The sequence below is a fragment of the Sebastes umbrosus genome, chromosome 4 (genome assembly GCF_015220745.1).
Source record: "Sebastes umbrosus isolate fSebUmb1 chromosome 4, fSebUmb1.pri, whole genome shotgun sequence".
Lineage (NCBI taxonomy): Eukaryota > Metazoa > Chordata > Actinopteri > Perciformes > Sebastidae > Sebastes > Sebastes umbrosus.
This window is the reverse complement of record NC_051272.1, coordinates 15,608,003-15,718,940: the sequence shown is the minus strand read 5'-3', so window position 1 is coordinate 15,718,940 and position 110,938 is coordinate 15,608,003. Positions and strand designations below refer to the sequence as shown.

Here is a 110,938-nt window from a genome sequence, read left to right as displayed (position 1 = left end):
GTAAAGAGAGCATTATAGTAGTCAAAGATGCAACCAAATATTGTCTAATTATCAAGAGTGATGGCCTTTTCTAGGCTAAAATAAAAGCAGTGGATTGACAAGCAAATTCATTTTTATATTTTCAGCTTCTACATTACCTGATGAAAACTGTGTGATTGTACTTAATAAATCATCATTGTGCGGGAGCCTCTATTATTTTTCTCTTGAGATTGTTTTAGCCTGATATCATGCTGGGATTGCATGCACTACCTTATCAACCACAACACTGACACATACTGAAAGTTTTGAGTTCTGACTGTAACATTTGGGCCATGTGAGTGAACAGCATGGAATAAGAGATGACATTTCTTTGTGACCAACAACCGCATTCAACCAAAAATATTTCAAAAGGTCACGCTCCACGTTCCAACAAAGCACCCGTCACACCTGCACACAGCCCATTAGAGGCTGACCTAAGTGAGTCACGGCTGCAGAGGGTCAGGTTGGAGGGAGGGTTTTGATTTAGTGCGTTATGTTGCTTTTACACGGTGCACATTTTATGTGAAGACTGATCAGAGAAGCTTGCACTTGAAATGCTTAAATAAATCAAAATAATGACCAAAGCTGAAGCCCCTCTGACTGCAGCTCTGAGCCAACACTGAGCTCTTTTTTATATTAGTGCCAAGCATTCATCAAGGCCCCTTTTTTCTTTGTCAAACACTATCAAATACAACAAAACACACTCTGCTGGACTGGAATGAATCACATAGTTTCATTAAATCAGAGATCTCACTGGGGATAAAATAAATAATTGATAACGTGTAAACAATAAATAATACATCACAACTTTATTCAAAATGTTAATGTTTGGCTCGTGTACTGAAGCAGCCGCAGAGACAGCCTCTTACGAAAACAACATGTCAGAGTTACTATCGTTTCGGAGCTCTTGTGAATGCAAATATAACAAAAAGAGGAGAGAGAGTATGGTGTGTAAAGTCTAATAATAGCACAGTGACACACTTCAACAAGACAAAAAGCTGCTCTGTGACAACGGTATCAGCAGCATCTGCCTCCGTTAACAACACTCTCTGATACACACCTCGCTCCTGACGCTCGTCATATCAAAGACACACAAAATGCAACTACGAGACGCTGGGAAATGTGTCCTTGTTGAAAGTCAAAACCCACACACAAAAAGAGCAAGCAACCCTCTGAATAGAAGCTGCTGCAGGCAAGAGGTTTCCTCTTTTAATCAAGCGGCGTCAATTAACCTAATGGGTGCTTTAGTAAGACGAACTGTTGCACAACAACTCCAGCAGAAAACATAAAGCAATAAATCCTCCAAGGAGAACTTTGACTTATGTCTTTCTCATACTGTAGAGGGATATGCTGAATATGTTTCAGTGAATATTAATCAAGTGGAGTGAGTTCAACCTGCTGACATTTAGATTTTCATGCCTGGATGCCTGGATTTTTCACACACTGCAGAAGAAGATTTAAATTTTACAATATATGTTAAGTGTCACATCACTTATATAAATGCAGAATATACAAATCAGCATTCGATGGTATCAGATATGATTACCAGGGTGAATATGATGAAGTCTTGTCATTATGCACATGCACTCTCAAGGCTCCAGCTGCACTTTTCACTTCATGTAAATTAGCCCTTTATCCATGTCTATGAAATGCAATTGTGTAGATAATATATGCATGAAATTTGAAAAACAGCCAGAGCTAACGCTTTACATTGCGTTGACTAATTAATGCTTAATTTGCAATTAAACCCAGACTTACCATGTGCCAACCACGTGGTCAGCTATCAGCAATTAGATGATAATAATAAACCATGATTCAGCCGAAGACGTGCGTTTATTTTAGGCAACTATAAAGTCTGACAAGTCCTGAAGGATGATGATGATGATGAACAAATGTCTAATGAAATCTGTGGTTGCTTTAATTATGGCATATTGTAATTTGTTTTTAGTTATTTATGATGTAAGTAGTGACACAACAACCGCTAAAAATGTGGCCACAATGTTCTCACACACTGTAGTTAACTGCACTGAGAGCTTCCAGTGTCGTTAATGTAGCTGTTATAATTAAAATGGCCATTGTGAGCAAAGGTTTGTAACTTATAGATAATTAAAATGTGAACATGTGTTTACTCAATGCTTAATGGCTGGTTAATTAAGCAGCAATTAGTGAACTCTGATGTACTTTGTTGCTCTAAAGTGAAATGGGTCTTAGCTGTAACTCCAACATTAACATTTAATGTGCTGGAGGTGCGGCAAACATTTGAGCAGGAAACTGCAGGAAAGAGCAAACATGCCCAGCTAGCTTTTTTCAGGATAAACATATGCTTTAGAAAATATATAATCAAAGGAAATTGTAGACACAGCAGAGCCGGTGGTAGTGGCGGTATTACAAAGATATATGGTCTGATGCATTTCTTTTGCCAAGATCAGCAGTCCTGCCATTTTGTTAGAGAACAAAAAAAAAACTGAAATACCCTGAGCGATGCAAAAGAACTGAGAAACGGGAGCTTCAAAAACATTTTTTTTTTTTTAAATGATAGCGGTGTCCAATATTCATTACTTAGTGGGAATATCTCAGCGTAAAATGAAAAGAAAGAAAAGTTCTATTACTTTCGTCTTATTCCAAACTATTGAAGTTAACTGCAACAAAGACCAGCATCAGGATTTAGATCCTAAATACTAATAACAACAATGTTAAAAATCCTGCACTCAAAATCCTACCTAAGTAAAAGTACAAAAGTATTCACTTATTGTTGCAGCTAGTGGAGGTGGGGCTAGTTTTAACTGCTTTATATCCGGTCCAGTGGTTCCCAATCTAGAGGTCAAACCCCCTCCAAAGGGTCACTAGATGAATCCGAGGGGTCGTAAGATGATTAATTGGATTGGAAAGAAGAAAAGAACAAACGTTTCTATTGACTTTCCTCTAATTTTTGCTCTTTGGTGAAATATTGGATTATTTGACCTATTTGGGTCTTGATCAGCTCTATAAATGAAACCATCTGAGAAGTTTAGAGGAGAGATCAGTCTTTGGTGGAACTGGAGACCAAGGGTTTACATGCAAAAAAAAGAAAAGATTGGGACTTACTGGTTTAATCTTGAACATTGCATATGCTTATTATGTGTTTTTATGTAAAATATTAAGTTAATAAGTGCTTAGTTTGATATTCAGAGCATTAATCTATCAGCAAACAGCTATTAGCTATGTAAAGATATAGAGGAGTAATGTCTACCTGAGCAGAGAATGAAGTCACTCCCTCTGTGTGTGTGTTGTAATCAGAGCTTTTCCTTGCTTTGTGTGCTTTTAGTGCATGTGAGCGTGCCTCTCTGGCTAGCTCACGGCCGCCGCTCTGCACTGCACTCATATGGCGGTTACAGCTTATAACGCCGTCCCGACTGACGACGTTGTCTGAGAAGCGTAACCAAAGGACGTATATTGCCAAGAAGTGAAAGTCAATTGTTCGTTCCATTGCAACATCAGCGCCCAGCAGCAAAAAGACATTTTGGACTGGAAACAACTACCCAGTAAAACGTCCACCTAAAAAGTGCCGTACAAAAGTAAAACAAAATTATTTATAATTTATTGTCATATTCTACCAAAATGGCCTGTGTTGAACAATAAAATATTCTAAATATAATAAGCGTTTTCAGTCCAAAATAGCAGCAGCGGCTGGAACTGCAGTTGTGCGATGCAATTGGCTCAATTTCGGCGAGTGCAGACTGCGCATGTGTTGTACCTCAAAGATATGACGCGCTGATGACATGTGACATCTCCTCTTTTTGCTCTCCTTGAGGCTCAACATCGCCATGTTGAGATGTTTTCATTTCATGTCTGAAATCTAGTGGGGTAGAAGTATAACATATACAAAAATGTAAATACTCAAATAAAGTACCAGTACCTTAAACTTGTACTTAAGCACAGCACTTAAAGCAGCAGTCGGTAGAAATGGAGCAAATATGATTTAAAAAAGTTATTTTTATAAAACGGTAACTATAGCCTGACAGTAGTGCATGAGACAGGTAATCTGAAAAAAATCATGTGCCTCTGTGTCCTCCGGTGCTCCTAACGGCATCTGCAGGATTTCACAGACCAGGAGAAAACAACCAATCAGAGCTGATCTGGAGTCTGCCGTCAAACTAGGCAGCGCTGATCAAATACGAATGAATATTCTGTTACTGTAATGAGTATTTCATTCTCGCCTCAAATGTTTTAAGAATCATCTTGTAGTGTACTGTTTAGCTGTAAAACGAGAAAGTTTGTGCCCCGGCAGCCCTGTTGAGATCAGTTGAGGAAATACCAAGCACCGCCCACCAGCCAGAGCACAGCCAATAGGAACGCTCTCTCTCTGAAATGACCTTTGATTGGCCAAATTCTCCCGTCACGGCATGAAAACAGAGCCATGAGGAGGCGCCGAAGTCTCTCAGAGCCCTTGAATTACAATAAGCTGAAAGGTTATAATTAATTTTTTTTATGCCAGAAAAATGTTGCCTACTGAAGCTTTAATGTGCTTTATTGTTATTATCCTCCACCACTGGTGACCAAAGCTATAAAAAGATGTCCCCATTTAATCCAGTCTACTGGGGCTCACTCCCTGTGTTTGGTGGCCACATGAGAGCCTCATTGACCTCTATTTAAAAAATTAAGGCTATATCACAACCCACTCTGTTTGGATGTGTCTAGTTGGTTTGGATAACCAAATATACAAAACATATAAAACACAAACAAGGCTCCAAATTCCCTCCCTATATCCAACCCACATACAAACTGAAAAAGAACCATATACTCAAAGGGAGTACAGGCTAATTAACTATCAATTGAATTAAAAAGGATATAGAAAAAAAAAAAATTAAATACACAAATAAAGAAATCATAAATAAATAATGAGATGCGGTGCTCTGACTTATTCAGATGACTAGTAATGATGTATCAAGTCTGACAATTTTGTTACATCAAATCTAAAACATAGGTGTTGGTAAGGAGTCCATATAGGTTAAATAGGGTTGCCAAATCTTCAGAAAGGTGTGTGTATTCATTTCTCAGGGTATATATGTGATCTTTTCAAGTGGAAAGCAGCTGTTCATTTGTGCAAAAACCTGCCTCCTGATGCACCTGTACTGCAGTGTTACAGTGAGCACCTGGAGGAGGAGGAGGGTGGTGGGTAAGAGATGTAGTAGCTGCGCCTTTAAGGCTGCATGTGGTCTCTCTCCATCTCTCTCTCTGCTCCCATGGCAGGCAGGCAGGCTGTGGAGGTGCACGCTTTCAAAGTTTGACTGGGGAATAGAGGAGGCACCGGTGGAGAAACAAGCAGCAGCAGCATCGAAACACACACAACACACACACACACACACACAGCAGGGAATGAGCATCTGAAAGAGAGAAGAGAAGAGGAGAACCGCACAGTCTGCTGGGAGTGTCCGATAATAAGAACAATGGGAGAGAGACAGACGGCCGAGCAGGATTTTTTTTCTCGATGTGTAAAATGAAGAAACACAAGAAGGTTAATGTGAGCCAGTGTTAGCTGGAAGGAGGGACTCCTGGCTGCAGCCTCCTCCTCCTCCTCTCCTCTTCCTCCTCCTCCTCCTCAGCCATGCCGCTGGTATTGCGCACGCTGTTGTTCGGCTTTGTAACGCTGCTCGTTGTGCTTTTGATCATAGATGATATTGCAGAAGTGGAGAAAGAAACTGCGTAAGTAGCCCATTTGCTTATTCCCCCCCACCTCCCCCCATGCATGCATTGTGAGTGTGTCCATTGTTTCCTCTTGTCCAGCAGCTTTATTTCCTCTCACAGGACTGGATCTGTGAAGTGGTGGAGGTGGTGTTGGTGTTGGTGGGATGAGGGATGAGGGAGAAAGAAAAAAAAAGAATAAATGAGTGAAATAAATGAGTTGAGTGGAAGTTGAATGTGTAGTATTTAAGATTTGTTTCTACATTTGTAACACTTGGGTGCAGCAGTAGCAGCTGTTCCCGACAGCAGCCTGCCAAGGGTCTCCAAGGATTAGGCTATTTGTCTTGCAGCAGCCTGCATGCAGGATGGGATACATTTACACTATAAGAGAGTCTGTGTGTGCATGTGGGGGATGTGTGTGTGTGTGGGAGAGAGAGAGAGAGAGAGAGAGAGAGAGAGAGAGAGAGGGTGAGGGGGGGACAACAGATTGGAAACAAACCCCTCTTTCTTTTTCTTTTCCATTTTCAGACTTTGAAATGTTGAGCAGTGCAGCAGAAATTCTTCCCTGCCCCACTTGCATTTGACCCGCAAGAAAATGCATTCTCAATTTAGCACCAAAAATACTTCTGTCACACACACACACACTCACACAAAACCAAACCAGACCTCACCAGTGCAACATGAACATCCTTCTTCTTCTTCTTCTTCTTGCTCTCATCATTATCACCACTGCTCTAAAGATGTGCTGTGTGTGCTACCTACCTGAATTGCACAAAAAAAAAAGCTTTTTTGGATCCTCACATTTCCCCTTCAGCATTCACATTTTGTTTTGAATGCAATTACCCGGCTGTGGCTCACGTTGTAATGAGGTCATATTGGTTTGTGGTTCGCCGTGGGAGAGGAACCAGAACCAATTCAACTCCTGCATAAACGCAGCTTAACACAATCCCAACAATATATTTAAAGCCACCACCAGCGTTGTAAAACGAGTGAGACGAACGGGCCCACCTGTCTGTCAGAGAAGCCGCTCTTCTGTTTCTCGCTTTTAAGACAAAGCGTGTCATGATTTTTACCACATGTGACCAAGGTCATGATTGCAAAACAGGCCGATATGAATGCACATACAGTGTGTTTACTGTAAATGCATATTGGCTGGCGTCTTCAACACCCCTGTAAAACAGATTGCGCACTTCCCTGAGAATAGAAAACCTCCTTTCAGTATAATGGGGCTCCATTAAGGCCACATTTCTCCTCATTACATCAGCAAATGGGCCCACAGTGGATTGCTTTAAAAACGCCTTGGTGCACGCTTTGCACCTTTATTCTCTCGTCTTAAAAGACGGAAGTGTACACGCCTGGTATTGAATACCGTGGGTGGGTTATCGTTACAGGATATGATTACAGGAATCATCAGTCCATTATCAACCAAGGTTTCATGATTCATAATTCAATCTAAATCTTTATTTCTTTCTAGAAATACCGGACATTCAAAGAGGAAGAACTTGCACCGGCTCATCCCTAAACCGCACAGGTCTGAAATCCAATTATCTCCACGCACACACACACGCACATATACATATATACCCGATATACATATACATATTGCTGTAGACCACCAGTGATGAGCTCACTGCTCTTCCTATATAATTTTTATAGTTGGCATTGGTCATTTGATTCCGTTGCAGTCTTGACAGTGAGTCATTCACAGCGAGCGTCTCATTACTTTTTACAGCGAGAAGGCAGCTGCTATAAATACCCATCAATGTGGTGGTGGTATCCGTGTGATAGCGAAAAACATCTGCCATACATATCTGCTGAATTAAAAATGCTGTGTTTCAAATAACATCAACTTTATTGCATTTAAGACTCATTGGAGCTGAGTCAATGGAAGTCAATGTTGTTCATATACCAGTGGAGAAAGTATTCAGACCCTTTGATGAAGTAGGAATACCCCGTTACAAGTTAAAGTCCTGCATAATAATGTACATAAGTATTGTCGCTAAAATGTATTTAAAGTATCGAAAGTGCACTGCCCCCATGTTATATCTGTTTCAGTTTTATTTGTCATATGCAGGTTAACACGGGGTCAACGGTGCAATGACATGTATAGGATGAGAGAACAGGTCAGCTCAGCAATAACAGCAATAGTCACGTAAGATAAAATAGAAAGAATAAGAAAGAATAACATTAATAAGATAAAGTGATAAGTTGTAAGACAAAAAGTGATAAATAAAACAAAAAGAGAGTACTATATACAGCGACAGTATCTCCAACAGTATTGTACAAATAGAATGAGATATATAGGTTATGAGAATGCAACAAGATAAATGGATAGCTAAATAAATATATACATTTTGTTCATATACAGTGTTGGAGAAAGAATACCTCTATGTAAAAAATACTCAATTACAAGTAAATATCCTGCATAATAAGGTACATAAGTATTGTCGCTAAAATGTATTTAAAGTATCGAAAGTGCACTGCCCCCATGTTATATCTGTTTCAGTTTTATTTGTCATATGCAGGTTAACACGGGGTCAACGGTGCAATGACATGTATAGGATGAGAGAACAGGTCAGCTCAGCAATAACAACAATAGTCACGTAAGATAAAATAGAAAGAATAAGAAAGAATAACATTAATAAGATAAAGTGATAAGTTGTAAGACAAAAAGTGATAAATAAAACAAAAAGAGAGTACTATATACAGCGACAGTATCTCCAACAGTATTGTACAAATAGAATGAGATATATAGGTTATGAGAATGCAACAAGATAAATGGATAGCTAAATAAATATATACATTTTGTTCATATACAGTATTGGAGAAAGAATACCTCTATGTAAAAAATACTCCATTACAAGTAAATATCCTGCATAATAATGTACATAAAGTATTGTTGCTAAAATGTATTTTAAGCACCAAAAGTACTCCTTATGCAGTAAGCTGCCTTTCAGTTTTTTATTTGTCATATGTAGGTTAACACGGGGTCAACGGTGCATTTAAATGTGTAGGATGAGAAATCAGTAAAAGCAATAGTGGCATCAGATAAGGTAAAATGACAATAATAAGATTGGATAACATTAATAAGACAATGATAAGATAAAGTGAAAATAAGTTGTAAGAAAAAAAGTGAGAAATAAAACAAAAATAGAGTACTATATACATATGAAAATGAGGATTGTGTGTAAAAGTAAGTGACAGTATTTCCAACAGTATTGTACAAATGGAATGAGAAAGAGGAATGAGATAAATAGATGGCTAAATAAATAACTATATCAATATAATTAATATATATTATATGATCTCTATGTATGTAAAATCTTACTGTACAACGTAGTTAGTAGTGCACAAGTGTAGTGCAGTAAAAATATAATAAATGTAGCATAAAAGAGTAAAGCTTTAGTTACTTAAGACAACATTTGCAGCAACAAGTGTTACATTCCACCACTGTTTGTATAACACAAAATCACAAATTAGTCTCAGAAGGATTTCTAATGTTCTGTACAACATACGACACCCTCTGTTCTTAGATTGGAAAAACAACCCTTAAATTAGGAGGGAAAAAATAGGGATAAATTCACACAATACATGTACAAACAACGAGGCTTTTGTTTCTTATTGATCTTTAATAGTGTGTCAATAACATGACTTTCCGTTCTCATTTAGAAAAGCTACAGCACATCCGACTTCTTTGACGAGATCGAGCAAAGACGTGAATCATCTCGGCTCGAGCTACAACAACACCGTCAAGCTCTCGACAAACAGCTGGACCTTCAACAAGACCCTCTCCAACCTCATCAGGCACACTCATCACTTTCTTATATCAACACAGTTTCACACCCGACCGAGCGGAGGCTTTCATAACTAGCGTGTGTTATTTTTCTCTTTTTCACAGAAAGAATATTCTGCGGTTTCTGGATCCAGAGAGAGACATCTCTATTCTGAAGGGCACGCTGAAGCCAGGAGATATCATCCACTATGTGTTTGATCGCCACAGCACCACAAACATCTCAGAAAATCTCTACCGTCTTCTGCCAACCGTATCCCCCATGAAGAACCAGCATCACAGGCGCTGCGCCATTGTAGGGAACTCTGGGATCCTGCTGAACAGCAGCTGTGGACCCGACATCGACTCTCACGACTTTGTTATCAGGTATTTTTTTTTTCCCTCTTCGCAAAAAAAAATGATTTCAGGTTTGGAAGTCTTCCACTTGGAATAAATCATAAAACATGAGAGTCAGAGTTGTCCCGTAATTGAAATGGATTGGCACATTAGTTTCAGTTTTAGGTTTATCTCACTTTACTGAGAGCATAATTCACATTGGAATGATAATCACTTTCTCCAGTTCTCGGTTTAATTCAGGTTTAGCGTTGGCGCTCACACAGCTGGAAATATATTAATTGCACTTTTGAAAAAGCTGTCAAAGCTTTTTAATGATTTAAAGCTGGAAATGAGCTGCCGGACTGAGAGCAATTAAATGCATGATTATACATTTATACTGACATTTTGAAAAGGCCTTTACATCCTGCAGAAAGACATTGGGCTTTTCAAAGAAAAACCCCGTCGCTCTCAGGGGGTCCTGCTCTCATTTACCACAGAGTTGTGTTTGTGAAGCCATCACCCGGCTCTGTGTTGTGTTTAAGGAGTCGCTGAGTGGGTTATTTATCACTATTCATGCTTGTCATTGGAAGAAAGTAAATCTGTCTAGGGTTATATTATAATGGAAGATGCAAAACAACAAGTGTTCTGGCTCGGGATTCTGTGTAGAGCAGAACAATCTTAACAAAAGAGGTATCTACTGTGAGAAACATCCTCTAATAAATCAATTATTTTAATGTTGTTGCATAAATGGAGCAGGAAGTAGCCGTCTGCCGTAGCGCCTCATTGAGCTGATTGATCGATGGCTCAATAGGCCTCAAAGTCCTCATGCGTCCCCTTTTTTATTCTGAAATTGATTCTGTTGTCTGCACGTTTTGTCTTCTCTAAGTGCTGCGATGTTATGCTGACGATGAGAGGTCACGATGTCCAGACCACGGCAGCAGCATGATAATAATGCCGGGCCACGGCGGTAATGGTTGGCTGAAGGCAGACAACAGGGAATGTGGCATTTTGAGAAGCTGAGGAATTTGCTCTGGCATTCACGTATCAGATAGAGAGATAATGCCTCGGCTAAATATAGATATCTGCCCTATGCTGGGTCTCCACAAAGTGGGATGGTTCAGTATTTTGGGTTATAGATTATTTCAGCTCGGCGTTGTGATAAGAAACAAACGGAATAATTTGGTGCACTTGAGCAATTTATTGAAACTTACAAAGATAAATTAGTCAGCTGATGGTGCACATTTGTCTCACTGCTTTGAAGCAACTGTACATCAGCTGTCATAGTCAACACATTCTCATCCCAACTCGTCACATACGAGGCGCTTCGTCACTCCCCTTTGGCGTCACTTTATTTTTGGCATCAAACCCGCTATAGTTAGGTTTAAGAAAGAACTACATGGTTGGGCTTAAATCTACTACCTGAAAGTGAACGTTGTGAAGACGGGATACAAACAAATTGCTGATTGTAACATAAAAGTGAAACTTAACGCACGGTAGGGATGTGACGGTGAGGAAATTTCCCCCACCGGTTAATAAACTTGTGACAACACCGGTGTTACCGATAACACTGGATATTTACAGCAAAAGATGTCGCTGAATATCTGGAGAGTGCTTACTTTGATCTTTAATGTCAGATGGCTGTCCCCCCCGGTCCAGCTTTCGCTGCGGGGCTGCAGGTTTCCACCCGGCACAGCTGCGCCGCGCACACCAGCTATGAACGGTCCATTCTCCGCACGGCAATTACATCATTAACATTATACCTAACATATAACCTTATAGCATTGGGTTTAAATCTGAAATATTGCCAAATAGGCGATTTTGCATTTCACTTTGACACCAAATCCTCCGCCATCATCTTGTCTGTCAACTCTCTCTCATCCTGTGTTTGTGAAATCTGACTCCTGCTACTCTGCTGAGAGTCCGTACGGAGAAGACACTTTCTCTTTCAGTTTGTAGCGTCCGCCGTCCGACTTTGTATTGATAACACGGCGTTGATTTGTCAAAATGAACTAAATGGGTTTTATTTCTAAAAAAAAAAGCAAGACAACGGTGGCTGTGGTGGGCAAATAATGTAATCAGTGTATGCTCGAACACCGTGTAAAACTGGTAACACCGACCACCACACTCCCGGCGCACTCTGTCGGAGGAGTTACTGTTGCCGTGGATAGGTTTACATTATAGTTAATGGAACACCCGGTGCGTTTCATACCGGCGCTCAAGGTGGCCTTGTGCGGTGTTACCGAATTTTTCTGATGAAACTTGACTGAATAAAATGAATTATCACAAAGCTGAAATGTTGATGTTCTGGAGATGCGTGGTTTTCACTGGACAACAGCCACAAGTGTATGTGTAAATTAGAATATGTTAGGTTATTAAAAATCAGCACTCCTGGTTTGTTTTGCTGCCACGCTGCAGAGAATAGAGATGCTTCACTGTGAAGAAGATAATTACCGGCTTTGTGTTTTCTGGTATTTACTCGGAGGCCGAGGTTAACGGCAATAAATAAACTGCCATCCTGCTTTTCTGCTGAATTTCACTTATATTTCTGCTCTATTTCACTCCTGGTAGACGATTGTGTCAGGCAAACAGTTTGACTAGCTTGAGGACATGAACAGATGGATGGTAAATTGAAGGGAAAAGCAAAATACAAGTGTGTTAGTATGAGATGCTGGAAGATCTTTGAAAAGGTATATATCTGAAGTTAATTACTGCAGAGTGGCAGGCAGCTTTAGTCACTTAAATCCGCTCATGAAATTAAATACCTGTCACAATAACGCTGGTTTACATCATCATTCAAATTTCATTAAAGCTGCAGTTGTTGAGGAAATATGATAAAAAGTTATGTTTATAAAATATTCACTATATTCTGATCGTAGTGCATGAGACAGATAATCTGTGAAAACAAAAACATGTTCATCTGTGTCCTCCTAGAACTCCTAGTTTTCCATGTTGAAAACAGTCAAGCCAAAACCAAGCACCGCCCACCGGCCGGGACACAAACTTTTACACTAAAATATGTTTCTGATAATATTTGAGGTGAGAAATAGGCATTACAGTAACAGAATCTTGATTCATATTTGATCAGCGCTGCCTAGTTTGACCATTTGATCAGGGTTTGCCAGTTTAGCGAGCAGTGATTGACAGCTGCCGTAGAGACTGCTCGGCTCTGATTGGCTGTTTTCCTTCAGCGCTGTGAAATCTTACAAATGTCATCAGGAGCACAGGAGGCAGAGTGACAAGATTTTTTTCACAGATTATCTGTCTCATGCACTGCTGTCAGGATATAGTGACCGTTTTAAAAAATAACTTTTTATCATATTTGCTCAAAGTTACCAACTGCAGCTTTAAGGGCATGTATGATTGAAGTGTAGATTTTGGGGCTTTCGTTTAGTGTAAGCTCACTGTGAAGACCACAGAACATGAACTGCATGCACATTTTCATATTTATCAAACCATTCAGTGACCCCTCACGTCCTGCATTAATTACATCTGCATTAATGTTTCTCCACTCTTTTATTCAAGTTTTCCCTTTAACTTGTCGCCCATATGTACATGTCATATGTTTAACAAACCAAATGAGGCAACAAGCTCCGATCGCTGTCTTTATACTAAGTTTCTGAAATCAAAAGTCTGTTGAATTTTCTGAATTCTTCTGAGTTTTAAAAATGTTATTAAGTAATTAACAACAGCTCACTACACACAGAGACATTTCAGGCTCTGTCTCAGCGCGTGTGTATTAATACAAAGAAGAATATGTTGTGAGTGCTCACTCTATATGGGATGGGGTGTAACGACCGATATATCGATTCAATGATCAACGATCCAATATCAACGATGCAAAGTGAAAATATTGATGCGTATGTCATCTTTAAAATACACCTTTATTTTGAAATTCCCACTTTATATTTATTCTTTTTATTAAAAAGAATATATATTTTTTTTCATTTAAATGTCTGGAAGAGCTCAGTAATAAAATTGTCAAATCATATTTTAGTTAGGGTTGTGATTGTGATGTGATATAAATTTAACTGATTGTGTCAAATGGACATAATATATCGTCTCATATCGATCCCAAGCCCCTGAAATGAATTAAATCGTATTGTAGCACACTTTGTAATATCAACAAATATCGTATCGTTGTCCAAAGAATCGATATAATATCGTATCGTGATGAAGCTTGTGATTTACACAGCTATGTTGTAGCTTTATCAGTCACTGAATCTGAACTGAAAGGGAAACTTGTGGTATAATCAGCACTGTTCACTATACGATAGACTTGTCCCCTCCAAAGAACTTTCATTAGATGAAGCTGGTTTGAAGCTGTGTTGGTTTCTCATCATGGTCGTACACTTCATTGAGAAACTTTGCTTCATGTTCGCAGACGTGTACGGTAAAGAGACGTGTACGGTAAAGAGGTTCAGATTTAAAAGACAAGAGAAAGCACATAGTAAAGGAAATTGAGTGACGTGTAGTTTGCTTGTTCTAAGGTGTAACCTGGCACCGGTGGAGGAGTACTCTCAGGACGTGGGGCGGCGGACCAACTTGGTGACCATGAACCCTTCAGTGGTGCAGCGGGCCTTCCAGGACCTGGTCAGCGAGGAGTGGAGGGATCGCTTCCTGCAGCGGCTCCAAAGCCTCAGCGGCAGCGTGCTGTGGATCCCGGCCTTCATGGCCAAGGGTGGAGAGGAGCGTGTGGAGTGGGCCCTTCGTCTCATCCTGCTGCACACCGTGGACGTACGCACCGCCTTCCCATCGCTGCGCCTTCTCCACGCTGTCAGAGGGTAAGATGCTGCTCAGTACTGCTCCTGGTTAAGAACACCTGTGAGCAGCATAATGAAGGGGTCGTCTGGCTCTAATCTGCAGCTATTTTTAAACCGAGCATTAAAGCTACTCCGTCTCTCTTCGCTCGGTGTGCACCTGGAGTCGTTCCACCGAATCTGTCTAGATCAAGTGTGAAATCTCTCTTTTGTGTGTTTGATTCTGAGTTTGAGTCTGTGCATTCCAACACCCAAACCTCCCTACTATTTAGTACGCCAGAAAAAGATTTAGTATGTCAAAAATACCATTATACACATACTACATCCGGTGGCATGTTGCAGTATGCAAGCCAGCATGCTTTTCTGGTTATCAGAATGTACTTTGTAAGGACAGCTGGAGTATATACTAAAAGTAAAAAGAAAAAGTATGTCATTTGGAACGCAGCCACAGTTCAAGTAGACATATCGGTCTATTTTATGATTTATTTGTCATTCATCAATCATTTTGGGAACAGCACTTATTTGCTTTCTTGCGGCGAGTTAGATGTGAAGGTCAATACTGCTCTCTCATTTGTCTGTTAAGTAAGAAGCAGGAGCCAGGAGATGGTTAGCTTAGTGTAAAGACTGGAAACGGGGGGGGGGGAGCTAGATCAGTTGAAAGTTCAAAAACATGTCTACCAACATCTCTAATGCTCTCTAGTTATCACATTGTTTCTATGTTTAAAGGAACATTGTATATTAATATATTATTCATTATTTTATTTTAATGTGTAATATTCATAACTATGTTTTCATTAGTGTTTAATCACCTGAAACTAAGAATTATGTTTTCATTAGCTTAGAATGAGCCCTTCATATCTACATAGGGAGCAAGTCCTCTTCATGTAGTCCTCCATGTTGCTCTGTCATGTTTCTGCTGTAGCCCAGAACGGACAAACCAAACACTGGCTCTAGAGAGAGACTTTCATGTTTTTACGTTACACTCTTGTGTACGTAAAACGTTTTTACGTTACACTCTTGTGAAACTGCGGAAACGTGAGCCGCAGTGTGCAAAACCGTGGTACCGCCAGTGGCCATCTGACTTTTCCTAAAGTAGTGTTATTATGGTAAGGACGGCGTTACCACGGTTTTGCACTCGGCGGCTCACGTTACCGCAGTCTTGGAAAGGGAGGAGTGAGTGGAGGGTTACTCAGTCGGTTGCAATCTGCAACCACACCACCAGATGTCACCAAATCCTACTCACTTTACCTAATCTTAATCTGCACACAAGCAGAAATGTTACAAGACCAAGAGTTTACAACCACACTAGCAGCTTTGTGAGGCTGAACCAAGCCCCCAGGAAGAGCGCTGGTCGTGGATCCCAACTTCCGTAGTGGCCAAACGGCGATACTACAACTTCCATGTCCGTCACGTGATGCCATTGGGCCCAAAAATACTTTTTCCCACAGACTTATATTGGGAAATAGACGTCTGTAACTCAGAGGATTTTTTTTTTTTTTTAGGTAAATCAACTTCCCACAAACACTTTACGAACACTTCAATGGCCCTCATTTAAATCAATAGCTATTATTTAAATCATTAGGTCCTAAAAGTTGTAAAATTCACTAATAGCCGAATCCAGAGTTATTTCCCTTCCTCCGTTCATGTGAATGAGACCCAGATCGAGGCTGGACCGAGGGTCGGGAGGCGGAGTTAGCAGGCCGTGACGACACCGTGACGGTTGTTACCCCGTGACCGAGCCATGTGACCATGTGGGAAAAGTCAGGGGATCACAAAAGTCAGTAATGTTCATCTGCTGGGGACCGTGAATGAATTTCATTCCAGTTCATCCAATATTTTTTTAGATATTTCAGTCTGGACCAACGTGGTGGACAGACCGACCAACACAGTGATTGATATTTCCTCCTTTAGAGCCGCGAACCCGGCTAAAAACAAAAGCTGTGCTTTTACGGGGAGTCCCATGCTTTGACTATTTCTTGGTGATCAACAGCAATGACTTCCCGGAGTCTTGTCGTCACTGTGAGGTTACCAGGCAACCAGCAGTAACACTACATAGAAGTGCGGATAAACTGTTGTTCTTGGTTATCGATCCTCTCAGTTAACTCTCTGCAAGAAATCAAATAAGCACATTTCCCCAAATGTCAAGCTATTCCTTTAATTGAAGCTCACTTCTTCTGACACTGACCACTCGGTGTTCATTCTCAGCTTTTGTGCATTGATTTTGACGCTGATTTACTGCCAACATTTATGAAAATGCTTCATGAAGAGATTAATTTGCCGTTTGTTCAAATTATGTCCAAAAATACTGCTTACTTGTGAGCTCCAAATTGTGTTATTTAGATATTGTATTTGACAGTGGCTCAGGAATAGCACAGATAATAAGTAAGTAGCATAACAGGACTTATATATTTAGTTAATCTTTATTATTTGCGTTGATTAGAACTGGATCTTTTTTGAGGAAATGTTTTTGCAGATCTGTTAAATACAGCCTCCATAGCCTTTAGGCTGTTATAAAATCCCTCTGTGCAGTTTTTGTAGCTGTCCTTGCTTCTCTCTCTCATCACGACCAGACTCTGCTCGGGATCTTTCCTGCTTTGTTAAAAGCCTAACAGCCACCGCTGGTCAGTGACCACATTATGCCATTTAGTATGCCCCAACTAACACCCTAATTGTGAAAGGGGTAGAACTGGGCCATTACTTTAGTAGTTAACAGTCTGTTTGATCCGTGTTTTACAAGAGAAAATAATTCACCTGAAATCGTCTTGTAGATGAAACGCATGCCTTTTTTTCCTTTTTATAGTGCTGTCTGATAAATGCTCCACCTGACCTTGTCCTTTTCTCAGTAACACTGAACTTTAATTCCCCATCATGTGCAGTGGAGGACAAAGGATCCGCTCATATTCACTCCAACCAAATGCTACATCAGACTATTTCACTGCTAATTAGGCCGTCTCTCCTCTTGCTTGTTAAAATGCTGATCACCTGCTGTAGTGTTTGGTTGGACTGTAAACCTGCCCTCTGGAGTTTGCCCTTCACGGCACACGAGCTGCTTTAAATAGTACAACCTCTGCATCTCAACACGACCTTCCGCACGAACCACAGCGTGCACGCAGCCAGAGGAGGCAGCAACAGCCTCGAGGCTGGAGGAATGGGCGAGTGACTGGAAAGGAAAATGAAGTTGGGGCGATTGAACGTCTGACCACCTGTCCCTGGAGCTGCTCCTGAGGGCGGCATGCGGCAACTCACTGTCTATTATCGGAGCTCCTAGGTCACGTAGAAGAAGTAGAGGAATACAATTGTGCAGAGCAGCGCTAGCGTGTGCAGTTCTGTTTAACATGCTGCTTCTGAACCGCCACATATCCACCTGAACAAGTAATGAAACATTCAAGAGTTATTTTTAAGAAACATAGAGTAAAATCTGCCAATGTGGTGAGATCAATTTATGTAGTTTCCATCATTGCATAATGCCTTTCTCTGGAAACTAGACAAATAGAAATAATTTGTTTCCCGTGCAGATGGCTGCACTAGACTCTTGGGCCAGGAAATGTGTGGAATGATTTTGTTTTAGTGTGTTCAGCATAGGGCTGAGAAGAAACAATTCTTTTATTGTCAATCTGTACTGATGGAAAAGATATCCGCACACTTAATCTATGCAGTAAGTGTGCGGCTATCTGCTCCATCAGTTTGGACTCATTGATGCTTCCAGCACCTGAGCAAAGATTAAGCCAGGTGGAGAGGTGGACATCCTGCATTATTGTCTATTAGTACAGCACAATTAATCAAAACTTTATCGAAAACGCAATATGGGCTAATGAATTTTCAAATCGCAGGATGATTTTTGTTAGAGGCGAAATGTGTGTCGTTGAATATCACATCATACTCTACAAACTTGACAAATCTTTGTTTGGTACAGATCCGCACCAAAATCACACCATAATCATCTGAATATGTTTGTCAATGAAAATGAGAATTATGATGTGAAAATGATCGAACACTCTAATATCGCAAATCATATCACAAGTGCAATATCAGTCAAAATATTCGCAATTAGATATTTTTTCAGAAGCGCTATTGTCAAAATGTGATTTCCTAGACCCTAAAAATGGCATCTTCTGATTGCTTATTTTGTCCAATCAACAGTGCAAAACCCAAATATTCATTTTATAATGCTACAAAAGAGAGAAAACTAGCAAATCTTCACATTTCAGAAGCTGGAACCAGAGAATATTTACGACTTAAACAATTCATTTTCTATCAAAATTGACTTTCAATATAATTAATCGACCAGCTGCTTCAGCATTAGTAGACCACTAGACTAAATGACTTGTTAAGTGGGACATTTTTTGCAGTGCATCCACTGAGAAGAAGAGACAAAAAGATAAGTTATTGATTATCTGTGAGCAGACGGTCCTTGAAGCAGCAGCAGCTTGGTGGTCTGCAGCAGAGAAACATATCCGGCAGGCTTTAAATTTTTACTTAGTGTGTCTTGTTAGGATTCAGCTCCAGTCTGTGTGCTCCGGCATGCTGTATATCTGGATTAATATCAAATCCCAGAGAGAGGACGGTCTTATAGAGGAGATAAGTGTTGCTTCCTAGTGAATACTGACTTTAGTGTGCTACCTAGAAAAGAGCTCGGAGACCTTGAACATATTCTCCCTTCTGCAGTATTTCTAGATGACAGTTATCGAACCATTGGATGCAGTTTATCACACACACTGTATGTCTTTGTCAACAGGTATTGGCTAACCAACCATGTCCACATCAAGCGTCCGACCACCGGGCTCCTCATGTACACGATGGCCACTCGCTTCTGTGAAGAGATCCATCTTTACGGCTTCTGGCCCTTCCCACTCGACCCGCAGGGCAAACCGGTCAAATACCACTACTACGACACCCTAAAGTACGAGTACACGTCCAGCTCCAGTCCTCACACCATGCCTCTGGAGTTCAGGACCCTGAGCGCGTTGCACAGACAGGGGGCGCTCCGGCTCCACACTGGGACCTGTGACGCAGACAGGAGACCACAGAAGGAGCTCCAGAGCAAATAGCGGTAAGGAGGATCTCCTTGGAAACCACTTTGACTCTGTACAAACAGTTTTTTCTTGCTACCGAACTTTTATGAAACTTGAATTAACTTATTTTCAGTAATTGGAATGAACTTTTTTTCTATTTCAAGCTCTTTTACTGACTTGTTCCACTGGTGTGTTTTACCTTTTAATGAGATTTCTATGGCAACCTTTAAAATAATGAGACCCTTTTTCTGCTGGAACTGCTCATGGAGGTCCTGTCATGTCCATCTGTTGGCCCTTTATTTTTCTTAAACAGATCATTTTAAAAAGCCCATCCAGGTTTCAAGTATGGTTATAAATTATGGACATATTTTTGTTTTCAAAATTTGTCATGAGACACAATCAATTAATTCCCTACTTGATGATATGATAGGGCTCCATTAAGGATGTGTTGTAATTTACCCAGCAGGTCAACATCATTAAGAGCTGCTGAATTAATTTTCCCTTTTTGGGCCACAAGATGGAAGCACTTAATAATCAGGGAGAATGATGATGAAAGAAAAAAATTATGATGAAACACGTGTTTTTTTTATGACGTTCAACTTGTGATAAAAAATTTTCCTCTAATAGATTTTATGCTTTTGTAGCTTCTTATAAAGTACCGTCGTTGGTGTAAAAACAGGTAATTCATAAGCAAAAAAAATCCCAAAAGTCCAGTCATGAGCTGCCATGTGATACAGAAGGTTACCTTGAGAGCCAAACGGAGAAACGGCAGCACGTTGAATTGTATTCTGTGAGGATAAAGAGGGAGTGTACCGGCTGTTCACATAAGAATGTTTGCATAGTCTGAGCCGGCGGTAAACTCGCTCTGTAAACTTTTCTCACAAAGAGCACCAGCCCTGTTTCTGCACTGGAAATGTTGGTAGTGAGGTCAGACAGTAGTTGTGTAGTAATAATAGTAAGAAGAGCTTTTTCTTAAATGAATGTATTGGTGATATTCTTACAAAATGCTGTAAGAAATGAGCCCCTGAATGTGCTTTAAATAAATTCCTAGTTACAGTTTCAGTGCAGTAACACTGAGAAGAGGACGAGCTGATAACTTGTATGCCTTCATTCATTTTAAATGATGTATGAATTATACTTGTACAGTGTGTTTGGGTTAGTATTTAACCGATATAGGTTGATACAGATATTTGTAGATTTTGCCAGTATTTTGTGCCTATAATCAATAAATTAGACCATTTAAAAGTGGACCATTTCATATGCCCAGAAATAAAACTGTTCAGGGTTTATCCAAGGAAATGTGTTACATGACTGTCTTAATAGTGTCACCCACTTCTGAAAGCCAGAGTATATTTTATTTTAGATTTGTTAAGTAATTGTGGTCAGGGAAGAAACTAAAAACCCAAACCAGACTGGTTTCAGTTTAATGCTAGTTTAGATTATATTGGTACTTGTAAGCTCCACCTCAGTAAAAGCCTCAAAGTTCAGTTGCGATTTTAGTTTTTTTTACGAGTTGTCTTGACGCTGACCTTTTTCCCAAACGCTTTGGGTATTTCACCGCAACGAAAATGCGACCTTTAATAAAAATTAGCGGAAGTATTCAAGCTATTCCAAGAGCTAAACAAGTCGCCTCTCATGCGCTTCCAGCCATGTGATTTGTCCATGTTGTTTGGACAGGATTCGTCCGTTGACTTGCACGTAGGCTAACGACACGAGTAAAGTTAAGAATAGACACAAAAGTTTTACTAGAGACGTCAGCAGTCTGCAGAATGAAAGGTTTACTTGTGAAAGCTCGTCTGAGCAACATGGTTAAATTAATTAACCCAGAATCTGGAATTTGCTACAGTTTAAACTTTCTAGTGACCTGTAGTTTCAGCTGAGAAACTGAGGGGATTGTGCTGTATAGTTTTTGTCATGTATACCGTATGTTCCATATAACTCCAGCCAGCATGTGTCAGCTTTTGCATGTTTGGTTTTGTCTCGAAACATACAACTTGAGTATATTTCATTTTTTAGTTCTGAAAATATTCAGTCTGACTCAAGGACATTATAAATGTGCAGTTCTGACAAAGCGAATGTACTTTTTTTGTGGCAGAAAACACAAAAGATCAGAATGGAGAAAAAAAAAAGAACACTTCAAGCCTCTCCCTTAAAACGATTTAACACTTCAAAGGAAGCAGTTTTATTTCAGTAGTGTTTCAAAGAAATGGAAACTGAGGAAACAGCCGTGGGTGCACATAACGTCTCTGTGTCAAAAACACACAAACAGGGACTTGTTTTCAATAAAACAGTTTGAAACATTTAACTTTTTTTGGTTTAAATGTGGGATTAGGGAAATTAGCAACAGGCTCCAAATAGCTACCACAGGGACTTTGATTCATTTTACAACAGGAACTGTCTGCAGCTGATGATTCAGGTCTAATAAAAGTCCAGAATTAGCATCTTTAGATGAGCAGGGTTTTTCCACAATTTCACGCACGACTGAAGATAAAATCAAAGACGTTGGAAAAGGATAACTTGTACACGGGTGACGTACTCCCCTGGGACAAACAGCAGAGGCACATAAATGGATCTGCAGTTTTCTGCACATATACAGTGAAAGATGACACAATACTGAAATGAACAGCGGCCATATAGTCTGATGGAAAACACAGGGAATATATATCAAAAATATGGTTGATTCATATATGATTCAAAAACCTTATCAGACATTCACACATGATCCATGTCGCTTTTATATCCAACAATGACAATAAATGTATCCAGTCTTCTGTGAATGTCAATAACTTTGTTTAAAACAAAGAGAACTGTTCTTTTGTTGGGCATTGCAGTCATTTCTGTTAACTAAGGATGGAGAAGCAGCTGCAGCTGTAGGCCATGATGCACTATCAAATAACAGTCTGGATTAAAACAGAAGGTCACCTCCAAGAAACCTAATCCAGGTGTACTCTGCAATGTTGTTAGTTTACTGTAATTACATTTAGGGCGCAGACAGAGGCGAGGGAGGCTTGTGAGCTTCTCTGCTGTTTCTTTTTTGTACTTTATATCAGACTTCTGGTTGAATATTGTGTATTTGAATTAAAGATGCAACAAATTTAACAAACTGTTATGTACTAGTTTCATTGTTTTAATAGTAATTTAATAATTATCTAATGGGCCAAATCATTTGAGGACTTTTTTTTAGCTCTGTATGGCCCGGGGAAGCAACTCACCAGGGGGAAAAATGTTCCTTTTCAAGTTAGACATTACAAGAGTCAGTGAGCCATTAATGGAAATGTTTGTGGGAGACTTTCCATAATACTTTACTAGCTGTACACCTACTATCTCAAACAAGATATGCCAGCTTTTGGGAATCATTTCTAGACATTATTTGGTGACATAATATTGAAAATAAGACACTGGGGGCATGTCGGACATGTTAAAACACTGTTGTTGATATCATTCAGTGGTTACTTGATTAAAAAGACATCGTCACATGATTGAACACACCCGATCACAACAGATTACAGCATTCACATTCAGAGCAGATGGAGTTACTCCATAATAAACACCTTACAAATATACCCTGACTACATTATTTGAGCTTTTAATCAAATTTGAACCTCGAAAAAACGTAAAACTTCAGCTGAGATAGCAGCAAAACAGGAACGTCTACAACAACACACAGTAAAAAAATATACGCTTACTCCATATATAAGGACAAACAGTATATATGCACAATAAAGTGGTTAGTAGATAGAAATATATTTGGTATGAAAGTTTAGTTAAAAATATCAATTACTACTGTATATCAATAGATTCTTCAGAGTGTGCAATTTTTTTTTTTTTTACATTTGAATAAAGTATCCTCTGCACAATATTTGTTAACATTTTCTGCATTAACTGATGTTTTAATAAGGGTATATCATAGCTTCAAAGCAGCCATTGGTTCCTTCCTCCTATTCAGTCCAACATTCTCAAGCTCAAAGGTAAAATTAAATCACAATTACTGTCAGAAAATGTAAAAAAAAGAAACTGTTATTTGAACTCCAAGTCGCTAATAGGCTGATTACTGAATGACCTTTGAGGAGAAGTCACAACAAGAAGCCTCCTGATCTTATTAATATCAGAAAGGTTATTTGTGCCACATGATAGAAGCGTCAGTAAACAGCAAACAATGATATCCATGCGGCTCCAGTCCTTTTGACACAGATAAAAGCCATGCACAAACAGCATGTGATCTGATAAGACTCGAACAACACAAAAAAATACAGCAAAATCACTTGAGTTGTCCCGGGCAACATCAAATATTGATGTCCATGCTGGGGTTCACCTGCAAAAGAAACATGAAAACTCAGTTAGACAGAACTGTATCTGGTGTTAACTGTTTATATGGTGAGGGGGAAATATGTTAGGAGGAAATAGAGTCCGGTCTAACTTGGAAGTCAGGAATGTCAGGTAAACAGGACGCCATATCTCCCTTTGAGGAAGTGGTTGTGTGTTCAAGAACAATGGAAAAGACGGAAGGGTGAAACCTAATATCAACATCAGATCAACTAAAACAATGTTCCTTTAAAATAGTGTCTCTTCAAAAAGAGCAAATACATGTTTTAAAGGCATACCCTGATGCTCTTATTCTGTCTGTGTGGTTTTTATACTACATCACATGACTTTGTGTGCTTAATATTAAGAGCAATAGATGTCTAGTAAAAGCAGTGAGACACTCCTATGTCTGTTTTAGTAGCACAAGCTGACTAACTTTGCCTAAACCATGGTGACACCCAGCAACGTTTAATAGTCAAAACAGAGTCGGGAGTAGCTTCACATAGGGAAATCAAGGTTTTATTACTACAATGGTAGCAACTATCAAGTGAGATAATAAGAGGCATTGAGAAAAAGACAAGCAAAACCAGGCAATATAAAAGTACAAAAATACTTTAAAAGGGTACAGTTTTTTAAATATATACTAATCTTTTAAAGTTCAGTTTGATCGAGTCAAACCCTTACAAGAAGGAGGCTAAATAACGCTCCAAATTTAAGCTAAATTTTGGTGAGGAAAAACTGGTATGGCCATTTTCAAAGGGGTCCCTTGACCTCTGACCTCAAGATATGTGAATGAAAGTGGGTTCTCTGGGTACCCACGAGTCCCCCCTTTACAGACATGCCCACTTTATGATAATCACATGCAGTTTGGGGCAAGTCATAGTCAAGTCAGCACACTGACACACTGACAGCTGTTGTTGCCTGTTGGGCTGCAGTTTGCCATGTTATGATTTGAGCATATTTCTTTATGCTAAATGCAGTACCTGTGAGGGTTTCTGGACAATATTTGTCATTGTTTTGTGTTGTTAATTGATTTCCACTAATAAATATATACATACATTTGCATAAAGCAAGCATATTTGTCCACTCCCATGTTGATACGAGTATTAAATACTTGACAAATCTCTCTTTAGGGTTCATTTTGAACAGATAAAAATGTGTGATTAATCGTGATTAATATGGACAATCATGCAATTAATCGCGATTAGATATTTTAATCGATTGACAGCTTTAGTACAGATACATTTATACAGAAATAAAGGACCACAGTGTGAATCATGGGCTAGTTTATCATTCCCTTATCACACTTTACCGTGGTAATTATCTCCACTGTTACAGTATCCACAGAGGGAATCATAGACCTAACTTCTCTCATATGTGTAGAACATTCTCAGTGGGATTAGGCCTGCCTTAATAACATGAACAAACCTGTATTTGACGTCAAACAGCGTTGAGTCATCTTCATCATCGTTCTCCTCATTAAGAGGGGCCATCTCCACGCGCTCAGCAGGTGTCGTTATAATGTCATATTTCCGCGTTTTTCTGATTCGTCTGCCAGATCTGTGGCGAAGAAAAAAACGTTGCCAAAACATGAGACACAAGCACAAGAAAACAATTTCACCATTTAGGCTGACTGCCTAAACCACAACATCAGCTATAAACCTATTCTAGTTTTTTCCAGCTGGATGAGGATTAAAGTGGGAACATTTTGACTTCTATTGATGCTCAAACTAATGCTTCCCTCTGACGAAATAGTGCTGAAATTATTATTTGACTGACATTAATTGAAAATTGTGTGATTCGTCAAATGAAATGTCAAACATTCTCTAGTTACACCTTTTCAAATGTGAATATTTTCTTTTTTTTTCTGTTTTATATCTTTTTTAAAGCAATATGAAGACCCCACATTGGGCTCTGGGAACTTGTGATGGCCATTTTCACTATTTTCTGATATTTTATAGACAAAAAAATAGCAACAGATTAGTTTTAAATTCTTTTCACGTCTTATTTAATCGTGTAATTGTTCAGGTATCTTTTAAATAACCCTGCATAGTATAGTCTCAATGCAAATTCCTCATACTGCCAGGAATACAGTGCATGTGAATAAAATCTAGGCTACATTTCTTTATTTAAATTTGAATATTAATGATACCTATAATGTAAAAAAAAAAAAATTGTCTCCCAGTTAGCTTTGAAAACACATGTTTAAAATGTGTGTGTGTAATTAAAGCATATTTTATACATTTAAAAAAAGGATTAATAGCAACAAGATGAATCTGTAATGAAATTGATGATTAAGTGCAGCTCTAATATGAAATATGACTACAGTAGACCTAAAATAAATTCTATGAAATGATCAGAGCTGTAAAAATATATAATGCACACAGGTTTCCGACACATAAGGACAGTAAATAGCCTCCATAAAGCACCATCTGGTTGCTTAGGAGGATTATTAATAGGCCCAGAAACCAGGCACAACCACACGCTCCTAATCAATTCATTCTACCATGATCACACTGTGCATGGCAGCTTATTATAGCCATTATAATATAACAAATATAAGAGAAACCTTCCATTATAATATATATTAAACCTTTTGACCTCCTTACCTGACCACTTTGATGACTAGGCATGTGATGAGAGCAGCTGTTAACACGCAGATGAAGATAACAATGTTTTTCAGGGTTGGAAGATGCGTCATTAGAGATGAAATCCGGGATCCCTCTGTGACATTATGTGTCAGCTCATCTCCACTGACGACGGACGATGAGGATGATGATGATGATGATGTTGAATTTAACTGCGTCGCGGGTGATGAAAGAGTTTGTGGTTCTCCACTGACCCTCCAAAGAGCTGCGATGAGAAAAGTTAAAACCAGATTGTATGCCACCATGGTTGCTGCTGCTGAGATAAAAAAAAAAAAAAGAAAAAAGAAAAGCAGGATGTTTTTCTTTCAGTAGTTGTCTCTCCAAAACTAAGATGAAATGCGCACAGCAGCTGTCACATGATAGAGAGGATCAGGCTTATTATCACTGGCAGGTTGTGCTATTTATTTACACAATAAATATACATCTCCAATCCTCGTCCGAAACGTGTTTCCTTGAGGTGAGCTGCAGCGATTCCTTCCTGATTGCATTAGGACTGCGTGTAGAGATAGTAGAGATGTAGAGAGATGGGGATTATCCGCCTCCGGAAGAAGAAGCTCTGCAGGCTGGCCTGCTGCTGCTGCTGCTGCTGCTGCTGCTCGGTGCTGAAGAGAAGGGGAGCATTATGTGCGCCTGTGCTGCCTTCACAGCCGCCTCGTTATTTCCTAACACCGACAGTCAGACCTGCTGGCAACAACACATACAGTCGATTTGGTGGCTTATGTTTAATTACTAAAGTAGCCTACCATAATGATAATAATAACAACCTTATTTTATTTATTTATGTAAGAATCAGAAAATTGCTTGTTTGCAGTGACACCTGTAGCCATTAAAGGTCCCATATCATGCTCATTTTCAGGTTCTTACTTGTATTTTGGGTTTCTACTAGAACAGGGGTTCTCAACCTTTTGTAACTTGGATGCCCACGTCCGATTGGTAAAATAAATCCAAGGACCACCTTCCCAAATAAATGACAAACTGGGCTATAAATATGTCACTATCAGGTGTAATGACCCACATAAATATTCAGCTTACCCTCACCCATCACTGCCTGACATTATGAATCCAAACTATTCAGGGGCATATTTCCTCACCACACGCTTTGGAGCTTTTACTGGTGCAGGGTTGTCTCAAACATCCCTTTTTGTTAAAAACAAAACGCTCCATTTTATGTCACTGCATCTGCGACACATATGTCTGTAAAGGGGAGACTCGTGGGTACCCATAGAACCCATTTTTATTCACATATCTTGAGGTCAGAGGTCAAGGGACCCCTTTGAAAATGGACAAGTTTTTTTCCTCGCCAAAATTTAGCGTAACTTTGAAGTGTAATTCAGCCTCCTTCCTGAAAAGCTAGCATGGCATGGTTGGGACCAATAGATTCCTTAGGATTTTTAGTTTCATATCATTCCTGTCTGCTTCCTCTAGTGTTAAAACCTGCCAACCATTTGTCAGTAACTCCGCAACCCACTAGGTGGCGTTCTGAGGCCCACCAGTGGGGTTGATAACAGCTGTACTAGAACATGTTTACATACTTTAATGTTTAAAAAAAAACTTTATTTTCCTCATGCTGTCTGCTTGAATATACCTGTATTTACCCCTCTGTCTGAAATGCTCCGTTTTAGCGCATTTTGACAGAATTGCAACAGAATTGCAACAGAATTGCAACAGAATTGCGTTTGCTCGGCAACAGCTTGGGTCAATGTTTACGTCCTGTCAGCTGATGTTATTTACATAAAGTGTAAAAGGAAATTTTTAGACCCAGGACCCATTTAGAATGTTTACGTTTAAAACTTTGAAATGGTCTAAATATTGTAGATTTGTGACATCACAAATGGACAGAAAACCTGACGGCTTGTTTCAAAAGCTCAGTTTCTGAATACGGGCTGTGTATGTTTCTCTGTGGATTAAGCGTTTTGATACTTTCACAGTATTTATATAGAACTTAAACCTGCTTTATGATATAAATGCCATGAAAATGTCACTTTTTACAATATGGGACCTTTAAATCAACGATAGCGTCCTGTTGCTCGCGCTTGTGCTCGCTCTACCGACACACACGTCTGACGTTGGTCACATTCCTGTTTTGCAAGACAGGTTTCACTAGAAATATAACTTTGTTTTATTTTGTGCTTCCGTGGAGTTTGTTTTGGAGTCTGAGTTGCGGTGGGGGTTGGTAGTTTGTTGGCATTAGTGGACTCCATTTCTAAGTCTGCAGGCTGATAGAGGAAACCTAGAAAGTCGCAGAAGGTCTCGTTTTTTAGATTAGAACCTGTTCACGCATTGGCAATTAAAAAACGATTTATAAGTGTAAAAAGATACATACAGTCCCTTTAACCTTTATTTAATCAGGCAGTGTCATCGAGATTAAGATCTCTTTTCCTGAGAGAGAGACCTGAGAACAAGAAACATTCACAGGAACACAATCAGCAAAACAGAGACAACTAAACTACACAATAAAAAGGAATTAAAAACAGATAATAAAGCTTTGAAAATCTCCAAGGGGAACGCTAGTCTCTAGTTTGAGGGCACTTCTTTGCATTTAAAAGGTGCATAAAGAACCTGAAACCAGTTCGGCCAACATTAGTGTGTACCTGAGGGATGTATAAGGTTAAGTAGTTACTGGAACGGGTACTGTAGATTTAAATGAGAGAAGAGATGTGTGGAAGCTTCAACAGCTTTATAAATGAATAACATGAGATGGCTATTTCTTCGTATGTAGATATCAAGTATAGTATGCTACACCCACCAAGTGGTGGAGGAAGTACTCAGATATTTTAGTAAAAGTACCCTATGTATTAGCACCAAAATATACTTAAATTACCAAAAGTAAAAGTAATCATTATTCAGCATGGCCCATTTCAGAATAGTAGGCTTATGTTATATCATTGGATTATAATTGGTGATGCGTTATTGTGTACACATCAATGTTGCAGTAGGTGGGACTAATTCTCTTTACTTTTTTTTATAAACTGCAGAGTAGCTTAATCATAATAATGCATAATATTTCATAAGTTGATTTATGTTTTGTATTAATAATCTGAATCAAAGTAACTGATGTTGTCAAATTCATGTAGTGGAGTAAAAAGTAGAACATTGGCTTCCAAAATGTAGGAAAGTAGAACTATAAAGTGGCATAACATGGAAATTATGAAGTATAAAATACCTAAAAATTCTAATTAAGTCCAGTACTTGAGTAAATGGACTTGGTTTCATTCCACCACTGTCCCTAACTAAACAGAGTAATCGCTTCTCTTTTTAGTTAGGCCTATATTCCGTCCTATAGACAAATCTAAGAGCTCAGCTCATTGATATGTACAAAAGGGTAGGGGGACAGTGAGATAGCCTATAGGACGGTCCTTACTATTAGTTGGTGACATGCAACTGAGATGTGTGTAATTTGTTGTATAGTTTTTCAGGGGGGGCTTATGCTTTGAAATTCTTGTATTTATAACTGCGTACATGTTTTGGGTTCATAGTATGTTTGTAGGTGTCTCTTGTCAGTACGTTCAATCAAAGACCATTTTTCGTTTTAGGGAGACAAAAAACATGAAATATAGGAAAATATATATACACATTTCTGGCCCATTATTGCCATGATATAAAAATAGTACTGAGGTCAGGATCTAAATTCCCCAAGCACAAATCCATTTCACTCATAATGTTTGGACTAACCACCACAATACTTCTGTAAATATTCGGATTATTATTAGCCGCGACAGTGTGTGGTTATTGTGGGTATGTGGGTATTGTTTTCACCTTGTGAGTTTGTGTGTCACCAGGTGTCTGTGAAGGGATTTTGTCAACATGATAGAGTCACAACCGTGCCAGATGCAGTCATAAAACTGTACAGGTGTGTAGTTGAGATCAAAATGAAGGCCGACTTTGAAGATGGGTGTAGTCGGAGCAAGGGCGCCGGAGGTAGGGGGGTAGGAAGTGGGGAAGTGGCCATTGGCCGATTGGCATCGCGGCTGATGTGATCCCATCCCAATATGGTCTTTAGTTTCAAATTATTTTCACATTTTATTTAATTGTGTAAATGTAAAGTCTTGATACTGTCAGGAATACTGTGCAGGTGGATAAAAACCAGGTTATATTTCTTTAATTCATTTTGAATATTAATTAATATACATCATCAAAAAATAGTCAAAAGTATCCCAGTTAGCTTTGAAAACACATCATGTCTAAGGTGTGTGTATGTAATTGTTGCATGTAAACTCCTCCATCAGGTCATTATAGCCCCATGTTACCATTAACAATACGAGGACATGACCTTGGTGTCCTCAATGGCAGATAGGGCTCTGTTTATAGTATTATATTCTCTTGCATATCACTGCATTGTTCCTTTTGCTGAAGAGACATGACCCTTCAGAGACACCAGACAATTGATTTGCAGTATTTGATGTTTAATGAACACATTACTACATAACTTTTACTTTTTTGTCACAATCAGCCCTGAAACGTCAGATCAGTCTAACTTCTCTTACCACTTTGCTGGCAAGTGACAAATTTCCAAAAGCACATGAAGGCAGCATTTCTCTGTTTACCCATAGGCCATAGAAAACACAATTTTCCAAGGGCAGCAGACTCCCCGGTCACAACCGCAGATCCCAGGGAGAATCCTGACCAGATAACACAGCGATAAGCAGTCAATTGATCAGTGCTGGTGATAATCATTCAGCAAATCTATAGGCGTAATGCAAACACAAAATTAATCTTTGTCTCACTCACTCACTCACTCACTCAGACATAAAGAGAGGCACAATTTATGATTTATCTCCATTTCTGTTTTCACTAGACTTAGGGTTTACAATCTGCATCCTATTGAAAAAGTAGACCAACACGTAGATGTACTACTACAAATAATCCCTCTGATGGTGGGTACAGGCCTTGCAGTTAATATTACATCAGAAAGACATCAGACAGAATTTCTTACAGTGTGCAAACCCCTTTATCTGAAAACAAAGACAGAAGACAGCCTGTTTTGATGTCTCGTCTTATTTCTGTACACCTACTGGGAGTGCTGGCCCTCTATTGCGTTCTTGTTTGAGAGAGCTATTTGATTTGATCAAAGCCCACCAGATGGCAGCACAAAATAACAACGGGAGCCTGCATTTTTCTTCAGTGCCGCAGGTCAAATTTCAGCACTGACTGGTTTGAGTAAGCCTTTAGGATCTGCAGCAGGAGAGGAAGTGAGGAACATATTGTACTCAAACATGCACACAAAACCATAAAGTGTCTGTGCATTAGCTTTGTCTTGATTTTGCAGATGTATTGCTTATTGAGGAGATTTTCCCTCTTTTCCCCACAAGGGAAAATACAAATCTTTCAGCTGAAGGGGGTTGTCACATACAGAGAGGACGGCCTGAACTTTGCACAGAGAGGCAGCTCTGACTGTGACCACGGTGATCAGGTTACATCGCCTTAAACTGGTTTAGTTTGTTTTTTCACGCTTCACTTAAGCTGCTACTGAACACGCATTTTAGAAAAGTCATGAACTTTAGTCCCGATGATTTTGAAACTTGCTACTATTATTATACCATTAACCTTCCGCTGTTTGTTGAACAACATGACCACACCAGTATACACCATATTGTCTTGCTAATTGAATAGCAAACATAAGAACACAGCCTACCTATTCTTATGTCAACTGTTAAAGGTTATTTGCAATGTGACACGACCTTTGGTGTGTATGCTTTTACCAGATACACCCATGAAGCTATTACTGCCTGTTCTTGGTGCCATTGAGGCACACCCTTCTGCAACACTGTTGTGTACTTTTCTTTTTACAAAACAAATAGCTGCATTTCCACCTTCCCATTCTGACAAACAAATGTTTCATGTTAAATGCTGATCTGAGCTGCAGGTTAGTGTGAGTCCAGGGTGTGCTAATGTGTCATAGTGAGTCAGATCCATACTATTGTATATATAAAGAGCCTATATGAAAGCTCTACCTGCTGAGGGATGCACAATATATTTTGGACCTGATAAATTATCGGCCAATAATGGGGAAATTTATATTATTATGTATTTTCTGACAATGAAATACAAAGCCAAATTGCTTTCATTGACTTAACAAGCACAGCATCTACACACTCAGAGTAGGTGGTGGTATGCACCTAAAAGTTGCTTATGATCCACCAATAAACACAGAGAAGAAGAAGAACAACAACGAGCGCAGCACGCGGACTAGAGAGCCAAACAATGTCGTCGCTGATGTGGATGTTTTTCACAGTTTCAGAGGAAGACAACACGATTGCAATTTGCAATACAAGTTTTTTGATGTACTTTACTAGAAAAATAGTGATGTCAGATTTGGTTAGGTCAGATTTGGTTAGCTCATTACATTTATGTTCACGCTACAAGTGACGAAAGCATCAAAACGGCCAGCGTGGCCAGCTATATTGTCGCTGAGTCGCCGTTGAAGTGTTGCTCAAACTCTTGTTGACGTAGTTACATCGTTGGGAACTGGCTCACAGCATTTATATGATTAGTTAACACTTCTATGCATCATTGGAGCGCTGACAAAAGTTGAGAGCAGCTCAACCTTATTTGTTGAACGTCACACCTGTAGCAACAAGTGTCAGGCACCAGTTTGAAGCCTCATGTCACCGGCTTCCATTGAAAATGACTTGTAACCTGTTGCTGTGTGTCGCACGTAGTCTGAACAAAGCATTACACCTCTTCCTAACATACAGCGACAGAGCGAACTCTGGCGAATGGAGCGTGAAAAAATTGTCCACATATACTACAAGCGATGTCACTCAGTTACTGTCAGCGTTGATTTTGACCAGTGAAAATAGGTAGGAGGTGTGCGAAACGTCGCTTTGCCTGTTCGCCGACGCACGGAGCAGGTTAGGACATCTTCATTGGTAACTACATCTTCATTGTAGTTTATTGCACACCTGAGGGTGTGCAATAAACTACAAGTTATGAACTTCTTTTTTAAAATATAAAAATGTGAAATTATCTGTTGTCTTATCGGTATCGACCACGAGAAGCAGGTAATTATCGGATATCTGTATTGGCTGAAAAAAATCCATATTGTGCATCCCTGACTACTAACTGGAATCTCTACTTCTATATAAAATGGTAACCTGAATGTTACATTAATGACACATTTGTTTACAGCGACTACAGTAAAATCATAAAATACTAACACTGTATCAAAAACAGTGAAAAAACTGAACTATCCAGATCAGTTGAACATACATTTATGCAGCACCAAGAGTAACAACCTGCCTTAAGTGAAACCAAATTGGTGCTCTTACTGTAAGAAAGGGATATTCACTAAGCTTTATGCTGCAACAACGGTGCCAGTTAAGAGTAATTACCAATTCCCTAACTCTAAAAGCACAATTTTAGATTGCAAAATCCAGATGACATAAAATTAAAAGACACCACTTAGATGATTATGAGGTTTCGTAACAGATTTGTTGGGTAAGCAGCACTTCCCTATTCAAACCAATCTAACCAGTCAGTCTATACAAGGCTGTGTTCACTTCACTTGTAAGCCTGGATTTGTGATACTCTTGCAGGGGGCGCTCCTGTTGCTATGCTGAGGATCTTTTTAAAGAAATCTTCCACCGTAGAGAGCATGCGCTGTTGCGTCAAACATCTCATTGGTCAGTGATGGGGGAGGAGTGCATACCACAGACTCCATAGACAGCCCAAGAAAGGCTGCGCTGAACAGCCAGAGTTTGCTAAATTTGGTTGGCCCCATTAGACTTCAAACTTTTTCAGTTACAATAAATAATATGTTCAATATCACAGATTTTGTCACAGGAAGGGCAGGCATTCATGTTCAGTTATTATTGTCCTTATTCAGAAGCAGCTTTCCAGTCTCACTTTTCAGAAGAACTGTTTGTATAAGTATGTAATATATAAACATTAAAAACAAAAAATCCTACCTCTACATGAAATTCCAAAATAGAGTGGTGCACGGCCCCAATCACTCCTTCATTGAATTTAATTTATTTTCAATTGATAGGGACAATGCAATTTAACATAGTTCCATACAGATGTGCTGCACAGAGTTTTAGTGATAATGTTCAACTCTTGTCCCTAGTTATTTGACATTATTGTGAAATGGTGGCACTCAAGTAGCCAACATCACTATCAAGAACTAAGCATGATGTCTGAACTATATGTTGTAGCCTTAGGCTATATAAACCAGGGAATAATGATCATTTATTCACACCTTAACACATTAGGGCAATACCATTTTTTTGGGCTTCGAAGCTTCGGTGAGAAATATTCGAAGGTATTCGAAGCTTCGCACAGCAGCGCAGCGCGGTGCGGCAGGCTAACATGTTCTTCTGTCTGTCTGTCTGCATTTCCCCCGTTTCATAACTAATAATAATTAATATTGAATATGAATAATGTTGTGGGATTATTCCTTATTCCATGGGCTATTTTGGGATTTATACATTATTATTACATACGTATATATATATATGTATATATATATACATATATATATATATATATATATATATAAAATAAATAAAAAAAAACACATTAAAAACGAAGCATTCCAATAGTTATTTGGAGGTTGAATACCATGGCAACGGTTGAAGCTTCGAAGCATTGGGGTCAGTCCTACTACACCTACAATAGGCATAGGCCCTATACTATCTTTCTCCGAAAAGGTTTAAAGCTGGTTTAAAGAAGGCCTGTGTATCTGAAGCAAGACACAGAGGTAAGCCTACTACACAGCAAAAATATAGTTACCTATCTGTATTTTGAGTAAAGTGATAGGAGGAGAAGTCTGAAAGCAGTCACACTGGACCAGTGCCAAGAGAAAAAAATGTTTTTCTCCCCACTAAACAAACATGTACACCTATCTTCATATTTACATTAATATATACCCAGCCAATATTTGTATGTGGGGCCCATGTGCGTAGTAAATGGGCGGAAAAATGGGCCCTATATGGGATTGTCCGCGGGTTCCATAATGACCCAATGTCAATTGCCCACATGGATTCCATGCAAGATTACAATGGGTGTTATGTGGGCCCCATCTGGGCAACATACCCAAGACCCATCTTGGTCCCAGCTTTAAGTTCTATGTGGGTACTACATGGGGACTCCATGGGCTGAAATATGGGTTGTAAGTGGGTTTTTCCACAGTTTCTATGTTGGCCCCATGCACTAATTTCCCAGTAGTGACCCAACGAGGACCCACACAGGTAGCCCACATGGGGAGCCCATTTGGGACCAACTTAGTTGACCTAAGTGGGCCCCATTTGTGTTGCCCATTCTGAGCCCATGCACTAATTTCACATTAGTGACCCAACTAGGACCCACATGGGTAGCCCATGTGAGACCTATTTATTTGACCCAAGTGGGCCCCAGATAAGATGCCCATTTTCAGCCCATACCCACTTGGAACCCAGGTAACCCCAGCATAACCCATGTGGGGCCCACATAACCATGTTGGCTGGGTACCACTTAATATGACACAAAAGTATCACCTTTTTTAACAAAATTATAGACGATTTTCTTTAAAAATTTGTGTATGTCATATCAGTAGGTCACATAGGTTAGTTGTTTACACCAACCGTTGATGTTAATGGTTATTTTGGCTCCATACCCACTTGGAGCCCAGGTACCCCCAGCATAACCAATGGGGGGCCCCCATAACCATGTTGGCTGGGTACCACTTACTATGACATAAAAGTATCACCTTTTTACAAAATTATACTTTTTTCCTTTAGAAAAATAACTCCTTTAAATTAGTGAATTTCATATCAGTAGGTCACACAGGTTATAGTTGTTTACACCAACCGTTGACGTTAACGGTTGTTTACACCAACAGTTGACACCAACCGTTGAAGTTAACGTCCAATTTTAGCTTGATTTGATTGGTTTACTGCATACTTACGTTGCTATGTGAAGCTATTCCTTCATAACAACAATAAAAAAACAACGTAAAAATAGTTTTATTAACGCCACTTATTGTGTTATAACGTTTCTAGTGTATTTGTACGGTGTTTTGGGGCATAAAGAAGAAGAGTTTCAGCTGCTATACAGCTAGCTAGACGGGGCTGGAGAGAGGAAGTGGAGTTTGGCTTACGTTGAGAGCAAAGTGGGCAGAGCCGTTGAAGGATATGAGCTCAGGCAGAGAGGAGGACGACACACACAACACAACAGAACAGAGGAGCGAGGCGTCGAGAGCGGAGAGAAGACTGAAGAGCTCCGCAACGATGCGGCCGAAAGACCCACAAAAAGACGACGAAAATCGCCAAAAAATGCCACACTTGGCCGGGGTAGATGACGGCGGATAGACAGACACGGCCCTGAGGAAAATGGGTAAGAAAACGTCGAGTAATCAGACATTTGGTAGCAGTAGAAGACGGATCTGGGAGGCAATATGGAGGCTAGAACGACAGTTAGACGCAGTGGTGTATAAAATGGCGAAGAAGACAGAAAACGTTGTTGAGAGCTTAACTTGCATTAAATAGTGTTTCAGTCGACGGTATATGCATGTTTGCTAGCTGTGTTTCCAGTAAACTTCGTTAATATTTAGACAAGCACATTAGTTCTCGACCAGTTTGAGAGTTTATTTCAACCTACGCATTTAAAATGTGCTTTGTCCTTGAAAGGGCACAAATGCCCTTGTGTGAATTTTACTCGACAAAAACATCAAGTAAAAGCAAATGTTTTGTCTTTTTACATGTTGTATTGAGACTGATTGGTGACAACACAACAAGCTGAAGTATCTTTTTTTGTTTCTTTTCAGTATATTGTTTTTTTGGAGGTTTTTCATGGAATTGTAAATCAAAAAAATACTTTAAATATACTAATTTTTCACCTGATCTTACCACAGGGTGTACAGTTATAGTCACTAACTAGATTTAAGTATGTGTTGGATGCTTAATACATTAGTTAATTAAAAATAGATAAAATAAATTATGACAAGTTGTGTAAATGCTAAAAATATGAGTATCTACAACAATTCTTCCATTGTACACACTATACTTAAACTATACTTGATTTGTTTGCCAAATAAAGGTTCTATATGTGATGAAAGCTTAGATATACTTCGAAATACAAAATAGGGTGTTGGCTTTTAACCCTTTCAGCCACTGAATGGAGAAGTAATTTAAATATGTACATTAAATTGGTTTTCCACTTACATTACACCTGCAAGACATGTAAAGAAAGACTTTAATGTTAGGAAGCCTCACTACAATTTTGAATTTGAGGAAACTCAAAATACTGTATTAAAAATTAAATAAAGAAATAAATTCATCTCAATATCACGGTATCACGGACGAGGTTGTGGATTTATTCACACATGAAGGCAAATACTACACATAATAAAACACATTACACACAGTCTTTTTATAATAGTTATATCTTAAGCTATATTGTTAAATCCAATGGATTAGTACCACCCTGCACGTAACAAAATGTCTTCTCAAAGCTATTTTCAATAGGATGTTACGTTAAAACCAATTTAGTTCCATATTGAGCCACCAAGACACAAAAACACGAAACATTTTCCCGACTATGCTACAACTTAATTATGATTTTCTTAATATGTTAATGAGCTCGGAAACATTCTCGAAAATAATCTTGAAAATATAGTAAGACAAATAGCCGTGTCATTTCCGTTTTTTATGCCAACAAAAGTTGCGATTTTGTTAACTTTGACTGCAAAATTGATCATAATCATGTTTTGTATTTTGCAGGTATTCCCTTGATGTTACGCTAATTGCGTCAAAGAAGAAAAGCGATCATCTGGCCCATGCTAAATGGTATGTTTATTTTTTTAACCAGTCCAGGCTTTACGTGCAGACTAACTAGCCTCATTGTCTTTACTGCTACATACATGTGGCCAGTAGGGTGTGCTGTTGTCACATTTCCTCTCTGAACCTTTATTTTTCTATTTTAAAGGGTTGACATTTAGCCACCATGGAGTCGTGAAGTGACGGATTCGTGTGATTCGCATTGCAGCGGAGATTTGTAAGTATAATTTTGAATGTAGATTAAATGTGTGCAGAAAAATTCTTGGATGTAGTCTGCATTGAACTCCTCCAATTTGGCAAACACAATTTTTTTACTGACCACTCAAACTTAACCGAATAAATGGCAGAGCGAACAGTGTGTTTTTTCACTTCTATGTGTATGTTATTATTAGGAAATAACAATTAACATTATGCTTATGCAGCTTCTGTGCAGTATAGCGGTTTCTTTTGACTAAAAGGGTCGTGTCTAGAAGGTAACACGCAAATTGCGAAAACTTGCTAAATCTCTTGCGAGACTCACTGCCCGACGACCTAGCCTAACCTTAACCATTCGAGGTCATTGCCTAACCATAACCATTCGAGGTCAATGCCTAACCTTAACCATTCGAGGTCAATGCCTAACCTTAACCATTCGAGGTCAATGCCTAACCTTAACCATTCGAGGTCAATGCCTTACCTTAACCATTCGAGGTCAATGCCTAACCTTAACTATTCGTGTTCATTGCCTAACCTTAACTATTCGTGTTCATTGCCTAACCTTAACTATTCGAGTTCATTGCCTAACCTTAACTATTCGAGTTCAATGCCTAACCATAACTATTCGAGTTCAATGCCTAACCATAACTATTCGAGTTCAATGCCTATCCTTAACTATTAGAGTTCAATGCCTAACCTTAACTATTCGAGTTCAATGCCTAACCTTAACCATTTGAGGTCAGTACCTAACCTTAACCATCTTGCGAGAGTTTCGCAATTTGCGTGTTACCTTCTAGACACCGCCGACTAAAAGCAATGACAGTTATGTCTGAAGGTAGGACAGTTGTGCCCCCTAGTGTATAATGTCGTGAGTATGTACATATCAATAAAAAATGTGAAAGTGATCAAGCACCTGTCTTTGGACTGGAGTCATTTCGTGGTTAGTTTTAAATAATTATGCAAATTCAGCTCATATAAATTAGAGTGATTTAACTCTTAAGTGATTTCGACATATCATTAAACTAGTTAAGCAAACAGCTGAAACGTGATTAATAACATAGGATGCGCCCAGAAGTTGTCTTCAATGCCAACGTCTCTCTCTGTGCAGAGAGACGTTTATGGATTTAAGTGTTGAAATAGATAGTTTAAGAGTTAACATTTAAAGACTGTTTCCTTTATGTATTTTATTGTAGTAAACATTCAGTCATTTAAAATAACATTCAGATGTGTTATATGTTAACAATGGTCTTTGGACTTGCTAGCTAACCTGTGAAGCACTTACGATCTTTATGATTATCTCTTTGTCATAACATGTCCCGTGTAATAAAAAAAACTGATAATCTTCACATTGCACTCACATCAGTCATATTTAAAACACTGACAATTTATAATACTTACTGTGGCTCCTAGGCAAGAGGGGAATTTGGTGAATGTGTGATCCCAAAATATACGTCCGATAACGCTTCAATTTCCGCCGTGTGAACAAGTGGCAATCTCCGGTACTGAGATGTTGAACGTGTCAAAAACTGCAGTTCCTCAAATGGCCACTTGAGGCTCCAACAGCGAGTCAATCCCATGTTAAAATGCCTGACTTTACAGCAGAAATAAACATGTTTACAGCCTGGTACAAAAAAACGGTTTTGGTCTATATAGCTAATATCCCCGATCATGACAGCTGTACGGGGGGGTGAAGTTTAAATAACTCACCTGTTTAAATTATATGAAGGCATAATAAAAGGCGTGACAGGTGGATGCCGTCTCAGGTCGCTAGCTGTCTGCTCTACCACGTCACCCGGGCCTGCCTCAGCTCAACTAACGATCTACCTTTTTGCCCATTTTTGGATTAGCGGGGAGTTACGCTGTGTGGTCACTGCCAAGATAGCAACGGCCGGAGCCACTCACTTTGAGCTACACAACGGCTTTTCAGAAACCTATGGGTGACATCACAGAGGCCGTTGATATTTTATACAGTCATTGGGTGTGAAGAATCTTGCCATGTAAACTTTTGGTACAGCATCATTCATTGCTGATTTTACCAACTGACTACTTAAGAGGCATGGATGTTGCATCTCTTTTTTTAGAGTTTTACTAAAATCAAAGAGTTGTACTAAGAATCCTAGTACTTGTCAGATGGGGCGGGTAATACTAAATCGCCCGTGCTGCCATATATGTCAGTAGTTTGACAACCTGTGCAAACTTCCCAACTTTGATTAATTTACATTTTTTTGATTACATGTAGTAAGTTAGCAACCTGGTGAGTTTATAAGTTGATTCCATTTGTTCAACTTATGCAAAATTCCTACCAGAGCAATGGCGAAATGCGGCATGCCGCGAACTGCCATGCAATGTCAATGAAAGCCGTGGCGGCCGAGCTCAGTACGTTGCGTTTGATTCTGCGGCAAAGTGCGGTCAAATTTAAAGTAGGGAAAAGTTGAACTTTTAGCGGCGAAGTAAGAGTACCCGCAGCCAATCAGTAAACCGATCCTGTGACATGTTGACCTATGTTACAAAGAATTTCTTTCCACCTGAAACGCATGAACACGCCTCCCGGCCGCAGATAAATGTAATTATTGCCGCTGCCTGGTGTGAATTCAGCGTTAAGTTTAATATTCGGTGCCATTGGGTGCATTTGATCTGCGTTGTTTATTATTTCATCATGCCATGGCGTTTGGTTAGTGACACCTGGAAAACAAATTCTAAGACAGCCCCAAAATGTATATTTACATTAGTATGATCCGTGTCTGCTTTATTAGCAGCTGTGATGATATTTGCTGCCAAAAGAATGGCATTGCAAAAACTTTTGTACCTAAATATGAATAAGAAAAGCTCATTTTAAAACATGAGCCACAACCTCAATTTCTTGTGATTAGCAATGCATCAATGTGGAATCTGTGGAACAATAACTTAAAACATTAAATACTACTTGTTTTGATCAATATGTATAGGAAAACATTTACACTAATTCACAGTCCAGAAAATCGAAAATAATCTAAAAATGGATCATGGAATATTTTCCATTGACATTGTTTAAGAAAAAATTATTGAAAGTTGCTCTGAGCCTAGAATCACATTTCTTTGGCTGCCCTCTTCAAAATAATGTTTCCTTCTTTTTCTTTACAAAGATGTAGCCTAGATGTAGAAACTGTCAAGAGTCCTTACAACAGAAAGCATAAGGCTAGAAATTCCCCAAAAAGAACATAACTGCAAAACTGTAGACTTGGCAATATGACTTGCTTAATTTGGGAATATGAATCTGGTTGATTTTTTTTTTTTTTTAAATAATGTAAACAAAAAAGAGGTTTCCATTTTGCAGTTAATTGAGTTTCCCAAGAGCACATAAATTCACCATACAGCACAAGAACTGCCAACCCCACTCAGAGGGACGTATGTTTGGTTCATGTCTGCACATGCCTTAGTTAAATATGCAGGGTGCTTCACTGACCAAACACTAAAAAAAATAAGTCTGTACTTGGTAGTCTGTTTGGTTCAAAACCCCTCAAAGGGCTTGAGGATAAGTTTTAATTATTATTGTAATAAGACGTTTTTCAGATTCCATTATTGAAGCAAAAATAATAGTTTGCGTCCCATATGAAAAGATGCATGCTATTTAGGCTTCTATTAAAACAGGGACTTGTCCTTAAATCAATTTTCAGCAAAAACATTTGCTGTATAGAACATCAAGCTATTAATCAATATTTTCATTCCTCACATTCAAATGATTATATACGTCAGTTGCGATTAACATTTAAAATCAAAAGACCCAATCAACAATCACATTGAGTGGTCCACTTATTTACTATATCTGTGTGAATGTGATGTATGTTGATATGGGGATCATTCATAGTTTCTTATCTTTTCCACAGCGGAGGCACGAGACTGGTGTGAAGATTCTCGAATTTTGAAAAAAAAGAAGACGGCTCTGTAAGTTCTCCATGTTTGACTTTTATTCACACTGAGCTCATAAATATAATTGAACATTTTAATTCCTAGGGATATGTTACCTATATCCCATTGGGATAGATTGAGGATAACACACTCCTATTTTGAGCAGATCTTGCTACATTTTTCTGGAATATTTATTGCTGACATTCACTTTTACTTGTTAAGGCTAGCAAAAGACCTAGATGTTAGCAGGTAGTGAGCATAAACAAAGGGTAAGTTTGTAAATGTAGCTTTATGGTAGTACATGCGTAACAATTTATCATGTGGCTACTTTCGGAATTGATAATAATATAAGCTATTTTTACTGTGGCTCTATGTGGACATGGGTTGTGTTGCCTCCTGTTGGTACTTTACAGAAAAGACCACATTTCTCCAAGAGTTCCTATATTCTCCATTTTTGCTAAAATCTCTGATAGGTTTTTGGCCTTAAAGTTGAAAACATGGCCGACACCATTTTGTTTTACTGCTGTATTTCAACACTTATAGAGCTACGAGGGATATTTCTTCCTGATTTTGAGCAGTAGATGTGTGAAAATTGCTATTGTTTGAAGGGTTGCTTTAATAGTTATCGGATGCTATTATGTTGTCAATGTGTTGGTCGATCATGTATTTGCTTTGATGACTTGGGTAAACATTTCAATTTGGGCAATGGATTTTAATTTGCATACATCATTGTTTGCTCACATGCCAGTGTTTTGTAGTTTGGATCGTAATGTGTTTGAACATCACTGTTGCGTAATCAAGTCTTATGCAAAACACATGTTGTGAATTAGGCTAACTCTAGACTCATCATGCCCCTGGTGGTCAGTTGATGAATTTATTGTTAAGTGTTGTCGCATTTACTAAACTTGGACTTCAGTTTGCTTATCAATTCTTCAATGCGTTACAACAATTTGACAGATCAGCAGTTTGCTGCACTTCTTACTATATAAGTTAGTACTAAGAATTGCCATGTGCAAGATTCTGCCAAATCGTTTTATTTACTACATGCGATGCATAAAAAGTTGTATTGAATGTCTTATTGGAATTTAATAATTAACGTTTGGCTGTAATATTTCAACAACTTTGATCCTAAAATTAAGAACCCTTATGGCGCTGGATTACAAAGACCCCCCCAATCTGTAGTTAGCCTTCTATACGTTGTCGATGTGATGACTTTTAATTACAATTCGTGAGAATAGCAATTTTGTTTTAAAAAAAATTAACAACTGAGTACTTATTCAAACTCATATTTCAGATTAGCACACACACTTGCGCAATGCTAGCTAACGCAACTGAAAGCTAGCCATGTTTGTTGCTAAACTATCTTAATTTTAGTCTAGTTTAGCATACCGTCTTTAACTGCTGGACAGTGAATCATTACTCATTTCCGTTGCACTGTGGGCTTACGACTTTTCCTTCTTTTTTTATCCTATCAAGACGCCATTCAACTGGATATTGCTGAAGTGGAGACAGCGTTGTTTAACGTGAAGATGGCAAAGTGATTTGGCAGTTAGCCGAATTTTGACAAGATGAAACCTTTTTTCTGACAGGACTTTGACGTTTTCATTTTTATTTTTTTACGACAACACGGACACTGGAACAATTTTGTGGACTTGAAAAAATTGCAATGTTGTTTTTGGGAAACACAAAATCAGCCTTTGTACATTTGATATTCAAATGTTGTTTTTAAATAAAGTGTATGTCATCGTACTTTTTCCTGGCTTTGTTTCAGTTTCATTAGCTAATTAACCAGAAAATCACAAGAGGATATTTGGCGTAATATTTTGATAACGTTGGAGGTCCATTAGCTCGGCTGTTGGTTTTAATATTCCGTACAACAAATTAATTTGGTTAGCAACGACTTTATGTCACCACTCATTAAGGTTTGCTAATTTATAAGCTAGAACCAAGTGCTTACGGTAAACTTCGTACTGGGTCGATGAATCTCCTAAAGTAATGCTCTCTTTTAACAATCATCATTCGATTGGTTGAGATAAAGAGAATGAGTCAGTCCCATTTGGAAAATCTTAATTTTATCAATTAAAACAGTTGAAGAATACAATCCTTTTACATTGCAACTAGAAAAGGTTTTTTAGTCTGAAATGAAACAAAAATGGTTTCCAAAGACTCTCTAAAATGGCTCCCGGTCGTCCTTCTTCCTGTCTGAGCAGGAAGTGATGCAATTGGTGCAACATAAAATAATATACTTTTAAAGCCTCTCAGTATCTTTAACCTTTTTTATATGAAGTGGCAAGTAAAAGGTCTCAACTTCAAGCAGCCTAGGGGGCTGGATAAAATAAATACTAAATTTATATATTAAAAAGCAACATTTAAACATAATAAAAGGGGTGGGACTTAACCATCACCTGAGTGTGTGGGGTAAATGGAAATAACGTCAATCAAAGGCAAAGCTTTCAGAGCTAGGAAGGAGCTCTAGATGGCGGCTGAGCCTTGGGAAGGGTGCCATGGGCTTTCGTCGGACCGTTTCTCTTGCACCGTTTTTCGACCCGAGACCGCTTTATTTTGATTATATTTGAAGTGTGACCGTACCGCGTGTGTTTTAACGAGAATTTAGACGTTTTTGCGTGGTTTTTGGGCTGTTTTTTCGATCCGAAACGAGCCCGTCTGTGCTGTTGCTGAGGGAGTAGCTTGTCGTTGTTTTCCATACTGGGCTCTCTGGCAGCCATGGCGCGCCTCCATTTTTAGTGTGCTGCTTCGCCTCCTCTGTCGCTCTGAGTCTGTCATCTAATGCAGACTTTAAAGGCCTAAAAGCTTTACAAAACAACTCTCTTTTTTTCTAATTTAATGTTAAGTTATTATTCTTTTTATTTTTATTCGATTTGCTTAAAACCCTGTTATATATATAAATATATATAGCGTGAATTTAATAGTTCATTTATAGGGTTACCACCTTTTCTTCACATTGTTTACATTGTGCAGCTTATAATTTACTGATTTTCTTTCCATCCTTTAAATCTTTATTTTTCTTATCCCTTCATGTGATGACGCAGTTGGAATTAATTGCATGCGGCTTGATCCGATATTGAAAAAAGACATTACGTTGGATATTTAACGTATTTGTATCATTTTTCCTGAGCAATATTTTTTTAGATTAGCGATGTAAATAATGATACTAAGATCTGTCGATTTAATGCCTTTTTTTTTCTTAACTCGTGTCGCACCGCCTGGTTTTTTTTTTACTGCCACCTGAGCAAAGCCAAATCTTATGGGACTTTTATGATAGGTCTCTAACTTTTTGACAGTAAAATACCAGGACAAAAAGAAAGCTTTTTCCAGGATACTACCATGATGAAGAATAAAAGTGACAAACAAGAGGATGAAGGATCGACTCATAGCAATGCATCAAGGTATGATCCTTTTTTTACTTTCTTTTATACCCCCCTTTTCATATCTGGTGTGTGATTGTTTACCTTGTCAAGCATGGTTGATCACCTGTGTATACATTTGCGACGTGATTTTGATGGAAGTGCACCACTGTCATGAATGACCTTGCTATTGTTTAATAGCCACACCCTGATTTTTTTTCCTATTCTTTCACTCAATACTGAGGTTTCAGGCCTGTGTTTTAGAGATCATTGCCCACAAGATGTATATGTGTTAGACCACAGGAAAACCCCTTTTGTCCTGTATTATGTTCCTAATGCTTTATCACAAATGTTTCATGTCCTATCGCTATAATGTAATGACCTTGTCTAAGTAGTTGGTACTGCATTGCACCATTTTTATCAACGTTGTTTGCTTGTTTTTTATTTATTTCAGAAACAATGTGTTGTTTTGGTGTCACATATGGTCTGTAGTATATCCTGCATTTTTAGATGGTTTATATAAATATAAAATATAATTGTCATTAGCTCCTTGACCTTCAATTTATACTTTTATATCAATATGTAAGCTTTTATCTGGACTCAAAAGTTTTGACCAAGTTTATTGAGTTTTAGCAAATCCAAGTTTGCTCATGCTTACTTATTTCTGCTCATTCAAGCCAAATATTTGAATGCCTTATACATTATTTTGTCTTGTTTTAGATGGATAGCAAAACTTCAATCTGTGTGTATTATGACATTATGTCAGTGTTCACATGCTTATGTTACATATCCTTTTAACCTCCAACTTTATTTTTTATTTTTTGAGGCCACATTTTAATTGACAGTTTCAATTTCAAATATTTCTCTACACAATGATTATTTATTATTTTTTTTAGAATTGTTGAATGTTTGCTTTCACTTGTCAAGCAAGATATTTTATCCATTAATGGTCCCTATCACACACATTTACTGTCATTTTTCCGTATCAGATCATTTTTAAAAGCACCTTTTGTGTTAACATTGATGGTGTTAGTTGAAGCATCTTTCTTGAACATGTTTAATGCTTGTGAATGTTACAGAAAAAAATATTTTCTATTTAAATCTGGCTTTTTATGTATTACTTGTCAGGTAGATTATATTTAAAGGCCTACAGCCAAAAGTCTTGACACTTAAATTATATTTTTTTTACAGTTTTGTCTGCTGTTCCTATTAGAAAGATGGTAAAAAAATATTTGCACGTGTGTATTTATCCCCCTCAGGTATCTTCACAAATCAAAACAAGTGGAAACACTATTCTATTTTCATCAATAAAGATGTGTTTTTAAAACTGATATCAGGTGCATTTGCATGGTGTCAGAACAATGCAGGATTCAGAAACAGCACAAGTGGCTAGCCTTTATTTTAAGAAACAAATGTGTGTATATATTGCATAAATGCTATGGCCCAACATAAGTTTTTTAGTGTTAGAATTGCTGCCATGTTTTCACAAAAAACAATACAGCCTGATCACAATAGACTGTTGTGTTTTTAGATAAAGACACAGAGACGTTTGGATACTAAATGCAGGTAATCACCCTCACAGCATTTTACTGACTGTACACTGCAGCAGGTTACATCACACTTGTAGTTTTTCTGTGTGATCTTGTGGCAGCCATTTTAGTACTTTCAGCTGTGTGTGAAATATGTCCTCTGCTACTGATGACAGTCTAACTTTGTCATACGGATAGATGAGCACCGAGGGCATGCACAGCAGCTTAAAGAGCAGCAGAAAATCTGGTGACTTAATATAACATTATATCTTACTGAAGTACTGTGTACATGCTCTCCTGAGTCACAAAATGGCCCTTGCTTTGTGTGCCCAGCTTGCTCACTTATCTGTATTAAAACTCAGCTCAGAACTACATGGAGGAGGAACAGGAAGAGTTCAGACTATGGAAAGCCTGCACGCTGCGCTGTCATAGGCTAGATTTGCACCTAGCAACACGCCAGCCAATGAGAATTCGAGAATAGTGTCATGCCCCGCCCACCTTTGACCTCACTTAAAGCGGAAGGAGGCATGCACTTCCGAGTTTGGTCATTGACGCTGCTCATGGTGCAGGCTGTGAAATGTAGTAAAACCCAGTCATAATATTTACATTTATACCAGTTAGATTATAATAATTTAGTTCCAACAAATTAAATAATGTTACTCTTCAGTATTATTCACATAGTTGTATCAAATTAATTATTGTTACTCTTCAGTGTTATTCTCACTTTTTTTTATCGGATTAATCAATGTTACTCTTCAGTATTATCTCCATAGTTTTATCAAATTAATTGATGTTCCTCTTCAGTATTATTCCCATAGTTGTATCAAATTAATTGATGTTCCTCTTCAGTATTATTCCTTTAGTTTTATCAAATTAATTAATGTTCCTCTTAAGTATTATTCCCATAGTTGTATCAAATTAATTCATTTTTCTCTTCAGTATTATTCCCATAGTTTTATCAGATTAATTGATGTTCCTCTTCAGTATTATTCTCACATTTTTATCAGATTAATCAATGTTACTCTTAAGTATTATTCCCATAGTTGTATCAAATTAATTAATGTTACTCTTCATTATTAGTCCCATAGTTGTATCAAATTAATTAATGTTCCTCTTCAGTATTATTCCCATAGTTTTATAAATGCCAAAATACAGATGTGGTCATTCTTTATACAGTTATTAAGGCAAATATTAATCCTTTTATTGTTCTTAAATACACTCATTCAAGTAGATGTAATAATTATTGAGCCTATTTACTAATTGTAGTCTTTGTAAAATGATCTATGCAAGGCAGTGATTCCTACAGATGTATTCTGGGTGAGTGCTGCCCCCATGTGCCCAGACGAGGTACTGCACACAGAGAAACCCAGACAGGAGAGGTCAAATTATCAAGCTGGTTTTATCCATTGATGACCCCCATCACGTTAATGTATAGTCATCTCAAAATATCAAGCAAATTTGAACTTAATTGCATCAGGATATACCCTTTTGACTTCCATTTTGTTTTCAGAGGGGTCCCAAAAACATTTAAAGCTCCTTGTGTGTGTCGACACTGAGTCTTTTTCTGAATAAATGACATTTTGTGACAGTGGTTACCAACCAGGGAGTTTGGACCTCCAAAGGAGACCCAAGATAAATCTGAGGGGTCATAACATGATTTTGTTTTAATGAAACTTGTCTAATACACAAAATTGTTTATTTTCCTTTTGCTTGTGAAAGATACTGCATACTTTCACCTCTTCAGGCCTCTAAAAATCCTTCTAACGAACCAATCTGAGAAGAACAAAAATCACAATTTTGTTAGACTGCTCACAATTTATCCTCAACTGAGGCCGTAACGTGATGAGGGGTCACGAGTAAACACAGCTTTGACTTAATTTGAGTCATAAGCTAAAATGGTTAAGAACCATTTGCAAATCTTAATGTTCTTGTTCCTCCTCATAAAGTACAGTATATTGAGGATATGAGTTGGGCTACTAAATGTTGACTGTTTATTTAATTTTTTTATTTTAGAGGAAATATTTTAATACTGAGTCAAAGTTGTGATGCCTTGTTAAATTAGAGTTTAGCTCCATTTAAACTTATTTTAGTGATGAAAGCACGTCTTAGGCTTCTCAAAAGGACTGTAAGAGGATTTGTGTGTCTTAGAGAGAATGAGGTTATTATAAGACTGTTAGCTGACTAAGGAACATGCTGCATGATGTAATTAGGTTTCTGTTTCCTCCCGTCTCAGTCACAACTTACTCATGCCATCAAGCTCTTGTAGTTTCTCCATGTCCTAGTGAGAGTGTGTGCACTTTGAGTTTGAGTTTTTTTAAGTTGCTGCCACAACTCTACTTACATTTTTTTTGCCATGTTGTTGTTGTTGTTTTTGTTTTTGGGTGTACAGAATTATATCAAACTCAACATATTGCACTGCAAAATCGAAAGAATAAACATGTTCTTGTTCCTGTAGCAACTCAGCCTCAGAGGAATCCAACCGCTCTGCGTCGGAGTCCGGAAGTCAGTCAGAGAGCGAGCATGGCAGTGAGAGGAGGAGATCCCACAACTCCGAGTCAAACAGCTCCTCAGAGTCAGAGTCACACTCACACTCAGAGTCAGGGAGCGAGTCGGCAGAGTCCAAGTCACAGCAAACCTCAGCAGAAGTGAAAGACAAGCCAGTTAGAAAGAAGGAGCGCCTGGCCGATGTGAAGAAGGTAAAGGTCACTGAACTTTGCGGAGGTACCTAAGTCTTATTAAAGCAGATTAAGGTTCCTGTCCTCTAATAATGAAGACTGAGTTAACTTTGTTTGTGTAATCAGGCTCTTAATGTGATTATGAAGATTCGACATGCAGGACAGTTTCACTTCAGTCATTTTGTTTTTGTATCTATGTTAGACTGTAGCTGTGTCCCAGTTCTAAACCACATCCTAATGCTAAGCAGGTTTTTGAGTATGTAGCGCGTTCACATTGACAAAGTGGCAAAAAGTATACTCAAAATAGAAAGTATGCATACTAGAAAATGCTTAATGTGCTGTTGATGTACACTGTTGTCCCATAATGCAATGCTCAAAGGAAATTGAGGCACTACTCAGCTAGTAGGTCGCAGTTGGTGGTAAGATAGCAACAGAAACATCTGGGAGAACAGAAATAAGCATTACAGTCTTAAAGAAAACACATGCTTTGGTCTTCCAGTGTTGCAGTGTTGATTAACTTTCATCAGCACACATAATGCATCATTTACTGCAAGACCAAAACAGTGATGTATGTTAATTTTTTGGGGGGGCTTTAACTGAAGATTATTGTCATTGTCGATTAATCTGTTGATTATTTTCTCGATTAATCGATTGGTTTGGTCTATAAAATGGTGGAAAATGTTGATCAGTGTTTCCAAAAGCCCAAGATGACGTCCTCAAATGGCTTGTTTTGTCCACAACTCAAACATATTCAGTTAAATGTCATAGAGGAGTAAAGAAACCAGAAAATATTCACATTTAAGAAGCTGGAATCAGAGAATTTTGACTTTTTTTTATTATTTTTTTTAAAGTACTCAAACTGATAGATTATCGAAATAGTTGGCGAACATTTACGAACTATTATACAGTAGAATAATTGATTAGGGGACCGGCAGAAAAACAGTCAGCAACTACTTTGACAATTTACTCATTTCATTGTCATTTTTCAAGCAAAAATGTAAAAAGAAAAAATTCCTAGTAATAGCTTCTCAGTTGTGAATATTTACTACTTTTCTCAGTTTTTCGTTGCTGTAAACTGGATATCTTTGGGTTTTGGACTGTTGGTTGAACAAAGGCAAACACAAACGCCACCTTGGACTCTGGGAAACTGACTGGTCACATTTAGAGCTGCAACAATTAATTGATTAGTTATCAACTATTAAATTAATTGCCAACTATTTTGCTAATCGATTATTTGGTTTGAGTAATTTAAAAGAAAAAAAGTCAAAATTCTCTGATTCCAGCTTCTTAAATGTGAATATTTTCTGTTTTCTTTCCTCCTCTATGACAGTAAACTGAATATCTTTGAGTTGTGGATAAAACAAGACATTTGAGGGGCTTTGAGAAACACTGATCAACATTTTTTTTCACCAATTTCTCACACTTTATAGACCAAACAACTAATCTATTAATGGAGAAAATGATCAACCGATTAATCGACAATGAAAATAATCATTAGTTGCAGCCCTAGTCCCTATTGGCCAGTATTTTATCGACTAAACGATTAATTGAGACGATAATCAGATAATGAAAATTATTATTAATTGCAGCCTGACTTATAAATTAGGATGCAGAATGGAGTTGGGACATGTTATATTTGTATAGTGATACAGAAAGTCAGCGGCTCTCTGATAGCAGTCGCTCTCTGTTTACAGATGTGGGATGAACATCCAGATGTGTATGGGGTCAGGAGGTCAAATCGCAGTAGACAGGAGCCGGCTCGTTTAAACATCGGCGCTGGGGTAAGCAGATGTGAACGAAAGCTTGAAGACGGACAATGAAACTATAAAGACAAACAATACTAATATGCATTATGGACTGGCTCTGCACAATTACTTCCATTGGAATCAATCAACAAGCCGCTTGTGCCACCTAGTGGACGTTCTAATGAAGTGCTGTTTCATTTCACAAGGAAACAAAGCTCTGACTGAAATCTGCTGTGCTGACTGTTCACAGGGTAGCAGTGGCTCTGAGAGTGAAAGTCCCAAGAGAAAAACCCGGGCCAAGAAAAAAGAGTAAGTGCGAAGACTGTGAACATCTTTGTGGATTTGTATTATAATTTATTTGGTAGTACAGCACCATATTCTTTCAATTTTGCCATGTTGAGACACTTACACGGAACTCTTTTGTTAGCAAGATTTTTGTTTGATCCATACAGTAGTTTTGCACAAGTCATGTCTGTTTTTGTCATTGTGTTTTCAGTCTGTATTCATGTTGTGAATCTTATCATTTTAAGCTTCTTGTTGTAAATGGGTATCTGTTTGTTCCAAATGGGCTCAGTTAGTTTCAGTTAGACAGGCGAGGTTCTACGTTTACATCAAAACTGATTGGTCAGATCGGCGGCTTATCCCTGATCAGATTGGGTTGTGGTGAACAGCACCCTGTGGCCAGTATTTCATGAAATAAAAATTTGGTTTATAGCAGTGATGGGCCTTGAGGGTGAACTTGTGGCATTTCTTTGTTGTAAGAAATATCTGGAATGACTCAAATGATGAAGACGAGGAGGAGGAGGAGGAGGCTTCCGAGAGTACAAACAGTGAGCAGGAAGAGAAAAAAGTTAGATCCAGACGACTTCCTGCTAGAAGGTAAGAGCGTAACGAAGCCTGGCCATCAGACAGCTACCCACTGGTCATCTCCAAATCATTCCATGTTGTGTGAGCACTTTTCCCTCCTTTACTTTGGTGTAAAGTTTACCCCTGAATGCTGCAACCTGATGTTCTAAAATACAAAAAAATGTTATATTTAATTGAATCATAAAAGATGATATAAATGATTTTCAAATTGTAAAAAAAAAAAAAAAATGTCGCTGCAGTTTGTCAGGCGGCCAAAAGAGACCAAAAGTCCCTGACGATGATCCAGGAGGTTGGTTCCTCATCTCTAAGTGGTTTGTGTTTCTGTTCTTGACTGTGTTTTACAGACCTCAGACCAAATCATCATCCAAAAAACAGCCGTCTCAAAAAAGCAGGAAGTCCAGGAAACAGGACTCGTCTGCTGAAGAAGACGACGATGATGATGACGACGACGATGATTATGACGACGATGACGACGACACTCAAAAGAGACAGACTCGAAGAAGGGGTGCAACAAAAGTGAAAAGGTGCATTTCTGAACTCAAAGTGATTTATCTTCTCAGAGATTTTGATCCATTGTTAGTACAACTGTCCCGATGCATTGAGCTGTTAGACAGGGACATTTACTGTGCGTTCAAATACCCATTACCATACTATTTAGAATCCTAGAAAAATATATATAGTATATCTCAATACATAGTATGTCAAATGCAGTATGCCAAAAATACCAGGATGTCCTACTACATCTGGTCACATTTTGCAGAATGCAAGCCAGCATGCTTTTCTGGCTATTCTGACCCACAATCCTCTGCACAGCGGTTGTATGAGTAAGAGGGTGAAATTTCAAGGCGCAATGTTATGACGAAGTAGTATGTCCTATGCATACTGCATACAACGTAGGTACTGTGTAAGGGCAGCTGCAGTATGTACTAAAAGTAAAAAGAAAAAGTATTTGATTTGGAATGTAGCCTTCGTTTTGTTTTCAGTACTCCAGTCTAGGGCTGGGCGATATGGCTTATAGATAATATCTCAATATTTATAAGCTATGCTGCGATATACGATATATATATATCCCAATATATATATATTTTCTCTAAAATAACATAACTGTTGATGATCATACCAGCGTGGAACACAGCCCGTATGACGTTTGAGAGGGCTTTCATTTTGAAATTCCCCGTCAGAATGTCCTGATATTGTCTGAGTGACACTCTGAGACTTTAGACTTTATTGTCCCACAGGGAGAGAAAATCTTTTCCACAGCACTGTACTTGTCAGACACCAACACATACAACAGCACACAGTAACCTAGAACATTTAGACAGACGCTGTCAAACAGAGTACAGTCTGTGCTGTCGCAGCACAGTGTGCGCCATCTGTGTACTTTTTGTCATTTTGAAGTCGCTTTTTGGAAATGTATTCTTTATTATTAAGTTTGACTTATTATTCACACAATTGAAATTAGTTTTGTTTTTTTCTCATACAGTTTGCATGCAGTATTTTTTTAAATGATAATTTATATAAATATATTATATATTCATTTTATTTATTTATTCATTTTTGTTTGATTTATTTATGTTTTTTTTTTGTTTTTATTTTGAAGCCTTATATGCTCTTAGTGTAATTCCTAGTATAAACATGTACCGTGAAACAACGTGGGGGCTAGTTTGACTTTTCCAAACTGGAGGCTGGCATCTTTCATCACCGTCTCCAAACTCAACGCGTATAAACTCGCTTTGACTCCTCACTTCTTCCGCTTTCTCCAGGCTCTTTCCCTGCTTCCCTCCTGATACAAAAACACAACGCCTCATTGTCACACACACTTGCACACTTTGTTCTGTGTCTGAGAGAGGGAGAGAAGCGAGAGAAGCGAAATGCTAAAGCAAGTCTCATGCCAGCGGCTTACAAAACTGATGCGACAATTTGTACTATATGTTGACGACATAGTAATTTACTACAAGCAGCAATACATCGAGTATATTTGATATATCGCCCACCTCTACTCCAGACTAATGTTTTACGCTTCATCCTCTGTTGTGTTACAGTTATAAAGAGGACCAACATGACTTTGAAACAGACTCTGATGACCTGATTGAAATGACGGGGGACGCAGGCGAGGAGCAGCAGGATGACGACAGCGAGACCATTGAGAAGGTTATGGACACCAGGACGGGCAAAAAAGCAGGTAACGTATTTTCTCTTGTCGTTTCTCATCAAAATACATTTACCGACATGTATACAGTCTAAAAGTTGTTTTTTTCTTCTTCTAGCCACGGGGGCTACCACCACTGTGTATGCTGTGCAGGAAAACGGGGACCCAAATGAGGGCTTTGACCCCGAGAACGATGAAGGGGAGACTCACTTTCTTATCAAGTGGAAGGGCTGGTCCTACATCCACAACACGTGGGAGAGCATGGACACTCTGGTGCAGCAGAAGGTCAAGGGACTGAAGAAGCTGGACAACTTCAAAAAGAAACACGATGAGCTCACTTCATGGTGAAAATTCTTTGTCTTCACATTCACATTTGTTTTTAGTTTTTTTTGCCGATGTTCATCTCAAGAATGTTTATTCTGTCTTTGTTGGTAGGCTGAGGAGGGTGTCCCCCGAGGATGTAGAGTTTCATAACTGCCAACAGGAGCTCATATCCGACTTGAACAAGCAGTTTCAGTTTGTGGAGCGCATTATTGGTAAGAATTCATCACCAATTGTATTTGCATTTGTCTGGCAGTGCTGCAGATAATTTTTTTTTGTTGCACTTAAGTTGTACTAAAAGGAATTTTATTATTAACAGCAACTAAAACAGGAAAGACACCAGGATCCATTGACTTCCCCTGTAAGTCCCTTTTTCTCATTTTTCACTGTTACATTCTGTTTTTAAATGGTCTTCTGTGCTGTACACTCCTGTGCTTTTACTTTTCATCACCATCATTTGTTTGCTTTTTTAAACAGCTCATAGTCACAAGTTGCCAACCTCCGACGAGCCAGAGTATCTATGCAAGTGGATGGGCTTGCCGTATTCAGAGTGCAGCTGGGAGGACGGAGCTCTGGTTAGAAAGAAGTATCAGCCCTGCATCGACAGCTTCACCAACCGAATCTCCAGTAAAAACGTCCCCTCTAAAGAGTGCAAGGTCAGAGTCAAATGGCCCAAAATGGTCTAGTTTTCATATCCTCTTTTTTTAATCACTTCCCTTTTTATTTTAAGTTTTTCTCCTCTTCATGAATGAATTTTGTTTCTAACTATCGTTTCAGGTGTTAAAGCAAAGACCAAGGTTTGTTCCTCTGAAGAAACAGCCATCATATATCGGAGATGAAAACCTTCAGCTGAGAGATTATCAGCTGGCTGGGTTGAACTGGTTGGCTCACTCCTGGTGCAGGTACTGTGTAAATGAGTATTATGTCATTTGTGTTTGTTTTGATTACATCATTTTATTTATTTATTTATTAAATTGTTTTCAAAACCATGCCTTTTTCTTCTGCTCCGTCCTCAGGTGCAACAGTGTCATCCTCGCTGATGAGATGGGGCTGGGAAAGACCATCCAGACCATCTCCTTCCTGTCCTACCTGTTCCAACAGCATCAGCTGTACGGACCCTTCTTAGTGGTGGTGCCTCTGTCCACGCTCACCTCCTGGCAGAGGGAGTTTGACACCTGGGCGCCGCACATGAACGTAGTGGTCTACCTCGGTGACGTCATGAGCAGGAAATCGGTATGTTGAATCCTGAATCTCTTATGGTACGTGTCCACAGGAGGCGTTGTTTCCAAGCTTCCCATTCATTGTCTGTGTAAGCAGCTGTGCAATGCATTCTGGTAGCATTCATGGACTGAAAGTTGGGAGCAGCAGCCCATGAGTGAAAGCGTTTGTCCAATCAGGTGTGCAGTGACGGCCCATCAAGAGTCCAATGCTGGGAAACGACGCAAACCTTACCATGGACACGTACCATTACAGTCTGGTTGTATCTCCAGAGTTGGTTACATGAACTTAATTTTGTTGCTTCTGTTTTCTGTAGATCCGTGACTACGAGTGGGTGAACCATCAAACCAAAAGAATCCGTTTCAATGCGCTATTGACCACTTACGAAATTCTACTTAAAGACAAGGTAGGTGCAGTGATCAGCATGTCTTTAGGATTGCGTTTATGTTTTTATTACGCAATAAAACGTGTGTTGCATGAAGAGTTACATGGACTTAACGTTTGTCTCCAGGGGGTGCTTGGGAACATCAACTGGGCGTTCTTGGGTGTGGATGAAGCTCACAGGCTGAAGAACGACGACTCCCTGCTGTACAAAACGTTAATGGAGTTCAGGTCCAACCACAGGCTCCTCATCACTGGCACTCCGCTGCAGAACTCCCTCAAAGAGCTCTGGTCGCTGTTGCACTTCCTCATGCCTGACAAGTACGTCCCGGTTTTAGACGTTTTAATATGACACTGTTGAACAGTTTGAATTGCAACTAGGGAGGAGTGACGTTTGTTATCTCTGTCGTGCACCAACAGGTTCGCGTCCTGGGAGGATTTTGAGGATGAACACGGGAAAGGAAGGGAAAACGGTTATCAGAGTCTTCACAAAGTCCTCGAGCCCTTCCTCCTGCGGCGCGTCAAGAAAGACGTGGAGAAATCTCTCCCTGCCAAAGTGGAACAGATCCTCCGCGTAGACATGACGGCACAGCAGAAACAATTCTACAAGTAGGATTTTATTTCTGTCTTTTGTAACCATTTTTTTTTTTTTTACTACATCGGCAAATCTGTTGTACAGCAGCTGCATTTCTCCTCCCCATTAATTTAATTTGTTCCTCAATATTTCCAGGTGGATTTTAACGAGGAATTACAGAGCTCTTTGGAAAGGCACCCGAGGCAGCTCCTCCGGCTTCCTGAACATCGTTATGGAGCTCAAAAAGTGCTGCAACCACAGTTTCCTCATTAAACAGCCGGATGATGTAGAGAATGAAACACAAAAGGAACACCTGCAGGTATGTCTCCGTATGAACCCTCTTTAGCTCCCAGCAACACCTCAGGATATCTCTGCTCTGCGGAGGAAACTAGTTGTGACATAACAATGATGAAAACACGACAGACTCTTTGCTACTTGATTTTTCCCTGACACCCTAACTTTGTGCCTCTTCAGAGTCTCGTGAAGGGCAGCGGGAAGCTGGTGCTGCTGGACAAGCTGCTGACCAGACTCCGAGAAAGAGGCAACCGAGTCCTGATCTTCTCCCAGATGGTCAGGATGTTGGACATTCTGGCTGAATACCTTGCCAAGAATCGCTACCCATTCCAGGTAAGGATTGGCACATTTTCAGGCCTGCATTTCTATATTACATATGTTTTTTCTGCTAAAAAGAAGTGTTTGTTGGAACATATAAACAGGGCAGTGTGCTTTGAGTACTTTATTATTATTATTATTTGCAGAAAACTGACCATAAAATCATACTTATGGTGCTGTCACCCTGCTAACCGTTGGGTTCTACTAGCATTTTCTAAAAAGTGTAACCAGCTGCATTACCAGTATTTCCAGAATCTGTGTCTAGACTGTTGTTTTTATTGGTGTTTACAGTGCAGGGGGCTTTCGGGGGTGCTTGTATTTGGTGGGTTTGACTCGGATGAGGATCGGATGTCAGTGTTGTTGCACATATACTCCGCCAGGCTGAGAGATCCTGTGGTTATTTATAATCAACAAGTTATTTTCTGCTGAAGACCAGACGAACTCCTGCAAGTCACTCGACTCGGGGTGTTTTTGCTGACTTACTCTTCGGCGTGTAGACTGTTGTGATCAGTCTGAGCATATAGACCGGGTACAACGGCATGCCGAGCAAAGTGATGCCAAGGTTATAGCAGTTAGCTGCCCGGGGAAGTCTTCAAAGGTTAATTTCTCTCTGTTGGTTTCTCCTTTCCAGCGGCTGGACGGCTCCATAAAGGGAGAAATCCGAAAGCAAGCACTTGACCACTTTAATGCAGAAGGCTCAGAGGTATGTATACTAATCATTTAACGCTACTAACATCACATTTATTAGAATATTAGCATAACACAAAAAGCAGTCCTATCTTATTAGTATGATGACTTTTTAAACAAACACACGGCCCATTTTTCTGCTTGTTTTTGGACTTCTTTATTTGAGAGCAGTAGCAGATGACGGATATATTTTATAAATGGTGTAAAAAAGGATAAAATATACATGATTACATGAAATAAGGCTGCACAATTAGTCAAAATGTTATCGAAATTGCAGGAGGCGCAACATCGCAATTGCAATATCGGTCAAAATAATCGCAATTAGATATTTTTTTTCAAAATAATTATGCCCTACCTTGAAAGAAAGTCTGTTGAAGTACATTTGATTCATGATTACCATTTCCCTATTTTGTTGTTATTATTAATAATGCAAGACATATTTACAAATGTTGGTGTGTGTCGTGGTGCATTGCTCGATGGGGTCTGTATTAACAGTTTGATTTTGTTTTCCAGGACTTCTGCTTCCTGTTGTCCACCAGAGCTGGAGGTTTGGGCATAAACTTGGCCTCAGCAGACACCGTCGTCATCTTCGACTCTGACTGGAACCCTCAAAACGACCTGCAGGCTCAAGCCAGGGCTCACAGGATCGGCCAGAAGAAACAGGTAATTGATGGCTTTCACTGTAGATATGCTACAGAACTGAAAAGATTGTTGTGTTGTAAGTAAGTAAGTAAATCACACCCATGCTTTCCTCTCATAGGTGAATATTTATCGACTGGTCACCAAAGGGACAGTGGAAGAGGACATCATCGAGAGGGCAAAGAAGAAGATGGTGTTGGACCATCTCGTCATTCAGAGAATGGACACCACTGGTCGAACTGTACTGGACAACAACAGCTCTGGAAACACATCAAAGTAAGTTGTCAGAAATCTGATTAAATATTGAGATACTGAAGCTTCTGTGTGTTTTAACGTTGCCGCTTTTTTTTTTTTTTTTTACAGTTCAAACCCATTCAATAAAGAAGAACTGACTGCCATCCTCAAGTTCGGAGCAGAGGAGCTTTTCAAAGAGGCAGAAGGAGAGGAGTCTGAACCACAGGTACTACAACGACGACCAATTGTCTTCTGTGCATTAAAAATACTTGCGTTACATATTAGTTAAATTAAACCTGAATGTATTTCTTCCTGTAGGAGATGGATATTGAGGAGATCCTGAGGTTGGCTGAAACAAGAGAAAGTGACCAGGGCTCAAGTGCTACGGACGAACTTCTCTCTCAGTTTAAGGTACCTGTTTCTGTTTTGTACTGTTGCATTATTGTTAAGTTTGTAAAGATCCCTCTCTTTCAACTTTTAATCCCTTTCCTTCTCTCTCCTGTCGCTGCAGGTGGCCAATTTCTCGACCATGGAAGAGACCACTCCTGAGTTTGCGGACAAGCCCGGACGGGAATGGGACGATATCATCCCCGAAGAGCAGCGACGCAAAATCGAGGAGGAGGAGAAGCAGCGGGAGATGGATGACATCTTCATGCTGCCCAGAAGCAGGAGCTCTAACAAGAGGGTAAGACGAGAGTTTTTACAGATTTCTTTGAGCAAAGAAAAATGTTGTTTAACTGATATGTACACAGTTACAGTGAACTGTTTGTATCTCAGAAACATACTTTAAAATGCTTCCTATCTTCCAGCAGCTTATTTGAATGAAGTCATAAAGTGTTGCTCTTGTTCTCCTTGTCTTTCAGGCTCAGGCCAATGACAGCGACAGTGATGTGGGCTCCAAGCTGAAGAACCGCTCCTCAGGCTCCGAGAGTGAGACTGATGATAGCGATGACGACAAGAAGCCAAAGAAGAGAGGCCGACCCAGAGCCCGCAAAAACAACGTGGAGGGTTTCACAGACGCAGAGATCCGCAGGTAAACTTTTTAGTTGTAGTAGTAGTTTTAACTGTCAATCGATTAAAATATTTAATCGCGATTAATCGCATGATTGTCCATAGTTAATTGCAAATTAATCTCACATTTTTAATCTGTTCAAAATGTACCTTAAAGGGAGATTTGTCAAGTATTTAATATTCTTATCAACATGGGAGTGGGCAAAAAATGCTGCTTTATGCAAATGTATGTATATATTTATCATCGTAAATCAATTAACACAAAACAATGACAAATATTGTCCAGAAACCCTCACAGGTACTGCATTTAGCATAAAAAATATGCTCAAATCATAACATGGCAAACTCAATCCTAACAGGCAACAGTGTGCTGACTTGACTATGACTTGCCCAAAACTGCATGTGATTATCATAAAGTGGGCATGTCTGTAAAGGGGAGACTCGTGGGTACCCAGAGAACCCATTTTCATTCACATATCTTGAGGTCAGAGGTCAAGGGACCCCTTTGAAAATGGCCATGCCAGTTTTTCCTCACCAAAATTTTGCGTAAATTTGGAGCGTTATTTAACCTCCTTTCCATCAAGCAAGTATGACATGGTTGGTACCAATGGATTCTTCAGGTTTAGGTCTTCTTCTTTAGGTCTAGTTTCATATGATGCCAGTATTTTCACTCTTGTTTTAAAACTGACCTGCTACAACCTAAAAATCTCAAGTTGTGTTAATGCATTAAAGAAATTAGTGGCGTTTTAAAGGAATTTGTGTTAACGCGTTATTATCACGTTAACTTTGACAGCCCTAGTATTAAACATTTTTTGTATTACAGTGAAGACTGCTCTAATGAACACAATTTAAAGATATTCATGTTAATTTCATTAACAGGTTCATTAAGGCATACAAGAAATTTGGATCTCCACTCGAAAGGTAAGCATTGTTAAATGATATTAATAATACATGTATGGCTACATCATTTGGTTGCATGGTTTGTCAGCCAACTTAATCGCCCATACTTTCTGTATCCAGGTTAGAGGCCATCGCCCGAGACTCTGAGCTGGTTGACAAATCCATAGCTGACCTGAAGAGACTCGGTGAGCTGATTCATACTAGCTGTGTGACTGCAGTGCAGGAGCACGAGGAACACCTTAAAGAGAACCCAGTTGAAGGTGTGTTGGTTTTACTTTGTTTACTTTGAGTTCTTTAAAATCATAGCGTTTTTCCAGGCCCAAAAAATGATGCATCATGTTATTATTCCAGCCAAAGGTCCTGGGAAACGGCGAGGAATTAACATCAAGATCTCAGGAGTGCAGGTCAACGCGAAGACCATCATCCAGCACGAGGAAGAGTTTGAGCCGCTGCACAAAGTGGTGCCCTCCAATCCCGCTGAGAGGAATAAGTAAGATACCACTGCAGATACAGTAGAAGGAGGAGCACGGGCTTTGCATTAAGATAAGATGTTGAAATAAAACTGCATTTGTGTTGCAGATTAAATTTGACAAGTCTCTGTTTCCCACAGGTTTAATCTGACATGCCGGGTCAAGGTAGCCCACTTTGATGTGGACTGGGATCTGCAGGATGACGTTCAGCTCTTGCTCGGTACCTATGAGCACGGCTTTGGCAACTGGGATCTAATCAAGACGGATCCTGACCTTAAACTCGCTGATAAGGCAAATGTCTAATTTCTACCTTAATCACTAAATTGGAGATGAATAAAAATCAAAATATAAAAACATAAACATAAACACGCAATCAGCTTCAATGAATACATTAATTTTGTGCATTTGGACCAGAACTAACCTGTTTAGATATTGTAAAAGCTTGGAAAAATATGTTTTTATCTGTCAAGATCTGGTCAAAAAGTTGAGAATGCAGCTGTATTTCTCTCTTTGTCTTCATTAGCACCACAATAAGCACCACAATAAGCATGTATCGATCCTAACATTTACTCCTCACTGCACAGATTCTCCCAGCGGATCCAAGCAAGAAGCCTCAAGGCAAGCAGTTGCAAGCGAGAGCCGAGTATCTCCTTAAGCTGCTGAAGAAAGAGCAAGACAACGCAGACCAGTCTAAAACAGGGGAGGAGGTACAGTACGCTGCCATTAATCACAGAGTAGCTCATTCATACTGTTTTCACCGCATGAAGTTTGCCTCTGACCTACCGCCACCCACGCAACTCACCCAGTCTCTTCCTCCAAAGGTCAAAGTGAGGAAGAGGAAGCCTCGGGTGAAGAAGGAGAAGATTCTCAAGGACGAGCTGGGCAACGACATCTCCTCCCCACGCCTGTCTGACAACCCGTCAGAGGAGGGCGAGGTCAAGGTCAGTGTCATCCGCTAGTCTGCTTCTGTGTCGAGGTTTTTCTACTGCCTACAAATCACAAATGAATGTGCAGGGTCTCGATGTTGCTGATGTGCTCCTACTAAAGAAATGTTACTACCATTTTTGTTGACAGTAAAATACTTTTTTTCTACGTTTCACTAAAGATAAACATTTGATTTTGTGACCCAGTAAAGTCATTCCAACTGCAAACCTTAACCTCAGTTACAGTGGTGCTATAACAGCCAATGGATAGTTAGCCACCAACCTATAAATCAGGCTCTGCAAAGTAGGAACCTACAGAGTAAAGGCCCAGACACGCCAAAACGACATTAAAGAACTAGCGGCGACGAAGGCCGACTGTTGCGTCGCCTTTGTCAAAGTTGCACTCGAACACACCGCAAAGACTACAGCCAACTACCTCGTACGTTCTGCGCCTACGTGAGATAAAATAACTCTCCCTACCAGCAGGCGGCAGTAGTCTGTATTCGTTTAGGTAAATCCTTATCCCCCCTCGTCGTTGTATGACCTACTGTTATATTGTTTAATATGCGTTGTCTTGTCTCGTGTTTGAGCAGGATGATGGAACAGAGAAATCCCCCGCTAAGAAACGACCAAAGAAAAAGGACAACAAAGAGAACAAAGTAAAACAGGGAACTCCTAAGAAGGAGAAGGACGGGGACAAAGAAAAAAAGGGCGCCAAGCCCAAAAAAGAAAAGGTACGTATTCATGACCTTATCATATGTGCTTTTCTCAAACTGTTTCAAATTTACATGGACATAGGGTTGATGGAAAATCTGCTTTTATGCTGTACATGAATAATCTATTAATGGCAGATATGAGTTAATTGTCTTTACGTCTGGTGTTTTTGTATTTCAGGCTAAAGCAGCCAAAGGGAAGAAGACTCAAGGTCCAGTCCACATAACGGCCGGGTCTGACCCCGTTCCCATTGAAGGAAATGATGACGATGAGCTCGACCAGGAGACTTTCAGTATTGTGAGTTTCTTCTTTAACTCCGGTGCAAAGATTTAAGCCAGCGGAGATCGACACATAATTTGTGAGCAGTGCGTTACAATAATTTCGTCAATGTGTGCACGTGTCTAGTGTAAGGAGCGCATGAGGCCGGTGAAAAAGGCCCTGAAGCAGCTGGATAAACCAGACGAGGGTCTGTCTGACCAGGAGCAGCTCCAGCACACTCGCACATGCCTACTGAAGATTGGAGACCGCATCACCGAGTGCCTTAAAGCCTACAGCGACCCCGAACATGTCAAAATATGGCGAAGGTAAGATGATAAGATATCACCCTTTATGTATAATGAATCATGATGCTCAACCTGTTTAACTCTGCTAATGATTATCTGTTCCTCTTTTGGCAGAAACCTCTGGATTTTTGTGTCCAAGTTTACAGAGTTTGGTGCGAGGAAGCTTCACAAGCTTTACAAGATGGCACAGAAGAAGCGATCACATGAAGAAGAGGCAAGTGGTTTCCTATTTCTAGTTGTTAACGCTCAAGTGTTAGGAAGCGAACACTGGTGTTTTGTACATAACTAACACTAGAAAAATATCCTGTGACGTTTCCAGAAGGAGCAGAAGAAGAAGGAGGATCCCGGGAGGTCGAAAAACTTCAGACCAGATCCCAGTGGCTCCAGTCGAGACTCGACGGGTACTCAGTCGTCCTCCAAGCCTGGATCTCACTCCGGTCAGCCAGGTCCCCACGGACACCACAGAGAGCCGTACAACTCGGCTAATAAGCGGCACTTTGGCAATGATGGTACGTGCGGATAGAATTATGTTAGTTTAAGGCACAGAAAACGTCGAACAAAGTGAGCTTTAGAGAGCTTTCGAGGTGTTTGTTAACATTGGACGGAGCCAGGCTAGCTATTTTCCACTGTTTCCAGCCTTTGTGCTAAGCTAAGCTAACCGTGTCCTGGCTGTAGATTCATATTCACCATACAAACACCAGAATGGTATCACTCGTCTCATTTAACATAAGTTACTTCTTAAATGACACAATATTGGATTGTTTTAACATCATCTTTTACATGTTTCATTACAGATAGAGGAGACTGGCAGAGGGACCGTAAATACAGTTACCCAGGTAACAGCAACCAGTCATGGCAGGGAGACCGACATCATCCGTACGATCGCTACAAGGATCACTACGATGACCGACGTCAACATGGAGACTCGTACCGCAGCTCGGGCGGTTACCGCAACAACAGCTCCCCGCGAAAAAGGCCATACGAGCAGTACGGCAACGACCGGGACCACAGGGGTCATAGACCTTATTATGACAGGTGAGAGCTACTCTAATTACATGTTTTAGTCTAATTATCAGGAACTATCATGTCATACTAGGGCTGCTCCATTATGGTAGAAATCATTCAATTATTTTGGTCAATATTGAGATCATGATTATTTAACACAATTACTCATTGACTTTGGAAACATTGTGCATTTAGAAAGAGCATTTTGAAGCCTATATTTTAAAGTTAAATGCATCAATCTGGTGCACTTTGAGAGCAAAATGAAGAGGCTAGATCTATGAAGAATTTTGTGCTCCAATAAACAAATTAATCGTAAACACATTGGTTGTATAGATATGAATGGTGATGACACGATAAAAAAAAGTCACACGCACACAAAGCGTAGTAAACGTGACGGGGGTCTGTGTTTCAAGTCGGGTCAATTAAGTTGCTGACATCGCCACACTGAGGACAGTCTGCCCCGTTGACAGTCGGACTGGGAGCAATGAGCGCAGAGGTCCGGGCCAGGGGGGCTGTAAAGCGCCACCTTCACTCCGGGCGTTTCCAAACCGAACTAGAGGTGGTTTGCGGCGCACCACCATGGAGGAAATATGCCCAGCGAGGGCCAGCCAGCGCCGGGTAGAGTTCCCACGAGGGGATCCTCTCACACTGACCTGCCAAGCGGGGCAAAAGCGCACCACTGTAAAGGAAAGTGGTGCACTGGATTTATAACACAAGATAAAATGAATGCGGCACAATAATCGTTTTATGTCGACTTGTTTTCATAATTGTTGGAAGGTAAAATCATAATTGAAATTGGATTAATTGCTCATCCCCGTGTCATACCACTGTATTAAAAACAACTCTAAATGATATTTCAGGCATTCAGATCCCAAAAGAAGACGTCCTGATGAATTCCGTCCCAACTACCACCAGGGAAGAGAAGGCCCTCTTCAGGACTTCAGGAGGATGCCGGAGCACAGGCCAGCAGGTCCGCCGGGGTCAGAGCACTACAGCAGACCCTTCCACCCCGACAAACCTCCTCCGCTGCTGGACCCCCGCTCCCCGCAGGCTCAGAAGTCTCCACAGGACTCCCGCTCCCCACCGGAGCGGCCCGTAGACCCGAATGCCGCGGCAGATCCTAACTGGAACAACAGGAAAGCATAGAAGTATACCAGCGCTGGCTGGCTAAGAACCTGATCTGGGTGTTTTTTGTCCAGGGGTCAAAGCCACATACATGCTGCTGACGGACAAGTCTGGACTCGCCAATCATAAGCTCGCAGTTGGAAAGGGAATCAACATGTACCCTCTTTACCAGCAAAACTATATTGCTCCCCTCCCTGGTGACTGTGGCTGTGAATGATTTGTGCCCTGAAGGAAGAAGTTTGTTTTTGCTCCTGTCATCTTCAAGATGACAAACTAAAGCAAGCATCTTTATTTAAATGAACTGACTCCAATCAGTCGGCCACGGTGAGACTGAGCGGAGTGCTTATGGATGCTTAGTCCCATGGACTATTTTCTAAGGAGAGTTTAGGATACATGAACTGATGACTGATCTCAATCCTAAAAGTGCCTGAAGGCTTTCTGCCTTTCTGAATGGTAAATGTATGGGATTATTCCCAAAGAAAGCGTGACATGGACATTATTTTTTTTTTTTTGTGTTTCGCTTTAAGTATTGCAAAAACGATGTCATGAGAAGATTTCAATACAAAAGAATGTGTTCATCATGTTGCACCTCCGAAAATGTTTATCTTGAACATGTAGCTGAACTGAATCACCATGTGGGTTAATATGGTGGCGGCCTACTTCTTATGAAATGTTGAATGATCACTGAAGCCAGTATGTTTTCGTGTAAACACTCAGAAGGTTTGGAAAAAAGGTTTTTAAGCAAATCCATTTTTTTGCTCACCTGTACAAATAATCATTATTTCTGTAATTGTGTAGTTATATAAATCATTGCAATCCTCTTGCTTTGTTCACTTTAACCACTTTCCCTCTTAGTAGGCCCGATGAATTGGAAGCTTTGTAAGCAGTATTTATTGCAATGGCTCATAACACTATGACTTAGAACAATCCTTTATTTTTGCCTTTCAGTGTTAAGAATGGCACTTTAGTGTAGCTTCATTAATTCATCTTTCCACCTTCAGTATGTAAGTAATCGATTATGTCTGAAAATACTATGTGATGAAACAGTTTCTTTCCTTCTCTATGGTTTTGGTAGGTTGTTTAAAGGGTTATCAGGAAAGTCGCTGATGACATTTCATTATTTTTATTACCTTTTGGTCACTTTTTTTCCTGTGCCAAACCTGCTCTGGCCCTCAATTGTTTTGTTTTTTTACGCTTCTCCATTTGTGCCTTATTTATGTGTGTATTATCATACTGTATATCGTTCATGGACAGTACTGGGGGCCTATAGCGCAGGCAGGATGTAGTATTACACTCTCATTTTAAGGAAATAGCTCTGAATGAACTGGTTAAGGGACCACGTGTTCTGGTAATCATCATGTGGTTTCCAAAAAGAGTTGATGATATGAGGGGAAAAAATAACATAAATATAAAGAAATCATGTGTGTGTGTTTCGTCCGGGGCACTCAGCCGACCTGTTGCAGTGAACAGCCAGCGCATCTTTTCTTCCACGTTAAGCGAGCTACGTGTTCCTGTATCATATGTTCTTTCAGAAAGTCTAAATAATTTATATTTGTGACAAAACCACTCTTCATGAGAAATGTGCTGTACATATGTTTGGACATATGTAATAAACTTTGTTACACAATGAAAATGTGTCTACTTAAATTTCCTGATGGCTGAACTGATTTAAAATCTACCTGATTTCATTATTATAATTGCATTACGGAGATACGATTAATCCATTACTTGTCAACTATTCGATTAATCGGTTTGAGTAATTTTTTAAGAAAAAGAAAGTCCAAATTTTCTGATTCCAGATTCTTAAATGTGAATATTTTCTGGTTTCTTTACTCCTCTGTGACACTAAACTGAATATCTTTGAGTTGTGGACAAAACAAGACATTTGAGGACGTCATCGTGGGCTTTGGGAAACGCTGATTGACATTTTTTACCATTTTTTTACATTTTATAGACCAAACAATTAATTGAGAAAATAATCAACAGATTAATCGAGAATGAAAATGATCTTTAGTTGTAGCCCTAACGCATTGCCAAATCGTCTCCTCCACAAAAACACACACTAGATTTTTAGGGCTGCTATGTATAAAGATGAGTCAAAATAATAAGTTGCATAATTCTGCTATTATTCATACAATTAACTGAGTAGCATTCATAAATGCACCTTAGTGTTCAGACTTGGTCTCAACTCCCAAATTATTTATGAGCACTCCAGAGGTCCTCAAAGTCAGTCTATCTACATAAATAATTATAAAAAAGTTCAATAATTATATTAGTTGAGATGTGAAATACAAGAAATAATAAAACAGAATTTAGAAGATAATTTGAAAATTCTAAATATATAAACTTTTCAGTAAACTTATTATTTAAATGTTTCATTTTACATCGACCATGATTTCTCGGTTATAGAAAAATATTCATTTTAACATTTTATACGGCCTCCAAAGATGGCTTTCCCTAAAAATAGCTACTATATCCTTCTTTAACTGATTTAACATGTTAATGAATAATATTTCAAATAGCATATTGATAATGTCAACATAATTGCAGGAAAATCATCTTATACATAAACTTTCCTCTTGTATGCTAGTTTACTGACACATACTGTATATGGTATATCTTAGATATAATGTCTTAATTCATGACAAGGTGTGCATGAAGCTGATACCTTTGGAGGTCAGCTATTAAGAAACATATAATATTATATAAAAAAAGTTCAATAATTATATTAGCTGAGCTGTGAAATACAAGAATTCAGGTAAGTTTGAAAGACAAATCAGTCAAAACAGTGCCTTATTTTTACATGGTATGTCTTGTATCTTCTTCAATAAAATATATGCAAAAAAGTTAATTTGTAATGTCAAAATATATAAATTTGCGAGTAAATTTATTGTGGAAATGTTTCATTTTTACGTCGACCTCTGGAGTTCTCATTTTTAGAAAAGAAAAATATCAATGTCAACATTATTGTAGGGAAATTTGTTTAAGCTTTTCTCTAGTATGCTACAATCTACTGAAGCATATATAATCTTAGATATAATATTATCATGACAAGGTGTGCATGAAGCTGGCACCTTTGGAGGTCTGCTATTGGCTGATTCAGTGCTCAAGCTCGGGGATTGTGGGTAGACATGATTGTAGTCCTTTATAACATTTGTCTGCACTGACGAATCACACTTAAATTCTGCTAATGTCACTTTTGGCTTATTTATACATAATGTTTAAGTTTTACTTTTTTACTAAGACTGAGTCAAAAGTTTAAGATCATTCTTGTGTCGTCTGCCCACAAACATCTGCTCACGTTCACCACTGCATCTGTACAGCAGGGGGCGGTGAAACATTGCAGATTGTTGCGAGAAAACCGGGTGAATTTCAAAAAATGCTCTGGCAGCAACAGAGACAAGAGGGCAACACCATTAACAAGACATTTTCTTTTATTCAATAAATAATTTACATTATAAACAGCTGGCGTGTGGTGTGGCACCACATTTTGCTTTACATACAAACACAGTTTGATCTTTCTGGCATTTTCCATTCAGCTATTTATTTAAACTCTTTTTCTACTGTTACAAGTCTGACACAGAATTTCAAACAACATAAGAGCTAAATGGAAAAGAAAACATAAAGTGCTTTAAACTCAAAAACATGAACACCCCAGAACATGTTCCTACATTCCTCTTCTAGATAAGTTGGCCTGCATTCAGCACGTTTTATATTTAAAGTGATGACAACCAGCATCTCATCACTTCCAGGTGAGCATACCGTATATACAGTAAAGAATATTTTTGTTCTGTGGCGTTCATGTTTTCGCAAAAAAAAATCCCTTTTCAAATAAAAAAAAGGTTCACATTCACCAAAACATCTGATGTACAAAAACAGGAGTGATAAATTCAAAACACAACTGGTAATATACAAATTTAAAACTCACAAAAACATATGTACAATCTCACATTTCACGTGTAGAACCATATACTGTAAAACTCACAACACAAATTACATCTATTAACACAAGATTCAACATTACAATCATTTGTATGTTTCTTTTTTTTGTATGTTGTCAAACTGCACCAATACGTGTTCCAAATAGCAGTAGTAAAGGCCTGCCAAATACTTCAGTGTAAAGGATAAATGATTGTGCCCGAGTAGTAACCGTATCTACAGGGATGACTTACACATTACCAGATACTGCAGCCCAGAGCCAAAGTTCAAATGGAAAGTGTTATCGTGAGACGCTAGAAAAAGCAAAGGTGAGGCAGCCTCAAAACGGAAACTAATGCTGCTTTTACAGGGTGTTACTGTACTGCAAATTCACCCACAAACACAAGTTATATACAGTTAAAGAATCCCCCTAATGTGTGAATTGTTTAAGACTGAAGTCGACTGAGTTGTTAGGGGAAATGTTGGCACGAGGGCTTGTTCTTTGGCAATGATTTAAGCCATGAAATCATGTCTACCGACATATGCTTATCGTTTACGCACTAAGCCACAGTCAGGTCAGCACACTGGTAGTCTATAAAACGCTAAGCTGACGTCTTTACAGCGAGTACTAACAGTATCTACACAGGCGAGACTTGAAATGGAGAGTTTAAATTCACACTATCAAAGGAGGTTGTCTTAGCTTGATTGGTGGATCTACATTCTGCGAGTGCCCTTAACTAAAGGTTGTTCTTTTGCTTTTTCTCGTTAGCTACATTCACATTACAGACGTAAAAATACAAAAAAACACTGTCTGATCAACATGTCAGCTCAAAACAATGGAGTGAAAGGCTGTATGACACTGAAAGGAGATTATTTTTATCAGTTCCCTTTTGGGATTTGCCACTTGGCAGATAGAGGCCAATTTGACAGACTGTGAAGCGCGTTCGTCTTTTTTTCTATTTCTGAAATTTTTTGGGTGCAACAGAAAAGACGTGGGAACGATTTCTCCCACTGCACTCACGAAAATTAACCACAGACGCTGAATTCTGCACACATATTGTACTAATGCACACGCACACACACACACACACGCACACACAACCTATAACAATATGACCCATTAATCTCCACAGCAGACAACTGGAGACGCTGCTCTGACATCCTTTTGGCTGAGTGCTTCCTCCAAAAAGGCTCAGGCTTTTCCAAAGCTGGAAACTAATCAAACATAGAGCTGCTTCTGGCCTTAGGTTAACAAAAGCCCCTGTCAGGTCCTCTCGCTTCGCCACATGAGCCACGGAGAGCTTCACTGGCTTGGCACCAATGAGTGGATCAGGGGAGGGGAGGATCAGCAAACTCTTCTTTCTGCAAAAGATCATCTTGTCCGGCTTCCCATAGGCATGCGGGCCCCAGTGAGAATGTGGGATTTAATCCCAGGTGGATATCCTGAGCTCCGGAGTGGCTGGAGCTCTCTCACCGCTGCTCTCATCAAAGACCAGTCCTATGAACCAGCTAAATACACGTGATGATAGGTGGGAGCGCGGTGACCTCGTCTCGTCGTTAGGCTGAACTAGGCTGAACTCCGAGACATGACAATACTACTAAAATGAGCTGGGATGACCGAGCCGCCGGCCGCGTCACAGAACCGGAGCAAGAAGAGAGGAGCCGACGTACGACACAGCGATGGTACTCTAACACTCAACGACAGATACACCATGAGGATACTGTTGTAAAAGGGTTTATAGATGAACTGCGCTACACTCAATCCAAAATAACACAGCGAGGACGTTGAGGAAGAGGAGCGAGAGGAAATCTTTGCCCCGCCGTGCTGCATTATTCATATTATTTTCAAAGAGGTGGTATCTTTTGCTGTTTGAGTGGAGCATTTTTACATCCTCGAAGGCGTAGTAGGCTGCCATGGTGAAGTTTATGTCTCCAGAGGAGAGGAGGTCAAACACGCAGGACTGAAAGTACAGGTCCTCCACTGGGAGCCGCTCTTTGCACTTGGCCTTGGCGGACTGGTAGGTGAAGCCGTGTGCCGCGGCGCCGACGCTCCTGCTCGCGCCGTCCGCCGCCCGAGCCTTGAAGTTCCTGAAGTCGATGCGCTGGTTGGCGGGACAGCCGTGAAGACACAGGTACAAGTCCTGGTTGACGCCTTCCTCCACAGAGTTCACGACTTCCTCCGGCATCCGCACGGCAAACGTCAGGTAGCGGCCCACCTGCCGCACCACTATGGTCGTTCCAATGTACTTGGCCTGAATCTCCACGTGCTGCCCGGGAACCTTCTCCACCACGCGCAGGGTGTTCGCTCCGTGCCGATCCCCTCCGTTCTTGGAGCCGTCTGCGAACGCAGCCGGCAGCTCGTCCGTCTCTGCGTGGTACATCTTCTGGTCCACGCACTCCTGGAAGTTCTTGAAGATGATTGTCAGCTGCAGGAGGGCAGAGAAAAGAAATAGATGTCATTCATGTTCAGCATAAATGCACAAATGCAAGTATGCAGTCACTAGTTGCTGTGTTTTTCTGGTCACATACGGAATTCTAGTAAAACGGGAGGTGCCTATGCTTTTGCATTAAGAACAAGTTTGTGCAATATGTGCCATCTACCTCACTTCAGTGTCATGTTTCAGCACTGGCTCAACATGGGGGAGGCCAAGGTAAACGCCCTCAAAAAACACGAGTCTCAGCCATGTAAAATCAGGCCTCAGTTTGCAGACACAAAGACGATCCATTCATAGCGCTGAAAAACCTGCCTGTGAACCCCAGAACTATGCTCCAGGGAGTGGCGTCGGGCCAGGACAGAGCGATATACTCTGCAGCTAATTAAGTGAGACTGGTCAGGACTCCGCAAGCTTGGTTTCATCAGGACACCAATGAGCCATTGTCAGAGCGGCGATACCGGGACGGCCGAGGGGACTCTGATGTCTGCTCGCTCGGGGACAGAGGACGGGGAGAGTCTGCAGAATACTCTATTAGCTTCGACAATTCATCTGCTGCACCAGTTCTGTCTCAATCCCCCCCCCCCTCTCCTCCAACCCTCGGGTAACATTTCCCACCTACATTAACTTCTGTTTTTTTCCCCCTGGATCATTTCTAAAGCTTTTAATGAAAACAAACAAAAGAAAAATGCCTCTATTATCCCTCCACTCAGAATGAAGATGGAAATAACCAGACAGTTTTATTTGCTGTAGCGAGAGCAATGCACCAACACAGAGCTTACTAATGCGGATCTTTTACCAGAGGGGGCTTGTTTGCACAGGTGGCATTGGCTGCTGCCTTGTTTTCCCTTTGTCCAGAATCAAGATCTTAAAAAAAAAGCTGTCTCATTTGCTTCCAAGAACAGCAATATAAAAAAAAATGTCATTACTTTAAAAGCTAAAAAACCCACAAATGCTTAATAGAGTATCATTAAGAAACCTTGATTGCAGGAAATTATACTTTCTACGAATGTGATTAAGGACAAAGTGCTCTTATGCCTCAGTCTAAAATACATCAGTTATGATGCTCTGCAAAGTGGCTGAGGTCCACAATCATTGCTGTCAAAACTTTCTGGACTAACTCTACGTGAATTTGCCAACTACAAACACTCCTACATCTTTGTTTTTGACCTTGAGTTCTACTGAAAGCCGGAAAAACTAACCAATGTACCATTAAACAAAACAACAATAATGAGGAATGCACTGCTGATAAAAGCTATGAAAGAAAATATCTCATAATGCAGAGAAAAATATCTACAGTTCTGTGCAGACACAACATTTCCCAACTGAATGTGCTCAGTGTGGACTGCACTCTAAGTAGGCCAAACATCAGTCCACTGTGAAAAGTGAAAATGGAGCCTTGTGTTAACATTTGACGCAGCACTGCTGTTATAATACTAACATATAATTTATAAAGCTTATCAAGATCTATGCAAGTGAGCTGGGTTTGGCTTCTTTATCTGTCATTATGGACCTCGTCCAAACACTAACCAGAGTCCACAGTTTGACAGAGACGCAGCCCCACAGCAGCTCTCTGACAAACACACCACATGAAAGAAGAGACTCGCACGAACCGAAATATGAACAGGAAGATGTTCTGATGCAAAAAGTCACCAACAAATAACATTAAAAAAAATCAATGCAAATAATGATTATCTTCATTATAGATGAATTTGTTGATTTTTTTTTTTTTTTTTTAAAGTTAGCCTAGAAAATGTCAAGAAATATTGAAAAATGCTATTTGTTTCACAATTTTCCATAGTACAAGTCTTCCAGTTCAAACCCCACATGTATTCAGCATAAACTATAAAATAAACAGAGAAAAACTTCACATTTGACAAGCTGGAACAGCAAATGTTTGGCATTTTTGCTTCATAAATTATCCCAATTGTTGCTGAATAATATCTGTCGATAGTGGAGCTAAAACGACTGGTCGATAAAATGGATTAATCAAGCAAAAATGTCCTTGTTCCAGCTTCTCAAATGTGAGAATTTGCTGCTTTTCTTTGTCTTATGTGATAGTAAATTGAATATTTTGAGGTTTTGGACCGTTTTTCATCAATTACAGGAGAAAATAATCAGCAAATGATTCGATAAATGAAAATAATTGTTAGATGCAGCCCTAGTGGATCAATATAGTTATTGTTTCTGATCTAAAAGTAGACTATATTGATATGCATACAGGATGGACAGTAAGGATCCCCACCTTGCTTGTGGCAGTGGCCATAGACCCCGGCACCACCGGAGTGTTGGTCACCTGGACAGACAGGTATTTGTTGTGGATGAGCGGCCAGGCTCCTTCCACCTTACACGTCTGGAAATCGTCGCCAAATGTTCGGAGGTGCGGGTCTCCAAAGAAGCCACAGTGGGTGTAGTTGGGCGGCGCTGTGTTGCGATGAAGACTGCGCTCATAGTGGCACACTTCCGGGCCGTCGGAGCGTTCCTGGCTGTCGGGCAGGAGCGGCGGGGGCGGAGGAGGTATTGGGGTTCGGGCACGTGGTTGGGATGTGGGCCCCTCCTTGGAGCAGTTGTGTTGGCTCATTAGATCCTCTATGCCATGCTGGGCCGAGTGGTACGCCAAGTCCCCCCTGCAGGTACGCGCGGTCCGGCGTACACAGCTGTTGTACGCTCGCAGCGCTGTGCAGAACTCCTCCTCTGGGCCAGAGTTCGAGGTGGACGCCCAAAATTCAGAGTTACACTTGAGGATCTTGCACTGCAGACTCACTGTCAGGGAGAAACAAGATACAGTTTGAACAAAAGAAGCCAACCAGAGGCCACCATGCCATTTAGAAACAATGATAGTGACACAGTAAAAAGCTATAAATACACTCTGGCTGTTATTGATGGTGGTTTAAGAACACGGATTTACAAAATACTGAATCTAAAACAAGAATAATCAAGAGCTTTTTCACAACTAATCACCAATTCCCACATAGCCATTGTCATTAAACTCCAGTGCCAAATGTAGTCTTCAAATTATACACATTAAAATAATAACAAAGCAGTAATTCTTATCGTTTGCCACATACTTTGTTCTGTCTATTATCTAGTTGGCATCTGGACAACATTTCAAATGCGATAGAAAAGGAATAAAAAGGAGAAAGCACCATTATATGTTGCTGCTGCGTTTTGTTTTCTACACCATGAAAAAGGACAAATAACAACTATATCTATACAAATGTATACATTTTCACAGCATGAAACACTGTTTTTGCGCAAATAGTGAACAAAAAGCACAGGTGTGAACCTCCCTCGGGTCAACCTGGGTATTAGATAACTGCTGTTTATTGCAGAGAAGTGTATTTCCCTTTCACGCCCAGTGGCTTTTCAGTTTATGTAAAAGTAAAAACACCATTTGGGATCTAATCTACACCTTTAGTGATAATAAACACTGCTTGACCGTAGATTGCCGTTTATTGCCACATCCGGCCAACTCTTTACACAATGTTGTTCAAACATTTCCCAGGATGCCTTGTTGTCACACCATGTTTGAGTAGTATTACCTTCAACTAATAAAGCATTTTATTTGAATTGGCTGTGAGAAGTTTCAGCCAGTGTCTGGAGGGTGGGGGCATATCAACACTTTGAAGTCACACTTTAAACAATATCCCACCTGAAAGCTTCACCGCAGCTCTCTCCACTCCAACCCCCACACCGCCTCTCCGTTTACCACCCATTTGACAGATGGCAATAAACCAATCTTGATCTCAACTATCAGTGCATTATCACTTTGTTGTTTGACGGTAAGTGACTTAAGAGGGGAAACTGATAAGGGTTTCTGCAAACGTGCAAGGAGAGCTGAATGAGGTGTGCCCACTGCAATCATCCCCATTGTCAAATTACAAGGATAATAAGTCAATTTAAACACAGAAATGTGGGTGTCTAATGTATTATTACACTGCCACTGGACCTTTAGAAAAATCTTCTTAAAAAAATAGTTGTTATGGTGGATTTTTGGGCATGCATGGACATTTCAACAAACCATAATCCTACCACCATACTCTCTACAAAAACAGTTCTTTATTATATTTTAAGGGCTGCAATTAAAACATCTCAAAATGCATTTCCTATCTTAATTAATAACCCAACTTAAAGTTAGAAAAATACAGTTGCTTTCAAGGAGCTTATGTGAAATACTGAGGCATGCACCATCCCCCCCAAACAAAACAAGGCTTGAGGTGCTGCAGCAGCTCCAAAAAAGACCTCTTACTTTGTTTTGTCTTCCTCTATAAAAAGAAGTAAAATAAAACAGACTAAAACTAGTCAAATTTTGCAATGTAATGGCATGGTTCACTTTCAAGCTTGCTGTAATATTTTCCAAACCTTCAAACAATTTCCAGACGTCTGCACAGCAAACACTTCGCCCTAAATCTGAGCAATCTGAGCAATCTAGTAAAATCGATTTATTTTTGTATGGAGTTTGGTGGGATTCCAATTAATTCGCTGCAGCGAGTCATGCTTATTTCGCATATTTTATAACAATTTGCTTGATTTCAGCCAAACATACATACTTTTAAGGTGTAAAAACTATGTAACTCTTCAATTATAATATCACTCAATAATTCGGCTGATAACTAGTGACTGAAACCTGGCAACTTTGCTGCCAAAAAGCTGAAAACGTAGTTAGTTGGCCCTAAATCTGAGCAATCTAGTAATCTAGTTCAATAATTCGGCTGATATAGTGACCGAAATCTGGTAATTTCACTGCACAGCAAACACTTCGCCCTAAATCTGAGCAATCTGAGCAATCTAGTAAAATCGATTCATTTTTGTATGGAGTCTGGTGGGATTCCAATTGATTTGCTGCGGCGAATTCTACTTATTTCGCATATTTTATAACAATTTGCTTGATTTCAGCCAAAAACGCATACTTTAAAGTTTTAAAAACTATGTAACTCTTCAATTATAATATCACTCAATAATTCGGCTGACATCTAGTGACTGAATCCTGGCAACTTTGCTGAAAAAAAAGCTGAAAACGTAGTTAGTTGGCGCTAAATCTGAGCAATCTAGTAAAAATCGATTTATTTTTGTATGGAGTCTGGTGGGATTCCAATTGATTCGCTGCGGCGAGTCATACTTATTTCGCTATTTTTTAAACAATTTGCTTGATTTCAGCCAAAAAAACGTAATTTTAAGGTGTAAAAACTATGTAACTCTTCAATTATAATATCACTCAATAATTCGGCTGATAACTAGTGACTGAAACCTGGCAACTTTACTGCCAAAAACACGTCGCCCTAAATCTGAGCAATCTGAGCAATCTAGTAAAAATCGATTTATTTTTGTATGGAGTTTGGTGGGATTCCAATTGATTCGCTGCGGCGAGTCATACTTATTTCGCTTATTTTAAAACAATTTACGGATTTTAGCAAACAAACGCCTACTTTTAAGGTGTAAAAACTATGTAACTCTTCAATTATAATATCACTCAATAATTCGGCTGATAAATAGTGACCGAAAACTGGCAACTTTACTGCGAAAAGACGTATTAAAAAAATAGTATCTTACCGGAGGGGAAGAGTGAGAGAAACACCGCGAGGACTCTGCACACGTCAAGCGCCGAGGGTCTTCCTCTTTTCCCCATAACCATCCATCCAGCTCGGGGTCGCACTTCACTCCTCTCCCTGGTCAAACCCGGTTAAAGGACGGACAAGAGGAGAAGCGTTAGAGCCGCCGAACACAAGTAAAAAGTCCATAAAGAGGGTCTGAAGTCCCCGTCCCGTCTGCTCATCACTGTCCGGTGAGTAAGTGTTGTTAATCTGTCTCTCTTCTAGGGGAGTGTCGAGAGGAAGGTGCAGCCTCTCTGTTGGACTCACACTGAACCAATCACTGCTGCCTGTTTCTGCCCTTAAAACCCCCTTCTGCTTCTCAGAAAGTTTCAGATTACAAGTCAATGTGCAGACTTGTTCGACGACGACGACCCAGTCTTGCACGACCCACTACGCCATAAAGAAAGGTCTGATGTGTGGGTAAGAAGATCACAACAATAAGCTCTCTGTGGAGGGAGAAACAGTGTTATTCCTCCACAGAGCATGTTAGTGGAGCGATGACACCCATTTTTCAATCAAATCATGCAAATAGTGATACAAGCACCAAATTTGGCATGATGATTGCCAGAAGGGTCACTAAGCAAATATAAACGATTGGCCACTTGAAAATCCAAGATAGACAAATTTACCTTTTTTTTTTTTTTTTATTGAAGATAATTAATTTACATAAAAATAAAGTTTTTTTTGTTTTTTTTTTAACATTACAGCATGTAAACATGTTCTAGTAGAAACATTAAATACAAGTATGAACCTGAAAATGAGCATGATATGGGACCTTTAAATTGACCTCCCAGTGGCTCTGTGGGGTTGAAGAGGTTAACTTGGTTTGTAGGGAAAAACTAACAGTGCCATCCCTCCACAGAGCATGTTAGTGGGGATTAATATAGAGGAAAACAACCAGCAATAGAAACAAACATCATCGTTTATTCTCATTCCTTTACCCTTCATATAGCAGCACTCATTACCATGTTGAGGCTTAAACCTACTATGTGTATATCACTTAAAATGGTTAACCTCTTCAACCCCACAGAGCCACTCGGAGGTCAATTTAAAGTTCCCATATCATGCTCATTTTCAGGTTCATACTTGTATTTAAAGGGACTGTTTGTAAGAATCAGAAATGCTTGTTTAATGCTTATTTTAAATCAAATTTAAAGACCCACCCTTTTTTTTGCTTGCTGTTAGTTCAGTCTGAGGCTGCTCCATAGCATTTGTCAAGATCACTCTTAAATGATTTATAATGTCGTTTTACTGCTTTTTAATCTGTTGTTGGTAGGGCAGATTAGTATCTGTAAAACTGAGTTTCTCCACAAAGAATCACAGTAAAGCACCACTTTAATCTTGTGTTTACCAGAGATGTGCTCATAAGTTTCTTGGAGATAAGTCATTCAGCATAAAAAACTGTTTTTAAATGGGCTACAGAAATTAAATGACTTGACTTAGAGGGACTGTTTGTAAGAATCAGAAATGCTCGTTAACAGCGACACCTGTGGCCGTTAAGTCAACGAAAGTCAGCGACGGGCTCGCGCTTGCTCGCTCTACATAGACATGAACGAGCATCGCTCCAAAACAGTGAGGCGACACACGTCAGCTAAAACCACAATATCACTCTATATTTCAGCTGCTTGGCAGTAATGTTAGCTGACCAGACGAAGGTTTCTCCATGAATCAATGCTGATCCTAGTGTTGGCTTTTCCTGCTTCAGCCTCCCGACCGCGGCCGGAGGGACACACTGGCACCCGGTCAGAGACGATAACGTTTCTCGCTGCGGTGCTCCGTCACTTCACAAGACACGGAAAACCTCTGTTGGTCTGGAGGAGCTGCAGCACTTATTTCTGCACAAACGTCCACTGTACATTTACTAGATATTCTCAGAGCTACTAACTCTCCTGCAATGTGTAGTGTGAGCGCATGCACGTGAGGTGGAGCGAGCTGAGTGAAGGCAAGCAGGCAGAGGAGCAGAGACTCCGACCCTGGAGACCAAAGCTACGGTCTCCCCCGCGTCCTCCGACCGCAGCCAACACTGCTTTGCAAGACGGGCTTCACTAATTATAACTTTGCAGTTTTGGTGCTTTTGTGTAGTTTGTGTTGGAGTCTCGTCTGAACAGCGTAGCCACACGCGAGTGCGCTTGGTACACCGACCCAGATTGATTTATACGTGTAAGAAGTTACAAAGAGTCCTTTTAATGTTTCTTCTTGAACATGTTTACATGCTGTAATGATAAAAAAACACTTTTATTTTCCTCATACGGTCTGCCTGAATATACCTGTATTTATCCTCTGTCTGAAACGCTCCGTTTTAGTGCATTTCAACGGAATTGCAATGGAATTGCGTTGCTAGGAAACAGTTTGGGTCCATGTGTACTTCCTGTCAGCTGATGTTATTCACATACACTGCAACAGGAAATAAACTGGGACAAATTTAGAATGTTTACGTCTAAAACCGTGTGATGATCTATATATATTGTATATTTGTGACATCACAAATGGACAGAAATCCTGACGAATTTTTTTAAACATACAATTTCTGAATACAGGCTGTGTCTGTTTCTCCTTATATTGAGCGTTTTGATAGTTTAACAGTATTTATCTAGCACTGAAACCTGCTTTATAATTTAAAAGACATGAAAATCTCACTTTTTACAATATGGTACCTTTAACTCACCCTGTGCAGCCAAAACCAATCAATTTATTTTATATTCTAGTAGAGATACAAGTTTTGTCAAACTGAATGATGGATAAGTGTGACAAAATGATGCACAAGACATCAATAATATTATCATTTGATCAAATGGTGAACCCATAATAACATGGGAGTTATTGGATATTTAACTCAGTGTAAACATCACGTAGGCTATAGAATTTGGAACAAGCTGTTCTTTAATATATATTATTGGGGCTGCAACTAACAGTTATTTTCATTATTGATTAATCTGCGCATTATTTTCAATTATTCATTCATTATTTATTTTTCATTTTTGATTACTTATTTTGTCTCACTTGCCCAACACAGTATCCCAAAGCCAAAGCTGACATTCAAAATTGCTTGTTTTATCCAACCAACAGTCCAAAACCCAAAGATATTTAGTTTGTTATCATACATGACAAAGAAAAACATTAAATGATCATGTTTGACAAGGTGGAACTAGCAAATATTTGGCACTTTTGCTCAAAAAATGCCTTAAATGATTAACCAATTTTCAAAATTGTCACCAATTAATTTCCTGTTGATTGACACATTGATTAATCACCTAATCAGCTCTATGTGTCAGACATACTATCAGCTAGGTGAGGGGTAAATATACATTTAAAGGGTTATAAGAGGAATTCAACCTCCAAAACAAAATCAAACTGAATATCACAGGGTGGAAGTCAAGAACGCACATTTAGAATCAGGATTTAAAATCCCGCCTTGTGAAATATGCCTGTAATTATATAATAGAAACTCATCCTCAGGTTGTTAAATTCCCAGAAAAAACACTGAGTGTTCGGGCTGGTCCATGTGGCCAAAATCTTCCATCATGATATAAGTCATTTCATATCTTGATAACGATATATATCACAATATAGCATGTTTTCTGGATATACAATAAATAAAACGTCTATATGAAATAACCACATAGTAAAGCCTATTTTTGTGTGAATTAAATACTTGATAAATGAAAAGTACTGAGTTTTTTCAAATTTTGAGAACTTAAGTGCAAAATGAACATAACAGTTTTAAGTGAAATTATAGAGAAAAAATAAATAAATATAGGCCGTTTATGTCGCGATAGAAACGATGTAGAAAAATATATGTGATAGACATTTTTATATCGTTTTGACGATATATATCGCCATATTTCCTAGCCCTACGCTGTGTGTTCTCAGTGATACCTACAGCGCTGGACAGACATATTGTAGTTTTTACCGATGGAATAGCTTCCAGTTACCCAGCATATAACTATTTAACTCGCAAACCAAACCATGATGCCTTGCTGTAGTTAAACCCACCCAACAGTATGTGAAGTAATCAAAGCCAAAACCAAAGTGCATGTACGCAGGTTAACACATCAACAATGAGAAGGGGACCACGAAGAGCGCTTTGACTTTTGATTCATAAGTGAAACTAAGAATGCAGGAGTATTTTATGCATGTTGGTTTAAAGGATTTGAATACATTTCCACGAAGAGGCAAGCAATGATCCCCTCCTCTAAAAAAGCCATAATACCACCTCCTTTGATTATCTTGTACGAATGACACATTACTGCTGTCTTTTCCTGCCATTTAAACCAAAATACAACCAGACAGATGTTCAGCGCGCTCAGGTTGAGGCTGGCTGTACAGTATTTTTCCATAGTGCGGTGGTGGACGTCTTTGTGAATGCTGTCCCTCGTGTGAATGATGGATACGCTCGTGTACAATGAGGTCTGAGCCTACACATGTTCTCAACAAGGGTGGCCCCTTTGCAGACTGATTCCCAGCTCTACTAATATACCACGCATTCCCATCTGAAATGAATGATTGCGGTTGAAAGGTGTAAGCTGCTCTGTGATGTGTTTGGATGATGAACATTTGTTGGCTTTTAACAGCGACGCTGTGGCTGTATAGAGGCAAACCCAGGAATTAAATTGTCCTATAACACTATAAGGGATTTGATGCAGATATCTGTAAGTGTGACTGATTCACATGTTAAGTCGACTGTTGGTTAGAAAAAGCACAGACTCTGTGTTTCTGTATCACATCCGGAAAATAGATGGTGATTGTACATTTGAAACCTATTGCAGCGACTTTGCGAACAAAGTTGTCTGTACATTATTTACTATCAAGATGGTAATTATCATATAGTCAATTACTTGTAGGGCTGTGTATTGGCAATAATCTGGCAATACGATACGTATCATGATACAAGGGTTACGATTCAATATATTGCGATACTGTAAGCATGGCAATATATTGCCATTTTTAAATCTAATTGTATATGCATTCACATTTATCACAGTCCCTGTAACATCCAACATAATAGCGATACTTCTTGTGCAATCTGAGCCATCGTCTGCCACAAATCTTTGCATGTAAAGTAAACTATTAATTACATTAACCACAAAACATAATATTGCAATACTGAAGTGTATCGATATTTTCTTACATTCCTAATTAATTGGTCTTTAATGAACCATAAGCTAATAGTCATTTGTCATTAAAAGACATTTCTGGCATCACAATTGAAACAAGTTGGTCTTTAATAATAGATATTTAGAGATACTTGTGCATGACCGCGTTCATCTGCAAAGTGACAATGATGGAGAAACTAATTATTTTACAGATTTTTCATATCAATGGATAACGACTTATTTTGAAGTCCACAATCCATTTCTTCAGGTAGGACAGTCCTATTTATTCCTTATTCTGGATAAGAAATATCAGATTATTCTAATTAGCGTGTAAATGATTAGTCGATTGACAGAAAATTATTCGACTGCTATTTGGATAATCAATACAATCGGTTAAGTCATATATTAAGCACAAATATTCTCTGGTTTCAGCCTCTCAAATGCATAAAATCACTATTTGTCTCTGTCTCATATCACTGTGAATAATGAATGTCTTTGTGTTGTTTGTTGGACAAAAGAAACAATTTGAAGACATCTTGAGCTCTGACAAATTGATTTTTGACTATTTTCTGACATTTCATAGATTTAACGATGAATCAATATTGAAAATAATGATTAGCTGCAGCCCTAATTCTCATCACAAAGGATCATTTTGTCAGTTCGTCTACACCACAAGTCAAAATTAGGTTAGGACCTCTTCTCTCCAACAGCCTTTTCTCGTCAAGCGTTTGCTCTCGGCTATATTTTGACCTTTGGATGACAGTTTTAGTGACCGATCAATCGATTGTTTGACCGTTTTTTCAATCGAATGAGTTTTACCTCTGGGCTGTAACATCTCCATAGGGAAATGGCAAACCATGTATAAATTAGGGAAATAGCTCCACAGGGAGATTTCTATAGAAGCACTGTGCAGGCAGATCACATGCTCCACATGCTGTGACAGGTAAAGGTGACATCATTTAACGATGTAACATCTCCATAAATCCAGTAGGTAGCCTACTCAGTCACATTTTATGGTGTGCTGCTTTAAAATCTCTGGTATCACCTGTCAAACCTGACACAGTTTTGACATTTCCATAAACTAAATATAGTGTAATGTAAGTCATACTGATATAGTGTAATGTAAGTAATACTGTGAACTGCTACTCCTCTTCTTCAGTGTTAAATCGTGTGCACTATATCCTACATTTTTATATGCAATCCATCTCAGCAGGACTGATCCTCTTTTCCAACAGATGGCGCTTGTTATGAGCTCTGACATGAAAACCTCAAATCATGACACAAACGCACATGGCATTATGAGGACAACCAAACCTGTCATTAAATGTGAGCTTTATGGACAGATCGGTTATTGGTCTATAATTACATGCCTGTCATGCAATTGGGGATTTTAAAAAGGTGTAAATCTGCAGCCAGCAGGCGCATTATGTCCTGTTGCACTGCATGCTCTGAAGGAAATCATCCTTTTTTTTTTTTTTAGCATATTCCATTTCAGATAGATAGAAGCTATATATGCTGACAATATGATGCATAAAATAGTGCAGCATCCTTCAATATTTAGTCAAGTGATGCGTAAAATGCGTAATTTCTTGAGTGGCACCAACAAATGGATCAATTATTAATATTGCAGAAATACAGCTCTCCTTTCTGACTGCACATCTGACAAATAGACATATTTTTGGTCATAGAGGTGCTGTTTAAAACCCAAACAAGCAAAGCACAAGCTGACAAGAGCCGTGCGTAAAATAAACTCTATACAATGTTGGTTAGAAATCCAAAATAAGTCTCCAAAACCAACCTTGGCGACTGCATGTGGCTCTCAGTGACTCTGGGAGTCCTGCAGGAACCAGGAGGACAGCGAACAGGAGCGAGAGGAAGAAGCAAGACTTCCTACAAAAATCTCCCTCTTTTTAAAAAAGAAAAAACTCCTCCTGTGTGTCACTGTAATCCCAAATCAAACGCACTCAGTGGCTTTCTGAGTGTTAAATCCGCCGAGCTGTGCATGGTGTCCACCGCTTCGTCTTCTCGGTGAAATGAAAGTGCTTCTTTTTCTTTTTTTTTTTTTTAGTTGGGATTCATTTAAACAGCCACTTCTCTGCCTCCAGACTCAGATCTCTGCAGCCATTGCTTAACTCATTTGACTATCTGGTCGATCGGAAAAAGGAGACATTAAGTCCAGTAATTGCCCTCATCCAGCGCTTTGAATCCAAATTGTTAGTTATGCTCGACGTCGGGGAGAAAAGAGCCCTGAGGGTGAAAAGCTGCTGCTGCTGCTGCTGCGATCCGCTGTCTGGATGTTGTGAAATGGCTAGTTAGAAAGTGTGAGACAGACAATGATCGGCTCTGCATGACGCCGCTGGGAGCCCCAAATCTCAGCTGTGAACACCCCCCCTTTTCCAACTATAGTTGTTCTCTCTTTGGGGAGACAGGAATCCTCAGATTAGGGTGTTATATTCTGTTGAAGCAAGTGAAATGAAATCCATGCATTGTCAGCTTCCACTTGTGTCACATGTCATTTTTTTTTTTTGATAGTCATATGTGCCCTATATTTTTCAGAATATGGACCATCCCTTTCTGCAGGATTTGGAAGTTGCTGCACCTTCTGGCAACACAAGTAAGAGTTTAAAACTGAATTAAACATTTACACATTATTTTTCATGTGATGTTGATTTCCAACAAATAGCTCCCAATTGTCAGATCTACACCCCTCACCTGATTCACCTTTAGCAGACCCTCATGTCTGCAAATCACAGGTTGGAAAAAGATAAATCCTGCATGACGCCGATGGGAGCCCCAAATCTCAGCTGTGTACACCCCCCCTGTTTTCCAACTATAGTTGTTCTCTCTTTGGGGAGACAGGAATCCTCAGATTAGGGTTGCAAATAGCGAGTTGTACAGTGTTATATTCTGAAATTAAATCCATGTATTGTCAGCTTCCACTTGTGTCACATGTCATTTTTTTTTTTGATAGTCATATGTGCCCTATTTTTCAGATTATGGACCATCCCTTTTCTGCAGGATTTTGGAAGTTTCTGCACCTTCTGGCAACACAAGTAAGAGTTTAAAACTGAATTAAACATGTATACATTATTTTTCATGTGATATTGAATATGTGCCCTATTTTTCAGATTATGGATCATCTCTTTCTGCAGGATTTGGAAGTTTCTGCACCTTTTTGGCAACACAAGTAAGAGTTGAATTAAAAAATGTACACATTATTTTTCATGTGATGTTGATTTCCAACAAATAGCTCCCAATTGTCAGATCTACACCTTCACCTGATTCACCTTTAGCAGACCCTCATGTCTGCAAATCACAGGTTGGGAAAAAGACAAATCCATAGTAATCAGGATTTAATGGAGGATCAGATGGACAAACACTTTGCAGCAGGCAGGAGGAGGAGGAGGAGGAGGAAGAGGAGGGGGGGTATACTCAAAAAGCTGCATGGAGGCTGCACCTGTGTTTTAGGATCAGACTGCATGCAGGAAAATACCACCACAACCCCCCTCTCCCCTTTCCTCTCCAGCTTTTCGAGCCTCCACTCTGTATAACTGGTTCTCTCTGCTCCAGTTTCCGTCAGATCAGGAAAATCCATCACACCAGGGAGAGCAGAGACTTACAGTATCTGACTGAAACAGCAGAACGACCAGTTCAGTGTTTCTTACTGCCTGCCAGGCTGACAATTGACGTGCACAATTGAGCAGAAATGCAATGCTGATAGTTAAAAACCCCTGTGATTTCACCTCCTGTTAACGCTGATGCCGTGTAGATGTTATTAGCATGCAGCTACCGGACAGAGCTGTCACATTACATCATCCCTTTGTGCACCCAGCTAGAAACTGACCCCTGTAATCCACTCGTTTACTATCACAGCCCGGACCTGGCCTCTCCAGATGGCCACTGAGAGGCAGCATATTTTACATTGATGTAACATAAGAACATGAAAGAGTGACACCCCAGTGTGAAAAGAGTGGTCTTAGAGGTGCCGGATGCCGGCCCCATCTCAAACACAGCTGGTGGACTCGCTGCCTTGCTGAGGTATTATGGCGAGTTAACACAACAGATCTGCTTTACATATCACCGGATTAATAAAACACTTTGATTTTTTTTGTGTGTTTGCAGTTCACTGTCTGTTTCGTTTTACAGAACAAATCAGTGACAGTCAGCCATGTAACTATTACAGGCTCAAATGAAAGAAGCATTCAGTTATGCCTACCCTTGGGGGCTCTCTATGATTTCCTTTACTAGCCTGTGATTTAGTCCATTATAAAAATCTGTTAAGCTCAGACTGCCTCAGCAAATAAAACAGAAACTATATAGAGGTAGAAAGAGAAGAAATATCTGCCAGAGAGCAGAAAATTCCTCAGAGACCAATGTAAAAAAGATTACAAGCTCTTTGATCCTGACTTTTATTGTTCAAACCTTGCGATATAGAAAGAATATATATATCTAGAAAAGACTGTACCTGACACACAGAATCACACAGGAAGTTGTTGCAAGATTTCTGCAACACGATAAATCGTACACCGCAAACTGTACGTCCAACAAATTTCAGATCCTCACATGCTGTATTTCCCCCCCTGTAGGATCAAAAGTTCATTATTGTCTTCTTGTTAAAGGACAATCAGGATGCCAGATGCTGATCATCATAAATCCATTTTACTGGTGACAGACTCAGTTCCTGTTTGTTTTTGTTCTCCAGATCATTTCAGGTCACTGTGCAAAGACAATAATGATTATGTATATGAGAAATGTCCCATGCAACGCTTCAACAAGCCCACGGTTCCATATGTATTGCGGTTTTTGGGTCACGGTTTTTGGTTTTGGTTCGGTGTATTCTGCACGTTAGGGAGAAGAAAAACATAACCATTTATGTGTTTGAACTCCAAAATAGATAAATAGATAGACTCATTGATTAATTGATAGTAATGAATGATATTTTTATATTATATGAAGCCATAACACTGATTTTGTACATGAAATAAGACAGGCTACTTAATGATCAAATAGGCCTGTGTTCAGATAATTGCCTCTTCTATGTCTCCGGCACCTCATTAAATAATTAGCAGGCCTGTATTTATTAGTGGTGAAACGGTTCAACAAGCCCACAGTTCGGTTTAGTACAGTCATTGAACGCATCTCTAAAAGATATGCGGGAAACTAGTCAGCAATTGCAGTATTTCTGAGTCAGTAATCATTGTGTGCAGTTATTGACCTTCCAGTTGCCTTTTGAGCTACGGCAGCATAACAATTGGCTCGTCACAGTGCATTGTGCCTCTTTTTTCCAAGGTGTCACGCTGCATTGTGTTTCGGACGCCCCCGAATGATTTGACAGCGGCCGTTTGAGATTCTCCTGATTATTGTGTCACCTGAAAAAAAAATAATGTTATTTTTTCTTAATTGTACACCGTTTAAAAGACATTATCCCTTGTCATATGGAGTTGTTGATTAAAATTTCATACATGTAACCTGTAATAGAGCTGGAAAGATTAGTCCTTTAATTGATTACAGCAATTATTTTGGTAATCAGTTAAGTCATTTGCATCTTCTCAGTTGTGAGGATTTGCTGCTTTTCTGTGCCTTATCTGGTAATAACCTGTGTATCTTTAGGTTTTGGACTTTTGGTCGGACAAGACATTTGATAACATCACATTTGGCTTTAAGAAATTGCCTTTTTTTTTTTTTTTTTTACTATTTTCTGACATTTATAGACCAAACAGTGAATTCATTAATCAAGAAAATAACTGTTAGCTGAATCCCCAATCTGCATTAATAACAGCTGATTACATTTGAAATAAAAATAATGAATAGTTTTATTCAAAATTACAACCTAAAAGAACAAAATAAGTTATTAAGCTTTAAAGGGATATTTCAGATTTTTAAGAAAACTGTTGTGTTGCAAAAAAAAAGCAGTATTATTTTTTTTTATTTTAGACATTGATCACTTTTCTTTGCAATATTTCCAAAGTAATGAAGTCAAACAATTTCAAATAAATAAAACAATACATACATTATATGGCAGTATATGATACATCCTCAGCATTCATGCTTAACTGTGCTATTGTAGCTTATGTACTGCTTTGAGTGTGATTTATCAGACGAAAGGTTCTGCCATGTTGACTTAAAACGGGATTGCTAACAACTGCAGCAAATGCTAATGTATATCTGCTCCTTTCATTGCATTCTTCACGCATCGTGAGCCTTGACCTCCGTGTGAAATAATATCCATTTATGTATAAGTCACACATAAACTATATATATGCATATCCCCTCAGTGTGCACTTGCTTGCATGGTATAATGAACTGAAACCTATCTGAGTGTATCAAGTATGACTGAAGGGTAGTTTTCAGTGTTAAAATTGACCTGTTACTGCCAAAGGTTTCTCTGCTTCTAAAGGCTGTTAAATGAAAGAACCCAGTTAACCAGTGAGAGCCCCTTGGTATTCAGTGAAAATACAAATAGACTAAGACGTATGCTTCATGATTGACATTTAAAAGGAGGGGGTAGTGCATCCAGCGGCACCGTCTCTGGCAATAAGGTGTGAGCATGAATTCAAAAAATTCTATTAAGAGGTGATATGTGGGGCTCCGACGCTATGTGGAATTACTGCCACAGTCAGTAACAATATGAATGCTTGCAAATTGGCCTGTTCGTGCACACAGAGGAATGGGCTTGAATGTGCAAACCCTCATTACAGAATCTCCTTTCTCATTTTAACCAGGGAAGAGTTTCTTCTTTCTAAAGCCAGACTGCAATCCAGCGAGAATTATGCACACTGTTTAATTCCAGACATGGACAGAACTAGACAGAGTGTGTACAGACGGCAAGACAAATAATTAGCTCCGCTGCTAAACAGAACTGATCTCAGGGAAAGACACAGCACATCAAGACACATTTTAGGGAGCACCATTAGTGAATGAATAACTGTTTTAGACCATGAATGATCATCACAATTTTGCACCTGACAAGGTTTAAAAAAACACACACACACACACACACATGATGTTGGTGAGCAGCCACGATTCCATTAGCATGCGAGATGCCATAAATGCATGCAAGAAAACAGAGGCTTATCTCAATAAAACAGCTGCCTTTTTAATTTCCTGCTTCTGGAATTCTGTGCAAAAAGTGAAGGACTATCTAAATATTCAGTTTATGAATACAAAATTAGATAACGTTTTTCTCCACACAGTGTGAAATGCAATTTAATTTATAGTAATTCACAACTAATCAGTCTCAGAAATAATAAGCAATTTTGGCGTTATGCCTTTATTTGCCTTTACTGTCATAAAAACGATCATTGCATGTTTTTTTTTTAGTGGAAATAGGTCCAATTTTGACTCTAAGTAAAGTCAAATTAAATTTGTAAATTGCGTGAAACACATTTATTCTTCAGACTACATGGATTTAATATAATAATTAAGGCTGTCAATCGATCCAAATATTTAATCGTGATTAAATGCAAATGAATCACACATTTTTTTATCTGTTCAAAATGTACCTTAAAGGGAGATTTTTCAAGTATTTAATACTCTTATCAATATGGTAGAGGACAAATATGCTTGCTTTATGCAAATGTATGTATATATTTATTACTGGAAATCAATTAACAACACAAAACAATGACAAATATTGTCCAGAAACCCTGCAGGTACTACATTTAGCATAACAAATATGCTCAAATCATAAGATGGCAAACTGAAGCCCAACAGGAAACAACAGCTGACAGTGTGTCAGTGTGCTGACTTGACTATGACTTGCCTCAAAACTGCATGTGATTATCATAAAGTGGGCATGTCTGTAAAGGGGAGACTCGTGGGTACCCAGAGAACCCATTTTCATTCACATATCTTGAGGTCAGAGGTGAAGGGACCCTTTTGAATATGGCCATGCCAGTTTTTCCTCGCCCAAATTTAGCGTTAGTTAACCTCCTTCCTGACAAGCCAGTATGACACGGTTGGTACCAGTGGATTTTTAGTTTCATCTGATGCCAGTATCTTTACTTTAGCTTTAAAACTGAGCCTTCCTCAACCTTAAAACGGCAAGTTGTGTTAATGCCTTAAAGAAATTAGTGGCGTTAAAACGAATTTACGTTATTATCGCGTTAATGTTGACAGCCCTAATAATAATGTTTAATCAAACACTTCTATGTTAGGAAACCTATTGTATTTTTCATGGCCACAGCTGTATTAGCAGAGCTCAGTTTAGTAAGCTTCTAAATATTGTTGTAGAGATACAACACAAGGCAATTCTCTGTAGCTTCCTATCAGAACCAATATTTCCCCTCGGGTTATCCAACCTTGAACTGCGTCACTGGCAGAAATACGAGCACAGACAAAGTGTAGACTTTATCACAACAAGCTGCTTTTTGTATTATGTGCATTTGAAGGTGAAAGCTGCCAATGTCAGCCAGCCTGAATTCTTCACGGCGCTTTTATGTCCTCTTGGGTTCTTCTGCTTGGTTGTTGAACTTTAACTAGAGTTGTGCAGTGTTGTCCTGTATGCACAGCTGCAGGGGCTGCGTCCTGCCCTTCCTTTTGTCCCATCTTGTCACAATAGCTGCAGAGGAAAAGCTCAAGTTTTTGCAGGTGCCAGCAAATTATTGGCAGCCCCCAAAATCGCTTAGCATATTTCACGCTCTGCCGATAGCGAGAAACAGGAATCAGTATGATTCTTTAAGCTGCATGGGGGAATCTGATGCATGTAGTATTTGCTGTTGCCTTAACGTTTATCGTATGAATAAACCCGCATTTTACTCGTAGAAAAAAATCACAATGCTGAAATTTAATGAGACACAATCTGAAATTGGCTCCTATCCAGTCTAGCCAGTAAATCTTCAGCATTATAGCACTGTTGGCTCGCAAGTTTTTCATTGTTCACCTCTAGCCCCGACTGCTTGTATCTCTGTTTCTTTATTACTTTGACCACAAACATTGACTTTAAAATAGCCTACCGCAGCCAGGAAAGCAGCTCCTATCCCACAACTCGCTCCATCTCATATTCACTAATTCCTTTCATTATTTCAAGCAAATATGACCATTAATGTATGTCAAAGTTTCTCATTCCTTCCAATATCGGTGCAGACTGCAAAGTAGTTAATTTACAATATAAATTGGCAGTCCTATTTTAGTTTTTAAACGATTATCACGGGTCAGTCGCTCGATAAAATTTTAGAACAAGCTGCCCAACTGCGTAATTGTATCCTCAGCGGGTGGAGGGAAATGAATTTGCAATTCCAGGGCCCTAGAAAAAAAGATCATTTCCATCCTGAAATATTTATAGTCCCCTTAAAACTGTTGGAGAGTGGAATTCAGTGGTGGCTGAAAGAACAGATGAATCTGAAACTCATTAAGATGTATGCTATCTCCTCAGCCGGCCAAAGAGGAGCTATCTCCCCTCAGATGCTCCCAAACATTTGGAAATGCCTCTTGTGTTACTAAATGTCATCCGTGTTCATATCCCCGTGCAGCCTTGTAGTCCACTCCATCTTTGTAAAGCGTGCGGTTGTTCATTAATGAGCTGTGGAAATGTCAGTGCTTTGGGTTCAGATTAATTGAAGAGCCCACGGACGTCTAATTACAGGAGAAAAGACTTCCAGATATCCCCAGCCCTCAGAGACCGTGGCCCTTTCCCCCCAGGGCTAAATGATGCTGTTATTGATCGTCATATGTAAAATGATACTGTAATTTCTCTGTCTTGGCTGTTGCAATAGAAGCAGGTTAATTGGATCAGGGGGAAAAAAAGAAAAACATTGGTGCTGAACAAGCTATAAAGGTTTGATTTGTTATGCCTTAGCTCGAGGATTGTGCTTAATATGCAATGAGGTTAATGAACAGTGAGTGGAATGGTTGCGGAGCTCCACTTTCTGGCCCTGCCCTTGTGGTGGTGGAGGTGGAGGTGGTTGTGGTGGTGGAGGTGACGACATCTGGTGTTTGGTCAGGTGTTTGTCCAACAGCGGAATGGCGATGGAGGCTGTTGATGTTTTACTGACGTTTTTAGCGCCTCACACAGCGCGGATCGCCTGAAAAGTTGTGAAACAGGAGGAGACTCGAGAACCCCCCCCGCCACCCACCACCACCACCTCAGAAAAGAAAATCCCAATGCCAGAGCCAAAATAACATCAGTGAGTCATAGTTGCCTCCAGGCCACGTTGACTTTATCTCCTCTGTCTCAACACGCAGGCTGGTCCTCTCACCAGTAACTTTAATTAAAGCAAGAGTAGGAGTCGCCACATATTTAACCTCAGCGTAATACGTCTGTACAACTCTACGATTTGCGATCCACGGGCCAGTTTGCCCAAATTGAGTAGAGAGTTATAAATCAAGATTTAGATTTATGTCATGGTTAAAACCTATATTCAGATAAGGTGCCATCATTAATAGAAATTATATGAGCAAATGTTTTACAACCTCCCCTTGTCATGTGGCAGTTAAGTTACACTTTGTAGGGATAAGAGTGAAAGTAAACGGTGGTTTTCACGACTAGTATCGGAAAAGTCTGATCAGTCTGTATGTCTCTACTTGCCCACGTATTGTCTACATTTCCTCTCTTTTGCGCCAATAAAAGCAAACCAAAGGAAGAAACATACCTTTGGTTGATTAAAACTCAATATGACAAATGACATATTAGGTAAAATAGGTTGCCTCCTATGAAGCGCTATCACGTGTCCCGACAGACACTTACTGTAACTGTCTTGACACGTAAATCACCTCAACCTTTGGCAGCAAAATGAAAGAAGAAAGCAGAAGAATCTCAACTGAATGCAGTTTACAGGAAGACCAATTTTAAATCAGCTGTTCAGAAGGGTGTGATATACTTTATAGATATGAATCATCAAACAAAAACACATCCTGTGCTGCTCTTAAACAATATGCACTGTTCTTGACCTGTGCAACCACTGAGACACTGAGCTGCCAAATCAGCTGGGTGGGTGGGAAAGAGCGTCCAAAAAGGCATGTAGGCACAGTAACGGAGAATATCCATGACAGGAAACTGTGATATCACAGGCCTCGCACCATTGGTTAAAGGTGCATTACTTGAGTAAAGCAGCACACACCACGTTAAACAAATCAAATTGAATGTTTTTGGTTTTAAATATCAAGTACACAGATTCCAAAATCCTGATCAAGGAAATACAATTCCCCCTGAAGCCTCAGTCGACAGGTCTTTGCCAGTGGCAGAGCCCAAAGCTGTGCAGCTGCCTCTTGTTAGTCGGTTGGAAGCGCCCAGCCATCCACTTAGCACATGGCTATTATGTCCAGCACCCTGATAGGAGCTGTGGCTGCCACTTCAACTTCACTGCAGGCGTAAGGAAACAGGGAAGAGTCTCAAAATGAGCTCTTTGTACTCCTGAGCTGCACATTCGAAGGCAAGGCGAGTTGCTTTCTGTGCACTAGCTGAACAAGAACATGAAAACAAGATTCCTTTTAATCTCTGATTGAATATCTTCGCCCTGTGAGTTAGACTGGGGAGATATTGCTTTAATGATGAGCAGAAGATAACGTGTTTGTGCTTTCGAGGGTGTAGCGAGGGTTTCCCAGTTGCCACAAACTGAACAAACAAGCAGCAGAGAGGTGACAGATTAGACTACATTCCTGCGACGGAGCAAAATACGTGGCCTTCCTGTTTCCTCTAAATATCAAACCACACCTGGATGAGCTCAAGGGCCCGTCCAAGTATAACTGGTTTCCACAGCCCCAGGGCCCTTTTCACTCTGACAATAATAACACTGCGATGCAAAACGCTGGCTTTCTCGTTCGTTTTAATGAGACCACTGCGTTGGCACAGCAGGGGTTCATGTGGAAAAAGCCGTGGGCAAAAAAAAGACACAGGGTACCACGGCTAAAAAATTAAAAAGCAGTGCAACACTGTACTGAATAGCAGGTAAGACCTCATGGTGCGTTACTTGTAGCATTTAGAATGAGGGGCGTATTATTGCTGCTGTGATTAGCTTCCCCTCTAAAGAGTATAAACCACTCTGCAGTGTCTTAGCTTTTCATAAACCTTTAATCTTGACTTGTGGGTTCAGATTTCAGCTTCTACTTGCACCCTGCAGCAACACGCTGACACCGATGCAGCACCCTGCAGGTTGTTTTGCCGTGGTGAAAGTCTGATTATAGAGGTGAGCATTGAAGTGAGTGTTCAACCTCAATCGTCACAAATGTCTGTCAGCGGCCCACAGACTTCATCTGAGGAGTGACTTCTAATGCTGCATTCACACGATATCGGCAGAACGGGAAGACCAGGATAATAAAACCCTAACCCTGACTTGGGATCGTTCACGCATTATTCCAAAATGATCACCCCTCTACTAGCCTCGCAGCAATAGCTTATTTTGTTGTGTTACATAATTGCAGCAGTTCGTTAACAAGTGTAAACAGATATGAATAAATAGTGTTTTGCTCCTTTCAAATGAGCTCAATCGATTTTGTTAGTTTGAAGTGATGGAGCAGCCTGGTTGCACAAAAAGGCATGTGAACGGTACGATAATGCACAAGGCAAAAGTGTGCAATATGAACGCCGTTCTTGCTTTTGGCGTGTCATTTGTACGCCATGTAGTCTGTACTGACTGCATTGTAAATGCATCCGCGTAAATATGCTACGCTCAGAGCTAGTGACGTAGAATAAAAAGTGCTTATGGCAGGCGGGAGGGAATGGGTCCAACAAACACAGGACTTTCAACCAGCAGACCGGTGTTTTGTTACATTTGTGACGTCTTTTCTATACTTATGTTATGTTGTTTCCATATGTAGTTTACGTACTTATTTTAAGGCCAACCATGACGTTTTTCCTAAACCTAACAAAGTTTTTTTTTGCGTAAACCTAAGTGAATGGTTTTGTTGCCCCCTGTTGGTACAGCACCTTCATACACACGTGTAATATTCACGCCACGGCGAGGCAAAACATGATGTGACTTGCGGGTCTATTACACGCTTTGGCGTGATACCAGGTTGGAAGGAGACTTTACTACCTCGTTGGCAGGGTTTGTTGGTACTTCTGTTCTGCAGAAGTGGGAGATATTGTAGTTGTCAGAATTACAACTTGGAGGCTTAAATTTTCCCACTTGCATTCTTGTAATTACAAGTCTGAATAATATAACCTGAATGCAGCAGAAGCCCTGAAAATATGCTGTTGAAGTCTCTGTGGTTGTGGTCAGGGGGAGATTTTGAAGCTGTCTAGATAGCTTTTATAACCTTAGCAAGTGTTGCTGTTGTGTTGCATGTTTCTAGCTAGCAGCTGTTCACTGTAATGTTGTCAACATGCTTCGACTCAAGCGCTTCATGGATGGTCAAACAGTGTCTGAAATCCCCTCCATGCACATCTTTCCCACGTTGGAATTAAGGGAGGGCTGCATTCGACAATTTCTGTAACTTTCTGAAAGTGTTAATCTGTCAAGCAATGCCCAGTTCTCGCAGTGATTGGCCAGGTGTGTGGGAGTAAGAAAGTAAGCACTTCTATTTCAAACTTCTTCTTTTTTTCTCCACACAACAAGTGCAACTCAATCAATGCCTTTGATGAGAGACTGTCCGAAAGTGTACGACCTCTTAACCCCACCATGTCAGCAGCCCACCTCACCTCATTTTAAGATTTGCTGTTCTTGGTTGTGCTCAGGGCTGAGCAATCGGTGCATATAGAAGAGTTTAAGGCTGTTACAAGCGTGGCCTGACAAACACACACTAACTTTACTAGCTAGTTCTTATAACCTGCCAAACAGCTTTTGACCTCAATCACAGCAGGTGCAGCTCACTTCTATAGAGTCTGTAGGAGAGGTGAAGGCACACGGGCCAAAAACATTTTAGCTTAAGCACCGATGTAGGAATGTACATGTGTTGTAAGCTTGTTGAATGTGAGAGGTGATGTGTGAGAGACTTGAGGGCGCGTTAAAGCTCAAATTTGTTGCATTGATTGTGTTGTAACAGACTAAAAAGGAACTCCAGTTGTCTGCTACATCTGCAGTGGAAAAAGGGGGAACAAGTCTTTTCATAAAGTAAAATGACTCCTTTGTCTCAGCACAGAGGATGCATAGTGTTTTGGCTGACTTTTCCAGATGGCTGACACATGCTCATTTGCTTTCCAGCTGCTATCAGTCTCTTTTTCACAGTAAGGTGATCCACACTCGTGATCCCAGCTGTATCTTTGCAGCGAATTCCAGGGTATCAGCAGTCAAACACTCAGCGTCTCATCTAAGACCTAACTTTACCCCATTTGGAAAGCACTATATACCACACCCCACACACAAGAGAATAAAGCGGAGTGTTGGGCAGAGACAGATGTGAGTGTGAAAATATACACAAAGATGAGACGGATTTCACTTCACCAATAGCCGATCTTTAAATATAGCCTTCTTTAGAGTGCGTTTATTACACATTGGCGCTGCCATCAGTACGTGGAGAACTGGAAAGAGCTCTCAGTCAGTCAGTGCACCCTACGCACAGGAAATCTTAGATCGCTCTGCCATTTTAGATAAGACACTCAATGTCTGTCAGATCCCAGAGCCAAGAATGAATTCTGCCGCCCAAAAAACCCAGAGAACCTGTCCGCACTTGTCCCGATGCATTTTAACAGTATTGATTGACGGCATCGACTGCTTTTCCGAGTAGATTCAAAGCAGAATGGAGATTACAGTCTTTTGTCTGTGTCTTTTCTGTATAAAATACACTCAAAATCTTCACCTATATGACCAACAAACATCCAATCACTTAAATTATTCTAAAAATCCTGAGTTGTTTGGCATTTTAGTTCCTCCTACTTTTTCCTCTCTCAGATTCTGTCTTTTGCATTTGCACTCAGATATTTTTTCCCACCATATTTTTCTATTCATTTATACCAAGTGCTTCTTTTTGCACCTGCATGTGAATCTTCTGTCACAATGCAGCAGGCTGACAAAGACCCGAATCCCTTTTTTTTTTCACAGAGGCAACTGTCAGCCAGTATAGTTTTACTGTAACACAATAGAGGGTATAGAAAAAAAAAAAACCTCTTCAAAAGCATCCAATTGGAACCACACAGGCAGATGGCTCAAATAAAACCAGGCAGGGAAGACTTAGACAGATACAGAAAGCATGAAGGGTGCATGAAAAGAGAGCAGGAGGATCCAGAGATGAGCATAGACAGGCCTCACAGCGATCTACAGCGGTGCTGACATCCATGCAGCTGGATTCTTGCTTTTATCAACACAACTGAAAGCAAAGCAAATACGTCGCAGAGAAAGGTTTATTTGGCGTGGACATTAAAAATCATCCATTACATTGACAGCCATGCAAGCAGCGGCAACATCAGGCTTTATTCTTGCTTAATCAGTGCTTTCATGCCATGTTTTAACTCTCAAGCTTCTCTTGCAAACACACATCAGAGGTTGATATATGATCAAGCAGAGAATAATGCATCTTCCATAAAACTAATTGTTTATTTAGTGAACAAATAAAAGCTTTGAGACCCTTCAGTTCCAAAAGATGATGGATCCTGAATAAAGAAAGTTTAGTCTAACAATTTAACCCCTTTTCTATTTCTAACTACCTCAACATGCTTCAGAGGCCATTAATCCTTTCCTGCTGCTCTCAGTCCGGCGCTCTGAACCTCTGGGTTGTGACATAAGAGCGCAGCGCTGATTGAACTTGATGGCTCGTGCTGTTCTTTAGTTGGAAAACCTGTTAGAAACAACTGGACGTCCTTTGTGCTGCGCTGAGAGCTCACTGATAAAACCCTTAACTTGTCAGGCTAGTTAAATTATATTCCGACAGGCTACTTTGTTTGCTAATAACACTAAGGATTATCGGTTTAACCATTTTCCCTCGTGGCGACTTCCATGCACTGTAATTAGATTTCACTTTTTAAACCCTGACATCATCGCCTGCCACTGATACTTTAGCTGCTCCTCCACGTGGGACGATTCCGTGTCGTATACTCAGGAATTTGCCAGCCAGTTTCAAATGCGAGGGGTTATGTGAGAAAACGGAAGCAGCAACTATTGAATGTGTCTCTCTGTGGCTACAGCGTATCTGCTCTCCTAATCCTCGACACAAAGCCTGGATGAGCAGCACCTTTGTGTGTGTCAGAATGGCAGGCTTAAGAAACAGGCCTCGGCATGCACGGCTCCTCGCGCAGCAGCAACACGGTGGAAACTTCGCTGACACTGAGAACATCTAACATGGTGAAATAATGCTGGCAGGGTTGAGAACATACACAAAGATATACGCCCACGCGACTAATACATACCGTCTGTTTACCGCCGTCTGTGAATGTTTTTGTGTACGTATACTGAGCAGTTTTCTCCTGCAGTGTCTTGCAGATATCGACAGAAAAAGAGGGATCCATAATAAGTTGTTACAGGCTGTATGTGTGTTTATTCTGTATGAATGAATGGCTTGAGGGTAAAAATTGTATCAAGTTTGAGAAAAAAAAATTTGAATTTGGATTGATCTTACTGGCAAGTTATAGAAAGAGAGATGTTCTGAGGGGCAGCGGTGGTGGATAGTACATTTATTCAACTGTACAAGTACAATTTTGATGTATTTGTTTATTATTTGTGTATCTCCATTTTCTACTACTTTCTACATCTGCATTTGATAGAGAAACATTATACTTTTTACACCACTACATGTCATGCATACTGGTATTTACGATACCACTACTTAGTTAGGTTTAGGAAAACATTGTGGTTTGGGTTAAAATAAGTACGTTTGTTACGTATTTAATAGGGCTGTCAATCGATGAAAATATTTTATCGTGATTAATCGCATGATTTTATCAGTTCAAAATGTACCTTAAAAGGAAATATGTCAACATTTCATGTTTTTTTAAACCGACATTGGAATTAGGTATTCCAATTTTGACTCTAAGTAAACTAAAATTAAATTTGTAAAATGCGTGAAACGCATTAATTCTTCAGACTACATTGATTAATATAATAATAAGGGCTGTCAAACGATGCAAATATTTAATCGCGATTAATCACACGTTTTTTTATCTGCTCAAAATGTACCTTAAAGGGAGATTTTTCAAGTATTTAATATTCTTATCAACATGGCAATATTGTCCAGAAACCCTCACAAGTACTGCATTTAGCATAACAAATATGCTCAAATCATAACATGGCAAACTGAAGCCCAACAGGCAACAACAGCTGTCAGTGTGTCAGTGACTTGACTATGACTTGCCCCAAACTGCATGTGATTATCATAAAGTGGGCATGTCTGTAAAGGGGAGACTCGTGGGTACCCAGAGAACCCATTTTCATTCACATATCTTGATGTCAGAAGTCAAAGGCCCCTTTGAAAATGGCCATAGCAGTTTTTCCGTCCCAAAATTTAGCTCAAGTCTGGAGCATTATTTAACCTCCTTCGTGACAAGCTAGTATGACATGTTTGGCACCATTCCTTAGGTTTTTCTAGTTTCATATAACACCAATATCTTCACTCTAGCTTTAAAACTGAGCCCGGTACACCTTCCGGGAAGATTGATTGCGTTAATGCGTTAAAGAAATTCGTGCCGTTAAAAAGAATTTGCGTTAACACGTTATTATCGCGTTAACTTTGACAGTCCTATTTAAGTAGGTTACGTTACGTACGCGACACAGTAAAGTTATGTAACTTAAAACAAGTCAGCATGCACTTTGGTTTCACACAAGACACGAACACCAGTTTCCTGGGTGAAAGTCCTGTGTTTTTGGTCCTATCCATAGACTTTATCACTCTATATACTACGTAACCTGACTTCCTCCTTTACTCCCGCCATAACTACGGCCACGTAGAGCGTCATAGTTTGACATGTAGGGTCACTGACCCTCACAAAATATTCCATTTGCCAAAAAAGAGAGAAAACGCACAATAAATAAAGTCTCAGTTTCAATAGATGTATAGATATCTGATATTGTGACAGCCCTAGTTTGTATGTATGTACTTGTGAGACTATTCTATATCGTTGTACTGGTACTTTTACTTAAGTAAAGGATCTGAGTATACTGTACTTTCTTCCACCACTCAGGATCAGGGAGCGTTTTGTTGGATACATTTTTTATTGGCTGATGCTTCTATGTAAATGAGAAAGAGTTGACAAACGATTGTACAATACGAAAAAAGCCTTTCCTTAATAAAACAAAACATGTTCTTTGCGTGTTTCTGTGCTCGCATGTGTGTCAATCTTGTTCTGCACCTGGGGGCGTCTGTTTTTACTATTCTGTAAGCTATGAGGTATTCAGAGCAGCTCCCACAGAGACCCAAAAACATGCATAGGAAAAAGACGTAGCAAAAATCTGAGCGCTCTGCTGCCGATTCACAGGCTGCTTCTTAATATTTAATTTTTAACAACTTTCTGGTGGAAATCAGAATTGGTTCATCTACAAACACCAAAGTGAGTCGAGTATGAACGTCTAGAACTTCTGCTCTAAGATTCAGTCTAATCACTTTCAATATACATTTAACATTGTTTGACATCATATTCATAAATAGATCACAGACCAAACTTTATTCAGACTTTAAGAGACCAAGTTGAGAGTTGGAGACTTTTAAAAATTGCGTGATGAAAGGCTTTAAAAATATATCCACTGAAGTTCAATGCAGTCCTAAAAAAGAAACCTTCTATTCATGCCATTCATGGATTTCTATTTCAGGTAATATCAGACTTTTTATTTTTTACTCTTCTAACCTTGAGGTGTGCTGTTGTGGAGCGTAACACATTTAGAAGCTGCCATTTTCATTAACACTGTCATGTTTCTCTGGAGCTCCCAAAGGCAAACTCATTTTGGCAGCCTGGCGTTGGATCAGGCCAACCACCTGTCATCTTATTTCTGCACATGGCCTCTTCTGTCAAACACTCCCTCACATTCCTCCCTGCGCCCCACACAGCACCTGTGATTGGCTCGCCCATTGCCATCACAGCTGTCAGGCTCACCCTCAGTGTTAATTAAAGTGATAGACCTCCCAAAAAGCTGTTTATTCCAACAGCTTGGTGGTTTTCAACCAAACCTATTACAGCAAAAATGTTAAGTGTGAGGATACCTAATATTAAGTGATGTTATCTGATGCATGTAGATATATATGGGGCTTTTCCAGCTTCTCAAATGTACAGATTTGATGCTTTTCTATGTCATATATGATAGTTAAAGGAACAGTGTGTAACATTTAGGGGGATGTATTGGCAGAAGTGGAATATAATATTAATAAGTATGTTTTCTTTAGTGTATAATCATCTGAAAATAAGAATCATTATGTTTTCGTTAGCTTTGAATGAGTCGTTTATATCTACATACGGAGCGGGTCTTCTTCACGGAGCTGGCCGCCATGTTTCTACAGTAGCCTAGAACGGACAAACCAAACACTGGCTCTAGATAAGGCCATTCGCATTTTCGCAATTTCATGTTTTCGCGTCAGCCACCATAGTTCTCCTACATGCTTGGCGCACGGGAGAAGTTTCAGTTGGTTGCAATCTACAAACTCACCGCTAGATGCCGCTAAATCCTACATACTGCACCTTTAGGTTTATATTTTTTGGCTGCACAATTTTAAAAAAATCAAATTGTTATTATTTTGACTGATATTGCGTTTGCGATATGAGTTGGGATATTAGAGGAAATATAATTTTTACATCATTAGTCTCATTTTCATTGAAAAACATGTTAAAATGATTATGGTGTGATTTTTGCGGGGATTTATACCAAACAAAGATGACTTCTTAAGTCTGTAGAATATGATGTGCAGGCCAGGAAATCTCTGCAGGATGACAATATTTAATTTAAAATGTTATTTTGAAACACATTTCGCCTTTATCAAATATTGTGAATTTAACAAATTAGGCCATATTGCGATTTCTATAGAATTTTGATTAATTGTGCAGCCCTAAAGCAGATATATCAAGACATTTAAACATTTCACATTGGACTCTGGGTAACTATAATGGGCATTTTCTTTTGCTATTTTTAACTAATCAGCTGATTAATTGATGATGAAAATAATCATTAGTGAAGCCCTCGTAAAAGCGCATCATTTTTGGATGGATGTTTCGACAGCTTTTCACACGCTTTCCTTTTGGAGCTTACATGACATTACTCCCAACATGTTGAAGCTCCAGTCGCGCAGACACAAACCAGCCACAGCAGACTGAATGAAACACAAATGTGCAACGTCCCTGCACAATTGGATTTGTGTCAACTTCATCTCCGGGGACTTTTGTTCCCAGAAAGTCGTAATATTCAGCACAATGAGACAACGTCACTTAGAACACATTGATCCAATTCATCCAGGCACTAGAGGTTCATTTGGAAGTAAACACAAGCACATTTTTATTGTATAGATCACTGAAATAATCTCACCAAGAGAAGTCTGGGCAGGCAGCAAAATAAAGGTTTGTGAAGTGATTTATTTTGCAGAGAATAAAAATAGCTGCATTACTCATTTTCAACAACATTAATGTGTAAAGTATGTAAGTGATTATGCAACAGGCTCACTGAAATAAGCCATCATTGAACGGTGTCATTAGATTTGGGTGCAGAGCAAAATCGAGCAAAAGCAGCAGAAGGGGAAAAAAACAAAACAAGAATGTGGCGACAACAGAGCCAAGATAGAGTTTGTATTCAAAGCCAGCCTCTTACTGTCGTCTGTATCTGTGCATTAGTCGACATTATGGATGGTTTCTACATCAATGTTATTGGATTCACCTCATTATGCCGCACAGGCGATGCCTCTGCAAATATCATCCTTTGATCCATTTTGTAGTGCTAACGCCTCACCGAAAATACAATCTGTGTGTCAGCAGAAACATATTTCTTTTCTTTGTTATGAGGTTGTGTGCAGCTTTTTAAAGGAAGAGAACTCCAACGGCTGCAAACAGTTAGTCAATTGTTCATGAAAATGTGTGCAAATCAGATGCAGAAAGGATGCATAAGAGATTTATATGATAAAATATGTTCCGTAGCACAGGAATAAATGATGTTTTTAAAATTAGAGTAACAAATTAACACAGTAACCCCCTGAATGCAATGCATTATTCATGTATGTGACAGCTGAACTGGTCCTCATGAAAAGCCAATTTGATGTTGAGTTTAAAGGGACTTCTAAGTTTTTTTTTCTCCACTGTGTCCCTTTTTCTGTGATTCGACTCCGACGGCGACCGACTTTGATGTTTTCAGAAAGTGTAAATGGGAGCCGGGCTGAATGAAGCGGCTGGGTATCACTGTGTGACTGACTTTTCTTTTCATTTCTGAACACCAGTAGCTAAGCAGAGCCTCAGCTGTGGCTAAAGCATCTGATCCGAACCCTCAAACATTGTCAGGCCACTAACGTATTTACTAGATAGGCTTGTTACAATTATTATCTCGATAAGACAAAACGGAAACAACAAGGAGGGGGGGGGGGACTTTAAATGAGGCAAATCTTTTATCACAATGACACTCAATCAAATTAGCCAGTAATGAAGCTTTATTTTTTCCTGAATGGCTGCAGTGTTTTGTTCAGCTGACAGAGGACGAAGCCTGAAGGAGTTCCTGAAAAAAAAACGTCTGGTTTTTTGAAATGCCCCCATTCAGGCCAAAGGAAAAGGATTTTTTTTCCCCAAGCCCAGTGTTCTCACACTTGTGCTTGCATCTCAAATAAACCTCCTATGGATTCCTAACTTCACAGAATGGCAGTGGGGGGATGGGAGTCAGGGGTGGATGGAGTTAGGAGGAGGGATGGTGGTAGGGGGGGCTGTGAGCCAAAAAGAGCGTGATTTCTTATTCAGTGGCCCTCTCTGTAAGAACAGAAACCCAGAGGAATGCACATTGAAAGCTACGATTCTCATTCAGAGGCCATAATGCATCCGTCGTATATGAGCTGAAAAAGAGTTTCCCCCGGTGGGAAAATAGTGACCCCCCGAACCCAGTGGAAAGATAGCTGCTGTGTGTTGGGGGGGGTGATCGAGCTGCAGAGGTGCATTGTGGAGCTCGCGCCCGCCTCTCACCTGCACTGAAAGAGAGCGAAAGCCCTCTCGAGGTGTTTACACCAAGCCCTCCTCTGCCTTCCCAGTGGAGCGAAGGAATAACAACATAAGTCCTGGCTGAAAGTGCGGAAATGCCGCTGTTGCTAGATCTTAATCGAGCCATTCACGGGAGGCAACGATGACAATTCATTCTGTGTTCCCACTTATTTTCACACATATTTTCTCTTTCATCCGTTTTTTTTTTTTGTTGGTCTGCGGTAGATTACGACATTATGAAGCATGAAGATCTTCACGACATAAAAAGAGCTGTCACACCTGATAAGCATCATAAAATCACCGACTAAATCTAAGATGTTAGATGGAGTATACAGGCTGAGCAAACACCGTTGGCAGATAAGACTTTCTAAATGTGTTGAGCGTTTCTAAAAGCCATTTCGACAACATCTGAAGTAACTGACAGCCTAGCGGCTTCAAAAAAACTACATGTGGTCTAACCTAAAAATAACATTTCAGCCACTAAATTAAATATGAGTTTTGCTGTTTATATTTTGGACTACTGGTGGCACAGCGATACTGTAAAATTCAGATAGTACCCAAACGAATGCATAAATAAGAGCCAGTTGCAGTTAATCTATATCTTGGCAGAGCTCCTTGGATGTGCATTTATTTTCTTATTTTCCCCGAGTCGGAGCCAGCATTATGCGCGACTCGTGCCACATTTGAAGGAATTAGAGATTATCCACTGTTCCAGCTGACAGGACTGTTAAACAGATGTTGAATTGGAGACAGATACCCTCAGCAGAGTGAAGCCAAGAATACCAACTGGATTTACAAACTGCAGTGATGGACACATGACATTTGGGTATCATGTGTGTGTTTGTGACAAAAGAGAGATAATACAGAGTACATGTTTTACATATGAACAAAGCACCTAAACAACAAGGCCGTGAATGCAGCAGACTCATCCTGTAGTCTAGTTGGAGAGCAATGACGGCTCATTGGCAGTCGCACAGAGAATGAGTTTCCTGGGTGATATTAGTATTTGCGGTGAGTTGTGCATGGCGGTCCCATTAGAGATGCTCTTTATAAAAAACCCTCTGAAGAACCTCTGTTCAATGGGTCCACAGTCTGGGGAATGCTTTGTAGACAGCCAAAGGTCAGGGCCTTTCTTCCGCACCCCCCTCTCCTCTCAGACTGTGGTTTTGTTGCTGAGGCCATATGGTGCATTTGCATTTAAGACCTCCACGTCGTTAATGTGTTAAATGCTATTAATACACGCAAACATGTATTTCTATAATGTAATTTCACACTAATTTGCACATCAGCATGAATTAATCAAATATTGTTTAGAAATAAAATCCATAATGACAACTAAAGCAATGTTTCTCTACTATAAACAGATGCTTTTAGCACTGTGGACTGGATGCATCTTCATGACATCATGAGTGACCACGCAAACATTTTGCTGCATAAAGCAATAAAACTATGACCAAAAAGTTGGCATTTTAATGCAAAATGTAAGCGAAGTGAATGTGAGGATGGGAAATTTTCTTTGAGTTACTTTGACTGACAGTTCCTAATGATACTGTATGATGATTGGCGGGAGTGTTGAACAGATAACTGCAAACCTCTCTCACTAAATTAACCCCACATCCTCTACGTGTTTCAGGTTGTAGCTGTTGAAACTCCACAGGCGAGTCCAGGAGGTGGAGTCAGACCTCATTAATCCCACAAAAGGACGCGAGTAAACTCGTTTTCACCCGACTGTACCCCTCATAGATGTAGGTGAGTGTTGAAATCCAAGGGGTTAATTACTTAAAGTGGCAGTAGGCAGTATATTTTTGGCATCATTGGGCAAAAATTCCATAATAACCTTTCAGCATATTGTAATTCAAGTAATCTGAGAGATAACTAGACTTCTGCACCTCCTCATGGCTCTGTTTTCAGGCTTTTAAAAATTATAGCCTGTGACGGGAGACTTTGGCCAATCACACGTCATTACAGAGAGAGCGTTTTTATTGAGCGTTCATATTGGCTGTGCTCTGGCTGGTGGGCGGTGCTTGGTATTCCCTCAACTGATCTCAACATGACTGCGGGGTCACAAACTTTCTCATTTTACAGCTAAACAGTACACTACAAGATGTTTCTGAAAACATGTGAGGCGAGAAATAGACATTACAGTAACAGACTATTGATTCATATTTGATCAGTGCTGCCTAGTTTCACCGTTTGATCGGAGTTTGCGAGTGATTGACAGCCGGCTCTCATAGATGGCAGCTGGAGCACCAGAGGACACCGGAGGACACAGAGGCAGATGATTTTTTTCAGATTACCGGTCTCATGCACTACTGTCAGGATATAGTGACAGTATAAAAACAACTTTTTTATATCATATTTGCTCCATTTCTCCCCACTTCTGCTTTGACATGAATCAATGAACAGTTATTTTACATTTACATTTATTCTTTTGGATGACAAAGCAATGAACATTTGAGTCCATTTGGTGCAGGACACTCAAATGTACAATTAAGGTACAATTCAGTAGATCAAGAAGAAGCCATTGAGAGTAACTGCTATAATGCTCTATTTCAAATTCCACCTGACACAAGTGCCACAAGGTTGCAGGTCCATGCAGCATAGGAAATGACACTACAGCTTAATTTATAATATAAATGCATCCTATCATGCACATTTTGGTATTTTTAATAGATATGGTTAGTGAAAAGGTTTGGTGTGAAACAGTGAGTTTGGGATGCCCAAGCCGCTTTAGCTAACACTTTAATTAAAGAATTATGACAAAAAGGACTATATCTCTTTGAACAGGGAGTTGACTGCAAACTTCTGAGGTATGTATTATGTCATTTTGTATTGTATTCCATTTTTATTTCATATTTATGCACACAATATTTTTCTGCCTCCAATAAAACAATCACAGAAAATGTATTTCGCTTTGCTCGGTGACCCAGTTTTGAGGCAACTTAACGTTACAAATAGCCGTGACATTGTTGCTGTGAATTCCAATCTTTAGCTCGCTGTCTACATTCATCATAAATACTGACTTCAGAAATCTTCCAATCAATAACCAATTCAGGCGTGGAAATGTTTTGAACGCCAGTTGCAAATGTTCATATATCTTGTAGCAGCTGAAGCATCACAGGCTTCAGGTGGCATTTAGTAATATTTAATGCTGAAAGTGTGATTTTGTCACAGTGTGTCGGCTACGTGGGTGGTCTCGCTCCACTAACACTTGTTGCTGGAGACCACAAGTGTTTTTTGGGTCTGTTTTGAACACTCCAGCTGTCTTCTGATGTTGACATTTTTAGTTTTGGTAGTTTTCTATTGCTATTATTTTGTATGTGCCTTGATTTATTATACCATGTGAAGTCGTAGACGCTGACGTGTCATTTGTGTCAGATGATGTGAAAGTATGTAGAATATATTATGCTTTAAAAATGATAAAATGTGTCCTCCCTCCTCAGTTACTAACTTTGACAAAGATGCTGTTCCAGCTGAACCTGGCATGGATTTAAAAGTCATAATTCTTGAATATAAACATTTCAAATTGTAACCGCACATGGTTAAGTTTATGTATTCAGCATGAGCAAATGAAGGTAAAGAGGTACGTTATAAAGGGGCAAATACAAAATAGAAGGACTAATTAAATCGGGTTTGCCCGTCAGACCTGAGCAGCTGAAGTTTTCATGTGACGGCAACGACAACAGTAAAACAGAGCTTGATATCAACACACTGGATGCTTGTTCTGATAGAAAGGACTGTGTTTGTGGACGACCAATTAATCAATTCAGAGACAACCACAGAGAATTAAAGTATTTAGAGTCCCAGAGTGACGTGCCAGAGGGTCGCTAATGATTTCAGTGCACATGGCAGTGCTTGGCAACTGACTCCCCAAAACACAGAGCACAAAATAAGCCCTCGGGGCGGTCTCAGACCTCTAATTGGACCCTCACCAGTGACAGCCTCGGCTAATACTGAGCGCTGGTCACATGCAAATAGAGAGGAGAGAGAAAGTTTATTATTCTTAGAGACTGAGGAGAATGAAAGGTGGCCTCCTTTTTGGAGGCACCTCAACGGGATTCGTGCCAAACTGGAAAGATACATCCGTTCCCAGCGGAGACGCATGGCTGACATTCAAACTGACAACAGTGCTCATTGTTGAGACATTCCAGTGCTGCTGGCGTTGTTGTTGTCTCAGACTTTATTCTCTAATAAACTTAGATCAAGATGATAATCAAACCAATATGTTCTTCTTGGAAAATTAAAGAATAAATAAAAACAGATATTGGCCAAAGTACCTTCAGTTCTTGGATCAGTGTGTTGTTGTATGGAGATGATTTTTGTTTTTGTCAAAGAGTTAGCAGCTTTACAATAGCGGTTAATTTCAGATCTATTTTCCCACACACACAAAATCAAAATGTGGCCTCATTCAGTCAGTCATTCAGCCAAACATGTTATTATTATGTAAAATGCAGGGTTTCCCATGATGGTTTATAGCTGTGTTGGGCCACCTCATGTGAAACTAAAACTATCTCCGCTAACAAAACAAAGTCCCTGTTCCTAAATATAACATTAACCTTTAGCACACAGGTGCTATTTCACATATCAAAAAACATTATATTTAGAATGGTTATTGTTAGCTGTCATCTGCTAATTCAATTTCTCATGACACAAGATGTGTCAGGATCTGAGTGGCTAACCGCTTATTGAATCATTATAATATTCACACCTAACACCAATGGTTATTACTTGTAATTCGTTATTGTTCATATATATTTACATGGTATCAGATGTGTGTGAATTAAGGTGGCTCTTTCCACAAATGATTACTGGCAAAAAATAATGCATATGATGGAGCAAGTTGTTCTATTTTCAAAAGGCAGACAGCAATGTCCATATTAATATATGTGAGTCATTACTTGAAGTTGTAGTTTGCATTGGTACGAGAGAGGAGAGCCTCGTTCTGTACAAATGAGAGTGTTAATGCTGCAGATATTTTGGGAAACTGTGTAGATTATTTACAGAGTTACTGGAAACTGGAGCAAAGTGAAATATTAGATATTCATTTTTTCCAAGTTCAAAAACTTAAAGATCAAACGTGAAACCACACGGATGAAAATGTTTATGATTAACAGCGAAGCGAAGGAGGAGAAGACACTGGTAGCAGTCTTTGAGAGAATATTCACAAAATATTCAATATTCAAATTTAAGCCAACTATGTCACATACAGTATAAGACACATATTAACAGGAAAAGTTCATGCTCCTTTTCTGGGAGTAGTTGAAAGTCACTCTGGGACGTGCAGGAAACTAACGGCAGGCTGAAGAAAACAACAAGTTCAACATCACAGGTTTGATGGCATCAGGAGTTTTCTCTGTGGTGTTTTTGTATGCTGGTGGTCAACCCTCACAGATGCAGATGATTCCCCTGTTAACTCCCCTCAGTTTGTTGAGGCAAAGGACCGGTAAGAGAGCACAACAGATGGTCTAGTACCGTACCTGTCAGCAGGCATGAGGGAGAGCAGGGAGCCCCGCTGTGGAGCAACTGAGCGCTGAGCTCAGACCTCCCACATTTGTTTGGAGTGGTCAAGTCATTAGCAAAGAGTGTTTGTGCTGCAAAGTGACACAATCGCCCATGTGGGACACTGACAGGTGGTCAAAAAGGATGATTCAAAACAAACAGGAACAAAACCCCTTGTTATTTAACGGTCATGATCAAAGCTCATAAAGTTAACTTTTATTGACATTTTTTAACTGAGTTTTTGTTTATACTGAACCAGCACTTGTGGGAATGCCGGCAAACAGTCAATGATGCACATTAACTTATAAGTTATTGCAGAAAATATAATAGGTGTATGTAGAAATTAAGGCTGTCAATTGATTTAAATATTTAATCACGATTAATCGCATGATTGTCCATAGTTAATCGCGATTAAT

General features: G+C 39.6%; 4 protein-coding genes and 1 long non-coding RNA gene across 8 annotated transcripts; 2 read left to right on the top strand and 3 right to left on the bottom strand.

The window, feature by feature from the left end:
- The first annotated feature begins 5,169 nt into the window (after positions 1-5,169).
- st8sia2 (ST8 alpha-N-acetyl-neuraminide alpha-2,8-sialyltransferase 2) lies at positions 5,170-22,206 on the top strand. Its single transcript, XM_037767476.1, has 6 exons — positions 5,170-5,700; positions 7,154-7,210; positions 9,349-9,483; positions 9,578-9,835; positions 14,272-14,565; positions 19,277-22,206. Exons 1-6 carry the CDS (start codon positions 5,603-5,605, stop codon positions 19,587-19,589), a joined length of 1,155 nt encoding a protein of 384 aa, XP_037623404.1. The 5' UTR covers positions 5,170-5,602; the 3' UTR covers positions 19,590-22,206.
- A 460-nt stretch (positions 22,207-22,666) lies between these two features.
- fam174b (family with sequence similarity 174 member B) lies at positions 22,667-27,183 on the bottom strand. The gene is made up of 4 exons (XM_037767477.1): positions 26,926-27,183; positions 26,465-26,759; positions 25,284-25,415; positions 22,667-23,865 (listed from the first exon to the last, which is right to left on the bottom strand). The coding sequence occupies exons 2-4, from the start codon at positions 26,746-26,748 to the stop codon at positions 23,862-23,864; spliced, it is 420 nt and encodes a 139-aa protein (XP_037623405.1). The 5' UTR covers positions 26,749-26,759; positions 26,926-27,183; the 3' UTR covers positions 22,667-23,861.
- Positions 27,184-36,402: 9,219 nt separating this feature from the next.
- On the top strand, positions 36,403-67,676 carry chd2 (chromodomain helicase DNA binding protein 2). 3 transcript variants are annotated; one of them, XM_037768661.1, is made up of 43 exons: positions 36,403-36,814; positions 38,200-38,265; positions 38,405-38,473; positions 42,315-42,372; positions 43,813-45,743; positions 47,233-47,267; positions 49,686-49,926; positions 51,600-51,686; positions 51,901-51,959; positions 52,413-52,529; positions 52,862-53,041; positions 54,560-54,699; positions 54,785-55,010; positions 55,102-55,202; positions 55,307-55,348; positions 55,465-55,643; positions 55,765-55,889; positions 56,004-56,220; positions 56,522-56,611; positions 56,717-56,907; positions 57,007-57,195; positions 57,317-57,479; positions 57,635-57,787; positions 58,404-58,475; positions 58,973-59,122; positions 59,220-59,374; positions 59,462-59,558; positions 59,651-59,743; positions 59,844-60,017; positions 60,196-60,365; positions 61,223-61,264; positions 61,364-61,503; positions 61,595-61,733; positions 61,854-62,004; positions 62,298-62,420; positions 62,535-62,654; positions 63,230-63,370; positions 63,531-63,647; positions 63,756-63,934; positions 64,028-64,127; positions 64,233-64,422; positions 64,708-64,948; positions 65,779-67,676. In XM_037768661.1, exons 8-43 carry the CDS (start codon positions 51,600-51,602, stop codon positions 66,062-66,064), a joined length of 5,139 nt encoding a protein of 1,712 aa, XP_037624589.1. In that variant the 5' UTR covers positions 36,403-36,814; positions 38,200-38,265; positions 38,405-38,473; positions 42,315-42,372; positions 43,813-45,743; positions 47,233-47,267; positions 49,686-49,926; the 3' UTR covers positions 66,065-67,676. The 3 variants fall into 3 exon arrangements, with proteins under 3 accessions (XP_037624589.1, XP_037624587.1, XP_037624588.1); XM_037768659.1 differs by lacking the exon at positions 47,233-47,267 and having other exon boundaries at positions 36,404-36,814; XM_037768660.1 differs by lacking the exons at positions 47,233-47,267; positions 52,413-52,529 and having other exon boundaries at positions 36,404-36,814.
- On the bottom strand, positions 38,979-60,700 carry LOC119487624. The gene is made up of 3 exons (XR_005206746.1): positions 60,690-60,700; positions 53,504-53,509; positions 38,979-39,211 (listed from the first exon to the last, which is right to left on the bottom strand). It is a non-coding gene; the product is annotated as an uncharacterized LOC119487624 (long non-coding RNA).
- A 1,783-nt stretch (positions 67,677-69,459) lies between the features above and the next one.
- rgma (repulsive guidance molecule BMP co-receptor a) lies at positions 69,460-85,397 on the bottom strand. 2 transcript variants are annotated; one of them, XM_037767750.1, is made up of 4 exons: positions 84,876-85,397; positions 77,944-78,059; positions 74,639-75,156; positions 69,460-72,387 (listed from the first exon to the last, which is right to left on the bottom strand). In XM_037767750.1, exons 1-4 carry the CDS (start codon positions 84,887-84,889, stop codon positions 71,698-71,700), a joined length of 1,338 nt encoding a protein of 445 aa, XP_037623678.1. In that variant the 5' UTR covers positions 84,890-85,397; the 3' UTR covers positions 69,460-71,697. The 2 variants fall into 2 exon arrangements, with proteins under 2 accessions (XP_037623678.1, XP_037623679.1); XM_037767751.1 differs by having other exon boundaries at positions 77,944-78,430; positions 84,876-85,395.
- Positions 85,398-110,938: the final 25,541 nt, after the last annotated feature.

Coding starts and splice junctions, on each gene's coding strand:
- st8sia2 (XM_037767476.1), top strand. CDS start 5,603: ATGCCGCTGGTATTGCGCACGCTGTTGTTCGGCTTTGTAACGCTGCTC. Junction 9,484..9,577: donor ACCCTCTCCAACCTCATCAG/GCACACTCATCA, acceptor TCTTTTTCACAG/AAAGAATATTCTGCGGTTTC. Junction 9,836..14,271: donor TCTCACGACTTTGTTATCAG/GTATTTTTTTTT, acceptor GCTTGTTCTAAG/GTGTAACCTGGCACCGGTGG.
- fam174b (XM_037767477.1), bottom strand. CDS start 26,748: ATGGTGGCATACAATCTGGTTTTAACTTTTCTCATCGCAGCTCTTTGG. Junction 25,416..26,464: donor CTAGTCATCAAAGTGGTCAG/GTAAGGAGGTCA, acceptor TCTTCGCCACAG/ATCTGGCAGACGAATCAGAA.
- chd2 (XM_037768659.1), top strand. CDS start 45,682: ATGATGAAGAATAAAAGTGACAAACAAGAGGATGAAGGATCGACTCAT. Junction 51,687..51,900: donor GTTTAAACATCGGCGCTGGG/GTAAGCAGATGT, acceptor GACTGTTCACAG/GGTAGCAGTGGCTCTGAGAG. Junction 57,480..57,634: donor CACAAAAGGAACACCTGCAG/GTATGTCTCCGT, acceptor GTGCCTCTTCAG/AGTCTCGTGAAGGGCAGCGG.
- rgma (XM_037767750.1), bottom strand. Junction 75,157..77,943: donor TCTCTCACTCTTCCCCTCCG/GTAAGATACTAT, acceptor TCTCCCTGACAG/TGAGTCTGCAGTGCAAGATC. Junction 72,388..74,638: donor TGGCCACTGCCACAAGCAAG/GTGGGGATCCTT, acceptor GCCCTCCTGCAG/CTGACAATCATCTTCAAGAA.